This window comes from Schistosoma haematobium, chromosome 1 (assembly GCF_000699445.3).
Source record: "Schistosoma haematobium chromosome 1, whole genome shotgun sequence".
Taxonomy (NCBI): Eukaryota; Metazoa; Platyhelminthes; class Trematoda; order Strigeidida; family Schistosomatidae; genus Schistosoma; species Schistosoma haematobium.
In genome coordinates, this window is record NC_067196.1 from 40,825,625 (window position 1) to 40,949,305 (window position 123,681).

At 37.3% G+C, this 123,681-nt stretch overlaps 3 protein-coding genes across 7 annotated transcripts; all 3 read left to right on the forward strand.

The window, feature by feature from the left end:
• Nucleotides 1–12,106: 12,106 nt before the first annotated feature.
• GAPDH2_1 (Glyceraldehyde-3-phosphate dehydrogenase 2) lies at nucleotides 12,107–20,836 on the forward strand (the record flags this gene model as incomplete). 2 transcript variants are annotated; one of them, XM_012945933.2, is made up of 4 exons in its annotated part: nucleotides 12,316–12,642; nucleotides 12,680–13,293; nucleotides 13,337–14,796; nucleotides 19,872–20,836. In XM_012945933.2, 3 exons carry the CDS (start codon nucleotides 12,316–12,318, stop codon nucleotides 13,410–13,412), a joined length of 1,017 nt encoding a protein of 338 aa, XP_012801387.1. In that variant the 3' UTR covers nucleotides 13,413–14,796; nucleotides 19,872–20,836. The 2 variants fall into 2 exon arrangements, with proteins under 2 accessions (XP_051074061.1, XP_012801387.1); XM_051218220.1 differs by lacking the exon at nucleotides 13,337–14,796 and having other exon boundaries at nucleotides 12,107–12,642.
• A 33,091-nt stretch (nucleotides 20,837–53,927) lies between these two features.
• Nucleotides 53,928–68,498, forward strand: CIRH1A_1 (U3 small nucleolar RNA-associated protein 4). 2 transcript variants are annotated; one of them, XM_051218221.1, is made up of 9 exons: nucleotides 53,932–54,314; nucleotides 54,356–54,440; nucleotides 54,472–54,640; nucleotides 57,622–57,821; nucleotides 59,907–60,544; nucleotides 61,177–61,642; nucleotides 64,548–65,086; nucleotides 67,462–67,551; nucleotides 68,335–68,498. In XM_051218221.1, the coding sequence occupies exons 1-9, from the start codon at nucleotides 54,288–54,290 to the stop codon at nucleotides 68,449–68,451; spliced, it is 2,331 nt and encodes a 776-aa protein (XP_051074063.1). In that variant the 5' UTR covers nucleotides 53,932–54,287; the 3' UTR covers nucleotides 68,452–68,498. The 2 variants fall into 2 exon arrangements, with proteins under 2 accessions (XP_051074062.1, XP_051074063.1); XM_051218222.1 differs by having other exon boundaries at nucleotides 53,928–54,314; nucleotides 54,356–54,640.
• An 8,271-nt stretch (nucleotides 68,499–76,769) lies between these two features.
• On the forward strand, nucleotides 76,770–121,659 carry MS3_00009818 (uncharacterized protein). 3 transcript variants are annotated; one of them, XM_051218224.1, is made up of 32 exons: nucleotides 76,770–76,951; nucleotides 77,001–77,117; nucleotides 77,155–77,568; nucleotides 77,603–77,843; nucleotides 79,109–79,319; nucleotides 80,769–80,946; nucleotides 81,323–81,524; nucleotides 81,601–81,717; nucleotides 82,544–82,765; nucleotides 84,322–84,774; nucleotides 85,769–85,900; nucleotides 86,686–87,033; nucleotides 87,218–87,526; nucleotides 88,187–88,282; nucleotides 94,064–94,155; nucleotides 94,277–94,419; nucleotides 96,413–96,471; nucleotides 97,598–97,723; nucleotides 100,411–100,557; nucleotides 100,746–101,045; nucleotides 103,859–104,627; nucleotides 105,638–106,218; nucleotides 106,350–106,944; nucleotides 107,102–107,875; nucleotides 108,795–109,132; nucleotides 109,251–109,658; nucleotides 110,477–111,040; nucleotides 112,627–113,847; nucleotides 117,443–117,776; nucleotides 118,884–118,915; nucleotides 119,208–119,287; nucleotides 121,148–121,659. In XM_051218224.1, the coding sequence occupies exons 2-31, from the start codon at nucleotides 77,065–77,067 to the stop codon at nucleotides 119,211–119,213; spliced, it is 9,465 nt and encodes a 3,154-aa protein (XP_051074065.1). In that variant the 5' UTR covers nucleotides 76,770–76,951; nucleotides 77,001–77,064; the 3' UTR covers nucleotides 119,214–119,287; nucleotides 121,148–121,659. The 3 variants fall into 3 exon arrangements, with proteins under 3 accessions (XP_051074065.1, XP_051074064.1, XP_051074066.1); XM_051218223.1 differs by lacking the exon at nucleotides 118,884–118,915 and having other exon boundaries at nucleotides 76,770–76,862; nucleotides 76,895–76,951; nucleotides 76,980–77,117; XM_051218225.1 differs by lacking the exons at nucleotides 76,770–76,951; nucleotides 77,001–77,117; nucleotides 77,155–77,568; ... (16 more) ...; nucleotides 100,746–101,045; nucleotides 103,859–104,627 and having other exon boundaries at nucleotides 104,933–106,218; nucleotides 109,167–109,658.
• Nucleotides 121,660–123,681: the final 2,022 nt, after the last annotated feature.

Sequence of the window (123,681 nt, forward strand, 5' to 3'; positions counted from 1 at the left end):
ACATCTGATAAAGGCATGGTGTACATATTGGGAACCGGACCAAGAAGGCTGTTGAGTCGGCTTCCGGAGAACTTCAACGGAGCCTCCAGAGGCCCGAAAGGAGCCGAAGGGACCTAGCCAATCAGAGTATGATGGAACGTTCTGGAATTCCAACGTGGCGTGCTACTATTGGTCGGTAGCATAATATGTCGTTAACGGATTGGCTGAAATATGATGTTGATTTAACGGACGCCAACATCTATAAATACCTATGATTTTCTGTATAAAAATGAACCTTGTGATAAAGTATTTTTCTCTCATACTTGTGTCTTCTCTCTGGTGTTCAAGTCGCTGTGAAGTTCTAGACTGCGGGTTACCGGAATAGCTTAGGAAACTAATATAGCGTTCGGTCCACACGACTTATCAAAGGCTATCAGGTCTATGTGTGCGACCAAGTGGCCATTTACAATTCAGGTTACTATTTATACCCGACGTATGGGTAACATGGTCCAGACGTTTATTTCCAAGGTTTGTGGTTAATTTCGGCTTCTTTACAGTTTGAGGAGAATCGTGTGTTGTTAAACATACTTGGGATGGTTTGCGAAGTTCAAATATATCGACGTTAAGTGTGTGATCGGTTATATAAATGTTATGATTAGTTTTCCTGTTATCTGTTACACAGTTACTGTAACTGAGTGCTGCGCTAACAGGGATTTGGACTGTGGTATCCCGTTCGTCATCAGCACAATTACTTCAGGTTGAATCTAAGTCAACATTCTTAAGAGGATGGACACCGCCCACATTGGGATTACTTTCTTCTGGGCTTCGAGCTTCAGGAGATTCAACAGAGTTTTTCGGTGGCGGCATACTTGTAAAGTTAGACATCCTCTTAGAATCGGACTTCATTTTGCGATCATTGGGGTTATGATGCGTTTAGGAGTTTGACGCTGGCCGTCTGTAGCTATCTCTTCCAACTTTTCGCTGGTATGGTGTTATACCTGGAAGAATCTTAATATCCTCGAAAATCTGTTTTTGTCGCAATGAATTGAAGAAAGTTAAAAACTCGCTGGCATCTACAGATTAGTTTAATTTGAACAAGATCAGTGAGTACATACCAGGGTGACTTCTTTTCAATCTTGTGCATACACATGGTACGTGTGTCATATTGCTGGCTCCAAGCAGACTAGATTTGATATTTTTAAAGGCAAATGTGTCCGGTATATTAAACACGATTGCATGGCTAGATCGCCTTATTCTTTCAAATACCTCTGATGCGACACGATCTGGGAAATTATTTATGTCCTTCGTTTGATCTGGAGTCTCGGTGAGGTTGGAGTTGATGAGATACTTAAGCGGATTGAGAATGTTCATGTCAACTTGCAACTTCTTTATATCATCCATACGGTTGCAGTTGCAATTATCATCACTGTTTACCGACAGAGTCTTCAACATGTCTGGAATGGAGACAACTGGTAAAAGCCTGTCTGCTTCCGGATGAACGGAGTAGCTCGTCTCGTTGAAACTGTCGGAAATCGTATCAGTAGTAGTGCTAGAATGTGTCGTTTTCCTACGTTTGGCTGGAAGCCTAGAAGCAGGGGTCTTAATTTTCTTTTGTGGCACGATAAGAAACTTACGTATAGCAGATGGATAGAACAAAATTTTGGAAATAGAAATGGATGAAAAAATCCATGCCAATGGCTCAAGTTAGTCTAGAAATCAAAACCTATGCTTTAAGCAAGAGTGGACGTATCGTGAGGATTACTGAAGATGTCGAAAACAAGAGATGAGAATGGCAGGAAGATAGTGGTGGAGATGTAGTACGTATGTCAGTATCCGTGTGGAGGCGAAATAGAGCATAAAGCAGCTCGTTGTGTAAATGTTAACATATACATTACACGGAAAGATAGCCTTATATAATAAAGTAATTTAGAAATGTCGATAATTAGTATCAAACAATCAAGGTGAGTACGGTGTGATACATGTGTAAATTGAAAGTCCGCATTAGTAAAAATTGGGAGGTGCAGAGATAAGTAGTTTAAAAGATTATTACCGTCTAAGATTATTATGTTGCCTAGTGAACAAATTTATATATGAAAATATGTGTATGAGACCCTCTTGAATATTTCTCATTTATCTTCTCAAGCACGAATATCACAGACAAGATAGGTGTAGAAGTTGTCCAAAGACGCTCCACATGTCAACTGCTAGGATATGATTCCACTCTCGACTACACAGCTAGATGTAAGCGCTTCTCCTTAAAACCTTTATGGCACCGTCGGTCAAGAAACAATCTAATATTTTTCTACAAAGTAATATATAGTCACTCATTTCTAAATTCCAGCCCAATTATAATCAAAGACTGCCTGCAGACTCAGAAACAATGCATATACACTCCTAACGGTAAAACACCAAAAACCAATGAGTTGTAAGTTTTTCACAGTGCGGTATATTTTATTTTGTAAAAGGCTGTTGACAGCTATCCGTAACTGTGACAGTATCACCAAGTTAAAAAAACTAATAACCCTATTCTAAGATTCTAAAGGGCTTCAACAACTGTTACCGGAACTCCCACCCAATACTACGGCACTTTATTATAGACTTCCTAACATCTAGACCGATCATGAATATAATGAACTCCCATTGCAATTCATGTGTTTTACGGATTGGCAGAACACACTGTGACGGAAAGAAAACACTGAAAATCCCTCTACAGCATTTAGTTGGACAGCACTCTCATTTATCCGTTTCCTATCCCTGTCGTGTATTTTGACCTTTATTCAGATATCTTCTGACCACATTTTGTGTTCTTATGTCTTCCTCTTCCGGGCTTTTATTATGTGCCTTTGATTAAAGACGTAACTTTTGTTGCCTAACTTTTTGTTGCATGTTGCCGGACTATTGACAGTGAGGTCATGTTTGACTAGGTCTAAGGTCACGGCGTGGTTCAGTGTGTGACTGTTAACCTCTGACCGTCTGCTTGGAAAGATTGCCGGAATCCCCGTAGATAGATATCTGACCCTATCTTGTTGGGAATATTTTTATTGACTCTCAGGTGTTGGACCTTTTTGTATTAACTGTTTCTTTTGTTGGTCAGCACGCTAATTTGTGTTAGAGAAACCCTTGACTGAATAGCACGGACTGTGCAGTTTGAGGTGTTTTGTATTTTCGATATAATTTGTTCTCTTTTTTAAATTAGAACCTCTTAAATTTAGCACAGAGTTTGTGTTCTGAGGTACTTTAATACGAGTAACTCAAAAACGATTTGTACGCTATGCAGAAAAACGTAATCTGGTATAATGGAATAAATTTTGGTTCGTTAGTTCTGCGTTCGAATCGAATATTCGCATTTCGGTCGTTACGGTTCTCAAACAGACAGTAGTCACAGGTGCCGAACATAAGATTACCTGGCAAGTGCACTAAGAAGATCACAGAAAGCCTGTTGTCGACTCAAAAAGAAATGCAATCACATGCACCTCTAGATGTACGGCAAGTCCCTTTAGATGCATTTTCATATTGTGGCTCTAATGTTAGTCTGGTAAGTCGACATAGCAAATTAGTTCTAGGATCACCTTAACAGATTTAAAAGAAAAACAGTTGAGAGAAAGGTAATTAATAGAAATAAGAGACTTTGTGGATATACAGAGGAAACAACTACCGTACCTTCGGAGGGAGTTTGGGTCCTTAAAGCATAAAGAGAACATGTGTAGTCAAGTATCTTCTGCCTCCAATTGTGATGACAAAGAGCAGGATGATGATGGTCAACGGATCTTATTCTTGTTATATCATTGCAAAGGGAAGCCTCGAGAGGCCATAGAGGAGTACATCATGCTTCCGCTGTCGGGTTATCGTAGAGCATGTGATACACTGAGGCGTTCGTTTGGTAGAACATACAAAGCCGGAGCTGTGCTGAAGGGTTTGAATGGAGGTTCCAATATAAAAGACAATGACGAAGAAAGTCAATCTAGGTTAGCAATAAAAGTGGAAATTATTCTATAGCCTTAGAACAAATGGATTACTCAGCGGATCTCAACTCTGAACAAACTATAGAAATTATAGTAAAAAACTGTCCACGGCGTTACAGATGAAATGGGCTGAAACAGTGGAAAAGGTAATTGCAAACGGTCGAGAGTTTACATTTGCTGACTTAACAGAATATTACTCAGCAGATTCGGGCAGACTGCAACAACTAGTAAACGAGTTGAAAGCGAGATAGCCTGTTTCACACAAAGATTGTCGTTCGTTAAAGTCGTTAGCAAGTCATCATGCGTCATATGCGGAGAAAGTCACATGATTGATAAATGACAGCAATACTCCACTCTCTCAGTCAACGATAAGTGGACAAAAGCTAGAGAAAAAGGTTTGTGTTTTTGTTGTCATAGAAGGGTTTGCAGATCAGTAGATTGTAAAGATGGTGTTCCGTGTACTATCGAAGTTTGCCGAGATCAGCATCACCCACTGTTGCATAAACTCTTTAGAATTCAGGGGGCTTCGAGTGAGCGACTAAAAGAAAGTCATCGCGGATACGGAGTCACCAATAGAGAGTATTCTTATGGATCTAATCCCTGTACGCCATAGAGCTGGAGACAAGGAAGTTTGTGGCTATGCCTTCTAGGCAATGGTTCAGATACTACCCTAGTCACGTCAGATACCGTAGGTTTCTTAGGATTATACTCGAAGAGTGTGTTGATCACAATCAAAACATTAAGCGGAAATAAGTCGGCCAGATCGACATCCAAAGACTTCTAAGCTTACACACTATATGTAAACTATTGTATATGTATCGAACAAGCTATCATAATGAAGGATTTGCCGGTTCACAGACGGAAACCTGTGAGGGATAGTGAAAAGAGATGGCCTATCTAATGGATTTAACTTGGCCAGAGGTAGCAGGCAGCGAAGTTATTCTGCTTATTGGTTGTGACGCGCCCAGAGCTCATCGGGTTCAGGACCAAAGTTTGGGGGGAAAAAGCCGGTATTCTATAAGGATACTACTAGGATGGGTCACATCTGTACCAGCCACCATCCCCAGACAGCATGAATGAAACAATGAAGAAGTTCCCCGACCCTAGCTGAAGTTCAAAAGTCTATAGGTAACCTGAAACGAGGAAGAGCAGCTGGTCCAAATGAATTGGTTTCAGATGTCTTTAATTATGGTGGCCCAATTTTAGCTATTAGGTTGACTAATATTTTAGCTAAAATCTGGTATCTGACTGGTCGCAATCACTTATTGTCCCGATATATAAGAAGGGGTCAAAATCATCCTGTGATAACCATAGAGGGATTAGTTTGACTAGCACAGTATCTAAAATACTAGCTTCAATAATTATCGAGCGCCTAACTAAGACTCGTGAACTGCAAACACAAGAAAATCAGGCTTGCTTCAGACATGGTCGTGGCTGCATCGACCACATATTCATCATTTGTCAGGTTCTAGAACACAGGCATACTTATCAGCGCCCGACAATCATAGTTTCTCTTGGCTTAAAAGCAGCATCTGATTCTGTAGACCGAGAGGTTTTGTGATAGTGTCTGCCATTGGAAGGTGTACCTCAGAAGTGCATAAAACTTGTGAGGTCTATTTACTCGAACACTACTAATCGAGTGAGAGCTTATGGCGAACTCAAGTAATGTCCGTCAAGACTGTTCACTTTCTCCATTTTTGTTTAACTTCATCATAGATATACTGATGGAAATAACATTCTCGTCCACCGAATTCTCAGGCGTTGATCTCCTTACAGGAGGTCCACTTATCGACTAAGAATACGCAGATGACATAGTCCTGTTTGGTGAAGACGCTGATAAAATGAAGTCTTTTGGTAGCACTAAGCAGAAAATGCCAGAATGTTTGGAATGCGCTTCTCTCCCTCTAAATGCAAGTTGTTGCTTCAGGACTGGTCTGCGTCAACACCTGAACTAAGAATAGAGAGTGAAGTAGTCGAACGCGTTGACAACTTCACTTATGTTGGGAGTCTGATCAACCCTAATGGGTTGGTGTCTGACAAAATCTCTGCACGGATTGGAAAAGCTCGTCTAGCTTTTGTTAACTTACGTCACTTGTGGCGAAGGCGAGATATCAGTCTATCAATTAAGGGACGAGTATACTGCGCGGCAGTTCGTTCTGTTTTAATTTACGGTAGCGAAACATGGCCACTAAGAGTAGAAGATACTCGTAAGCTACTAGTATTTGACCACAGATGCCTTAGAAATATTGCTCGCATCTGCTGCGATCACCGGGTAAGTAATAGTGAGGTTAGACGTAGGGTATTAGGGAATGATGGTAAATCAGTTGATGAGGTTATGAATCTTCACCGGCTGAGATGGTTAGGCCACGTGTTATATATGCCTGAACACCGATCACCACGATGCGCAATGCTAACCGGTATTGGAAATGGTTGGAAGAAAGTTAGGGGCGGCCAGATCGAAACGTGGCACCAGTGCTTGAAGTCGCTAACTTCTAGTCTGAGCCATGTTGGTAGATGCAGACTACTTGGTTGGGGTCCGCGCAACTATCATAATCAATGGTTGGAGACTGTGGGTGACATGGCTCAGAATCGATCACAATCAGTATAGTAGTAAGCGACACTTATTTTGAAGAAGGTAATGCGGTGGTTTCTTAATCTAGAAAGATAGTTAGAAATGTGTTTTCCGGGAGTTTAGCTTCATCTAGACGAAGATTAGATAGTCCTAGACGCAAACTTATATGCAGTGAAGACTTTCGTTAAAGCTACACCAACGTGATGCAGCAGACAATGTACAAAGGGTATGCTGTTGTAGTTCCAGATATACAACTCAACCCGAGTTATCATCTGAAATGGCACTTATCCTGTCATGCTGTGATTGACACCAAGAAACCACGGAAAGTGTAAGTGGTATTGGATTGTGTTGCTAAGGTAGCTGGTAAATCTTTGGATGAACTTCTTTATCATGTTCCAGATAATAAATCAGATTTAGTTGGTATCCTGCTACTTTCCCGCAGGGAACCAGTTGACGTTTCTGTTGATGTAAAAGAAATTTTCATGGAGGTAAAAGTTTCAAAGCCCGACTCTGGAACGCTACGTTTCTTTGGCGACAAGACGTAGATATCGAGAACGAACCTGTGGAGTATCAAATGATATCACACCTCTTCGGTCCTATATCCTCACCCCTCTGTTCAAATTCCGCATTTGTAAAGACGGTTCAAAATATCTCTATTGACTGTGATGGCAGCATAGAGGAACCGGTACTGGCCAACTTTTGTATGGATGACTGTCTAGTATCCCTTCCCAATAATGATGATGCAAAAAGGTTTGTGCTACAATTAAACAAATTGATGTTTCGAGGAGGTTTCAAGTTGGAAAACTGAGTAACTATCTCAGGATTAGTAAGGTAGGTTATTCCGCAATCCGGTAGTATGGAAGCGATAGTTGATACGCCTCTGAATCAAGGGCCTGTAGTGGCACTGAGCCCAAACCGCACAATCCTCAAAGCTGAACACTAGACAACTGGGAAAATGAATCCTTACTATTTACCGCGGAGAAAAACACAACGATGGAGAAGGCGGGATGAAGGAATTCAGTTAATTCGAATTGGTCGGATGGCATAGACTTGGCCTTGCAGACGTGGTCAACCCTAAGTGTTGTGACATAGTCTTTTATTCATATTCAATATATTGTTCTACCTGTAGCCTAAGTTTGTTCTCCATCATATACTGATGGTTGTTACGATGGGATGAGTTTTTGTAGACAATGATCTTATGGATTAGGCAGTTATATCTTGACAAATGCACAATTTTTGTAATAAGTTTATTATTAGAGAGGTATCAATAACGAAGTAGACCATAATTCTACAAGATCACTTCATAGCACTGTGATACACAAAGTGGATATCAATCCAACGACACTGACGCTTTATTTGTCTGATATACTTGTAACATGGAGCCGGTAGATATAGTGTGTTCCAACAAGTTGTGCAACATAAAGCTTGGATTCACTCATACCTTAAACGTAAGAGAGCCCAACATCACAAAAGGAGGGAGGATGGCGTTACCGATCAGCAAGCTTGATGGTTAGGAGATAAACTCAACTCACCCATGTCTGTAGGGCAGAACATTTTGTTAAACTTCTGCTCCTTATGGTCTAGCAGGATGTAACCAACTAATGGTACTGATGCTAACTTCTTAAGTCAAATACCTCTTTGAATCATGTTTGTAATATTGTATTGGTTTTACTTCCCGCCGAGAAATTTTATCACAAATCAAACTAGATATTTACGATAAAACGAATGTCTACTAATGACCCTACAAAATCTGTAATAATAAAAATGAGCTGAAATAGCCTTGACGAATAAAAAAATATCTATCGGTGCGCTCGAAAACTGTGTTTTTCGTACTGTATTTTGAAATTACACATAATCTTAAAATATTAGCTTCTTTTTGAACCAACTCCATTTATACAATTCTCCGTTCAGCCATCGCTATACTTAGGCTTGCTTTCTTTAGCTTATCGCAATTGACTTAATAAAATAGAACAAGTCTATGTAGTCATACCCTTATTATTCCATAACAAATGACTCAATCTCAATAGTCAAGAATACTATCTGTTCTACTTTTCATCTATTCTTTCTTTGCTTTCATTTTCATCACCCTTATGATGTGCCACTGAAAACACATATGGAGCATGTAACTTCGTCCTGAGTCATCGTCAACACCTCAAATATTTCAGGGCAATATAGGGTTACGTTTTCTGGGTGCCCCCAACTTTGCGTGGATTCATTCTCCATCATCAATGACACGTCTCAACACAACCGCCATACAGCGTGCAAACTCTGAAGTTGGCAATATGAGTCTTATTAACATTATTCATATTTATGTGTGACAAGTGTTTTTCCTCTGATTGTATTACGAATATGCCTTATAACATCAACCTGAGTAATTTATCAGAGTGAAGCCTGCATCATCTGTACCTGTTTGATCTTGATTGGAAACTGGTTTACCTCCCGTAACATACTGTTATTTAGAAATATATATTAAATAATTAATGTTAAAAGTGCAGAACGACTGTTGGTTTCACTGAAACGTGTGATAACGTGGAATCAGTGAATGACTCTCTTCGAATACATGGCTAAGTGTTTTAAAATACTAACCCTCGTTTGACCGGGTCTACAAGTAGGTTGTGACATCCTATGAAGTCTGTGGCAATGTTGTACACCAAAACCTCTGAATTAACCAAAATCCGGAACCAGATTAGAATAAAAACATCCCATACTTTATGTCGCGATAGGCTTTCTATGAAACTCCTGCAAACTGAAAACAAATCTCGCTGACAGTCTTTCGATGCTACAGTAACGATGCTAACTTCTGTGAAAACCAGTCAGCAACTATTCATCATCACATTCGTAATGCATAACAAGAGATTACATCCAGCAGCTACGGTTGCTGTTAACTTATCTCGGCGAAAATGTTTTCTGGAGCATTAGTCGCAGTTAGTTTGAGGTTGGATAATATGTAATGTTGTGATCTAGGTTCATTATCAGTACTGCTATATGATAGACCCAATCCTAAAATTGTATATTTTTCATGATGTGACTACCTAATCTATGAGATTGTACGTGCCAGTCCCATCTTTGTATAACCTGACTCGTCATATCTTAAGAATCAGCAATATAACATCTGGTGATTTTGAAGAACACACTTGGGCTAAAGATCGAATAATATATTTATTGTGAGCAAAGACAAGTTATAAAGAACAGCGACTTCTGAGAGGCTTAGCCATACCATTCGATCGATGAATGTTCCTGTAGAATTATGGTCTACTTCGATATTGTACTGCTTCAATAATAGACCTAATCCTAAAATCGTGGATTTGTCATGATGTAACTGCCTAATCTATAGGATCATACGTGGAAGTCACATCATTGTCTACCCTGACTCATCGTATTGTAACAATCGTCAATATATGATGAAGAACAAATTTAGGGTGAAGATAGAACAATATGTTTAATACGGTTCAAATTTATTTTACATAAGTATGACCACGCCTGCGAGTTCGATCCATGCCACCCGATTAATACAATTTCGAATAAATGTTACAGCGTTTACCATTATTGATCTTCTCTTAGTGTTACATGTTGAAAGTCTATTTTCCCAGTTATTATGTTCAGCTTTGAGGATTGTGGTTAGGATCCACTGCCACTACAAATCAGCGTGATTTCCAATAGTTTCGGGACAACTTATCATAGATGATGTATAATGAACGCCAATTAGGGTGTACAGATTCTCGTGGTCAGGTGCTAGATCTTTTGAACGGTGGGCTTCCATTAGTGCTTCATGACGTTCTGGGTCGTCTGGGGCCATTGTGACGATTAGGAATATGAGCATGAGAAATCCCAAACTAGGTTTCATGCCTTGAGGTGAATACCATAAAAATGATTTACCCAAGACGTAGCAGTAAGCAAGGTCAATAATGTACCCAGAATATAATAACACTGTGTTGATGCAGGTACATCCAGATGACGAGTCCCAAATAGGGTGAAACGCACATCCTGGATTCCACTACTGATCACCGCTCACCTTTGCTTAGAATGGTAATTGTTATGAAACGAGTGTTACTTGTAAAGAATAACAACCGAAAGACTAGTGAACTATTATTCAAACTTAGCTCAATCTGCAAACTACGCCGACAAAGAACTTCTCGAACTTTACGAACTAAACGGAGCTGACTTGGTCAGCGAGAAACTCGAACGACTAAGTCCCTTGAATCCGGCACAAGCAGCAAAGCCAGTACTGCAAGCAAATTTACGTGTTCAAATCGTGTTATTTTATCGGTAGTTTGTTCACATACCAACCCTTCTGAGATCTGCTTCTTCGCTTCGTTTGTTTTGTTGCCCGTCTGGAGTAACAAGTGTATGAAAAATACAATAAATTTGCGTTATCATATTTGACTTATTTTATTACGTTATCCTTTAGAGTTAATGGAGTCGACAATCATATGTGAGGGTAACTCACAGGTATATTACTTTGATATCATCAGCCGATAAAAACTGGGATCGGATCAGTGAGCGGTTAAAGCCTTATGAACTCTTACACAAAAAGGGCCATTGTATGATTCCATTTGTTAATATAACAGGCAAGTGACAATCGAGCCATAAACGTAAGTTCCCAGTTTTATTTCTCATGTTTTACTTAAATTAACCCTGTCTATGTTATGATGGCAATAAAAAGCGTAAAACAAATTAAGCTGGGGGAATTTATTTCAGAAATTCTTTAACATGGACAGAAAATATTTTGATGTAAAAACGGAAAGGTAAACGTGCCAACTCGAACCGGCTGGGACATGCTTCTGCATTTGTGGACACAAGCAGGAATGTGGCTACACACTCTTATACGCACATCACAGGTTCACAAGTGTGAATGATAAAGCGAGTGGAAAGTCCGAAATAATATATTTGTCCGAAAGCTGGTATCAATTACATGAGCGTACAACAACACTAACTGCTGCTAGGCGGAACAAATCGCAATCGTAAAGTTTGTGGCTGACCCCAGAATCCGGCGGGAGAATATTGATTTTTCATTGACTTAATTATTGAGAAGAGAAACACTGATTTTTCATGGGTTGAAGGTTGTATTTTCGTCAAACTATCAAAGCCATTTTGGTTCCTACTCCATTTTCATACATTTTGATCACTAAATAAAAGAACATGTGATCATTTTTACCGTGAAGATGCCACAAGTATTTGTAGTTCGACAACACTCCAACCTTTAATACCTTCTATAGTTGAATCATGTCCACCCAGTGAAATCAAAAGTCAGAAGCGAGCAGGTTAGCGGTTGCAGAAGCAGTTGGTGTGGACATGCGGCCGAGCGCTTTTAGCTAGTTGAGTCCATCAAAACTAATACGGTCAGCATCGAATATCGAAGACTTACAGAGCTATTGGTTTTGGGGTTTATTTACTGCTACTACTGGATATAACAGCTGGTTACCGGAGAGTTTATTGTGCTCTGATTGCTCGCTTAGAGATTTCGGTTTTGTCAAAGGATAATAAAAAACCTCTCAGCAACCGCCGTTATTTAGATCAAATGATATATATTTCAATTATTTCCTACTTAATTATATTCGATGATTGTCTGTAACCACTACAATCTACCGGATAACCAGTATTTACATGACTTAAGGCGCCGAAGGAGAATATGGAAGTTATTTTAGTTTAAATAACTTTACTTCACATTTCAAGCAAAAAACAATATTATCATGTACGAAAAAGATGTTCAGTAATATTTAACCCCTGGTTTTGTTTTAATGACCTAAGTTATAAATACTGCTGCTCGTACCATCAGCAAAGTCACGTACGATATTCCCCAAAATGTCGAGGGCAAAGGTTGGTATTAACGGTTTCGGTCGTATCGGGAGACTTGTGCTCCGCGCAGCTTTCCACAAGAACACCGTGGATATAGTTTCAGTGAATGACCCCTTCATAAATTTAGAGTACATGGTGTACATGATTAAACGTGATTCCACCCATGGGAATTTTCAAGGCGAGGTGTCGGCAGAAGACGGAAAATTAAAAGTCAATGGAAAGTTAATATCTGTTCATTTCGAAAGGGATCCAAGAAACATCCCATGGGATAAGGACGGGGCTGAATATGTCGTAGAGTCCACTGGAGTCTTTACGACCATTGATGCAGCTAAAGTAATATCATTTATTGTATTATCTAGTGTTCACTTAGGCTCATACTGAAAATAATCGAGCTAAAAAGGTTATAATATCTGCACCTTCTGCAGACGCACCCATGTTCGTTGTTGGTGTGAATGAAAATTCGTACGATAAGTCAATGTCTGTGGTTTCTAATGCATCATGTACAACCAATTGTTTAGCACCCCTGGCTAAGGTTATTCATGATAACTTCGAAATAGTTGAGGGCTTAATGACCACTGTGCACTCATTTACGGCTACGCAAAAGGTTGTGGACGGACCATCTTCAAAATTGTGGCGAGATGGTCGTGGAGCGATGCAAAATATCATTCCAGCTTCTACTGGTGCTGCCAAAGCTGTAGGAAAAGTCATTCCAGCATTAAATGGAAAATTGACGGGAATGGCTTTCCGTGTACCGACACCGGACGTTTCAGTCGTTGATCTGACATGCAGATTAGGGAAGAAAGCTACCTATGATCAAATTAAGGCTGTGGTCAAAGCAGCTGCATCTGGACCAATGAAGGGGATTTTGGAATACAGTGATGATGAGGTCGTCAGTTCAGACTTTGTTGGAAATAGCAGTTCATCCATATTTGATGCGAAGGCTGGGATATCTCTTAACGACAACTTCGTGAAATTAATTTCATGGTATGTCTTCATATATTTTTGTTCCCTAACTTATTTCATGTAGGTACGATAATGAGTTTGGATACAGTTGTCGCGTAGTTGATCTCATCACGCACATGCATAAAGTTGACCATGCATAGTGAAGTAGTTTCAACTGTAGCCGAGTCACTTTTTGTCAATCGATAGATAACGAATAAAGCGTTAATCTGCCCACTTACTTTTCAGTTCTCTCTATCACATATCAGTCAAATATTGTTTGGTTTCTTCTGTTATTTTGCTTAGCAGCCAATGTAAAGTAACAAGTGTTGATTATCGGGCTTCGTTCAAGAGGGCTTACGTGGTCCTAAAGTATGTGTTACCATCAAATTGTCACTCGTCCTACCCTTTGGACGTGTGGTGGTGGTCCACCTAACTAACTTTCAGCAGTCGCAAAAGTTCGATAACAGTTTACAGGACATATTTGTGACTTCAGTTATTACTTAGTTTGTAGTTCGCTATACATTTAGTTGTTGTGGACCTTTGTGCCCATCTTGGACTTGCTGTTTAGATAATAAAATTAAAGGAAAGGTAATACGACCCGAGTTTTCGTGCCTTAGTCTTTAAGATGCATGACATCCTCAACACTTGTTGAATACCATCAAATAAGGTTCCCTTTTTATAGACATCGTCATCACAATAACCATTTTTGAATAGACGGGATGTTTACCTCTTCTGAGCGTTTCTAACAATTGTTTGGTTCCACTCGTCAAAAGTAGTCTCTGCTGACCTGGCTTTTCAGTCAGCTACAATGGAGGATCAGACACATATATGCATCGGTCCAAGTTGCCATACCTCACTAACACAACATGATGGACACCGGATTCATAAAAGTAGTTAATTCAGTGATGGTAATATATAAAAGAAAGATTGCAATAAGGATATAGTACAGGAAGAAATAATTAGTTCGTAGAAAGAAAGATATGAAGCAATTTTAATCTCTCAATTTAAGGGAAGACAGTGTATACACCGACGCCATTGTGATTGATTCTGAGCCGTCACCCACAGTCTCCAACCATTGATTATGATAGTTGCGCGGACCCCAACCAAGTAGTCTGCATCTACCAACATGGCTCAGACTAGAAGTTAGCGACTTCAAGCACTGATGCCACGTTTCGATCTGGCCGCCCCTAACTTTCTTCCAACCATTTCCAATACCGGTTAGCATTGCGCATCGTGGTGATCGGTGTTCAGGCATATATAACACGTGGCCTAACCATCTCAGCCGGTGAAGATTCATAACCTCATCAACTGATTTACCATCATTCCCTAATACCCTACGTCTAACCTCACTATTACTTACCCGGTGATCGCAGCAGATGCGAGCAATATTTCTAAGGCATCTGTGGTCAAATACTAGTAGCTTACGAGTATCTTCTACTCTTAGTGGCCATGTTTCGCTACCGTAAATTAAAACAGAACGAACTGCCGCGCAGTATACTCGTCCCTTAATTGATAGACTGATATCTCGCCTTCGCCACAAGTGACGTAAGTTAACAAAAGCTAGACGAGCTTTTCCAATCCGTGCAGAGATTTTGTCAGACACCAACCCATTAGGGCTGATCAGACTCCCAACATAAGTGAAGTTGTCAACGCGTTCGACTACTTCACTCTCTATTCTTAGTTCAGGTGTTGACGCAGACCAGTCCTGAAGCAACAACTTGCATTTAGAGGGAGAGAAGCGCATTCCAAACATTCTGGCATTTTCTGCTTAGTGCTACCAGAAGACTCTGCATTTTGTCAGCGTCTTCACCAAACAGGACTATGTCATCTGCGTATTCTTAGTCGATAAGTGGACCTCCTGTAAGGAGATCAACGCCTGAGAATTCGGTGGACGAGAATGTTATTTCCATCAGTATATCTATGATGAAGTTAAACAAAAATGGAGAAAGTGAACAGTCTTGACGGACACCACTTGAGTTTGCAAAAGCAGATGACAGTCCACCATAAGCTTCTAGTAGTTTTTGATGGTAGTCGTTCTGATTCCACGAATGGTTTGTTACTTAGCAGTAGTTTTATCGGGATTACTTCAGTCTAACTGAAGTAAGCTGAGATCCCATTTACTCGGCCATGCTTAGCAGGTTACTGTAGGATATCACAAACCGCAAGTAATGTCATTTTCTGAAGGCAGGATTCACATGTTCTGTAGCGTTTAACTACCTGCCGTTCGCTGCATTGCATATCACAAGGGTTATTCCCAGTAAAATAGGCTACAGACGAAGTTGGACAATTCATCAGGTAAGGCTGTAGTCCTGGTAAACGGGTTTAGGCGGGTCTGTTTAGGACGTCGATCATCTGTTGCGTTACGGGTACACAAGTTCCTCACAGATATGCAGCACTGCGGGTAAGACTCAAAAATCTATTAGATATTGCTCCCTGAAGACATCTTTAGTGCCTAATCTTTCGAAATTGGGTGTGTGATAACTCATGGGTTAGTGATTCTAACTTAGAGGCTCGGCAAAAATAGTTAAACCAGTGTCGGAATGTTTACTATTTCGTCATCAGTAAGAACTACACTTTACCGGAATTTGAAGGAACAGATGTTATTAGATTTAATAAAATGAATTTCACACAAACACAAAACTATGTCTGTGCTTACCAAGCGTCTCTATCGTGTTACATTTGCGCCCAGACTCATGAGGAAAACTAGATTTAGCGCTAACCAGCTGTTTATCTTTTTGATGTTATTGCGACTACTACTTAACCTCCCACAATGGCTTTCAAAGACGATGCTTACCAGAAGAGTAGGGTTCAAACAGTCTGAAAACAAGAAACTAGTATTTAGATGTTTTGTTCAAATTTCTCATATAACTAATCAGCCATTACTCATACTTGTGATGCCTGAGTGTGATCAGTTTGATCCCGTGTGATGAAATGCTCTCGAACTACTGGAGTTTTAAGCGGGTGCGGAAGATACGTTTGGTGCTCCATGAAATCGAATGGTTTCCTTAGTGTTAGTTCATGATAAGAAATTAGTTACCAATTAAATAGGATGTTCACCTGGTACTGTACTATAATTTAATGGTTGAAATCATGTGTTTACGAAAAAAACATGGAAAAACTTTCGCCTAGAAACCTAATTAACGCGGTTTATTAACCTTGGTGATGAGCCTACTGGTAACATTTCGACTGTAATATAAATATTATGGGCTCTCTGCACGGCATACTGGATTACTAAGTTTCGTTAATGATAACCACTTTCGGTCAGTACGAGTTTTTATAACAATGATTACGAGGTAGCTATTAAATTCAATACCTTAAATCTATTTGATGAAACTGATTAGCATAACAATAAGGAGATTCGCTGGGGATCGATCACAAGTGGAGTCGTGAGCATTCGTCCAGTTTTCTTTTATACGGGCCACTGAACCAAACCACTTTGATTACCTCACTCTTGAATATAAATAATAAGAAAGTACAACCCTGCAGTAAATAGCTTAGCCTTATCTCATTCAGTGTTTAGATAATTATAGATCTATTCAGTAACATCGCTACGTGAATGGTATTAATTCCAAAGGCTAAACAACCAATATTAGTAATTACTCGAAAATTTTTTACCATGCGTAAGTTTAATAGATGCTAATATTTATTGGGGTCGGAATCAAACATTGTTATTGGAATTAATGATAAGATTTAAATCATGAGCTCAATAATGAACAAGTACAGTACCGAGATGTGCACGACTTCTATCATATTTAGTGTTGAATGTATGAAAAGTTTGGCTTGTGCCCTGAGAAGAGTAACGGGCCTGCATCAGTAATATGATCAAGAGTTTTGAATTAGGAATTCTGTATGATAATTTCAGGAAGACCACATCCTTTGGAATATCTAGGTAGATAATTCGACCGTTAATACCAATAAGTATAACCAATAAATTTGCATGGAATGTCTATCGAGTATGTTTAATGTTACAAAATTAGTAAACTTATGAATGTCAACCGGTTATACGCAAATTACAACAGCACAAGATATCAGCGTATGTAGTAATATTATTAGTGTTGTTAGAGATTAAGCATAAATCATATTATTTGAGTAAATATGAATTTGTAGAATATTTATGTTTTTTTAAGATAATTAGGAAACTTCTGATCTAAAGGAAGATAAAGAGTGAATGCGCGTGGTCCATCGTGAGTGATTTTGAGACACGTCATCTGAAGCTCCTTACTATGGGTAAATGTAAAATGTCTTTGACCAATAGACAGATGACCATAGATATAAATACTGATTCAAGATGAGTGTAATAATCTCTGGAAGGCGGTGTTTCTCGCCTGAATATATATTAGTGTAGAGCCTTGATAAAAAACGAATTGAACAGTAATATTTCTTCACTCAGCTTGTATTTTGAATTCAATATGCCATTTTACTTCAATTTCTGGGATTTCTCATATGGACAAAACAAGTAGGTATTGTCGGGTTTCAAATGGGCTCATTGAAATATTCAAGACAAATCTAATTGTACGACTTTCAAGTTCATATCTTATTCTCATATTATTAATGATTTAATATTTAGGACAATTAGTTGATTTAAAGCTGGATTTAATGATGAACATATGATGTATGATATGATAAATCTGTTTATTATTAAGAATTCCGTCGATTAGTCAAAATTATCCAAAAAATAATCGTTTGAAAACTAACAAACTTTTAAATTCCCGAAGAGATTCTAGTGTTACAGTACTTTATAGTTTCTTTGTAGAGACTCAACTTTCTATGTTACATTCACAGAAAATCTTATTTAGTAAGAATAGATTGTATTTACCTATCATTTTTATTCTAAATTACCCGATAATTATGGAGTCTAAAAAGAAAGAAAAAAGGTATGGACTATCGTGCAAATGCTCCTCTCATCATGAAATTCTCCCCCTTACAGATAAATACCACATTTTATATGATTGGCTCTAGCCTAAACCAAAAATATCGTATAAAATAATAGGCTAGCGGACTAACAATTATCCAGTGCTTTTCCTCGAATTCTATCATTTATTTACTGAATACTAATTTTTGTAAAAATCTCTAGAAAAATGAGCTAAAAAGTAAGAGAGAAATACAAGTCGATGTGTTTCATAGACAGAAATAATTTTCTTTAAGGAGTTTTTTTGTCAGTTCGCAATCCCATATTAAATAATGATCGTACAATCCAGTCAGTCCCATACCTCTTACCACTTTATTGTTTGTCATAGATTTACATCCTAGTTTTTTTCTGTTAAATTTCTTCCATTAAATAGTTCTGGAGTTCTCTTGGAATAATAAATTAAACATCTGAAATAATTAAACATCCTATTGATCGCATTTAAAAATATAACATAAATTTTCTATTTTTTACAATTACCATTAGTTCTGTTTTCGTGTTATCCAATGCAAAGAAGAAGTATCATTTCCATCGATTACTTATTGTTATACTGACATAAGACAAATTTTCTGTATAACATTTGGTGGATGATCAATAAGATATTTTGGATGTACATGATTTCTTCTAGTTGGAAATTTGTTAGGTGTGAAGTGGAGAGGAAACTACCTTTAAAAAGTAATAAACATATGCTCAGTAGTTCCTGGTATGAAACTATGATTACATAAACAACCAAATCGACAACTAAGCAGTTACCCATTAACGTCATCAGATACTGATTTCTGTATATTCCAAAAAACAGGTTGAAAATTAAGAATAATTGAATTTCAACTCAGTAGTACGCTGATATTACTTTTATCGTAAAACGTAGAGATACTTTTGATACAGAATATATGGAATGTGTAAAAGTGGAATACCGGACGCTTATTTTATCCCATTTGGGATTCATCGGCTGATGAATGTACTACCGTCTCTAGCCATTTAAAATTCAATTAGAGGTACTGTAAATAATCTTATATGAGATTATGGTTTAGGACTGATGTTAAGTTGTAGACTAGGACAAGACAGTTGCATTATAGTGTTTAATAGTTCTCTATTTAACGCTTGTTGAATATGTAAACTATCATTAAAAAAATGGAACTGAATTTACAAGAGTTACGTCTTTTAATTATTTTTGACAGTTTTATTTTATTTGATTTAAATAAACTTCGGTCATTTCTATAAATTGTACAATTATTTGCGTCTAATGAAGAAATCTGTTTGGACAAAATTACTTAATAACATGTTAAATGTGTAGAACAGTTTTACTGACGTGACGAAGACTTTGAGGCTATTAATAACGTTCATATTCTGAATAAATATTTATTTCAATAGTTGAGATCATGAGTCAATTGAAGCTAGACCACCATGGAAAACCTGGAAGCACTGGTCGGCCGTTTCGTCTTACTGTGGGAATCCTCAACAGTGCGCGTCCACGACCCCACCTCGCGGGATTCGAACCCAGGACCTATCAGTCTCGCGCGCGAGCGTTAAACAACCTATTTTATTATCTTTTGTGGAAAATTGTCCCCGTCAGTCTGTGAATTTATATGTCAAACTGAATATTCTATGCAGGGGATCTTATATGCCTAGATGCTATTGTTGATTTATTCTGTACTGTTATGGTCCGTTTTTTGTCTTACTATGTTCGTGCAATTATGTTAACTACTCATTTTAGGTTAAAGAAAACTCCACAATTGGATAAAATAAATAAAACTATTTGTTGTGTCCCGATAAGAATAATGAATGGTAATTTTTGGAATCCATTTATGGACCAATATTATGAGTATATTTTTATCGTACAGTTGTTATGCAACTAAACTGTTCATATTCATACCCCTCTTATTATGAGCTTTATGTTGACCTATGAACTATTATTGTACGATTTACCATTCATGAATTATTCACTATCTGTTAATCGCTACCTCCCTCATTCACAGCCACTTCTGGCTAATTATTGTGCAAATGTTATTTTCTATTTTATTGGTACGTTGTGGTCGGGTTGATCGGTATATAAACAGAGTATGCTTGGAATACAATGATTCATATCTCAGAGGCTGAGACTTGCGTTCTGGACTCAACTGGCTGGGCTAGACCGGGGAGCGGGGCCAATCAGAACTCTAGGTCGTTCTTACGTGTTTTACGCGTCTTTGGTCCGATCGATAATACACTGCTCTCTAATCTTTCAGTCAAGGACACGACAATTGGCACGGGGTAAAAATCGATCCAAGTTCAAGTCACAACACTATTTATTACATATCTTTTCAGCGAATAACAATTCTTGATGTGCCTATCATAGTGCACGTATAAAAGACTATGAATTTGAATGTGACTTTTAGAAACTAGGCGCTGCTCTTAAAATTCATTTTGTATCACCAGTTTTAATACAAGAAGAAAGTAGGGAAAAAGATATATCTTAATAGTTTAATTATCAGTTTCATTGAAAATGAACAGCTGTACAATGATAAATCGTTGCAAATTGTGTGCTTTATAAAAGAAAATAAATGAAATTAATACGTATTCAGAAGTGAATCAATCTAATCATTTCCGCTATGTATTACTAAATTTTGTTGATGACTTTACGTCTGAGGTGTACAATAAGTGCAAAGAAATTTTTGCCTATATTTAGCATTAGTAGTCTAACCAGTCAAAGACGGAATATCTAAGAAAGAATGACAACCAATAATCATAACAAATGGTCGGGGATTTTAGGTAATACAGCTCAGAATTGGTCATAATAATGCTTTCCTGTAAATCTTAAGTTTTTAAGTTACTTTATATTTTTTGTTCCGCGAATTCACATTCTCACCTCAGATCATACTGTCTACACCTATTCTTTTATAATACCGGTGGTACTACTACTAGCTCCAATAATCTAGGATTTGTCTCATTGCCTTAATAGGATATGGCAACTTGAATCATTACATTTATTCCCCAAATTGTTGATTGATTATGAATGAATAATTACTTTTAGGAAAAAATGATCTGTGTATTTAAAATAGGTAGTGTGTTCTAGAAGTGAAGACAAGCTGTTAAACTTATTTCTATTGTAGTAGTAGTTTGGTGGGAATTTTTTATGTTATGAAGATGACCTTCATCATAAGTAGAAATGTTGAAAATTACCTGAATCTTAGTGTGAAGTCATTTTCACTTGTAGTAAGAACTGATATAAGTGAGACAGTCACTAACCGATAACATTGAATGAGACTCCGTGTATATTGGACTTTGACTTAAGTTGAGAGTTTGATTCTGTTGTAACTTGATAAAATACTAGTATTGGTACTTGTTATACTGTGGCCAAAACTGATAACATTTTACTGCGTAACAAAATAAAGGTTGGTATTTCTCGCCTCAATGAAGAAATGTAAGAATGAAGAGGTAGATTTATTTATTTACCAACAACGATCCACGACTCATCAGAAATTATGTAAAAACTGAAATGAATTGGTCTTTTGAAAGTGATCGTAACTTGAAGCGTTCAAAATATCTGTTAACAATAATTGGATCAATGACGAAGTTATCAGATTCACGTTTTGTAAGCTTCCTACAACGACATCTCATATTAAAAGTGAAGAACGGTTCCCGAAATCTGAGGCAATATTTTCATTGTTTTCAAAATCATTGTATAGTGGCTAGAATGGCAATATAGATTTTGACTACCTATCATGTCCTCTGATGACAAGTTTTCGAAGCAATAGTCTCACCTTCTAATCATCTTGGTTCGAAAACCCATCACAGAAAAAATCTTCATAAAGTTTGAACGAGGTATCAGAATTAATATTAACAACTGATAGGATCATCGGTATATCCATTATTCAATAAGCAGAGTAACAATTGCCACGAGATCTGTAGTGGGTGTGAAGTTCAGTAATAACCTAGATTGGCGTACACTATTCAGATTCAATAACTTACGAAAAAAGACTGTGCAGGGCTCCATGGTGTGAAATACTTATTCGACGAATGTTATCCCACCATGACTTATATTCGATTAATTATTAAGTAAGGGAAAAGTATTCTGTATTTTTCAGAATGTGTTACACTGTTAATACTTACTTACTTACGTCTGTTACTCCCAATGCAGCAGAGGCTGCAGACCAGCATTCTCCAACCCACTCTGTCCTGGGCCTTCTTTTCTAGTTCCATCCTATTCCTGTTCATTTTTCTCATGTCTATTTCCATTTCTCGGCGTAATGTGTTCTTTGGTCTTCCTCTTTTCCTTTGATCTTCAGGATTCCATGTGAGGGCTTGTCTTGTGATGCAGTTCGGTGCTTTCCTCAATGTGTGTCCTATCCACTTCCAGCGCTTCTTCCTGATTTCTTCCTCCGCTGGCATCTGGTTTGTTCTCTCCCACAGTACGTTGTTGCTAATAGTGTCCGACCAATGGATCTGAAGTATTTTGCGTAGACAATTGTTAATAAACACCTGTATTTTCTGGATGATGGCTTTCGTAGTTCTCCAGGTTTCTGCGCCATACAGTAGAACTGTCTTGACATTTGTATTGAAAATCCTGACCTTGGTGTTGGTTGACAGTTGCCTTGAGTTCCAGATGTTCCTCAGTTGTAAATATGCTACTCTTGCTTTGCCGATCCGCGCCTTCACATCTGCATCGGATCCACTGTGTTCATCAATGATGCTGCCCAGATATGTAAAGGTTTTTACATCTTCCAAATCGTCTCCGTCAATTTTGATTGAATTGGTGCGTGCTGTGTTGTATTGGAGAATCTTGCTTTTCCCTTTGTGTATATTGAGACCTATTGCTGTTGAGGCTGCTGCTACACTGGTCGTCTTCTCCTCCATTTGTTGTTGCGTTTGGGATAGAGGGGCCAGATCATCTGTGAAGTCTAGATCGTCTAACTTCATCCTAGATGTCCATTGTATCCCGTGTTTCCCATCAGATGTTGACGTCTTCATGATCCAGTCGATCACCAGGAGAAAGAGAAAGGGTGAGAGTAAGCAACCTTGCCTAACACCGGTCTTTATTTCGAACGATTTTGTCAACTGTCCTCCATGCACGATCTTGCAGTGTAATCCATCATAGGAATTCTGTATGATAGTGGCTATCTTCTGAGGCACGCCGTAGTGTCGAAGAAGCTTCCATAGTGTTGTTCTGTCCACGCTATTAAATACTTTTTCGTAGTCAATGAAGTTGATGTAGAGTGATGAGTTCCATTCAATTGATTGTTCCACAATGATCCGTGGAGTTGCGATTTGGTCTGTACATGATCTATCCTTACGGAATCCTGCCTGTTGGTCTCGAAGTAGGGCGCCTACGCAGTCCTTCATCCTGTTTAACAATACCCTGTTGAAGACTTCTCCTGGTATTGAGAGAAGAGTGATGCCCCTGTAGTTATCACAGTTGCTGAGATCTCCTTTCTTCGGTATTTTGATCAGAAGTCCTTCTTTCCAGTCTGTTGGTACTTTTTCCTCATCCCAAATATTACTGAAGAGAATGCGGAATGCCTTTGCAGTTACTTCTACGTCTGCTTTTAGTGCCTCTGCTGGAATGTTGTCTGGTCCTGTTGCTTTGCCACTTTTGATTTGTCTGATGGCCATGCTGATTTCTTCAATTGTTGGTGGGCCAACATCGATTTGGAGGTCCGTGGGTGCTTCTACGATGTTAGGTGGGTTCAGTGGAGCTGGTCGATCCAAGAGTTCTTTGAAGTGTTCTACCCACCTGTTTTGTTGCTCTTCAATGTTGTTGATTACCTTGCCGTCCTTGCTTTTCACTGGGCGCTCCGGTTTAGGGTGATTTCCAAAGAGTTTCTTTGTCATGTCCTACAGTTGTCTCATGTTCCCTTCTCTTGCAGCCTTTTCCACCGTCGTTGCTAAATCTTCCACATATTTATGTTTGTCAGTTCTAATGCCCCTCTTCACTTGCTTGTTTGCTTCTGTGTATTCAGCTTGTGCTTGGACTTTCTTTGCTAGTGTTCGGCTGGCATTGATTGCTGCTTTCTTGTTCCTCCTTTCTTGAATCTTATCCAGTGTATCAACAGTGATCCATTCCTTGTGATGGTGCTTCTTGTGGCCCAGGACTTCATGACATGTTGAAGTACTTGCCTCTTTGATCCCCTTCCAGTTGCTCTCCATGGTAGTTCCTTCTCCATTGAGTAGATCATGAAAGGCCTGGAATTTATTGCTAAGGACTATCTTGAATTTGTTGAGTTTGCTAGTATCCTGAAGAAAAGCCGTATTGAACTTTTGTGATATTGTCCGCCCCGTTGTCCAGTGTTTCTTGAGTTTCAACTTCATCTTGGCGACCAGCAAGTGATGATCTGATGCTATATCAGCTCCTCTCTTGGTTCTCACGTCCTCCATCGTCCTCCTGAACGTTTTGTTGATGCAAATATGGTCGATTTGGTTTTGTGTAGAGTGATCCGGTGAAGTCCATGTGGTTTTGTGTATGCGTTTATGTGGGAATATGGTGCCGCCTATGACCAGCTTATTGAAGGCACATAGATTTGCAAATCTCTCACCATTTTCGTTTCTTTCTCCAAGTCCGTGTCGTCCCATGATGTCTTCATATCCAGTGTTGTCCGTTCCAACCTTGGCATTGAAGTTTCCCATCAGAATGGTCAGGCCCTTTGTTGGGCACTTCTAGATTGACTGCAGCCTATTGTAGAATTGATCTTTAGCGTCTTCATTGTAGTCGTTGGTAGGCGCATAGTATTGGATGATGTTCATTGTAATGCCCTATTTCTTTGTTTTGAAGGATGTTTCGATGATCTTTGGTCCATGAGAATCCCATCCTATAAGTGCATTTTGTGCTTGTTTGGACAGCATCAATGCGACTCCTTGTGTATGTGGGGCATTTTCTTATTCATGGCCGGAGTATAACAGGAGCTCTCCTGAAGTTAGTCGTTGTTGTCCAACTTGCGTCCAATGTGTTTCACTGATCCCAAGTACCTCTAGGTTGTATCTTCTCATTTCTGCAGCAATTTGTAAGGTTCTCCCGGTGTCCCACATTGTACGAACATTCCATGTACCTAAATAAATGGTTGCTCTGGTTGTCAGAAGGGGCATCCGCCTCGTAGCTTCCAAAGGAATTTGGCTTTCATCATGAGGCGTCATAGTTCTTCTAAATGAAGACCTTCTGACTCCCAGGGCAGAGTTTAAATGGTTTGAATAATTTTTTCTGGTTAGCGTTTTTTAGCGAGTTAGTTTTCTACGGGATGGAGACGTTAACCCTATGCCCAACCCTTCTCCTTTATCCGGGCTTAGGATCGGCATTAGCCACCGGAGGGACTCCAGGCGGAGTTATATGAATTACTAATAAAACACTCCCAACTAAAAAATTGAAACAAATCAACGGCATGTTGTAGAAAACTGCTGACTGGATACAAATTGCATTTATTTGAGATATAAAGTTGTGCAACTTAAAATATGAACTGAATATAAAGTGGCGGAAGTTGGGAAATTCATTAATGAGATAAAGATGCTCATGTATAATCAGTGGTTTGGAAAGTAATGTATGGAAATTTTAAATTTCATAGTAAATAATCGAAAAACTTCTTTATTACACAATTTTTAATATGAGTGAAGTTTGCAGTAGTACATAGACCATGATTATCATCCTTCTTACCATTCGTATCTACTTATATTTACGATACTTTAGAATCTTAGAAGTTCTGACTTACTTGAGATAAAAAAACCCACCGGGATTTGGTAATTATATATTTTGTTACTAAGTGTGTAAATTACAGTAATTATCTGCTGTGTTCTAGTCAGTATTTTGCTGCCTCGTCATGAGTACCAAGTGAACAGTGTCAAACCATCTTGGTTTAATCGTAATTCAGAACCGTTCCCTATCGTAAACTACATTTAATTATTATTATTTTTTAGCCAAAACTAAACCAACTAAATGGAACACGAGAAAGGTTCGTATAATTTAAGTGACATGAGCAATTAACTCATGGTACATAAATAACCCTTCAAGTAATTTAAAACTGGCTTGTTCATTTGAAATATATAAATTAGATTTATTCCTTTTTAATTCAAAATTATGGTAAATTGGTCGTGCATATTTATGTTTAATCTTTTTCATTCCTTTACATAGAAACAACCGTTTTCCTGTTCATTATTATTATTATTATTATTATTATTATTATTATAAACGGCCTAACATAGGTCTGGATTCCTTTGTGTTGATTCTAGTTAACAGAAAGACGAAAACAACAAAAATATGAGGACCTAATGAACAGATCTACTAAACTGTTTAAGCATATGTAAGCGACAATAGTTGGTTGTATTCAGAGCAATACTAGAAAAATGATTTATTTAAGTGTTCTTTTTTAAATGACTAAAAACAAACGTGTATTGGTTGATTTATAATGCGTAAATTATTTGTATCAGATTGAATCGATATTTCATTTGCTTTTTGAGGATACAATGTTATCTACACTATATGGTGACGAGACAAACTTTTCGTCAATCAAGAGGAGTTCTAAGCTATCCATATGAAGGTCGTGAGTAGCATAATCAACTTAACCAATTATCGACATAATCCAAATTGAAACAATATAAATTAGAGTTGATCATTATGTCTATAAGAATGAAATGTTAATTCGTGGAACACTTACATCGGTATTTTGTCAGTGTAATAAACAAAGACATAAATGAATAGTAGACTTATTCATCTTAATAATCTCAATCAATCATAAACTGTCATGCACATATATTGTAAAAAAAATAAAACATAAATTGTGTTCCACTGTTTACTAGCAACTAAACAGTTTAATAACATGTTTTTCTGTGCGTGTATACTTTGAAATTTAGCTTTGTCTTGCCGCTGAACAATAAATCGATAAGAAACTAATCAGCAGTAAGTGCGTATTTATATATCTGATTCTGAACACAAGGTTTTATTCAAAACATCTTATCAAAGTCACTATGATGTTATCAAAACCCACTATCATAAGAAAAGCCAATTTAAGGTAAAAACAGTTAAGTAGAAGATTATGAAATCGTATTTCTTGAATAAGCGTTAAGTACATTTCCATAAATGATGAGATACGAAAGATTATAATGTTTGAATTTATAGAATCACTGAAGTGCGGTGTCTCGGTTAAGACATAATGTTGAACATTATATTAACTGAAAATATTAGTTCTTCAGTTCTATTTATCTGTTCAAACATGGGTTGGTGTTCCTCGTGTTGTGTTTGAGAATCTTCATTCTTCACTTGTGTGTGTTGAGATTCACTGCTGAAAAAGCTGCTCCTACACTGGTTCGCTTCATCTGCATTTGTTGGTGTGTATAGGATAGAAGAACTAGGTCAACCGTGAGGTTCGAATCACCTCGTTGCATCAAAGCCGTTTATTGTATTCCATGATTTGCCTAAGATGTGGAGGTTTTCATAATCCAAACGACCAACAAAAGAAAAAAATAAGGAGAGAATGGGCTGCCTTGTCCGACTCCGGTCCTCACTTGGAATGCGTCTGCCAGCTGTCCACCATGTACAGCTTCGCAGTGTACTCCATCGTATGAAACCTGTATGCTGTTGGTGATGTTCTCAGCTACTGACACCATAGTGTTAGGGAACGGTCCATAAGGTTCTCCTATCCATACTGTCAAGCTCCCTCTTTTAGTCAAGGAAGCTGTTCTCGAATCTTAGTGATTAGCTTGCCTTCTATGTCCTTGACTGGTCTCTCTCGTTTACCATATTACCTTGCTCGCCTCATCGTTGTGTCATATAGTCGTCCTATATTTCCTTCTGTTGCAGCTTGTTACGCTGTCATCACTAGATCGTCCATTTAATTCCGCTTTTTTAAACATCATCAGCGTCATAATTGTTCTGAGAACAGTATTTAAATGGCGGTTTTTAGTAAGGTTGCTAACTACGGAATGAAGTTACTTACCCCAACCTCAACCCTCCTCCTATGTTCTGTTTTGGGACCAATAGTAAGCCTTTAAATTCCGGAGTCGAATTTATCATCTATTCTACTTTTTAATATTGTTTGAAATTAATTAAATTACTCATGTATCTCTGTTTCTTATATGAATTTAACTAACTGATGACAATTGTTTATTTATCACGGACAACAGTGAAGTCATTGTTATCGCTAAAAATGACTAATGAGTCGTCCATATCTTTGTGTATATGAAAACCATCAGATGTTGATTGAAGTACCATATTCTCAAGATTTCTAGTTAAATGATAGACTAGATGAGGGTTCAGTGATCAACACATCACTACGTTGTCAGTTTGTCCCTGGAATTCATTAATCAAACTAAACTGAACAGTTAGAGTACATCGTGGGATAAGGTATTTCGGAAAACTGGTATTGAGGTTATTGTCTTAAATGTAATCACATATGAAACATATTGTCTTCATTTAAGTGAATATTTGCGAATAATTAATCTTTATCTAATGATCTTATTCTCTTTGCTATTACACTGAGGCCATAAATAGAATTAATACAAATAAATGAATAGTGTGAGTAAATAATATATTTGTAATATCCAAATGAGTAGAAAAATTAGATTTTCTGACGTTTCGTGACTTAATGTAAGCCACTTCGAAATTATCAAATCAAACCTTGGTAATGATACCTACAAAATGAGTAGTGTGTTTTATCCGTTAAGCTCATTTCTATTAGTTCATAGAATTTCTGCCTGACGTTTAAGAGTCATATGGTAAGGTGAATTATTCCTGTCTAGTGTAGGCTTCTGAGAATTCATATAGATTTGCGGTAAGGGTACCAGTATTACAGAATGTTTAGATTATGAATATTTTGGAATAAACACTTGTTCACTTTCAATGTTCAAAAGTTACATACGTTGGAATATATGGAACAAGCATTTTTTTTTCAGAAATAATGATGAGTAAATTCTTGAACCTATTATGAACTTTCATCAAGATTTTACATACGTACGCTCATATAAAATTGTCAATTGTTACGTGTTCCACTTTTGTTTTTACCTAGTTGATGAAAAGGTGACCTAATAGGGAATAGAAACTCGGATCCTAAAGATGATGTTATTATTTATTGTTAGCATTCGATTTTAATCACACTTTTAGGTAAAATGATTAAAATTTTAAAGTATGGAACGGGCCAAACCAACTCTGTGTTATGATATTGCTTTTCTCATTGAGAGGTGTTAAGGTCTTACATTTCGTTCCAACATAGATTGTTGATGCATACTGATAAGAATTTACTAAATAAGTCGAGTTCCTCAATGGTTTATTCGGTAATTCAAATATTTGAAGAAAATCACATATAATCTGTACAATGTTATCATATGATCATAGTAGAATGAAAATTTGTAATCTCTTTCTACAAATAATTATTGAGATTCATGTTTAATGGTCTATTTCAACTCAAAATTATTATCTTTGTTTGAGAAATGAATAATTACGATTCTTAAATTGTAATCAGAACCGGTTCTCCAACTAATTAAACACAAAATAGACATGACAATAAGCAATGCAAAAAGTCTAAATTCATAATGAATGGAATTGTATTTTGTAAGAATACACCATTAAAAATTATGAAAAAGAAACAAATAGTAAGAAATCATTTAAAATTAACAATAATTGAGTTACTTCACAGATTGAAATCATGAGTCGATTGAAGCTAGACCACCATGGAAAATCTGGTAGCATTAAACGGCCGTTTCGTCCTAGTATGGGACTCCTCAACAGTGCACATCCATGACCCCGCACTCCGCGACATTCGAACTCAAGACCTATCAGTCTCGCACCAGGCGCTTAACCAACTAGACCACTGAGCTGGCATCCAACGGTGTTACTATCTAACTTCACCTAATCCACGAAGTTGCGCCACTGTATACCATTGTCTTCAGTAAGCTGATATCTCACAACAGACCTAGTTGAACTCCATTGGTAACGGCTTCTCATTAGAACTCTAGGAGTATCTCTTGAATTCAGTTGTTTACCATATCAATTACTGAGATTTTTACTGTTTTATTTTACAACACCTCATTAACATAATTCATTAGAATAGAATGTTAAATTAATTTAGATAACATTGTATAAATTCAAATCAGTGTGATGAATCATTTTTAAAGAAATATATATTTTATTGATTTTTTAGATTTAAACACCCCCCCCACCTCCTCAATACCATGCAAGTATATTAATGCTTTTCATCTATATTATAAATTATGTAATTGAAATATCAGTTGTATGATAAAATGTTTTTGATTGTATACATAGTATGATAGTATGATTTAATTTGTGAATAAAACTATTTCATGTGTATATACAATAACTTAATTGTGATATTGATTATATTTGTATATGTTTAACTTTGCCAACTCTTTCACATAGAAACAATCATTTTCTAATGATTATCATTAATGTTATTGTCCGTTCTGTTTATTTTAGTTTATTTTTATTTTCTCTATATACATTTGTGTACATGTAGATAATGAATTATGTATACAAGATTGTCTGTCTGTTAGTGAAATGTGCTTAATATGATAGCGATGCAGATTATAATAAGATGTTATGACTATTATTGATGTTTATAATTTAAATTATTGTCATTGTTATTAATATCTTAATAGCTAGAAATTAAAGGCTAAACGAACAATTTTATTTAAATCATTAGATGATATATGAATTTATTTTGAAAAAAAAATGTTTTAAATGAATGTAAGCGAAAAATTGAAATGTCTGGATAATGTAGAACACCAAGAGGATCAGTCAAATAACTATGAAAATGAGAAGATAAAACTTGGCGGTTCTCGGAATCAGTGAAACCCATTGAATCCAATCTGAACAGACTGGATTCAGAAGAGATGCTGCTGTACTCTGGTTACGATCAAGAAATTATTCCACACACTCAGGGAGTTGCTTTGATGCTGTCCAAAGAAGCAAGAAAAGCACATATAGGATGGCAGTCTCAAGGATCCAGAATCATCGAAGCATTCTTCAAAACATTGAAGGAGCGAATCACAATAAACGTTATCCAGTGTTGTACACCCACCAATGATAATAGTGAACACGATAAAGATCAGTTTTAAGAGAGACTGCAGTCAATCATACAGGAAGGCACAATCCTGATGGTAGACCTAAACGCCAAAGTTGGAATGGACAACATCGGGTTTGAAGATATCATGAGACGACACGGACTGACTGGGAGAAAGGAACGCGAATGACAAGAGTTTAGCAAATTTATGTGAATTTAACAAAATGATCATAGGTGGCATCATATCCCCCACAAATAAATACATAAAGCTACATGGGTCTTATCGGATCATACTACACAGAACCAGATCGATCATATTTGCATCACTAAAAAGTTTAGAAGATTCATCGAAGACTTGAGAACCACGAGAGGAGCTGACATAGCTTCAGTTCACCACCAACTGGTTGTAGCGAAGATGAAAGTGAAGCTAAAGAAACACTGGACAACTGAACAAACAGCACTATAAACGTTTGATATAGTTTTCCTTCGAGACACTGACAAACTCGGTGGATTGAAGACCGCTCTCAACAACATGTTCCAAGCCTTACAAGATCTATTGAAAGAAGAAGAAACTGCCATGGAGAACAACTGAAGGGGGATGGAGGAAGCACTGACTTCAACGTGTGAGTAGGTGCTGGATGTCAAGAAGCATCATCATTAAGAATGGATCTCTATGGAAACCGTGGGAAAGATTCAAGAAACGAAGCTGAGGAAGACAGCAATTAACAACAATCGAACGGGAACACAGAAAGTGAAGACACAGACCGAATACACAGAAGCAAACAAGTAAGTGAAGCGTTAGAGATGACAAGGAGACATACATGAAAGATCTAGCAACAACATTGAAATAAACTGCAAGGGAAGGAAACATATGACGACTATATGACACAACGATGAGGCGAGCAAGGTAATATGGTAAACGAGAGAGACCAGTCAAGGACATAGAAGGCAAGCTAATCACTAAGATTCGAGAACAGCTTCCTTGACTAAAAGAGGGAGCTTGACAGTATGGATAGGAGAACCTTATGGACCGTTCCCTAACACTATGGTGTCAGTAGCTGAGAACATCACCAACAGCATACAGGTTTCATACGATGGAGTACACTGCGAAGCTGTACATGGTGGACAGCTGGCAGACGCATTCCAAGTGAGGACCGGAGTCGGACAAGGCAGCCCATTCTCTCCTTATTTTTTTCTTTTGTTGGTCGTTTGGATTATGAAAACCTCCACATCTTAGGCAAATCATGGAATACAATAAACGGCTTTGATGCAACGAGGTGATTCGAACCTCACGGTTGACCTAGTTCTTCTATCCTATACACACCAACAAATGCAGATGAAGCGAACCAGTGTAGGAGCAGCTTTTTCAGCAGTGAATCTCAACACACACAAGTGAAGAATGAAGATTCTCAAACACACCACAGGGAACGCCATCTCGATCACACTTGATTGAGAAGTATTGAATGAGGTGGAAATTTTCACGTGCCTGCACGGCATCACACAAACAGAAAGGATATGATGCAGATGTGAAGGCCCTGATAGGCAAAATAAGGGCAACATTCTTAAAACTGAAGAGCATTAAGAACTCAAAACAACTGTCAACCAACATCAAAGTCAGAATTTTCAATACATACTTCAAGACAGTTCAGTCGTACGGAACAGAAACCTTTGAACGACTACAACCATCATCAAAATAGTGCAGTTATTTATAAGCAATTGTCCTTACAAGATAGTCATCGTCTATTTGTCGGATGCCATCAGTAACAATCCACTTTTAGAGAGTTCCATCAAGTTGTTTCTGCTCTACTCTGCAGCTATTTCATTAGTCCTCACCGTCTCCTATATTGTCCGAACACTCCATTTTCACCTATATTAATTGTTGCCCTTGTTGTTAGGAGAGGTATTGTCCTCTTTCATTCCGAATAATCTTAGTTTTCACCATGAGGCATCATACTACTTCTGAATGAATACCTATCACCTCTCAGGACAGACTTTAAGTTGCGGTTTTAGCAAGGTTGTTTTCTGCTGGATGAGTTTGCTCACTCCATATCTAACCCACCTCCTATATTCGGTCTTCGATCAGTAATAACCCTAGAAGTTATACAGTGTAAGCTGACTTTCAGTGCTTTGTTTGACTCAGGACATTAGTCCATGATGTAAACCGTAGAAGCTTTATTTATAAAAGTTTGGTAGTTGTTCATATAAGTAAAATAATTTTATAACCAAACAACATGAAAAAGCTAAGTAACCTGACAAAACTTGTCGTAGTTGTTTCATTCAAACTGTTTTAAAAAGTGTAATGGGACTGTAGTTGTTGGCTAAAACAGTGTATAACGTGAGCATTTGTTCACATTGGCTTTGGAAAATGACCTATGTGCTTGTATTTATAACAGAGTCATTATTAAAAAAAGAATTTTCGAGAGGCTTATTCACATTTTGCAAAATATTTTATCCCATTTTAGAACGATGCTGAGATCCAGATAGATAGAAGTATGTGTACTACATGTCATTAACATTAACATGTTGACCAGCCATATACGTATATGCATATGTGTTAACGCGTATATGTATGCGTTATTTCTTATATATTCTTGCTATCATTTTCATGCTACCCCAGTGTATTATTCACAAAAACATTTACAAGTTATGCTTTTACCTGATGTTTTGATACAGAAATGTTTGTATATGTCCTATAATTTTTTAAAATGAATTTAAATTGTTCGTCATCTGTACAAAACAGTTTCTTGAAGCTGTAGTTTTCAGAAGGTTAAACCATCACGATCTTGTTCATTACTGGCTACCATTGTTACATGTTTACTTTCAATACAACTCATAAAATGTTTTTAAAAATCCTGCATTCTATCTTAATGTTTTTACACTTGCGAAGCCTTCATTGACTTTCTACATAAAATCATCAAAAATCTTCAATAGGGAGTGAGCTATTAAAATTTTTCACAAATAATTTGCAGACTTTTCACTTACTGGACGTTTATTTGAATTGTTTATCTCATGACCTGATATTTGACCTTGTTTGTCTTTCTTCCATAGATTTGTACGTTTGTTTTATTTCAATCACTCAATTTACTGCTCAATGACTTGAGTGTTGATTTGGACTTAGTCTAGAAGAATAACGAAAGCTTCACTTCTAAAGCATTCTGTCTAAGAGAACATAAAACAAACGAAGTCGAAGTCAAAATACAAATCTTCACTATATCAATGTTCTGTTTTTCTGATAGTGGGTCGATCAATTAATATGGTTTTATCGATGTAGAGCTATCTTATATGACTGTTGTGAGAAAGCACTCATGATGGCTTTTCATTTAAATGACTACTTACTTGTTTTATATTACTTCATGAAATGGATTTGTTCATCCTATTAACCTAAAACAAATCATTTAAATAAAGCAAGAACAAATATTGGTGCAGTGTGTTCCTGATTGTTGCAGACGAGGAATGTGTCATCAATATATCTACAATACAGCGTAGTACCATCGATTGCGTGCTTAAGCTTTTTTTGTTCTAGGTTTCCCATAAATATATCGGCAAGAATTGGGCCCAATGGGCTACCCATGGCGACTCCATCGATTTGGCGGTAAAGGACATTATTGAATTGAAATCATGGATTGGTAGGGGTAGAAGTTCAGGATATTCACATATGATCTCTATCGTTTCTTCCAAGGGGATGTTTATGAAGAGCGATGAGACGTCAAATGAAACCATAAATTTATCGGAAACATTTAGGTTGTCGGGTTTTTGTACAAATTCAAAACTATCTTTTAGACTGTAAGGTGTTAGTTTCTTTCGGATTGGTTCTAGGCACTTTGTCAGCCAGTGGGCGAGTTTATGGAAAGGCAAATTAGCCATGGATAATATTGGTCTAATCGGGATGTCGGGCTTGTGAGTTTTGGGTAGGCCGTATAAGTACGGTAATTGTGATCCTTTAAGTTTAAGTTCATTGTATGTATGATTATCTATTAGATTTTTCTTTAGGAGTTCTCTCAATTTATTTACAAGTCGCTTCTCTGTCGTCTCTGTTAAGTCTTTCTGGGTATTATCGAAGATAAATCTAGTGGAATCATTCAAAGTAGACATTATTTTGCTAATGTATTCATCTCTGTTAAGAACGACTACACCGGAACCTTTATCTGGACGAAGTAGCATTATTGTTTCATCTTTCTCAAGTTTTTTCAAAGCTAGTTGGTGATCTTTAGTTAACACTTTCGATTGTGGGGTTGGTGTCGTTATGTAGTGGTTTGTAATGTCAACTAATTTCGATTTCAACCAACTATGTTTTTCGTAGTTCATGGGTTTAAGTTCTGACAACTGTTGATATAAATACTCAAACTGGGTTTCAGTGTCTATTCTGTTGCATTCTTTCGGAATGTGAAATTTAAATCCAAGGGAGAGTGCTTCAGTTTCAATTCGAGTTAGTTTTTTACTGGATAAATTCTGTACGTATTTTTCTGGGTTCGTAGAAAAGGCATTATGTTTTTGTTATTTCAAAAGTGTTTTGGTTAATGTTTTTAGGAATTTATGACTGATTTTGGACTGAACATCGTGAATGAAATTCATGAGTTTGATTCTACATACAATGTTTAAATCCATAATAATTTTGTCATAACCGAGTGATTCTGTTTTAAGTTTGGAGATAAGTTCCTTGGTACATTCAATTTGGGATTTTGTGATGCGCTGAAGATTTTTTAAGGAAGGAGGTATTTTACAAGCATGAACAGCTTTAATAATATGACGAGGAAAGCAGCCATCATTCAAGCACCAATATTTGTTCTTGCTTTATTTAAATTCATAAAGGGAACCAATTGCAACAAATCATTTACGTGGAATCTATCACGTATGTTGCTTGGGAATACCTAAATTGAATATGAATAATAATGCCAACTTATTTTCAACGAATGTTAATATACTTATGAAGTAAAGTGCACATAAGAGGTAAACTTTAGCACATTCCATAGGAAAAAATTATCAAGCTTTAAACAGGTTTTGCATTTGGTTAAAGATGATGCAAAATGACTTTTCCTGTGAGGGAAGCAGATAGAAGCAAGGTAAAGTGCACAGTGAGATGCCAAGATGGTGTTGGTCTACATCAAACTAGTTTACCTAACTAAACTCACGGTGGCAAATAGCAGGTGATGAAGATTTATTTAAGGACTTATATCAACGTTTTATCAATCGCTACGATGTCATTGTAAAAACTACCTAAACACTCTACGCAATACCATTTGATTATTTCTTAAATTATTTAGTAATATGTAACTTAGTCTTTCAGATTCTCTATCAAGATTTGTCAAAAAACTTCCTGAAATGTAGCCTATAAATCGAAAACAAATAAATAAAATGAAAGTTTTGTACAAAGGAATATCAAGAGGTAATTCCTAGGATTATGGTGAGAAGCGGTGTCTAGTGGAGTTCAACGGTGTTATATATCAGACAATTAGACATAAATAACATTGGAATATAAATATAAATCATTGGAATATAAATATAAATCACTGGAATTGGAATCAGCAATCGCCACGAGGCCTATAGGTAGGGGTTTTGATCTCTGGTATGCTTACGTATGCGCACCATTGAGGAACGGCATACCCGGACGAAACAGCTGTTCGATCCTCCCTTGTTTACAGCGGTTATCTAACTAAGATCGGTGCGTGATACAAACTATACAGTTTAATAGAAGTTTTATGTTGGTACTGTTTTTATAATGCAAGCAAGATCGTAGAAACTTTTCTAAAGAAAATTTTGGTATTTTGAAAGGATGCAGTTAAAATAACAGCTAACATATTTTGCATTGTTTATCTCGTGTGCTCACCTAGAAAATCATACATATCAGAGTTATGAATAAGAACTATATTTTTCATTGTTTGTCTCGTGTGTTCACCTAGAAAATCATACATATCAGAATTATGAATAAGAACTATATGGAAAGAACAAAAAACAAATTACGAACAATGTTGTATATATTTTTCTCTACACATCGATACATCTAGTAGTCACATTATTGTACTTTGTGTGTATTTGATCATTAACAAACCACTAAAAGTATTTTAAGTTGTGGCTAACAAGTACTAATAATAAGTGCTTTTTAAATGTACGCACTTGTGTTGAAAATCGCTTATTTTGAATGATCATCTTAACAACTGCTTATAAAAACTTAGTTAAGTTAGCTAAGTCTTAAAATATAATACATGTGAAATAGTTTATCACTCAAACTACTGACCTCAGTCTCAATTATTATTTAAACTAGGTTAAATATTAATTTCATTTCAATCAACAACTAACATGGGGTAGTTGTTAACCAATAGTTCATATTCATATATATGGTATTACATACAACGAACAAATATGTTTAATTCATAATGTAAAGTTCGTATTATGATGTCAATGTTTTGCAATAGATGTGAACTCTACTGAAGAAAATAAACACATATCTATGGTTTATTTTACTAAACATAATTACATGACAAAACATTTTAAAATTGTTAAAAAACACTAGTGTAAAATGTTGAATGGTAAATAATTGTACATCTAGACAAGTTGTATGATAAAGTTACGAACGAACAACACAGCAATTGATGTATGACACATATTCGAATAAGAAAATAATCAAGAATTTCCCCAATTTCATACTTATTCATTTGTACAAACAACTAGATGAAATGAAAGAAATATATCTAACGGGTATTAATTATAAGTATTCATTATTAATAGTTGAAATCATTAGTCAATTGAAGCTAGACCACCATGGAAAATCTGGAAGCATTAGACGGCCGTTTCGTCCTAGTATGGGACTCCCCAGCGGTGCGTATCCACGATCCCGCACCCCACTAGTTTCGAACCCAGGACCTACCAGTCTCGCGCGCGAGCGCTTAACCACTAGACCACTGAGCTGGCATCCAACGGTATTACTATCTAACTTCAACTAATCCACGAAATTGCGCCACCGTACATGTCTTTAGTGAGCTGATATCTCACAACAGACCTGGTTGGATCCACTGGGTTCGAATCTCACGGGTGGTGGGACCGTGGATGCGCACCGCCGAGGAGTTCCATACTAGGACAAAACGACCGTCCAGTGCTTCCAGGTTTCCCATGGTGGTCTCATGACCAATGAATTCAACTGTTGAAATTTCTAAAATCTCCACAAAACCCCTTCTGGTATTCATTATTAGTTAATAATCATAAACAAATGAAAAAAACATTACTGGGAAAACTTGTTTAATTTTAAAAGTCGGTTTATCATACATAAATTTCAAAACCTTAATATAGTTTATTTATTAGTATTTAATTATTGATATCTTTGATTAATTTGTAGTTAACTTTCGATCAAATAGAAGTAACTAAGACATACAATATATTTTTAAAAAAAAAGTTGTAAACCAGTCATTTCAGTCAATGAGTTAAAAAGTATGTTCAATATTTCTTATTAAATAAAGTAAAACAGTTTTCTGTAGTTATAATAGAGATTTTCTTAATCAATGATCTCTCCAATAGTAAAATAACAAGAAAAACACTCATAGAATCATAATTACAGGTAAGATAATCTGTATCATATTTTTAGTGACACGATAGTTCATTCTGTAGTATAAATACTTTCAATCACTTGTCAAATCGGTAACGCATAATAACATGTCTCCTGGTTGACTAAATGTCTTGATGAAACATTTCCATATAATTATACAATTTATTCAGTGAGCCAAGTTAATTGATGAGATGATCAATTACAGTCCTAAACAAAAATGGGAAAATACAAACAAACAACACCGAGTGAATTTAAACTTCACTCCACTGTGAAGCAAGTGGCTATCGGGACTCAGTAGCTAAGTGGATAACGTGATGGCGTTTGAAGCAGACGGTACTGGGTTTGATTCCCGGAGTGAACATTCAACTCTGAGATACAGGCACATCCAGCTGATGAGTCCCCAATAGGACGAAACGAGCGTCCTGAATTCCATTGTTGGTCATTATCCATCTTTGGTTAAATTGCTTGTGACTTGAGGCAACATCGAGGCAATTCACACAGGATGTACATATGCCAACACGAGAATGATCAATTTCAGTCTTAAACAACAATGGGAAGATACAAGCAAACAACACCAAATGAATTTAGATGGTATATCCTGTCTTGAATTTTAGGCCTGGTAACAGTGGTCTTAAAACTGTTCTTCTAAATTATTTGATATTCAGTTTTCTGTAAAAATATTTAAATTTACAAGATATGAGTATTCCTTTTGTTTTTTGTTTAATTAGTTTCAACGCCGTAGTTTATTCTTTTAAAATAATTTCATTTTGACCTTATTCTTTTTGATTTCATAACATTCGACTTCAAACTAATCAACATGGTTAACATGGACGCCGGTTGCTCCTCGTGAAGGAGCATAGGTCGTTCACCAGCATTCTCCATCCAACCCTGTCCTGGGCAATCCTTTCCAGCTGTTATTCATCTTTTTCATGTCTGCGTCTATTTCCCGACGTAATATGTTCTTTGGCCTTCCTCTTTTCCGCTTCCCTTCAGAATTCCAAGTTAGGGCTTGTCTCGTGATGCAGTTTGATGATCTGCGTTATGTATGTCCTATCCATTTCCATCATCTTTTCCTAATTTCTTCTTCAGCTGGAAGTTGGTTTGTTCTCTCCTAGAGAAGGCTGTTGCTGATTGTATCCGGCCAATGGATGTTGAGTATCTTGCGTAGACACCTATTTATAAATACTTGTACCTTCTTGATGGTGGTTGTTGTAGTTCTCGAAGTTTCAGCTCCGTACAGTAGAACTGCCTTGATAGTCGTATTGAAGATTCTCACTTCGATATTGGTTGACGGTTGTTTTGAGCTTCATATGTTCTTCAATTGAAGGAGTGCGGCCCTTGCTTTTCTAATCCTCGCCTTAACGTCTGCATCTGAACCTCCTTGTTCATCGATGATGCTTCCCAGGTATGTGAAGGATTCTGCATCTTCCAGAGTTTCGCCATCAAGAGTGATTGGATTGCTGTTCTCCGTTTCGAATCTGAGGACCTTGGTTTTCCCCTTGTGTATTTTGAGGCCTACTGATGCAGGGACTGCTGCTACACTGGCTGTCTTTATCTGCATTTGTTCGTGTGTATGCGACAGGAGGGCTAGGTCATCTGCGAAGTTCAAATCATCTAATTGATTTTGAGCCGTCCATTGTATTCCGTGTTTTCCCTCAGATGTCGAGGTCATCATAACCCAGTCGACCACCAGAAAAAGAGGAAGAGAGAGAGTAGACAGCCTTGTCTGACTCCGGTCCCTACTTGGAATGCAATTGTCAGCTGTCCTCCATGCACTACTTTGCACTGTAGTCCGTCGTATGAGTTCCGGATAATATTGACAATCTTCTCAGGAACTCCGTAGTGTCGAAGAAGTTTCCATAACGTTCTCCTATCCACACTGTCAAATGCCTTTTCATAATCAATGAAGTTGATGTATAGTGACGAGTTCCACTCAACTGATTGTTCGACGATGATCCGTAATGTCTTCATTTGGTCTGTGCACGACCGATCCTTACAGAATCCAGCTTGTTGATCTCGAAGTTGGCTGTCTACTGCGTCTTTCATCCGGTTCAGCAACACTATGTTAAAGACTTTCTCTTGTACAGACAATAGTGTAATGCCTCTGTAGTTTTCACATTTGCTCAGATCTCCTTTCTTTGGAATCTCGACGAGGTGTCCTTCTTTCCAGTCCATCGGCACTTGTTCCTCCTTCCAAATCCTTCTGAACAGAAGGTGAAGCATGTTTGTAGTTACTTCGGTGTCTGACTTCAGTGCTTCAGCTGGTATGTTGTCGGGTCCTGCTGCTTTCTCTCTCTTGGTTTGTCTGATGGCCATTCTGATTTCTTCCGTCGTTGGTGGATTGACATACATAGGAAGATTTGTGTGTGTTGCTTCGATGTCCGGTGGATTCGTTGGAGCCGGCCTATTCAAGAGTTCCTCGAAGTATTCTATCTATCTGTTCCGCTGTTGTTGAATCTCAGTGATTGACCTGTCTTCTTTGTCGTTGACCAGTCTCTCTGGTTTACTATATTTCCCTGCTAGTTTCTTCGTTGTATCGTAAAGCTGTTTCATATTTCCTTCTCTAACAGCTTTTTCCACCGTCGTTGATAGTTCTTCCACGTACTTCTTCTTGTCGGTTCTAATGCTCCTCTTCACTTGCGTGTTTGCTTCTATGTATTCAGCTTGTGCTTGGACTTTCTCTGCTCGTGTTCGGCTGTTGTTAATTGCTGTCTTCTTGTTCTTCCTTGCTTTGATCCTGTCCAGTGTTTCTATAGAGATCCATTCCTTATGATGATGCTTCTTGAGGCCTAGAACCTCTTGACACGTTGAAGTTAATGTTTCTTTGATACCTTTCCAGTTGTCCTCCATAGTAGTTTCTTCTTCTTTCAGTAGATCCTGTAAGGTTTGGAACCTGTTGTTGAGATCCATCTTGAATTCATTGAGTTTGTCAGTGTCTCGAAGGAAGGTTGTATTGAACCTTTGTAATGCTGTTTGTCCAGTTGTCCAGTTCCTTTTTAGCTTCAGTTTTCAATTGGCCACAACTAGGTGGTGATCTGAAGCTATATCAGCTCCTCTCCTGGTTCTCGCATCTTCCATTGTCCTTCGGAATTTTTTATTGATGGAGATATGATCTATCTGGTTCTCTGTAGTGTGGTTCGGTGAGATTCATGTAGCCATGTGTATACGCTTGTGTGGAAATATTGTGCCCCCTATGACCAATTTGTTGAATGCACACAGATTTGCAAATCTTTCTCCATTTTCGTTTCTCTCTCCCAGTAATCCATGATATCTTCATATCCGGTGTTGTCTATTCCGACTTTGGCGTTTAGGTCTCCTATCAGAATGGTGAGGTCCTTTCTTGGGCATTTTGCTACGATTGATTGCAACCTATCGTAGAACTGATCTTTATTGTCGTCATTGTTATCATTGTTGGGCGCATAACATCGGATAACATTCATTGTAAATCCCTCCTTTGCTTTGAAGGATGCTTTGATGATTCTGGATTCGTGAGACTCAAATCCTACAAGTGCATTTCGTGCTATTTTGGACAGCATTAGATCAACTCCCTGAGTGTGTGGAGCATTTTCCTTTTCGTGGCCGGAGTATAGCAGCATTTCTCCCGTATCTAGTTTTTGTTGTTCAGCTTGGGTCCAGTGGGTTTCGCTGATTCCCAGTACTGCCAAGTTGTATCTCCTCATTTCTGTTGCCATTTGACTTGTCTTCCTAGTGTCCCCCATTGTTCGGACATTCCATGTACCTACAAAAATTTTTGCTCTGGTTGTTAGAAGGGGCATCGGCCTCGTGGCTTCCGAAGGAACTCGGCTTACACCATGAAGCGTCATAATTCTTCTAAATGAAGACCTTCTAACTCCCAGGGCAGAGTTTAAATGGTTTGAATTATTTTTTCTGGTTAGCGTTTTTTTAGCGAGTTAGTTTTCTGCGGGATGGGGTCGCTAACCCTATGCTCAACCCTCCTCCTTTACCCGGACTTGGGACCGGCAGTAACTCTAGAAGAGCTACAGGCGGAGCTCAAACTAATCAAATATCAAAATTATTAGGTCGGTTGGAAAATCTTATTGTTCATCTATAATAAACAGTAAGTAAATTTAAAGTTACTTTAAAAACGATTCAGTGTATAGACATTGAATTTTTGTCTCGTTCAAAGGTTAAGTAAATAAAATACTAAAGTTTTGAAATTTACAACAAAACTCATCTTTATCAACTACAATGAACGATTTTAATCAGTGAGGAATATATAGTTTTATCTGTTAAAACAATATACTGAATTACCAGTATGGAAGTGTAATTTCCCGTTGTTGGTAACTTGATATTTCCGTAAAGAAAATTTAAGTATAAATGAACAATTTGTTTCCTCATCAGAGACACTTAGTTAATAATCTTAGTTATCAATATACCCTAAATTTGGAGAAAATATTAATTCGTCAAATAAGAAACTTAGATACAATGTGATACACCTTCACACTGTTTTATGGTATGTGCTAAAAGATAATTGTATTCCTAAACACTTTTTCATTCATTTGAATGGATTTCCATTTCAACTACCAATCTTATTGATTAATACGTACAAATCAATAAGTCTATGTGTGTCCAGAAAGTATGCATAAATCCTATTGGTTTATCTCTGCCCAACTATTTATCAGTTGTCGTTTAAATGACCTGGAAGCCTTGGACAAATAATAAGACGGAAATAGGTTTATTGAAGAACCAATCATGCTGAGAATGGAGTAAGATCATATCAATACCTATTGATTTGGTCAGTATCTTTATCTTCAAATTCACTTTCAAACTTTCAAGGTTTTTTATACGTTTAGATTTGTTTAAGATTGTTTGTCTTTTTCTTCATTACATCCATTTTAGTAATTTTTTATGTAGTCTGAACATTCGAAACATTAACATGTATCTTGATCAAACCCTTAAACTATCTTAATGCATACTTGAAAATTACACATAGCCATGGGCTGTTTGCAAGTAGTATATATTATTGCGATCGAAGATAAAATGATACCTGTGACCTACTTATAAGTAGTAAACAGTGTAACGAAGAATCCAGTGAAATATCTTATTTTAAATTAGTTCAGTATAAGAGACAGTACAATCCCGTTAAAATATTACTAGTATATATATATAGTGGTAATTTTTAAAACCGATAGAAAAATTGGTATGAAGAACCAACCGGAAGCAACACAGTTGAAAACTGTCGAAACGATGGTACAAAAGTTGTTAATTTTTAAGGAAATCCACTACACATTTTCGAATTAAGGTGCTTAACTACCGAAGCACTGATTAATTCTATGGGCGAGTTTCATTTTGATCCTGATGCTGGTGTCACATTTGAATCATGGTTCAAAGGGTGTGGAGACGTTTTCGAAGTTGAGTTTTCTTATCATAATGACTCTGCGAAGGTGAGAATTCTACTTCGTAAGCTTGGAGCACCTGAAAAGTATTATTTTGATTCTACCGTACAGACGCAAATAGGACTTTTTACTAATCAGACTATTTAATTTGCGACATTGATAGGTCTTCTAAATAACGCTAGATTCGATTACTAAGCTCTTCTAGTAACTCTCAGGCTGAATCTACACAGCGACTTGAACACGAGAGGAAAGGTGCGAAATATGAAAGAAAACGCTTTGCATTAAAGTTTCGTTTACGTACAGAAAATCTAGGGTATTTATAGTGGTTTAGATGGACTTAGGTTTCCGGAAAATTCTAGAACGCTACTTAACATAGTAGCAGCATAGGTAGTCATGAAATCAGAGACTCGACATGTGACTTTTTTACTTTCTAGATGTTTCTGGCAAATTTTCTAGCGAATGCTGATTGAATAAGACGCTTCTCAATGTTTTAGTTTTTGGCTTTTTCTTGGAGGTTTTTGCATCTCCCCAACACCTCCCCACTTCCAAAAATGAGACATTTTCTTCGAGTCCATTTGAAGCTTGATAACTGGTTTTCTGCGACGTTCGGAATTTCTTGGTATCCAGCGTCTATGAGTGTCTGTCGGGGTTCCTGCCGTTGGAGTATCTGTAATTATCTCTAGCGGAAAACTCACTCGACTCTCTAACATGTTTAGAGTCGTTTTTTTCTCTGTGCATTAAATCGATGTGTCTAATCCACGCTCCGAATATCTCTTTCATTTTGTACCAAGTATTTCCCATTCTCTTTTCAATGACTCTCGCTTCCCAACGATTTTTCCTAATGTATGACTTGACGACCACTTTATCACCCACGTTAAGTCTCCGGGTATTCTGAATTTATCTGCGTCCATCCATTGACTCAGGTGGCAACATAGCGTCGAATATAGTTCGGATGCCTCTTCCGAACATCGCTTCATCAGGGGATTTCCCATCTGGGACGATAGGGTTAGGCGTAGTTCTGTAAGCCGTTTAGAAGTTCGTAATTACCTGACTTGTCTCCTCTTTTTCCCCTTTCAGTAGTGCTCGTTTGAGTGTGTCCACAAAGCACTCTACTTGTCCATTTGATTGAGGGTGGTGGGAAGGAGAGTGTATATGTACAACTCAGTTGATGTCGCAGAGGTGCTTGAATGATCCTGCAGTGTATTGTGAGCCATTATCGGTCACTAAAGTATTCGGAACTCCAAAGTGGCTAAACAGTTCAGATAACTTGCTGATTGCTTCACTTGCTACTAAGTTTGCCACGGCATGTATTTGTAGCCATTTTGTGTGTTTACTATGACTAAATACATTCTTCCTCGTATTGGACCGGCAAAATCTTCTTGCAGCCTCTCCCAGTGATTGTTAGGTTTTTCCCATTGTTGTCGTTCACACTTTGAACTTTTAGCTTCTTGAAGGCACGACGAACGATTGCAGCGTCTGGTTTCGACATCTTAATCCATTGTAGGCCAGTAAGCATAGCTTCGATGCCGAGATGACTTATGTGGAATTGTCTCAGAACATTGTGTCGTAATGTTTTGGGAACGACAAGTCTGTCACCAAATACGATACATGAATCGAATATCATGAGTTAGTCCTGTCGGCGAAATATTGTAGCAGTTATCCTTGAAAACGACGGTTCAGCCACTTAGTTAGAAGGTAGCCATTAACTTTTTTCGATTATAAATCCGAGGTATCGTACATTGTTCATATAAAATGTACATTTCTCTGCACAGAGCTGAATTTCATATTCGGCTATTTGCAACAGCACTTGGCCGAGCTTCTTTTCCGAGTCTATTCTATCTACTCCAAGAATTATTATATCATCCAGATAAGTTGCAGCACCTGGAACATCCTGTAGTATAGTATCAGTTACTTGTTGAAATATGGATGGGGATGTCTTGACTCCGAAAGTTAGTCGATGATACCGGAATCGGCCCTTGTCTGTGTTTATGGTGAACAGATCTTTACGCTCATTAGCAACATGAATTTGTAAATAAGCTTCCGCTAAATTCAACTTTAAAAAGAGCTTACCTCCATTCATTTTAGCAAGAAGATCTTCAGGTTGGGTTAATGGATACTGATGAGCTTCTAGGGCTTCATTTAACCCGGTTGAGTAATCGGCACATAGACAGACACCGCCATTAGTCTAATTTACCACCACTATCGGTTCAGCCCACTCGAAGAAATACACCGGTTCAATGACTCCCAATGTATGAAGTCGTTCAAGCTCTTGTTCAACCACTGGGATGGCAGCATATGGTAAACGTCTTCTTGGTCGGAACCCTGACCTTGATCCATGTCAACGGGTAAGAGCAGCTTTAAACGTAGTGCATTCCTCAAGACCCTTACTAAATACCATTTTATGTCGCTTTAATAGTGCTTTCACCGAGTTTTATCTTCAACTTTCGACGTACTGTCATTATTGAAAATCGAGTTCATGGGACAGTTAGCGGCTTGAATCTTTTAGAATAAGCTTTAGGTTGATGGCGTTTACGGGTTTCGCAATGACATTTTGTGTTCTATTTTAGAATCTATAATACAATGATGATTCTTAACGGAAATAATATTTTTAAATGTCAAACGCCACATAACCAGCAAGGGGTGATGGTTTGTCGCTGTCATTACGATAATTCCGCGTGCTAGAACCTTGTAAAACATTTATCTCGTCTTCATTGACGTGAAGGAGCCGGTGACTATACTCTAACATCGAGATATCATGCTTTAAATTCACTAACCTTTTGCGTTCGGTAGTTACTTCTTAACAATAATAATAATTTATTCTAAAATAACAGTTTGTTACATGAGGCATGCCAGTTTACAGGCAAGATCAAATTGTTACAAACAATACGGTTTTCACTGTAGTAAATTACTCAGCTGGGTTGATATTTTATAAGACATGAATGTAGATGGTTTTAGTCAGTATCACAGTTGGTGCGCTTTATGAAAGTCGCGTTGCAACGTGCAACTGATGGTCAATAATAGATTCATTGAAGTTAGAGGCTTCTAGAAATCGCAGCATTATGTCGCTTTGGTATATCTGAGGCTTTAAGGATGGTGCAGGATTAAGTCACCCGTTCCATATCTATTTTCAGTGGCATATCTCAAGGGTGCTGAAAAATGGTGCAAGAAAAAGAAAGGACGAGAAGCAGAACAGGCATGTTCATGAAGGAACAGTTAAGGTATGACTACTCAGTCTAAGTTTTTTATTAAGGTATTTGTTAAGCAAGGGCATTTTAATAGGTTAAAGAAAATAAGTGTAAACAGGTTATGGGTGGATAATCAACTGACAAACGGAGGTGGTTCAGAGAGAACCCGAGAGTATGGGATTATGTGTGGTTATAAAAGCTATTGGAGCCCTTTTCATTTTTTTGTATTATTATTTTTTTAGGTATCATAGTGTCTTATTACGGATAATCCGAATTGGTGTCCACTTTGTGTATCTAGTTTCCAATGTCTTGGAAACCTAGTTGATGGTAATGGTTTTAGACCAGATATGAAATAACTAGCTTCACTGACAAGTGAACCGTCTCCCAAAAATCTTACATAACTACGTTCACTAGTGGATGCTCTTCAATACTATTCCCGTTTTATTCCTAATATTTATTGTCGTGCAAATTGTTTATTTAACATTTTGACATTCAATTCATTCAGATGGGGTGGGGAACAAGCGTCATGCTTACGACCTCTACTAAAGTTTCTTCAAAGTGATGCTGTTCTTCGAACTTACTCCCCTAGTGTACATTCTGTGCTTCATTAATATTTACTCGGAAAGAAATTCACTATTGTTACTGACCAGGAAGCTTTAAAGTTTATTTATCATCCTGAAAAATCCTTAGCACGTTCCTCAGCTGCTATGGTTCAACGATGGAATATTGCTCTGAGTGCATATGACTATACGGTTCAGCACAGTAGTGTCAAACAAATTTAACACGTTGACTACATTTCCCGACAGTCATTACAAGATAGACCTGTTAATACTTCAGACTGTTTGTTAGTGCAGCCTTTACCAGTGAAACGTCCAGATCTCATTAGAGAAACTCGTAGATACTTTGGATGTATACTGAATGCTATACGGAAAGGTTGAAATGCTAGTCTGAAACGTAGATTTCCTGTCTATTTTTCAATGCGGGATGAGCTATCCACTACTCCTGATGGTATTTTGTGTTTAGATGATCGCGTTGTTATTCCTCCTTCATTGCGTAAGTCTGTCCTTAGTGACCTTCATAGTGGACATTTAGGTGTTGAGAAAATGAAGTCCTCGGCAAGGTTCACATGTTGGTGGCCAGGGAAAAATGCAGACATATGTCGTACAGCAAACAATTGTGGAAAATGTCATGAGTTGAAAAATCATCCTTCGAATTGGACTCTATGGCCAGTGTCGTCTGAGGCCTGGCAGAGAATTCATGCAGATTATTGTGGTTCGTTTCATATGCACTATGCACTTGTAGTTCTTAATTCTTTTTCAAAGTGGCCTGAAGTTTTTTCACAACTTCACCAAATTCTGATTTCACAATTCAAGCATTAAGAAGGGTGTTTAGTCGAGAAGGAGTTCCCATGGTGTTAAAGACCGATAATGGCTTCATGTGCAGTCACTAACTGGTTGAATGGTATAGGGTGCAAACATTTGTTAACTGCCCCTAGACATCCTTATTCTAATGGTCAGGCAGAAAATTTTGTCAGGACATTGAAAACTGCTATTGATTCTATTGCCGCTTCAACATCTAATGAGCTGGATTGGGTAGTTGACACCTTTCTACTGCAATATAGAAATGCCGGACATTCTGTGACGAAAGAGACTTCATCAAACCTATTAAAAGGAATAATTCTTCGGTCGAATATGAGACGTTTGGAGTCTGCAGAAGTTACATATAATCGTGGAAATGATCTTCGACTATCCACGAGGATTGTGCTGACGAATGTCCAGAAATCTATGGTGCGGATTCTAGATATCAGTAATTTCAGTACACACAATTGACATGTTGATCAAATACAATTCCAGGAACCAGGTGAGTCTGTTCCGATTTCGGTTGTTAATTCTAATGGGAATGATTCCCTTGTACTTGTTGAATGCTTGATTTCGAATTCCAAATACAGTACATTCGTTCGTGCTTATCGAGTGCTTCTTGATCCAATTGCGTTATTTCTGAAATTCTTAGTTCATACTATAATGCAGATACTCCTAATTATCATAGTTTCGCTCATCGTTTAAATTTTATGAAGTTAGGATCGATCGCTCTTCGATACTATTCCGGAATAACTTCAATAATAACTTATGTCTTCATAACTTTCTTCCCTTGTGTTTGAGCATCTATCTTGTTTTACTTATCAAACTGACATTCCCATTCGTTTTGCGTTTGATATCAACCACAGCTCGTAGATATTATGTAAACGATAGTCACTCATAATTTCAGAGGTCTTTTCTCCCTACTCTATCCGAACTTCTTAGGGTGAGATTTGAATGTATTATTTTGTTGGGAACATTGTGGTCGGTTAGCCTCTTAGTCTTTCGGTTCATTTTGTTAGAAAACCCGATAAAAAACAAGCACGCGTTTCAAAAAGGGCAGTGACTTAATATTTCTTGTGATTACCATTGCTTTTGTGTGCTTGTTGCATCAGAAAGCATTCTTGGTCTACTTTAAGTATATTTTAAGGTTATAAATTTTGCTAAACCTTGTGTTGTGATACTTACTTTCTCTTTGACTCTGATGCTCTTGCCCATATTTAGATCATATCGAGTTTTAAAACTTCTTAATCTGATTACAGTGTTGGCAGTACTTATAAATGTGGATAGCCAAATTGTTTATTCCCCGTGGAGGAAGGCACAAAATGTAATGAGTGCAAAAAGCGGTTCCATAAGATTTTTATCCGTTTAAATCCCACCGCATACAAAAGATGCTCGGAGCCTTAATCGCATCGGCTTTGTGAGTTTCGTAGCACTAATAAGACATTACTGACCCAGGAGGCTATGAGCCTCTTAGCTTTGGCCTGTAGGAAGGAAGATGGTGGTTGCTGAGGTAACACGAGTACTGATAGTGAATAATGTGTCAATGTAGTAGGCGCTGTTACTGGACGATTTAAAAAACCCGACTGTGGTTGACAGAAAGTGCCAATTGATATTGATATGGGGTAGTTATGCATGACCAAGACCGAGATAAAACTGCCACCATTTCAAATAGTTTTTGTGTGGCTGTCCTGAGTGATGGAAAACGGACAGCAGTGTGGAGGAAAAGAAGTGAAAGGAAAAAAGCCATGAGCGATACATACTTGGCTGGCAAGTTATTGGTGAACTGCCATTCCGCGTCACAAAATACACTACTGAAACCGTATAGTAAAAGCGAACTCCATCCTGACGCGTGGCTGAAAACAATTTAATCTCATAGAATATTATTGTTAGTGATTTGCTAGACTCGAAAGATCCTGGTCCCTAAATCATACACGCGCAGGATTTGGGGAAGCTCGGAGAATATATCCGTGGCATCTTACCTGGTAGGTTTAAAAGAGTTCAGGTTAAAATATTGGTAAAAATAGGTAAGAACACCGACGACACTGTTGAGCCCCGGCCACATAGACTCCTCAAGCTAATCCTAGGGTCGGAGAAGCAACGTGATCTTCTGTTAATTAGCGCCCGTTGTCACGACAGTATTGACATTTAGGTAATACACGATATACTTCTTCAAGACAGAGTAAAAAGAAAGTCACCGGTTGAACTAAACCCCGTCGTCAAAACTGTGAGGAAAATCTCCGATTGGTGTGTTTTTGAATTCTCAGGTATTAGAACCGAATGCTACCAAGGCCTTTGTGGATAGGCCGTTCACCCTAGGAATTTTATTTGCCAATGCTCGTGGCCTAAGAAATAAATTCTATGAGCTAGAAGCATTCGTGGACAAATTAAGGCCACTCATTGCAGCTGTGACAGAAACTTGCTTAGTCCATGACATTAGGTTCCTGATAAGGGTAAAGGAGCATGCACTAGTACAGCATATTTTCAAAACCACACGTTTCGGTGCAAACCAAGGGTCGTCCTTGTTGGACCTAGAAATCACTCATGCATCTGAGGATACTGCCAGCTTAAATGTTCTTCCACCGTTGGTGAATAGCGATCACGTAGTTGTCATTCACATTTAGAGCTAGTGATACGATATATAGTCAGGTTAAGCCTCGCCCAAATGTATGGAGAGCTAACATATCAGCCATTCAGGAGTGCGCTGCTTAGAAAGAATGGTCAGTAGATACTAGCTCATCAGTTGAAGAACCATGGTCTGTATTTAAGGGCAAGTTTAGTTCAGTTACGCCCTCGTATTTACCATATTTGGTACCACATAGACGGAATAACTGTCCACCATGGGTAACTGTGTCAAGAAAATTCTTAGATGCAGAAAAACGCATTGGAATAGTTTCATCTCTACTGGCTTAAAACAGTGTAGATCCAGTTATTGTCAGACCAGGAATGCTTATAAAGCGTTAATAATTAAGACCAGACTGTCGTAAGAAAAACAATTGGTTAGGGATTGAAAAAATAGTCCGAAACGGCAACTGTAGCAAAGTCATCCGTTCTACTCTTCGCCGGTAACTTAAAGATTTGGAGACCCATTCATAGTATGTCAGATTGAAATGTATTACAGGATGATCTCATCTCATTGGTCGCAAGGGTGAGCCGATGGTCACTAGAAGTAAATTCTAACGAAAGTACCGTCATGCAATTAAATAACTATGACATTCTGTATCACTACACAATTCATGGATACGTGTTACCCAAAATAAGAAGTTGTAAAAATTTAGGAGTCATAATAAGTCGTCATCTCGAAACTACCAGTAAATGTAGGGCTGCTGCTACCGAAGACCATAGGGTATTACGGGCTACTTGTAGGTCTTTTGAGTATTAGGATGAAGAACTATTTAGATTATTATTTCCGACTTTCGTGCGACCATACTTGGAATATGGGATTGAAGCAGCGAGTCCTTGTTTCAAGTATGAGATGGATATGCTGGAACGAGTCAAACGACGAGGGACTGAAATGGTAAAAGGTCTCTCTGTCCTATCTTATTAAGACAGACTGAGAGACCTCAACTTATATCCCTTATCGCATAATACGGAATCCTAACATCGGTTTATCGTACACTGAACGATAACCTTGGTATTAATATGTCTTATCTTTTCACACTTATCGTTGTGATGATGTGGATAGTCCTCAAGTTGGGCAAATTCCTTCCTTCATTTTGACTGTCGAAGTTTGTTGGGATGAACGGTTTACTAGGAAACTATGCAACAAATAAGCACCAGTATCTGTCAGAGAGGCTGGGATAACAAGTGATCCATCTAAGTGTCTTTTAGATTAACTTTGCCTAATAATTCGGCTGTTCAGACCGTTCATCACGACTAGTATTTAGTTTCCGGTAGGAGGTCAGAACGATCTCGACAAACTCCATCTTCATTTTTGCGTGCTGAATCGATTATGGGCGTTGGCAGGAGCAAAAGAAAGAAAGACAAGAACACATCCCCTTGCACCTGAGCATATAGTCAAGTATCTATCAGAAACCTGCCAAAGAGCTACTGTTTCGCCTTTATACTTAGCGGATCACATACCCTGACAAGACCATGGTAATTCGTTGTCGTATTTCCACGTTCACCAACGGTGTGTTTTAGGTTATTCTACAATTCAAGAGACATCTGTTTGAGTTAAATTACACTCAGCTCTTTATTAAATAGTTCCTAATGGTTAGGTCCTCAATTTTACGGCGTTACTGTCAGTAACGAAAACCTTTAATATAAAGTAAGGTGTAGTAGTTTTATGGTCGATTTACTCTGACCTCATCCTTTTATAGCAAGAGGGTGAGATTGCTGTTATTACTATTTGTCTGATGGAAACACATAAATTCCATCATACCACAGCGCAGTTAACAGTACAACTTCTCCACTAACCTTCAGTTTATTATCATTATTCTAACTTCGTGAAGTGGAAGGGTCTGAGGGAATAAGTAGTCTAGTCGCCTAAGCTTTATTGGCTAGTCTCTACAAAAAAGCTTTGTCACCACGATAAGGTGTCAGCTTCCGTATGGCCACCAGAAGAAAATCCAACGCTGTGAAGCTCATTAACCGGAACATTCTGGCTTCAGTGAATAGTTGTCTGTACGCAGGAATTCAAAAACCTGAACAAGACGACAATGCTCGTTCAACGATTCAATGACAGTTAACATATGGCTCCTAGGATACGGTACTACACATTAAGGGGTGTAAGAGGTCCGTGAAAAAGTCGAAGTACCTCTTTGTGCAACCCTACTGGTTCATGGGAAGACCGATACATCCTGTGAAGTGTAAGATAGCTCAAAGTGAGTAGGTAGTATGTTTTGAACCATACGTTAGCAAATGATAAATGAACAGATTTGCTTGATTAGGACCGCCTTGTCTAGCTTGAGTAACCAATGTTGTAAATTTCTAAAAGATCCCTAAATGGAGGCCTGTGTACTATATATGAGAATAGAATCACTGGAATCAAGAAGCGATTTATTTATGTGGATGAGCAACTTCCCAGTTCGACGTAAAGAAAATATGAGGTCGCTCCATTCCGTCTAGGTAAAGACAGTGCTCAGATGAACTTCACAGGAAGTGTTCGTGGAAGAATTCTTGGTTACATTATACATCAGTAACTTCCTGAGTATTTTATTAGCACTGATCTTGTTGGAGGATATATAACCAAGGACAATGGACCAACTTTGTTAATGCTTATTCAGTCAGCTAATTCAGAGAAAAGGATACCAAATGTAATTATTCCATCAGAAGTAATATAAATCCCTTAGCCATCTGCCATTCTAAAGGTGAATATAAAATTTTTTATCTTTCATGTTACTTTGATAAATGGCCTTCAAACTAATTTACCTTCAACGAAAGTATAGGCGCGCCTTATGTCCCAAAAAACGTGATGGATTGTATGACTTGTCATCGCATTAATTTTTATGAATACCAACCGTCACCGTTTCTATGTTTAGCTCGCAGTAAATGTGGTTTAATTGCTGCTGGAAGGTCAAATGGTTCGGTGGATGTGTATGATGAAAACCGAGACTTTTTCATTGTTGCACATTTTCCACGCCGATTATGTTGTTCAGTTGAGTCTGTAGTTTGGATGCAATCAAGATTATTTTGCACAGGTGCACTGGGCCGTCTCGTAGAGCTTGATATACAGGCTTCCAGCATCAAGGGGTCTTGTTTGTTAGTAGGAAGTCCAGTCGCTCGATGTATGACGGTCTTCGAAGATAACATAGTTGTAGGTTTCTCAAGAGTGTTCTGATTTTTATTTTCTTCCAGGTGGGCAATGACGAAGGGTTTATCACGTTTTTTTCAACCGACAAAACAGATCCAGCTCCTAAACTTACGATTCCTAAGCTCTCTGGTACATACATTATACTTAATTATTGGTTAAGGGAAAATTTTGTCTGTAGCTTGTACTCATCAAGACAAAGGTATTTTGGCAACAGGCACTAGCACTGGCTCTCTTCTCCTGATATCTATTCGTGATGGTGTATCTAAAGTAATGTTTACGCTAACAGAATCGAACAAAGCCTGTCTTATCTGGGCTCTATTATTCGCTGGGTAAGACATGAGCTATTGCTACCTTTTACCAAATATTTCCACAAAACAAAGCTTCATAAATAGTCACCTAGTCTGCAATTGTGTAATTTTATGGAACTCATGACCTATCTTTGATGAAACATATAGGTTTAAATTCATTTATGAACAAAAATTAAGTTTCTGTTACAATAACCTGCTCCACAAACAAACATCTTTCAGGCCCAAGCCAACGAGTACTCGTTAGATGTTTACATTTACGGTTGTCATATTTTTGAGCTAGCTGTCATTTGCATTTACCATACATGTAAATGCTTTTTACAAATTGATCTAATAGATGTCAGTGAATACCAAAAATTCTAGAAATTTATTAGAATGAATGAACTGTATTAGAAAAGAACTTCATTTTGTTTGGTATGCGTATGACTATTAGCATCGCTTTTGGATACTGTATTATGAAATGTCAGCTTTGGATAGATTGTATACCTGTGTTCCTTATGTATAGTTATGTATACTTATTTCTTCCAAGTGCATTTGCGACAATAAATTTTCAAAAAGCTAGGTGTTTCTGCTCAGGATATGATCAAGTTGTGGACTTACGCTCTTGTGCTTAGAACGAATTCTCGGCATAAAGGTTTGTGATCGAAATTGTAAGATTATTGTTAATTCTTTGTACTTTAGCTCATTTACTTTACAGAGTGTTAAATTTTTTTGTAATAGTAGTAATTTTGCCGTGTCCAGTGGTAAAACAGAGGAAATCTATATATTTGTAAGTAGTACATTAAGCTAATTTAGTAGACTTAAACAAACATTCGAGGATTTTTTTTAGTGTTTTGCGGGAATATAGATTGTGTCCATCATAACTGGTGTATCTTTGGCAGTTTAAACAAACAGTTAGCATTACGTTTTGGAGTAACTATGTCCTGGTAGGTTATTTACTGGTGACTATTGGTACGCTTAAGCTTAACAGCCAGCTCAATTGACTAGAGAATGAACGACCTACAAGCCAATTTCTCCCAATCGTCTGCGACAGTCAGTCAGTAACAACCTAGAACTTCGTACGTACGTACGTCAGTTCGAGTTGCCATACCACATTAGCACACAAATACAATTGTCGATTCAAATCCCGTAGTGGTAGAGGTAGTAAGAGTATAAGTAGTATTCTGAAAGATTGGGGTTATTCAATGAGTATAATCCAGTGAAATAAATTTGGAAAGAAAATAAAAGACATAGAGGATTCAGAAGATTAGAATTTGGAAAAACACAGAGTAAATGCACCTGCGCCATCGCAAACGATTTTGAGCCATGTCATTCAAGGTCTCTAACCATCGGTTGCTATCATATCGTGGATCCCAAACAGGTAGTCTACACCAATCGTTTGTGACACTTTCCCGTGTCTATTTCGCGTTCATATTTTGCATATAGGCATGTTATTAAATGAAAGAATCATTCATTTGGCTTGTTGTATTGTCTTCCAATTCTCATCATTCGGGGGCTAAAGTCAATTATATGATTTCATGATTGCCCATTGCTCGGTTACCTTATATTATTGCGTTTATCCATCCATTAGAATTCTACTCATCAATTTAAAAAAATCGAAATTTGGCCTTATGACACGCGGGAAGTTTACTTCATAGCAGTCGGAAAGCATCTAAGCTGTCCGGATATGTTCAGTAAGATTGTCTATTATATATTCGCTAGTTGTTTGAAGTGAATGATAGAAATGAGTCGTGTTAAATAGTTGGAGGGGATTGGCGGCAGTCCTCGAAACTGGGCTCTATCTCTCGCCGACACTCGATTGGGCGTATTCGCACTCACATCACCAAGGTTCGCAGTATGAGATGTTACGGTCAAGCCTCGGCTGAATAGTTGTGGGACCGATAAGTTCATGCATGTTTATCAATGAGTTGTACCAGTGTCGTTTCTGTAGTCTTTAGTACTGATCTAATTCTTAGCATCAATAAATCTGTTCGCTTCCCAAGGGTTATTTCAAGGTTATATAATTCAGGTACTAAAAGCCCTAATTAACGTGGTTCGAAATATCACAAACGCATCCATTTATCTTGTGAGCACTTAATCTTCTTCAACCCTTTTTATTTAAACCAGTTCTTAAGTGTTGTTATTGTCCATTCTCTCTTTGCTGCTGTGAAATATACTGAGCTTTGAAGAACATTGTATAAAGGCTATCACCTACCTAAATCGGAGTAAGGAAGGAAGAAGTTTAACCTGCAAACTTTTAGTTGAAAGTTGAGTGCTTTAACCACAAGATCACCTGTGGAAATCTACTACTTGTGTCGTATGAGACAGAATTTGTCTCATCCGTTCAGTACACCCAGATCAATTTAATAATATCCACTTTTTAAGATATTTTGTATGAAAATAAAATCTAACAGATAAAGTTACTTGTGAAAGTCAGTCAGTCAGTAACAACGTAGAACTTCGTACGTACGTACGTCAGTTCGAGTTGCCACACCACATTAGCACAAAGATGCAGTGGTCGATTCAAATCCCGTAGTGGTAGAGGTAATAAGAGTGTAAGCAGTAATCGGGAAAATTAGTGTTTGGAGATGTTATTTAAAGAGTATAATACAGTGAAATAAATTTGGAAAGAGAAAAAAAGAGACAAGGAGGAATAAACAGATCAAAGTTTGAGAGAACACAAAGAGTGTATGCACCTGCGCCATTGCAAACGCAGGTGAAAGTAAGATTTTAGAGAAATCCTACATTAATAAAAATATTCAGCCACACCACCTTAACAATGCTTTCGACTAAACGTAATATTAGATGCTTTATAAATATATTTAAGGCTCCAACTACCTGGCTGATGGAGTCCTAACACACTCAAGTTATGGTTAATCTAAATCACGATAATTCTGACTTCATTATATGTTCTAATCTGCTTGCACCTAATTGTTGTAAATGTTTTTTATATTTTACAGATAGATTTTTCATTGTTAAAGATATACCTCAGTCGTCTTATTTATTCTCTTGATTTCCTTTTGCAGTGGATTTTTATTTTCTGGAGATAGTAGAGGCGTGGTGTGTATTTGGGATATATCTGTCGGCGGCCAGTTATATAGTTTCTCTTGTCATCATGCTGATGTCCTTGCTTTGGCTTCCAATCTCGATGGTTCCATCATTTTTAGTGGTGGGGCAGATGCTATTGTACGGAGATTCGAATTCTCTTTATCTGAAACTGGAGATGGTATTTCTATTATTCAGTTTTTTGTCTTATTTTATGTACTTGTATGTTTGTAGCACTTTATCATGCAGTACTACATAGTTAAAGTTAAATTTATTGGTATCATCATTAATTTTTATAGATTTACTAATGTGTATTTGATTATTTATCCAAACATATTTGACAAGACATTAAAAATACGTTAAGGCTGACATCACTCCAATCCTATCTGCATCAGGTTATGTATTTCAGATGTAAAACAAATAGTGAAACCCGTTTATATTTCAATCATTAGTAGGTCACTCTTAACATCGCAAAATTTTTAAGATTAGATACAGTGAAAAATGCTAACGAGTCAGATTTGTAGTGCTTTAAATTAAGTTGTTTTTAATCTGGGTTCTCAGTTAGAAAGTGTTTTAAGTAATGGTGTTTTTTTATATTTTCTTACTTATATCAGTCATTAAGCCTGATTTATATGTTGGGTTCGATTATCTGAATTTATTACGGTTTTACAGCCTGAAAATAGCTAAGAAGTATTTCCTGGTTTTATCTTATCCATTTAACTGGTATGAAATTGATGCAGTATGTCTTATAAAAATCTACACAGCTTAAAAGATCACTAATTACGAGAAATCTTCCAATCTTCTTCAAAACAACCAGCAGCATTTTCTGTAAACCAAAATATAGTTTTATCTAGTATCACTGTTATAATAATCTGTAACAGCAGGCTTATTGTTGTTGTCAGCAAGATATAACGAATAGTAAAGCCATGGTAGGTTTTTTTGATGATATATCGGTACAGCTCTAGAAAGCTCTCTTTGCTTGTACCAACTTGCACCACGAGATCGTCTGTCTACTAAAAAGGAAGTAATCCACTCTGTATTACTCTCTGGTCGTGAAACATGGCTTATAAAAATAAAAGATGTGTAAACTGCCGGTTTTTTAACAGGAATATTTTCTTAACATTGCTTAGGTTTGATAAAGCAGTCTGATGTATAATCCTAAGAGTAGCGCACTAGACAAATATCTGGACCCAGTTGGTATGATTGTGTATTACATTCTTGCTTATCTGGCTTTCCATTGCCACAAGAGGCAAACAACATGTAATCTAAATACCCAGAACAACAAGACACAATTGCAAAGACCCAGAGTTTATATAAAATTTATTGAACCAACTTTTCGTTTACGCTTTAGCCATTCACTGAGACTGATTGGTTGAAAATAGACCAATCGTCTTACTACGACTTGATTTTAGACTGTACATGGAGTCAGGATTCTATCCAGCTACAATTATATCTTCATCGAACTCGATGGTCTAGACACATGTTTGAGTATGTCTAACTACCTCCAACCTCGGCGTTTGATTTTATCTGTAGTAGAGACAATTTTAAGAATCAAGGCATGGTTTCTGTTCATGCGGTGAATAACTATTGCTATGAGGCGTGTTAGTGGATGTTGACTACATGATTTGGATCCACGTAATAACCACATCCAGTGATTGCGGGTGTTAGATAACATAGTTCGGTCATAGTGGCCCAGGCACACTTACTCTTCAACCCGCTCCAACTTCTTGAACCTTATTATTGTCTCTCACGTATTATTCTTCAAATTCATGCTTTCTTCTTGAATCATGTTCTTCAATGTTTAATTTATCCCTTTATCATTGATAACACTATTTCGACGATTTTGCATCATTGCTAATTTCATTTTGCCTTAGTGATATGATATGGCAACTTGAGTTAAGGGATGTTTGTGCCAGGCCTTGTGACTGATTAACTGATTGTGGTTTCGATGTACTTGAATCAAACAAATATGGGCATGTACATAAAGTTTATAAAATGATTATTTTTGTGAATTGTACACTGTTCTATGCAAGAATATCTTCATGATATAATATATATTATATATGGGTTATTCACACATTATTTTGATTATTCGTTTGGTCCGGTGTTAGCTGTAAATCTAATCACTGGTTAATAGCAAACTATTTTAAGCTGAAATTCTTTTCGTTCTGGAAAGCAAATCTCGATCGTAGGTTCATTGTATTTCGCACTTTTTTTCGCTCACTATTTTAATTATCACCTACTTTTTCATGTTTCCCATTATCAGGTCAGTGGCAATGTAGTGGTATAATTAGGGGTTCTAGACGTGATATTCATGGGCTAGCCTTCATCCCAGGTCATCATCATGATCCTAGCGCAGAATCTTCATTTTCAGATGTCCGTTTCGAACCTCATCGTCTTCTTGCTGTGGGACAAGATGCATGTCTACAAGTAATGCCATGTGAATCAATCGAAACGGGTGTTGGAGTCCTTGCTTTGGCTGAAAAGACTTTGGCTGTCAACGTTGGAAGACCTCAAGATGAGCAGAAAGCAGATAATGGATATGTCGCTGCTCTCCCATTTTGGCCTGCTTCTGTTGCACCTTCGCGTCCATCACCAGGATGCTTTGTAACTTTGCCTATAGGATTAGTACATGGTACTTTTGGTGGTCAGGCTGGTGTATCTCGTCATTTATGTCTTCTGCACTACCCAGACAAACTTTGTTTAGTACGTCTTGGTCAACCACTCACATCTGGTCGTAAGAAAGTTTTTGAAAAGTTTTATTCTATGAATCTTGGGCCACTTCAAGTAGTAGAAATTCATCCATCTAAGGGTATGGAATTTATTAAATCTAGTTTATCTCCTTGTGGATCTTTGATTGTCTACAGCGACTTCAAACGAACTCGACTGCTGAAATTAGATGTGGTAAGTCGGAAACTGTTACGTAACGTTCGGTTCATCATTCGTTGGAATGCTTTGTTTTATGTTGGATTAAAACTAGAGGATATCTAATCCTGCTTTGTACACTTTATTTACTTAATATACCCATGTTCAAGATGCCTGTTTATAAATAGCTTTTTACAATGTATTAACATTGATTCTTTATATGATCAGCCAAATGGTGCAACTAACAATTAGTGACAACTCTCATCAGGATGTTGATAAGTGGCATCTTTATTACATAGGTTCGCCTGAAGATAAAGTATAACTATTCAGCATGATACACTTTATCTTAATATCCACATATCATAACTTGTTCGGTTCGAGTTGATTATTGTTACCATTTATTGACAACTCATTTATTTACATAATCTTATTCTATAAGAGGTAAGTGACAGTATACTAATAACCTCGATAGTGAGGAACTTAAATGGAGCAGTTAATGAAATTGATTCGAATAGTTCAATATGGTGTTATACAATTATTGTGTATACTCTTCAAGTTGATGATAAAAACATATCTATCCACTTATTGTTATTTTTCAACAATTAGCTTGGTGCTAACAACTAAAATAACTAAATACACCTTGTTTTTGTCATCAATGCATTCGCTGATAGGCATTTAAGAATAAAGGAAGAAGTTTCTGTTTGTCAAAAGCAAAAGTGAAACCAGTTGAATGGGGTAGTAGTTCGCATGATTCAATTTGTAGTTCTACAAAATCTCGTAATAAGCGAATACGTTTGGATAGTTGGAGCAAATCGTCTTCAAATACATCATCTTCAGAGACAGAAACAGACACAGAAGAAATGCTACAAGACTCGGATATCCTGCAATATTTCACCATGGATAAATCATTCCAGTCATCGGGTGGGCAGGGTCAACGTAGGTTGTCTACTGAGGATTTGTGTGATTTGCCTGGCTCAGAGCAGAAGAAATTAAATGCGACAACTATTCCACCTTCGTGTTTGATGGCTTTTACTCCCAAATCAGAACACCTGTTATTGGTAACCCAAAAGCGTGGAAAATTTATTTGTATATCTGTAGAGAATGGCAGTATTTTGTGGGATCGAAACATCGGCGAAGGTATGTACATTGACTTATTTTGATTGATAGCCTTTGTAGAACCATTATATCTTCTTAGTACTCGCATTTTTCATTTTGTAATGTACTAACCTTGCTCTACGGCAATCATGGTGATCGTCATTGTATTCACCATTATTTTGTATCTTGCTATTGGGGTTCAGTATGGGCCTACGACGTTTACGGATTTATGATCAAAAACAGTTTAGCTACTCTAATACGATCGGTTCTCTTTTCCGTTGGCGAGGGCCCTTTACACACAACGCATCATAACCCCGACAGCTAACACTGAAGGAAGACATATTACAGGGAACTTGATTTTCTATGTAGAACAAGCAACACAAAACGAATTGTACAACTATTGTTTCTGTAGTAGCGAAATATGGCCTTGAACCACAAATTTAGTTAACTAAAAACAGTGGCAACCAGTCAGAGGGCAAAGGTTATGCTGGAAGACGAAGTGGAAAAGAATGTGTGAGTGGTTATCGTCTCTGAAGAGATTTTAGCCATTCTAACAAAATTTGATTATTCTTGTGATCGCCTTAGCAGTTATACGAAGCGAAACCTTCAGTATAAACCTCTGCAATAACTTTCTTTTACAAAGCGTTTCCAGTTGAAAAGATTCTCAATCATTTCACGTGAAATGTATGCGTTATGTATCTAATAAGATTGAACTGGCTAGTTTCAAAATGTGAATGTTTATCTGTAAGTTCACTGATAATCCAGTTAACAGGTATCCCTCTTATCCTGTTCACCCTTTTCAAAAGTCTACATAGCTCGGTACAGTCTGTCGTTTGAACTTCAATAGTAGCGTGAATGGTAACAATAATGATCGGTACACAGCAATTGAAAGTCTGTGAATTATATATTGGACACTGCTCAAAAAGACGTAACCTATCTACCAAATAAATTAAGCGGACATTTGTATTCGATATTAACACAAGACCAGAAGACTAGTAGAGATAAGAAAAACGCTTTTATCAAAATACTCTTTATGAAGTATCGTTAATAACACAAGAGTTGTGTGACTTGATGTGTGTTTTTATTTGCTTTTTGTGTTTCTATGGTTACAGTTAGCGGTTTTGATGTACGGAGAATTTTGGTGTTAGAGCAGTCAAAGAAAATATTCGTGCAAAAATTTCCAAGAACTTATTAATTTAAGGACAATCATAACAAAATATAATCCGCATACTACTTTACAGGTCATTCATAGTATAATACTTATTACAAAGTATTTGCTTTTACGTAACTAAATCCCTGACTTGTAGCGTTGCTGTTTTTACTGGGATTAGTCAGATAAAGCCTGAATCCTAAGATTTTGAGTTATCATTCTCCTAATTATAATAAACAGTATAACATCAAATGACACGAAAAATTGGAAATAAATCATTCTTACGAACAGTAATGTGTAGAGATGGATTGATTGTCACTACCTCCGCCAGCCCAACCATCAGGTGTCGTATTTCTCTTATATCAAAGTTTGATAGTCAGTAGTTCAATGTGTTGATGCGAAATATCTACTTGATTACTTACGATAATTTCTACTCTGAAACTGTACCTGGATGTTTTTTAATTGCTGTAGTACAATAAATATTTTACAAGGTGCTGTCATTTGTTGCAATAAAATATCGTTTTTCCTCTCAAGTCTCAATAAGAGTGGTTCCTTTTTTTCTACCGGTATCCGACTTTACTTTTAACCCTAAAACCTGGTGACGATGACACCATCAGAATTCAGGAGTAACAGATACTATAATCGCTTTCTCTGAAATATCACATTGTGTACTTAATGCGACATATGGAATCTCTTCTTGCTAGTTTTAAGTAAACCTTTGACTAACTTTGAACTTGGAAATGTAGGTATCACTTCTTCATCCTCAGCAGTTAGCGGTTTAAATATGTTTCTCAACTTTTTGTGCAGACGAGATTGTTTTTATCGTTATTTTACGGTTTTAACTGCAGCCACAGTTCTATTTTATGACATTATCGAAGCTAATAATGGTTAATGTGTGTTGATTAATGATATTGTAGTGAACAGAACACGGGTGGGGACAATCGAATGTATTTAACACAAAATTACAAGACTTGTTAATAAAATCTAACAATCATAAAGTAAATGCTTAATTTGCAAAATGTCCACCAATTGTCTCAAAATGACTCAGACTTCACTGTTCTTGCATTTTCATACAAATTGCATCCTGTTTCCATTCTTTACTGTTCGATCCTCTTGTCTCTCTGCTACCAGATCATCTGTTCACGACTAACATCATATACTACTTATGTCAATATAAGTAGCACACACCACAATATAACTAGTATATTGATCTATAAATTTAAGTTTTACCTAATGTATACATGTCGATTTTGTCAAATGACGTGGTATCATATCTTTGACAAATCCTTTCTCATTTTGTTGAACAATCACAAACTTGTATTAGTAGCTTTGTACTATTACATATGGTGTGTTAACATTTAATGGCTTTAGAAACGTGAGTTTATTGTTTGAATTATTAATATTATGTTGGGAAGGTTATGCTCGTATGTAAACTTCATATAACAGTATGTTTTTCGCTTTAATTGCATAAACTAAATGGATTTACAAAGTTTCATGTTGTCATATACTTGTGGTTGTGTTATAAACAAAGACGAATAGTGACTAGCAGTGGAATCCAGGACGCGCGTTTCGTCCTATTTTGGACTCGTCAGCTGAATGTACTTGCATTTCTGAGTTGAGTGTTCACTTCGAGACTCAAACCCAGTACCGTTCGCTTCAAATGCCATCGCCTTATCCATTTACCTACTGAGTCCCGACAGCCACTTGCTTGTGCAATGGGGTGAAGTTTAAATTCACTTGGTGCTGTTTACCTGAATCTTCTCATTGTTTAGTTGTGTACCTAACTCACTTTTTCAGATGATGAGTTACATGTTCGAGCCCACATAATGTCTGTTTCAAATATTCTTACCGATTGTGGTTACTTAATTGGACTTGGCTGTTCTGATGCACGTGTACGCTTATATGATTCGCCAACTGGTTCTATCCTGTTCACGTGTTCCTGTATTGATTCAGTCAGTGGTCATTCACCTTTACCGGTATCAATCGCATTCCCAAGTATTATCAGCGAACAATCTGCCGAATCACCAATAACTACATTACCCAAACATCGTTTCTCAGTATTGTACACAAATGGTCAATTAAGAGAGTGGAAGATAACTATAAAACAGTCAAATAATGTAAATAATTCTGATGAGTCGGAACATACTACAAGTCCTCCAGTCCCAACAAAAAGTATAATTGGTGTTGGACTAAACAAATGGCTCGTTAAATTTTGGCGTACTATGGGTGAGGAAATTTCACGGAGTCTAGGAGTATTTCATAGTGTAGATTATATTGAACCCAATAAATGGCTGTTAGCTTCAAATCGATTTTTAGTTGTTTTGGTTTCTCATAAGGTGGGTGTTCATCTTTATTCTTAAGTGTGTTAATCAGATTTCCATTTCCTTGACATTTCTTTTTCATTCGTAATCATTGAGTTAATTCATGAATGAAATTGTTTATGGTGTTTACTTTAATCCTGGCCATACGTAACGTGTTTTAATGTAAGGAAGCTTTCAGTGTTTTATTTGATAGTTTTTAAAAAGCATTTCAATGAACGCGTAGTATGTTGTAAGCCATATTTACTTTTACACGTAATTGAATTTTTACAAAATATTTACAAACACTACAAAGTCATCTGTCTACAAGAATTATTGCTCTCAAACTTTGTTAAGCATGTGGAACGCTACAATTGTATAGAAATACTAAAATAAACGCATTTCCTTGAAAAAAGAAACCGATTGTGGCTAGAAATGGAAATCAGGACTCACGTTTCGTCCTATTTGAAGCGAAAGGCACGGCACAAATCCGGAGCAGACGCAGGTACATTCATCTGACAAGTCTCAAATTAGTTTCTTTTACTGACTACAATCTGTTTCTTCTATAACATTAGCAAAATAGCTATACCGAAGTGACCTGCGCAGAATTCATGTACGCTGTGACTGAGCGAGGCTCAATCAAGAATGTCAACCCAGTAACCCCAACAAATTAAACCGAATTTTTCTTGTTTTTCAAAAAAACTTATTTTGCTGTTCATGTCGAAAGTAAAAGAAGGACATACTACTTTCTTTTACACTTACGATCCAGACGTCTTTTTATCAGTATTACAAGGATTTATGTTCTATAATTCCTAGAATCTCAGTTGTATATTCAGAATTCGATGCCAGATTATAAGCTAATGCAAACATCGCCCACTTCACAAACTGAATCAGACTCTAACTTTTTTCGTTGTTTTAATCCATTCCTAAGGTTTGTAAAAATCACTCGACGTAACTATATTAGTTGGTTGATGATTTGAAACACTGCTAGTTTTCACTGGTAATTCTTTTCTCATAAATGTTTTTCTACTGTATGCAATGTTTACTGCAAAAAAATTGAGAATAATGTATTTGTAAAATCTCGGTGAAAGAATGTGAAGTAAATTCAACGTTTCGCCTCGCAATCTGGTCTAAGCTTTTTCAAGGAAAATATATCTTTAAAAGTGGTTATACCAGTTGTACATTTCCTTCGATAATTTGATGTGATATATTTTCCTTGGAAAAGCTTGGATCAGATTGCCAGGCGAAACGTTGGATTTACTTCAAATTCTTTCGCTGAGATTTTACAAATATATTCTTCCTCTATAATGTCTCACATTAACTCGGTGCCCAAATATTGTGAAACTGTTCGTTCAAATTTAGACGAAAGTTCTTATTTATTATTCTACAATAGCACCAGATTATCGAAGAAAACGTACAATTGGCATAACTCTTAAAATTGAGAATAGTTGTCAGATATTCTGCTTTTTGTGAGTTCAGGTTTCTAAAACTCAAATCAGCACTTCATCAATCAGTAGTGTGTTAAGTCTTTTAAAGCCGAATTAGGCCATACGTTGTCACGATTAGCATACATTTTTTGTTTCATGTTATACAGTAAAAGTTTACATCCAATTTACTCACATACTAATGTGAGTGCAGATACATGATAAAAGGTGCATACCATATATTTAAGTGCTTAAAGTTTGGTTCAGGCTATAAGATAATATTGTCTGCATGGTGAAAAAGGTTTCCTTCTAACTAACTAATTCGCGCCAGCATCATATGCTTTCGTCGGTAGCTTTCGGGATATTAGTTGGAAATGTGAAAAAAAAGTAGTGAATAAAAAGATTTCTGGATTGAACTGTTTTATTTGGTTGTGTATCATCATTTTCTTAAAACTTAGTGTGATAGCAGAATTCTTAAAATTTCACAGTACAGTCTTTCCATCATATTAAAACAGATCTCGTTTAACCACTGTTGCATTATTTCGTCATTCTTATAGTTAGTATATATCCTTTTCTGATCAGTGTCCGGATATTCTTTTCATTTTTGTTACTTATACTTTTGATAATTAGTGTAACTCATATACAAAGTACAGGTTTATGTACTCGACCTTAAGTTCCAGTTTTTGTAAAACTAACAAACCACTCAAACCGAAGTAAATTGGGTCATTATGCCAGAACTTTACAGTTTTGGAAGTGTTTGGCGTGAAATCTTTGAACTCCCGTTTTCTTTCATTAAGCACTTGTTTGTTGAATGTACCTGTAACCGAGTATGATGATCACATTATTATTTCGACTTATAGATGTAAAAATTGATGAGGCACTCATTCAGTGACTGTGCATATCAACAGACACTAATAAGATCGTTTATGTGCACTCATCTGTTTCGTTTTGTCTCTACTCTTAATGATCTTGAAACAATTTACAATATAGAATTATGAACTTGGGATGATCAAGAAGATCCTTACTTACAAGAGGACTGCTGATGACGACTACTGTTTGTATATTTGCGAAAATGTCAAAGTAGGTTCCATTTTTTGTCTTTGAATATGCTTCATTTGGTTTTGTAAAGTTTTAAATCAGATGTTTTAATGACAAATAGTTCGTGACATTATTCCATGCAATTAAGTCTGCTGTTCACTGACTTTCTGTATAGTTTTAAACACTAAACGAGTGTACTGACCACTGGTGTATTGTTGTTCTTCAGTATACGTCTTGGGAGTAGAAGCGTCCCAAAATTCACATTTTGGCTGGTAACGTGGTACAAAGTACCCTAAATTTCAGTACTTTGTTAGAAAACACGTTTATCTTCTGGCTTTACATGTCGCTTCTATGAATCCATTGTGCATCTTGTTGTGCTGATGCGGTATGGCAACCTGGACCGATGCACATATGTGCCTGGTCTTACGTTGTAGCTGACTGACTGAAAACGTAAACACATGTAGATCCATTACAGTACGTATTTTAAATATACTTTCATTTCTGTATCACGTTTTTGGACATTAATGTGCTCTACTCATCTTCACTATTCATTTACAATTCTTTCGAACTTCTCTTTGTTAATATGTTAGAGTACGTTTCATTCGTCATATTTTAATAATTCACGAATTATATCCTGTTATCCGATCTTGTTACAATGTCATACTACCACTACTCAAGCTGTAGCTATACCTCCTTTTCACTAAATAATGTCATGTTTCTTGTTCTATTCTTAAAAGAACTAAATTTCGAAAACTGATATCATACTGTACAACTTAATAATTTTAATTTACTAATTATTTGTTGCAACATTGATATATATTTTAGAACATAATTCAAACAAAAGTTCTATCAGAATCAGAAATCGCAGTTGTTTCGATCGATTCTAGAAATATAACTTCTCAACTGGCTCCACCATTACAGAGGAAATTGTACGGGACATGATATGTATTTCCTTGTATATATTTTCAATATAATTTTTCATATAAAAGACATACTTTACTTTGTCTATATTTTTAAACTGTAGAACTATAGTTTGTCAGTTCCTATCCAACACCACTTTTAGGTAAGTTTACTTCAGATCATCTCTGTGTCGTTTGTCAGCACCATCGCTAAAATACAAAATAACATACTAAGAGTGAAAGAAACATGTGTGGGCGGGACAAAAACCATTAAGGGGTATACGAATGGTAGGTTCAGACTTGCAGACCTAGGTACCCCATTTTTATGACGAAAGTTTTCTAGCTCTATCCATTGTATTTTAGGCAGTGTAGTGATGCATCTCTTTGTTGTGTAGCTTTTCTGAGTTGCTGCTCAGAGACTGCAGTTGAAGTCATACACGACTTACCAATGTTTTCGAAGTGCAATGAGAACCGATATTAAGGATGGTGGTTCTGTCGGGTTCATTGCATCAGTATGTCTTAGTTAGTACTTCGTTCGTTGAGTTATTTCCCATTGGATCTCAGGCCATGTTAATTAAGTATCTACTAGTAAGGTCTATTAGTAGATGCAGACTACTTGTTTGGGGTCCGCGTGACTTTCGTAACCAATGGTTGGAGACTCTTGGTGACATGGCTCAGAATCGATCACAATGGCGTCGGTGTATACACTCTCTGTCTTCCCTTAAACTAAGAGATTAAAATCACTTCATATCTTTCTTTCTACGAACTAATTCTTTCTTCCTATACTATATCCTTATATGCAATCTTTCTCCTATATATTTCCACCTTTGACCTAACCACTCCTATGAATCCGGTGTTCATCTTGCTGTGCTAATGAGGTATGGCAACCTGGACCGATGCATATATGTGCCTGGTCCTACGTTGTAGCTGACTGACTGAGTAAGGTCTATTCATTTTATATGAGTAACGTAAGGGACAGTGTAGGGCCAGTGAAATGTCATTGGGCCCTAGCCAAAACATCCGGCAGTTGGGTCACTGAATATCGAACAGATCATCGATCCCTGCCAAAGACAACCAACGCGCATCGGTTAATGCCATGGATTGGCCAGTGCGGTGGTCTCACTATTTTCTCTGTACTAATCGCAGCAGTAGATTCATTAAACCATAATTACTAGTTGTTGTAGCGCAAGATCACGACTGCAGTCATAGCAAGTCAAAAATTAAATTTCCTGATTCCTATTAGTCGATCATAAGCTTGTGTTAAAAGTGGTATATGCATCATATCATGTATCTCCGTAAACCTTTAAGCCTGATGTTCCGATCGTTTTATTGTTTTTTACCCTCTTAATTTTTCCACTGTCCAACATGTTTACTAGTTATTCGAAGTTCATAGTGTTGGCATACCACCATTGTCAATCGTGCTGTTTGTTTGATGCTTTTCAAATCCTCATTTTGGAAAATCTTTGTCATAAGCAATTTTTCTGGTCGGTGTAAGTCGTAACTTACGTTTTGGATCTTAACCATGACTGGTTTGGATTCTGGTTTTAAAAGTATCCTTCCCAAACTTATGTCTGTGAATAGACTTCTGTATTCTGGTTGCTAACAAAGAGTTTGACTTGTAATACTTGGCTCTGATTTATTATTCAGAATGGATTGAAATTAATCTGGTCAGTAATAGCCACTAGATTGTAGTGGTAAATAAATCCCTAAAATCAATGTTTGTAGGTCTTCAAAATTTGATGCTGGCCACATCAGTTTTACTGGACTCACCTAGCTGAAGGCACTCGGTCACTCATCCTCACTAGATCACGAATAGGCACGTCTTGCTATACGTCTCTTACAACCGTCAGCCGGTTTAGATTAGGCGCTTTCCAATATATCAATAGCCTTTTATGTATATTTCCGAACTTTCTCGTTTCTGATTTGACTGTTGGCATACTTTGATTATATGGGTGTATGAAATGTTGAACTCCAAATACGTATGGTGTACTTATATTGATATTGAAATAAAGCTCATTCTCAAAGTTTGCATAATTTTGACGAGTGATTTGATAGAAATGGCGTCATTAAGTGCAAACAACGCAGCGTGAGGGACTGAAGCTTATGACATTATGCGGTGGGTAACATTATACACCTAATGAATGTATCTCAAGTATGATTGAAACGTTTCCAATCTACAACGACTAGAATAGTTACTCTCTGTAATGACATTAAATTTCAGTAGTCTATGAGGAGCGAAACTTAGAGTGATTCGACTTTAGATAGGCGGCCTGCTTGAGTGTCTGGGCTACCTGTTCCTGACATCTAGATATTTCAACAAGTTATCTATTTTTGTTTGTTTTGATGTATCATTATGCCTTTTAATCGCATAACCTATCCTGGTGCATTTCTGAAAACTGTACATCTTTTCGTTGTCAAAGTTACAAAAAGCCCAATAAGAGATAATGTGGCCGCTGGCAATATGCAGCAAAAAGAATGTACATTATTCAGATGTTCATTTACTGGACTGCTAAGATCTAACTGGCGACCACTCAATATTTATCGTCAGGATCGACCGAGAAGTAAGAAACGGAGACTTGTTGAAATACTTTGTGCTGAGAATTCTATATTGTATCAAAAATATAATATTGAATAAGGCTTATAATAATAATAAAATCATTATAGTTGAAGATCATATTTTGTCGCAGTGTCGTCTCGATTTCACAGGTGAGACAGTCTTGTAATGTTTGGCAAAATATGCGTTGATTGTTAGACAGCCAGGTTTCTAGTTTAAAACAAAACGACAAAATACATTTAGGTGAGTCATATGTTTGCTTAGGTTAAGCTCATTGGTCCCTTTTGAAACTTCACAGTAATAAATTGAAGACTGGTTTGCCTTCCTGCAACATGATGTAGATCACCAACGTGGATGGTCTTTGTTGAGTGACTGGGCCTACTGGAATTAGACGGAATGTTGTGACCGACCAGTGTCACTTCTCACGGCTAGTATCTGGCGTGGACTAACCTTTCGTCGTTTCCAGGTACTATGGCTACTTCGTTGACTGTACAATACAAACAGCGTTATTGCAGAAACACTGATAAGAGTGGGTACAAGAACAAGGTACAACCACTGCCGTGTAAGTCAGTCCATGGAGTGTGGGTGATTGTGTCGTCAGACCACCAAATAAACTCAAAGGTCTTCAAGTAGTCTAGTATTTAAACTGCCGATTTATGTGCTAAAATCATTTGTTAGATAACAGCCACGGAAAAGCGATACTTCATAAAATACAGAAAGTACTGTTTCAAAGTTGAATAATTACAGTAGTTTGGTTATGCTATAACATTACATAAAATCACATTGTTCTGACGTATCCTGACATTTGCACTGAGTGTTCGTCTGTATATTATTATTGTAACAGTTGAGTGAGTAAATACAAACATATACGGGTACTTTGGTGGGGTCTGTGGAGAATTTTAGAGGTCGTTTAGATATTACCGAAAAACGTGTTGCACGTAAGTAAACCGAAAATGAAATCAAGACAACTTTCGTGTTATAAGGAAGTCGAATCGTGGTCTACATTGTGAAATAACAGCAAATGCGTAGCGTATTGTAAACATTGGCGAAATTGGTAACCATCACCGTAACAAAGGTTTAGAAGCCGCAGAAAAAATGGCCGTTTCGTAAAAGACCGACGCAAAACGATTATCGTATAAAATCAAGTAACATATTACGTGCAGTTTTGCGACAACGTATCTAGTTAAGACTTGGACTGAGATGGCTTGTGTACATGCAATGCGTTTTCCCATAGAAATTCGACTTACGAGGCGTAAATATGCATGATGTCGACAAAACCTTAACGGGAATGATAAAGTATATGACTACTCTATGTGAAGTTAACGAGGAAATATCATTGGGCATCACAAACAGTACAAAATAATGTAATGCAATTGTGAAACTCACCTAGGTTACTCTCGCTTCTATGTAGTGAATATATAAAGTATACATTAGTTCGTTGCGATATAAATCCAAGTTCATTTGAACTACATACGACGTAGTGTTGATTTAGTTCATGGTTTGGCACAGAGTTGTTGACTGAGTTTGCATAGATCCAACAATAAATTCGGCTAAATACGTATCATCAACTGGACGAGCAGTTCAGACTAAGTCTAAGATTTCAAGGATCTCACAGTCCAACCAGCTTATTTCAGGCATTCGCATCGTCTGTTTGACCATGGTACCCAGCAACTGGAAAATAGATTGACAGTGGGCAAGTAAGAAAAACATTCCAGTGGATAGCTTCCGATAGAAAATAGCGTATAACGTGATTAAGTAGGAAGATGAATTTACGATTAATAGCTGGTCTAATCTTCCTTCTATAAGCTACATATAGACGTGTGTTTGCGCAGCTTTGTGGCTATAATTACGAGTGATTCATATCCAAAATGTCATATTAAACAGGAGCCCTTACATGCTTCTAATACTTATAAAAGTACCATGATCTCGAGGATTTGCTGGGCAACATCATTATGTTCTTGACAGATCTGCGAAAAGAATTGTCATAAACCCTGAAAGAGTTAGTGATCTAGTGGGTAATCAGGTAAAGACATTGAGTGAAGGGCCTTCGACAACATTGGTATGGATAGAAGACGCATCGATACTAGTGTGGATATTCTGAAGCTCATCACCGCCACAACATCGACGGTGTACAGCTCTTAACGAAATTGTGTCCAATATCACAGGCCACCTAAATGCAACTGTAATCCCCGAAAGTTTTGTAGGTGACTGAACTACTTTTAGCAGTTTTGAAGAGGATCGATTTTCACCGTCAAAAATGCTGAGCAGTTCAGGTCTTGTAAAAAAAGTCAGCTATTAAACTGGCCGTGCAACCTACTCTTCAATCTCAAAGTACCAGAAAACCTGAAGAGACGATCACGATGATTCCCTCATAATCATTAACTTAAAAGCAACTTTGATCTTGCTCTCAATCTGCAGAACAAAAGTAACAGGTTGATCTGTAAATAGTTGAACAAGGAAGCTCACACTTGAGCTACTCACGGTTACACGGCTCACTCGGAGGAAGGTTACCAAGCACCAAAACCATCTAGGACTCAGTGTAATGTTCACTAACTTTGATGTATGCAGTGTTCTTTCGAATAGCCAGCTGCTGAAGTCAGAAGGGGTTGAAAGAATACTCTCTTAAATACCATATTCTGAGCGCGATCTCATTAGGGACATCCTTTGCGAGACGTTTTTTCGATGGTGAAATAAGATTGTGCAAGGTGTTCCAGAAAACACGGGGTCTGATTTTACAGACTGATAGATTGTAGATTGTGAATTCATAATGCAGTGCTTAAAGCTCAATAACATATTGACTCAGCAAGTGGTGCGATCAGCCAAGAAGGACTCTGGCTGATGAGGACAACCTTCCCCTCTTCTCAAATGGCGGCTTCCACTTTCGAAGCCCTTTGTGGCAACAGATGCCGCCTACCAACTGGAATATACACACGCAATCGGATAGATCACACAATGCAAGGATCAAGCACAAAACAATTTAGGTCAGACTATTCCACCTGTTCCCTGTCAAGAACAAGGAAGATGCGTAGAAGAGTCATGGGCTACCAACTAGGATAAACCTATATATGTATGTTGTCTATCTATCCCCATAACGCTCATTCAGATGAACGAAACGAGGAAACCCACGCGTCTACACTCGACAGCACAAACTGCTTATACAGGAACGTCGCTAGGTTTCCGAAAAAAATGGATGAACTAAGTAATACTAATAATACTCAACTGATAGGACTATCTGAAGCATGGACATCCCAATTTACAGACCAGAAGCTGGCAATACTCGGCATACTTTTGTTTCACAATGACAGAAAAACAGGAATGTAGATGGAGTAGTCCTGTACGTACATTCTTGCTTGCACGTCAAGTGTGCACTCATCGGGTTATCACTCTTGACAAATCTGTGAAACTAAACTAGAATATTCTAATAACAACAGGCGTTGCAATTAAAAGAGATCGGGTGTGTCAGCTTTATAGGTCAGCCCACAGCAGGTAGACTGAGAAACGCACACCCAACCTGATGTGGACGTTCATTAGGATTTCTTAATGAACACCATCTGATATGCTACAGAACAGTCTGACTCACAAACGACCTCCAAAATTTATAGACAAAGTGCTATCGTAAAGAATCGCACTCGGCTAAAACGTAAAAGACACTACAGGGTAGAACATAAACCAACTATTGACAGCAGCACATAAGCAGTTCAAACAAGTAAGGAACTAATGCAGTAAGGCAATAAGAAAAGATAGTATTCAGTATCAGCTAAAGCCGATCTGTTAACTTGCTTTCAGTTCGTAAATGTTAACCCGTCATGAACCTTCTCTTTGACAATTCAAAACCTGAGTTTCACAATTGTCAGGTCCTAATGGCCTAACCATCAACGACGGTGACTTCACTAATCTTCTGGCAAACAGTATTTTCAAACCCTTCAGCCATCCCATACTAACTACATCGGTGAGCTTCCCTTGCGACTCAACAGGACTCTCAGAAATAAACCTAGGCTTGACGTGGTGAGTCAGCAACTGCCGAATCTCAACAAGGACAATTCAACCTGCTGACCGCCGTGGACAGATGGGCAACCAACCTTGATCCTAAGCGAAAGGTTGACTTATCAAAAACTTTAAATAGAGTCAATCATATGTCTTACCCAAATAATCAAATTTTTAAGGTCAGGGTGATCTTCACATTTTCTCGGACTACAGACTGTTCTAGTGGAGACCTCAGTGTTCAGAACCGTGACCTCTTCCTTTCTTGATTCACATAAATGACCTTCGGCAAGCAACGTCTGATATACTTCCTTTCGCTTACTATGTGAAATTCTGTAGAGATGTTTGCGACCAACATAACGAGCTGTAACTTCAGGAGGATCTGAATTTAACTTTAAAGTCGGGCGGATAACAATGGGTTTACCTTCAACACTTTAAGGTATAAAGCAGACCATTCGAGACTGGTTGCAGACCATGCATACAACTTAAGTAACTTCTCTATCCCTAGAGGTATTTCATGTTGATAACGATCTAGAAATCCTAGTGCCCTATGATCTGAAGCCTTACGCTGACTGCGACAAAAATACCTTCCGAGAAAACCTTTTACTTGTGATATTAAGGCTCATTTCTTACCAATATGATAGTACGACTTTCCACTTAATCCTAGACAGTTTTGTTCAAACATTTAGAATATGGAAGTGTATTGTTTCTTCCCTCACTCCAAAAGCATAAGAATACATTGCAACCCACGAAGTCAGTTCAAGGACTCAAATTCATGCCTTATGAATAATGCCTCAGATAACTGAATTTACACTCATTAGGCGTCACAGAGTCGGCCTTCTTGTGACTTACAGCATCTTAAACAACACTCAGCATCCCCTTAACTACCAACTTGAGCTCACTCACAAATTCTGCAATTCTCTGCTGTCTGAGCTGGTTCGAGCAAATCTCAAGGGGTTTTTAAGAGGAAATGTGGCATATTTTCAAAGTCCGAGGACAATATCTGGCCATAATTTACTAATATTTTCTCTTCTATCGTCAAATATACCTAGGTTCCTACCTGGGGACATCAGTGATCCTACCAGATGCGGGAGCTCGTTACGAGGAAACTTCTTTTATTCTGCCAAGAACCATTTGAGTTATTGGAGACCTACCTACGCACTGATCATTCTTGACCTTGACGAGGATCGATGAACTGTTCGATATTCAGTGATCCGTCCACCGGATGAATTATCTATGACCAAGTGACACTACACTAGCTCTACATTGTAATAAGATGGAGTATATCATATTTAGTGTAGGATCAGTTCAATTCTTATTTTAACGTTATATTATATTCAAGGCAAGCATCTTACAAATTACATCTTGAGGTTTTCCATCTATTTTACAGTTGATACCTAGTGAAAGACATGAAAGACGTCAAGATAGCCTCTATAAAGTACTTTCAAGCAAATTAGGCTGCTATTCCGAAATTAACTTATCGTTACAACTACCAAATACATCGTTAGTATCATGTTGTTACTCTGGGTGTGAGTGACCAACTGGAGAAACGATGACCAAACACAGGATGTCGGGAGACATTCAAAGCTCGAAGGGGTTCGATATTAACTCCTGGTTAGAACGAAATACCTTTGCCTAGCAGTTCTGTACCAAGCGTATAATAACTAAAAATAAAATAACGACTAACTGAACCATGACATTAATTCTGAGAGATTAATTTGTTTAACATACTTTTCACTTGATAGTTAGCATTGGCAAAGCTACCTAGACATTAGTATTTGATGTTTACATTGTCGTATCCTAATACATGTTTGAGTGTGTATATTAATAAATCCGCCAGGTACAAAGTGTGCTTCTACTTTTACGGGGAAACTGAGACTTCAAGCAATAAAACACTTGTTTTACAAGTGAGCAGTAAGGTATGGTTTATTTACATAGTCTATTTCACCAGAATGTGAGTCCGATAGGTGATAGTCAACGCAAAATAATCTCTTAGTAGTTCTAACAAGTATATTTGTTACCTCTTAATGAAGTAGCTTATTTGTATTCGGTTTTAGTACTTTCACGGTCTTTGCTGGAGTGTCGATTACGTTTTAAAACAATATAATTTATAAATACAATATGGGTTTCGAGGATAGTGAATGTGGAGACGATCATTTGAAGGAATCTACAAGGTTTGTTTGCAGATATTTTTCTATTGTAGTAATCTAGTGATGTTCAGAATCCCGAATTTTCAAGCAAAAAAGTTTTATCATCTTTCCATCCAGATGAGAGTCAAACATTACAAAACTTCAGTGATGTTACTCCACCTCTTTGTATATTTTGCGGTATGAATGGAAACCTGAACCTTGGACAGGGTGAACTACTGAGGTTCTACACAAAGATTGAATATTCAGAACCCCCTACTTGGTACAGTGACTTTATCACCAAGGTGAAGTCTAAGCAGGAAAAGTGTACAAATATTTTGGTGACAAACCGTTCAACACACACTAATCGACGGAACCAACATAGCAAAATTGTTGTAGCATCTTTCACACCTTTGGCGACAGACCCTGAGTTTTGCAAGGTAGGCCCTCACATATCTCTTGACGGATGTCGACGCAGTAGAAGTAAAAACTGTTTTGGGTGAGTTGAATTTGCATTATAAGTTTATACTTAGTTATGACTGCAAAACTTGTCTTTCAGGGATGCCAAATGCTTATTTCGATTGTAGTGGCCGACCATTTGGTTTGGTAGAAGAATTGAATTATGTTGGTTGGCCTTCTAAATCTGATGAAGATACCTTAAAAGTTTCCAATCTGATTGTTAAGTGTACTCCACGTGAAGGTGAAGAAGGTGGTTGGATATACGCGCATCATTGTTGTGCGTCGTGGTCTAATGGTGTTCACTTCAACGACCAGGTCAGTAAATGTCTTTTTCTAACTTGGAGTATTATTTTAAAAGCAGCAAAAGTATGATTTACGGACGACCTTCGAGCAACGCATAAATGACTGCAAAACATAAACATAAAAAGTCGAAAAGTATTTACTTTTACGTTCTGAATGTATTTTGCATCTCCAGAATGAGTTTTCCTGAAATCAGAGGATATTTGGCACAGGAAATCATTCATGTTACTAAAAGTAATTTTCTATCTAAAACCTGTGTTGGTTTTCGTCTTCTGGAAATCCCCCTTTTGGCGATTTTCATCCGAACTCATAAAATCCTGCTTCAGTCAAGTAAAGCTGCTTGCTCAGTCCATCGTTAATTTTTCCTTGCATTAAATGTTTTAGGAGTTTTCAGTTATATTACCGCTATATAAATTACTCATCAATCGATCTATGATTTGAGCCTCGATGATGACTGGTGCATCAGTTTAGTTTAAATTTATCACATACATTCGTTGACAAAATACTTCAACAAATATCTTGATTTTGGACCATATAGTGGGGTTTATCATATTTGGATACAATAGAGGGTGAATCAAAAATCCTTTTCATACCGTTTAATTAATTTTTTTATTTCAACACATAGATAATAGTACAAAGAGGCACCAAATACATATGCGCCACACAAATCTCATTCGATATGTGTGAGGGCTGTGATACTGCCCGGGCGCCCAAACCGAAGCACTTGGTTTCCTTAGGGGCCACGCCGTGCCTTCGACCTAAAGGTCTGATCCACAAGGCAGTGAAGCATCGTCAGGAGATTCAGTCCCATGGAAGCCGGTGACCAACAATTGGTTCATACGCCATTTGTTCCTTCAGGATACTGGAGCCCATGTGCACCATTGGTTTGTGATCCGGTTAAAGCGCCGGACATTCGCTTTTCGTCCTCTCACTTTTGTAAACAACACCCCCGCCATGAGAAAGCAGTGAGTAGGACTTCCCTGGCAGAGGCTATATACGCGTGGCCATGTGAGAGCATTTCGAGAGGGAGAGCGGACTCTCTCCACTCGGCCGTATCAGGGCATTTGGGGGCATACAGTTTAAACGATCACAGCAATTCACTTACTCTCATTTAAGTCTGTCCTCAACTTGCTTTTGATTAGTAAACGAAACATTTATTGTATATGAGTGGAAAATATATAAGTAGTTTATTTAACCGTTTTGTAATCAATTAATATCATCCTTAAAATAACTTGATTGCTTTCGAGTTCATAAATTTTCTGTTTTTTCTGCTTGTTAAGATGGTTCTGGAAGGTGTTGAAGATGCAGCGGTTATAGCTGTTACTCGGAAGTGCTCTCTTTGTCTCCGTTATGGAGCGAGTATTCCTTGTCGTGTCAGTGACTGCAACTCGTGCTTCCACTTTCTTTGCGCAGCGGGAGCTGGTTGTCTGCAAGATATCGAATCGTTAGAGTTGTTATGTCCGGTACATATATCAGAAGCGCTTACATCAAGTAAGACTAAATTTATTCGATGCATAGTAAATTGTTGGTAAATGCTTGAAATGATATAGTGGCTAAAGAACTTGACTTCCACACATTTTGGTTTAAGATATCGAGTAGTATCATTGGCCCTTACATGATAAGTGTGGCTCGGAGCTAAGCATGTAAACTTGTACTTAGTTACGGATTTACGACATAGTTAATCACTTCTAGGTAGCAAAATTTGTGCTTTAATAAACAAACCATTTTTCTGTGGAATATTGCAAAAGGTGAATTACATATATATGTAAAGGTTTAATACCCTTTTTAAACTGGACAAATACAATGTCTCAGTTCATTTATCAGTGCTTGTACATGCTTGTTTTCCCATCAACCTGATCTGGCCATTCTAAAAGTTCTCTTAATTGTTTCTTCCAGCACATACAAACTGCGTGGTTTTTTAAAACAATTCATCCATATACATTCTTTTGTGTTTGCCTTAAACCAGTAATATATGTATTTCTATCTGTATTTCCGTATATTATGTAATAATTTATAGAAATCGAGTGGTTTCGCTAAGACTCTGATGGCTTATGATTTTCATAGGCGTGATCGGTAAAATAAAATTGTTTTTATTACTCGGTGATGTGGTTTTGCGTCCTTTCATGGTGTCGTAAGATATCATGCAATACGCCTTATTGCAATTTTAGTGACTGAAATTCATCAAGGAGATATAGTGAGCTAAGTTAAAACTTGATACCAAAACCGGTGCGCTGTCAGAAGTACATGTAGAATAACCACCTAGTAACTAGAAATCACCATGACATAACAACTACGGCATTGTTTCTTGTAGGATGATTCTTGTTTTTACACTACAATCTGTGAACCTGTGTGCTCTGTTTATTGTATAACGCAGCGATACCGCCAATCAGAGAGCGGCGAATTATCGATTGAACCAGTGACGCATAAAACACGTGCAAGCAGCCTAGAGTCCTGATTAGTCCTGCTTTCTGCCTAGCCGAGCCAGTTGAGTCCAGAACACCAATCTCAGCCTCTGTAATATGAATCATTTATTTCAAACATACGGGCTTTATATATCAACCAAACAGACCACAATGTACCATAAAATTGAAAATAACATTTGTACAATATTTGACCAAAAGTGGCTGTGAATGAGGGAGGTAGTGATTAACAGACGGAATAATTCAAGAATAGTAAATCGTATAATAATAGTTCATAGGTCAAAATAAAACTCATAATAACAGGGACATGAATATGAACAGTTTAGTTACATAACAATTGCACGATAAAAATATACTCATAGTATTGGTCCATAATTGGATCCCAAAAATTACCATTCATTATTCTTATCGGGATATAACACAATTATGCTTTTAATTTTTATTCTTTTTGAAAGCATTAGTGACTGATTTTTAATTCCCACCTTAAACTCTTATTTCATTTATAAACATGAAATTTTAGGTTGTATATCAATACAGTGTGGTCTCTGTGAATCTCCAGGCGATTTAACCGAGCTTCTGTTCTGTACTGGTTGTGGTAGTCATTATCATGCTTCCTGTTTGGAGCCACCTTTGCAACCAAGTCCCACAATTCGCATAGGGTGGCAGTGTGCAGAATGCAAAACTTGTTTGATTTGCAAGTAAGTTGTCATCGTAAAATCTACATTCGATGATATAAGTATTTCTTAAACAGCAAATAATTTAAAAATACGTTTCTCAGGCGAATTAACAAGATGAATTAGACATTTCATATTGTTTTTAATTGCAAATATGAAGTTATTTAGTCATCAGTAAGATTTCTAAAATTTATTGGAATAGTGGTTTGTGTACTAACTTCCTTTCCCATAGATTTAGTGTTTTCTTCCTAGTTATGTTTACTTGTAAACATCTGTACAATTTTTCTGAAACGAAGCAGTAAACCCTCAAACCGACTGTTATTTTTTACGGAATTGTCTATGTTTATATGTATAATTCAATCTTTTATCTACTGACACTCTTGTGCTTGTCTATTTTTAGCGAAAGTAAAGATGAAAATAAAATGTTAGTATGTGACGTGTGCGACAAGGGCTATCACACTTATTGTCTGAAGCCTCCTGTTTCTAGTATTCCTAAAAATGGGTTCAGATGCGAACGATGCCGTGTATGTTCTGATTGTGGTGGCGGACGCTCTTCTACGTTAAGTGGTTTGGAGGGACCAGTTGCTTTTAACAATCAGCCCGTAAGTTGCAGTTCACATCGCTAGTTTGTCCTCCGAAAACAGGATTGATTTCATACAAAGCTATTTCTTTTTATAGAATCCGAACGTCCGTTGGCATAGTAACTATACCCTATGTGATCGATGTTTCCACGCTCATAAACGCCCGAATTCGTGTTGTCCTGTATGCGATCGAGCATGGCGTTGTTCACTACCGGTAGGTATTCCAGTAACGAATCATTTAATGATGAGAGATGTATTTTTTTTCCGAAGAGTTGCACGTATGTTTTCTCTTGGCTTTATTATGATATAGACTTCGGATTGTTTATTTTGTACGTAAAACTGGAATTCTAGCTACATTTGTTTTCGAAAGAATTGATGGACCTGTTTATCTATATTTTCTGCGGTTATTTCGGTGGTGACTTTATTCTGGTAATAACAATGGGTTTTTACAGACCTTAGTTTATTTTTGCATAAATTTCTGATACATTATTTCCTAACTCAATGCTCTTCAGGTTTAGCAGTTAACATGATTAATATGATGATTTCTAAAGATTTTGTAATTCCCTTTAGAACAGCACTACGGATACTTTGATATGAATAGGGTTCACAACAGAATGGTATTCGAGATGAATTGTACTCAAATTTTCATCAGAAGTTAAGGATGATATAAATCTTTCTGTATCGATTACAGGAATTTATTGTATATTCACGGTAGGGATGATAATTTGAGCGTGAACTAACTGAGCCATTTTTTGGAACATCATGTTTCTAGATTTGAAGCATATCACACTTCTTATTCGCATATTATTTCCACGAAATTGTGGCTTGCAAAATGTAAGTGATATTAGTTGATAACCGTACTAGTTATTTAATTTCTGGACTAATTGGTATATATGGGCTACTGTTCAGTATTGTGTTATTACAATCAGTTAAAATCCCCAAACTTAGTTCAACTCCAAAACACTATAAAGCTACCTTATACTTTCCGTCACGAGTTGTTCATACTTCCTAAATATGTATTTATTTTTCTTGATTTTCAGGTGCCAGAAAATTTTTACAGGAATCCTAACAGTACTTTTCTTGTCTGGCCTGGTAGTAAATGTAGTCAGTGTCGCCGAATGGTTCATGCTGAGTGTGATCCTTCTTCCAACCAGACGACTGTTTCACCTTTATCTACTGCCAGTGAGGAAACAAGTGGTATTTGTTGCACCAATTACGTCTGTCCTGTTTGTCGAGCTCGTGGTTCAACGACACCGAGCGAGGTACAATTTAATTTAGTGTTCGTTACTTACTCAGTAACCAATGTTACTGTCAGGATTTGAAATAACTGCCGTATCAGAGTCAACCGATTACTATAAAAAACGTTATATACATATCAGTCACATGACGGCTACAATTTCAGTTTACTTTCACTTGACGCTAATTATTCTGTGTTAAAATAATTCAGTCATTCTGAAGGCTGTAAATCACATATGTTCTAAAATCTCCCGAAAGAGTAAATGTTTAGTCGATACATCCACAACTAGGAGTGAAGTAGTGAATCAGTGGGTTTGTGGTTAAGGCTTTTGACTTTAAGCCAATAAGTCTCTTGCTCAAACCCCTTTCCATCTATTTCCGTTTGAGCAACTGAGTGGTATCATTAGCCCTCGTGTGGTTCATCTCTAAGCACATGATGAGTTAATTCCATCAGAATTTGAAGGTATGAACCCTTCCAAATTTTGTCGAGCTCACTATTTCCTGTATCTAAAAAAGCTTCGGGCGATCATAGAAGTCAATATCTTGTACAAGTTTAATATTCATTATTCTATTTTCTGTCTTCTTCTATAGACAGATTGTTAGCAATTGCAGACAATCAAAAGAAATAGCATACAGTTCCCAAACTTTAGCTGTCAGTCACCCGTAATTCATAGCACCTTACTGCCATCTGTTAAAGACCTTTGAAATTCACCTATTGAAACTTGGTGCTATACTCACTTGAAGTTAGCAATAGTGTTCGGTACGTTCATAAAAGTTGGAAATTCAGTGTCCATATCTTATTAAAGATGTTGGTGGATATAAAATGACTAAAGGGTAGTTATAGAACAACTGAATTTCTGTATACTTCAATTGCTTCATTTAAGAGTGAATCACCATCTCGGCTTTTTCCACAATGATCTTTAGCTTTTTAGCGTTGATTTTTGAACTACTAGGGTCATACAGTAATCCTTCCGTCGACTGGATTGTACATCCCAAATATACATTGTGCTTATGATTCGCAACTGATCTATCTGACACAACAGGGTTTCATAGACAAGTAGTGGGTTGTTTTCAATTCTAAGCCAATTATTTTTCATGTTTTTACTCAGAATACGTTTATTCTCGTCAGTGTACTTATTTGAAGGTAACATTATATTCTGTCACTTATCTATACTCTGTTGGTGGGGGCGTTTTCAATAAAACCAGTCTATTTCGAGTGCCCATATGACAGATAGGCTGACAGTGTAGAACCTGGCAGTTATGTTTTTGTCCAAGTGTGTGGCGCATATTTATTTGGTGCCCCCTTTGTACCAATGTTTATATGTTAAAATAAATGAAATTTTGTCCAAGCCGTCACATCTCACATTAAGGCCTAGCTTGACGATAGCTGCTTTTAACCTAGACAGCAGTGCACTAACCTGAAGACAACTAATATAAAACCTATCTCAATTCAAGTTCTTATTTCAACTTTAATTGCCAACTCTTCTGTTCGAATTGACTTTTATCTAATCCATTTGTTATTATGTTAAAACTGGAAAGTGTAATAGACAGATGTTCATATTGTATCTTTTTTTACCGCTAGGCTGCATCAACTACTGCTTCTTTACGTGCTAGCCCGATTCAGGGAGGTGGGAATAGTAGTAATAGTGGTGGCGATATTATGGATGACAATTTTACTCAAGGAGGCCGGGACTTATTAGATGATACAGTTCGTCAGTGTATTGGGTCTGGTTCATTAGTTTGTCCTGGTGCTAATGGAAGTACATCGGCAAATACTCCGTCAAGCTCAACCTCTAATTCAACAACTCCGAATACTGAACCAGGAAAGCAACAAATCCACCTGAATAATCAAGATTATCCAGGGTCACCACGTGTACATTGTAAGGTGACCTCCAATAGCAAGTCATCGGTAACAAATTCTACAAATGGCCGGCCATCTATAGATCAACCTTCTATTAATATTAGTAGTGGACGTAGGCGAGGAAACAACCAAACTAGTGATCTTAATTTTGCAAAAACTAATTCAGGAACACGGGTTTGTCCAATCTCATCTTATCTATGTAAACCTTATTTTCTAAACTTATTATTGTTGTTAAGTTCTTTAGTTCTCGATACGAAACTGAAGAAGTGTTTTACTGTTTCAACATAAGGTTTCTATCTTTGAGTTACATACTTAATAACTTGTCTTTTGAGTTCCTCGGTTGAGCTTCAAAATATCACTATAACGTAGATATTTTTTAAAAATGAAGATCTTAGCATTGGATCAAATGCTTGAATAACATGTATGCATAAATTCTATTTGAGATATGTGTTCATGTGTACTGTGTTGAAATATTTCTGAGGTAGTAACATTTTTTTGTTAATCAGAAAAAGTGCAAAGTAGATATTTGTATTATTTGTATAGAGTTTAAAGGGATTTTCCATTGTCATAATCATAAACCTTATTAATTATTAGTTTTTATTGCTTACATGACCATTCAAGTGTATAACTGTCAATTAAGTATACTGTTCATTAGACGAACCTCAAAATAAAAAACTTCACCTCTCGCCGATGATTTAATAGATATGTCTTAGTTTGGTCGTACTCTACTTTTCCTAAGTTGAACCTAATGTGGCGAGTTAGACAAGTTAATATTATCACTAATCGATCATATAGTTGAAGGGGTTTCTCAAATTCTATAACTAGTGAAAAGTTATAGTTTTTAACCACTGATATATTTTCGGTAACCACGTATTCAGGACGTCAAATCGTAAACATGTAATGCCGAAGTATCACAGTGAAAGGATTAAGATATATCATTTACTTCTAAATTAGTTAAACACTGTATTCACTATTCTAGCCAAGTGGTTGAAATTCATCCAATATTGAAATGAATTGTGGAAATAATTTGAATAATAAGTTGTAGTATTTTATTTTAGTGAGTCGTTCTACATATTTTTCGAATTAGGATAGTATTATATTCTCTAAACTTTAAGCTTATTATGGTGTTAGTTTCTCTCGTGAATTTAATTTTTTTTTCTACCTTTAGTCCAACAATGTAAACACCCAGACGTCGTTTATTGGAACTACAAAAACTGGCGCTTTAAAAAGAACTAATAGTTCTGCTACGTCGAATAATATTAATAAAAATAGGCGAACAAAAACTCGGAAAATCACTTCGGTATGTTATCATAGCATATGTGTCTATTTATGTTTGGTTACTTTTTTATTCAATAAGTAAACTAAATCACTAGGAGTCCTCTTCAAAGTATACAGTTTTCTTATATCATGACTGAATAGTAAATTACAAGAGTCGTTTGATTCACATGAATTAAACAATACATGATATTTAATATGCACTTGGTTATAAAATATTTTTATAGAAGGTGTATATAAGTAATGATCTAAGTATAAAATTGTCATTTATCATGTTAATGAAATAAAATAGGTTTAACCTGTCGAACTGGATAAATTAGTATCGATGAACTACATCCCTCAAATAAAATCTATTATTCCAATAGATGAATTATTCATTACAAGTTACGACTAGTCACTCACTGAAAAGCTTAATTATGGTGATAATGCATATAAAGTCATTTTTACGCTGCTTTCATCAAAAGTAAAAAAGAATAAGGGTTGTGTATATTATTTAACGAGCCAACATCCAACTTCGTAATTGGCACACAAAAAAAACCTGATAATAAAATACTGTATTGTTTCCCTTTTAAGACATCTAATTATATTACATTAAAGTTGTATGAATATAGACACTTGATCATACGATTCCTTTTTATTTGTGATAGAATATTTTGATTAGTTCATGTGATCTATGTAAACTGAGAGTGATATCATAGAAGTCTTAGACAAACGTAAATGTCGGGACATAAAGTTATTTGACTGTTAAAAATGTATTTTCTCATTGTTATTAGAATCCCCTTTTATTGATTTATTTTTCTGTGAATTTAGTATGAATCCAAAGTCTCAGAGAAGGATGATCATCCTAGTACAGTAGTATTTTGTCGGGCAGATGACAATTTCATGCTGGAACAGGATATATGTATTGCATGTGGATCAATCGGTTTGGATACTCCTCTGTTGGCTTGCTCTCAATGTGGTCAATGCTACCATTCTTTTTGTGCAGATGTACCTAAAATAACACGAACTATGATTGAAAAAGGTTGGCGTTGTTTGGATTGTACTGTATGTGAAGGTTGTGGTGGAACATCAAATGAAAGTCTTCTACTTTTATGTGATGATTGCAATATTAGCTTTCATACCTATTGTTTAGATCCGCCATTGAAAGAAGTACCGAAAGTAGGTTTGAATAAAATTGATTATTTCCAAAATTTTATTTAGCGTGTTGTTTGAATGTTTATCAGATAGTCCTATCAGTTTCTGTGTTCAAAACCTTTCTATACAATTTATTGTTTCTGTGTGTTCATATGATACAAATTTTACTTTCAAAATTTTTTACACAAACCATTTATATTTCGTACAGGGTGGTTGGAAATGTGCCGACTGTGTTGTATGTACTAATTGTGGTCAAAAGGATCCTGGTCTTAACGGAAAATGGCACGCTAATTATTCTGTATGTGCACCGTGTGCGTCACTCACCACTTGTCCCATTTGCAATTTAGCTTATCGAGATGAAGAATTACTTGTTCGATGTGCATTATGTACTCGATGGGCTCATGCCAACTGTGACCAGTTGCGTACTGAAGACGAATTGGAAATAGCCACTGATCTAGGGTATAACTGTCTTCTTTGTCGTGAATTGGGGGCTGATCTTGGAACTGGGCATGCTCAGGTAAATTTATTCTATCTTTATTTGTTGAAAACAATAATCACAATATATGAATGTAGTATTTTTAAGATTAAGTTTCTGTCATCGGTAACCATTTCTTCATTTGGGGTCTTACCAACGTTTAGCGTGTAAAGACTGGCAATTACTCAATATATCTTAGTCGGGTATGCTGCAAAAATACTTGTTGATGGATCTATTTATTTGTTTTTACCAAGATTAACCATTGTTTTAATAGAGTCATGCTATCCGTCTTTGATAAGTATTCTAGTAAGAACAAAGTATGAAATTTCAGTGTTTAATATTGATGATTACAAATAACAACAAATGAGATATATTTGTGAGAATTTTTCCAAAAAGTTATGAATTTAAGTTTTACTGATGTGATTGAGAAATATTACTGTGCTACCTATTCAATTGTTATAAAATCAATGGAGGATTCCGATATAGGTAAGTCAACATATCTTATAACATGTCATAGTTTTACTGGTTAAATCAACTGTTTCTATCCAAAAATCTTGAGTTTAACAATCACAAATTAGATGTTTTGGAGGATTTGCTACTACACATATAGTTATTTAGATATATTTTCAGTCTTTATTTTACGCAATGTATATAATTATACTGTCATGATGCGTTTATTTTTCTTTCGCTTTTAACTATTAGGTACTGGCTTACAGACAAGCAGCTAACGGGAATCTTGGGGCTCTGGAAAACCTGAAGTTTGGCGAAATTACCGAAAATCTGTTTGCTGACAAATTAGTAAGTGTTATTTTAATCGTAGGATAACTTCAACTTCTTTATTGTTTATTGAAATAATTAGTTCCATTTTTTAAAAGATATATTTATTCAAACAGTTTCGTATTTTTTATTTTTGAGGATATTATCAAACGTGGACAAATTGGGTTTAAAAAGCAAAATCACTTTCTTCAAAAGAGTAAATCCCTTTGATAAATGCAATGACACGAGGTTTATTAGATCAGTTTGATCGCATTTATAATTGTTAAAACGTTTATGTATGGAGAAGTTAGAGGGCAACTAGAAAAATTGGAAGATAATAGAGAGAAATAATAAGAATCATACTTATGAATTTCGTTTCCTTATGAAATCTAAATGAAATCACTTTGCATCAAATCTGTTGGGTATTACATTAATCAGATAGGCTAATTAAGACTATGAACTATCTACCCTGATATAAAAAACGAAACATTTTAAGCTTAAATTTTTCATTTATTTGGCATAATACTTTCGTTATGATTTACAACACTTTTGTTTATATTTACGGGCATTCCTGAGTTCTAAGAGACTGATCAAATAAAATTCGAATCCTCTTCAACTAAGAAAACTTGGATTTCTGATTACTTTTTCACATTACACTTTATGGAGTTAGAGAAATTTTCCGTTTTATCTTATAATCTGAACCCAATTCTAAAGAATTCAGTAAGAGGAATTTGTCCAAACCTTTCTTTACACATGTCAGTGATATCAATTTGAAGTTCTGGTAACCTAACAACTGTGCTCGTTAGATCAGTTAGTCGGCAACATCGTTGAACTTCGTACGTACGTACATCAGTTCGAGTTGTCATACCATATTAGCACACAAATACAATTGTCGGTTCAAATCCCGTAGTGGTATAGGTAGTAAGAGCATAAGCCGTACTCGGAAAGATTAAGGTTTGAAGATGTTATTCAAGGAGTATAATTCAGTGAAATAAATTTGGAAAGAGAAAGAAGGAACATAAAGAATTCAGAAGATTAGAATTTGGGAGAACACAAAGAGTGGATGCACCTGCGCCATTGCAAACGATTTTGAGCCATGTCATTCAGGGTCTCTAACCATCGGTTGCTATCGTCTCGCGGTCCCCAACCAGGTAGTCTACACCTACCAACATGACTCAGCCCACTTGTTAGTGACTTCATGGACTTGTGCCATGTTTTGGTCCGGCCGCCCCTATCTTTCTTCCAACCTACTCCTATACCATTGAACATAGCACATCGAGGCGGTCGATGGTTGGGCATACGTAATACGTGTCCCAGTCATCTCAACTGATGAAGTTTCACTACGTCATCAATTGATTTGGCATCCTTACCTAGTACCCGTTTCCTAACAACTGTGTTACTTACTCGATGGTCCCATGATATACGAGCAATGTTTCGAAGACACCTATGATCAAATACTAGTAACCTATGAATATCCTCTACTCTTACCGACCATGTTTCACTGCCACAAAGTAGGACGGAACGAACTGCTGCGCAGCAAACCCTTCCAATGGTTGATAGACGGATATCTCGCCCACGCCATAAATGACGCAAGTTGGCAAAAGCTAGTCGAGCCTTCTGTATCCGTGCTGAGATTTCGTCACACACCAGACCACAAGGGCTGATGAGACTTCCAAAATAAGTGAAGCGATCGACATGCTCAACTACTTCACTCCCTATCATTAGTTCGGGTGTCGATGCAACCCAATCCTGACGCAACATTTTGCATTTTGAGGGGGGAGAATCGCATCCCGAACATGCTTGCATTGTTGCTTACGGTGGTCAGAAGACTCTGCATTTTGTTAACGTCTTCACCAAATAGAACTATGTCATTGGCATATTCTAAGTCAACAAGTGAACCTCCCAGTAGAAGTTCAACCCCTGGAAATTTAGATGAGGAGAGTGTTATCTCTAAACGTACGTCGACCACAAAGTTGAACAAGAATGGGGAGAGTGGACAGCCCTGACGAACACCACTTGAGGTAATCAATTCTGATGACAGTTCGCCATAAGCTCTCACTCTACCAGTTGTGTTCGAGTAGAGAGCCTTTATAAGGTTGATATACTTCTTCGGTACTCCTTTCGGTGACAAACATTGCCATAGAACCTCACGATCAACAGAGTCGAATGCCGCCTTAAGGTCGAGAAATACTACGATTGTGGGGCGTCTGAATGTGTGTCTGTATTCTAGAACCTGACGTAGTGTGAATATCTGATCTATACAACCACGTCCAGGTCGGAAACCAGCCTGATTTTCTCTAATCTGTTCTTCACGAGCTCCAGCTCCCAGATTCTACCTAAGACGTCAGTCAATCTCACTGCTAATAGTGGACCGCCATCCTTAAAAATTTCAGGGGTAAACCTGTCAGGGCCTGCTGCTCTCTCTCGCTTCAGATTTCCTATGGCTTTTTCAACTTCGTAAAGAGTTGAAGGATTTACATTAACTTCCCATTCAGGTTGACTGGAGATCTTGGGAAGCTGAAGTATGGCTGAAGACTAGTTGAACTGATCCTTTAAGTGTTCTGCCCATCGATCCAATCTCCTGGATTGAGAATGAATAATATGTCCATCTTTTTCCGAGATAGTTTTGCTAACAGTTGGATTCCTAATACCGGTTTCCTTGACAAGTCTGAACAGTTGTCTGCTGTTACCTATTGCCGCTGCCTTTTCCATCTCTCTTGCTTTCGCTACCCACCACTGTTCGCGACCATTGCGTAGGCTTCTTATCAGCCTGCGCTTAAGCTGACTCCGCTCTTTTTCATGTTCAGAGCCAGATGGGATGAGTTTCCGAGCATCTATCAGTGCGATAGATGCTGCTGAGATCCAGTGTTTTTCCCTAACGTTATGGTTTACCTTACTAGCAGATATCACTGCTGTTTCAATAGCTTTTCAGATGTCATTCCACGCTACCTCGGGTCGGGCATCACTTACATGACTGCCTAACTGTTTTTCTAGTTTTTCCTGAAATATATTCTTAGCTTGACTATCATTAAGTAGGCCCCTAAGAGGTTTCCTTGCTGCGTCTTTCCTACGTTCAGTAAGACGCAAGCAAATACGCGCTCGCACTAGAGCATGATCTGAATCTAAGCATGTGCTCCAGAATGAGCGACAGTCTTCTATCGAGCCCCTTCATCGGTGGCTGATAGCGATGTGATCTATTTGGGTCCAACGTTGGGACGAATTAGGGGGTTGCCATGTTAAAAGATGTTTTTCCTTATGCTTAAAGTTAGTATTCGCAAGGAACAGGCGGTTATCTGAGCATAGCTGCAACAGACGGTCGCCATTATCTGTTCTTTGAGCCACGACACCATAAGATCCACCTAGGTGTCTTTCCCTATCGCTTAGTTTACCTACTTGAGCATTAAAGTCACCGGCCACTATTACTACATCCGAGCGCTTAGCTTTTCGGAGAAGGTCGGAAAGCTTTCTGTAAAACTCATCTTTTACATCATCTGAGCTGCAGTCAGTGGGAGAATAGGCAGAGACGACAAAGAGGCAACGACGAATGTCCCTATCTTTCCGGATTCTTACTGTTCCGTTCAGTCGGACAGCGCACAAACGACTGTCTACTGGGATCCAGTTTAAGAGAGCTAGTTCTGCCCTAGGACTCAATGCTACTACCTACGCCAGCGAGGCCACGGGAAGCAGCATCAGGGCTTCCAGATACATGAAGCGTGAATCGAGTCGGTTCTTTATTTTGGCATGGTGAGGTCAAATGAATGACGCTACTTGGATCCTGTATGCGCGTTTCGGAGACGCAGCACACATCGATGGCGTGGGATTCTAAAGTCCTAGCTAAGGAATCCTGTTGTCCTATTTGGCAGTGTTCGAACTTTTAAAGCTCCTACTTGTAGTTTAAAGCGTGGTTGGCTAAACATATGTTCTTATTTGTTAGGTGTAAGGGATGTGAAATCCTCATATACAAATTAATATCAATTTAAGTTTTTGTTACAGTATGAATTCTGTTCATGAACTTTCCACGGATTTTTCACTACGATTTGTGTTCATTGGCAGTTACTAAGTTGTTAAAATATAGTAACGTTTGATAACTGGTTATCTATAAGGTATTTCGAATCTTACTAGGTGTTGATCAACAAAGCTTCTATACAACAATCAGTTTATTTATTTATTTGAACACATGAATATTGGTACAAGAGAGCGCCAATATAAATGCGCTACACAAAACAATGAGAATTCGAAGAGAAATAGATAAAAAAGACTAAGGAGCGCAAAAAAGAGAACAATAACGAAGAGATTGGTGTAAGGTAGTGTGGTATTAATGAGGGAACGGAATGGTACAATCGGAAGAAATCTTTTAGGTAAGGGAGACACAACCACTTTTTATGAAGAAAGTAAAAGAAGGTTAAAGCAGGATCGCCACTGGCTTCTATTCTGAGCCATATCTGATAACGTCTCTAGCCACTGTGTAGCACCATCTCTCAGACCCCAACCAGGGAGCCGTGAAGGACCAACAGAAGCCAGTCCTTTGCAGCTTTCTTTCATGCCACGACACCATGTCATGCACTGACCACCTCTCCGCTTCTTCTAACCAGTCCCAGAGTCGGCAAATAATGCACGACGTGGAATTCTCTGAGACGACATTCGTAGAACATGTCCGAGTCACCGAAGTCGGTGTTTCAAGCTGGTGACACCAATTAGATTATGGTCACCGAGCCCGAACACACGATGCCGAACCTCTGCCTCACTGACATAGTGTTGCCATTGGATGTCAGCAATCCTTCGGAGACAGCGATGATCGAACACAGAGAGTCGTCTAACGTTCTCAACTCGGAGAGGCCAGGTTTCACAAGCATAGAGCAAAACTGCTCTCACCGATGCGTTGTAGATCCGAAGTTTTACAGCCAGACTAACATCACGAAAGCAGCGAAGATGGCCGAGATTGGCATAAACCGCTCTGGCTTTCACTATACGTGAATTGATCTCATTATTCATACCCCCACCGGCACTTATATCGCTACCTAGATACACGAACTTCTCGACTGCTTCTATCTGCTCACCATCCAGGGTGAGTACAGGATTGGAATCCTGCCAGTCTTGTAGAAGTACTTTGCACTTCGAAGGTGCAGAGCACATACCATACCTACGGACACTGATTGCCAACTGATTAAGTGCGGATTGCATGCCTTGGGCATTATCGCACAGTAAGACAATATCGTCCGCATACTCAAGGTCGAGAAGTCTTTCTCCAGGCAACAGATCCACACCGCCATTACTTACATCCATCAGAGCTGTTTCCAGAATGTCGTTGATGACAAAGTTGAAGAGGAATGGTGAGATTGTGCAACCCTGTGTAACCCCACTGCTCGAATGGAACAATGGAGAAAGGTGGTTGTATGCCATCATTCTACCTGAGGTGTTTGTATATAGGGCTTTTAGGATGTTAATAAACTTCTCAGGCACACCCTTCTTCTATAGACAATCCCAGAGAATAGTTTTATCCAACGAATCGAAGGCAGCCCTGATGTCAAGAAACACTACGATTGTTGGCCTTTGAAAAGTATGGCGGTGTTCTAACATTTGGCGGAGGGTGGAGATATGATCAATACATCCTCGACCAGAACGAACAACTAAACTGCTTACTCTAGTTAGTAAGACTGTGAAGAGGAGGGTAGAAGTAGTATCGTTCACCATGTTGAAGTTGCTGAATAGTAGCTTAGCGCACAAACATATCATTCGGTCACAGTTTGCAATACAAAGTGTAAAATTTGACTATTCATATTAAACTATTTATGTTTTCGTGCTTATTTTTTCCACTTTATTTAGCCGTCTTCATTATTCCCATACTCTTCCACTGGAGTTGCATGTTTAACGCGTTCACAAGCAGATGATGACAATAGTTCATCAAGTGACACTCGGTAGGTACATAATTTCTTTTTTTTTATCGTCTCAGGTTTAATTATTGATTTTAATAGATAAACTTACAAATGTTTTTATTTCACTCTATTATTCAATTTAATTTAATTTATAAATTTTTAGTCAATTTTTCATGGATGGTGTTGTACTAAGTGAATGTGGCTTGAATACCATTAAACAAGCTCTACTTAAAATTCAACCGAAACGTCATACAAATCAAAAACGTCTATCAGATCAACAGAACCAATCAGTCACTGATACAGGATGTGAGTTATAATAGTTCTAAATATTTCTATGCCGGTTATTTTTTGTGTGGAAAACTTAGAAGTAAAACAATATCTAACTATAATTGATTTCATGTTATGCGGTAACCAGCTGGTTGCTAAGTTGACTAATTGTTTCTGAAGGATAAAATTTACATACCATTTTCCAATAATATATTGTAGATATTTTCCCTACTGTAACATCGAATTTTTAAAACTCAGTTTTCTACCTGATAAATAATTGATCAGTGCAATGTGTTGTTAGTCAGAGTTGAGGAAGTACCATCTTTTGAACCGGATAAATGAAAATGTTTGGCACAAAGTTGCAATATTCTAATTGCCAGGTGTTTGTAAACAACTCGGTCAGTTCCTTAACCAGAAAGTCACCAACATCCTTATAAAGGGCCCGAGGTAAGTCATCTGAACCTGGTGATTTGTGGTGCTTCAGGAGTTGAAGTTCCTTGCGGACGTCCGCCGCTTTAGGTAGATAAGTCGCCACAGGTTGTGGAGGGAAGGACAGTCTTGATCAATGTTGTCGCGGGGCAGCAGACCAGTTGAACTGCCTCTCGAAAACCTCTGCCCATCGTCCAAGACGTCGGTAGATGTTATCGATTGGCATCCCATCAGCTTCAAAGATTGTCCCATTCACATCAGACTTCTTGCTGCTAGCGACTCGGATGAGTTGAAAGAGCTTAAGACAGTTACCATATCCAGCTGCTGCTTCCAACTCATTGGCACGCTTTGACCACCAGGCTTCTCGGTCATTACGCAAGCATTGCACAATTTTATTGCGTAACAATCTCCGTTTACGGTCAAACTCGCGGTCACCCGGAGTAAACCGACGGGCTCCAACGAGTTGTAAGGAGCCTGAAGAAACCCAGTGCTTATAAACAGGATGTTGCATGAAGCCACAAGCGACTTTACTCGCCATTTTCATGGCGTCGTGCAATTGCAGCCAATGCTCGTCTATACTTTTCGGTGGGTTGCTGGCTAACCTCGAACCTAGTCTTGTACACAACCACTTCAGCGGTAGCTGGTCGTAATGTGATCAATCTGAGTTCAGACTTGAGATGCAAATGAAGGACATTAGGTAACACACGTCGACGATGACTGTGTCGGTAGTTAGTGCTAGCCAGAAACAGGTTGTAGTATGCTCACAGTTGCAGTAGATGGTCACCGTTATCTGACCTGCGACCAACAAGTCTTCAATGCCCACCAAAACAACTCTCCTCTGTGCGCATTCAAGTCTCCGGCTAGTACTATAGTATCTGTTGAACGCACTTTCTGTAGAAGAACAGTTAATTAGTTGTTTAACTCATCATTGATCGCATCCGGTTTGCAATTTGCCGGAGCGTAGGTGAATATGACAAAAAGACATCGTCTCTCACACCGATTTCTCCGTACTTTGATGGGAATTTCTAATCCAACAGCCCATAACGGACTGTTAATGAGGATCCAATCGATCAGTGCTGCCTCAGCTCTAGCACTTAATGCAACAGTAACGCTAGCAAAAGCAGACTTGGATAGAGGTATTAGAATATCATGTAATGATACAAAAGTTTTGGGTTGGTGTCCTTAACTCAACGTTTGCAAGTGTTTGTTAAAGTAACAGGTATTCCCGTCGAGATTTTATTGTTGCAGTAAATGTAAGTTAATCAGTCTTGTGTTAAACAAGATACGAATTTCAGTAATTAATTTGTCTTTGTCAGAAATTATTGTTGTATGCGATATTTTAATATGGTTGGATTAGAAACCGTGTCATGTTAATAATTCTACTGTGCAAAATCGTATCTAGCGAGCTTTTTATTTTATGAAACGTGGGGTTTATTTATTCAAATGGAATCACTGTTGTTTATGTTAGCTATTTTTCTTGGATAATCATAGATAATTGTTGAATTTTTTACTATATAGTCCTTTAAAAAGTTTTTCGATGGAAATTAATATTTCTCCCGTTTTATCCCTGATTACATTCAGATGTACTCTTGTTTACTTCTAGCTTGTTCCGTTGGTGATAGTACTCCAGTTGAACTAACTCCATGCGGACCTCATGGACAGGTGAGTTTGGGATCTGCTTGTTTTAATAGGTTGAATACAGAAAATTTCTTAATTTTCTTTAAGTCTAACTATCCTAAAATCTTTACTATTACTTATTGGAATCACTGTCTTCAAATTGGGAAATGAGTTTTACAAACATTAACATCATGGTTGGGTTTGTATCTTTTCGCACCAATTTTTCTGTGTTATTAGACCATTACTTCCAGTATATTTTTGTCTTATATTACTAGTTAATTAAACTTAGTATATGATATGAAACCGAGAAAGATTTTACTGTAAAACCCAAGCCTTCTTAGGTTCCTAGACTTTCCTATTTGGTTGGTATTGTAGTGAACAAGAGCATGAGTGGGAACAATCGAATGTATTTGACACGAAATTACAGAGCATCTCACTAAAATCTGAGAACCATATAGTAAATAGTTAGTTTGCAAAATATCAATCCATCGTCTCAAACTTGACTGTTCCTTTTGCAAATGTCAGTCCATTGTCTCAGACTTCATTGTTCATGCATTTTCATACCAACCGCGTTCCGTTTCCGTTCTTTCCTTCTCGATCTTTTACTGAAATACATTCTATGCCTGACCACAGTTATATACTACTTATATGGATATAAATAACCCACACCACAATATCATCATTTTGTACTCTTTAGCATCGCCTTAAACTTGTACTTTTCTGATAACCTTTATTTTTCACTTCGTTCCCAAGAGTGTAACTTATTGAACCTAAACTACCTAAACTTTATCATACTCTTTTAGGGTTTTGATGTGTGTTCTCGTTGAACTATTATTAAAAACTAAAAATTCATTTACGATTGCTTTAGTGTTTTTGGCTTATCAAACACATTGTGACCCGATTAAAGTTATTAAAGAATATGTTCATGTGAGATGAATTCTCTTGCAGTATTCTTCGCTACAATATCTTTTCATCTTAAGAAGAATTATCATTGCTGAATAACTTCAACTCTTTTCTAATGAATCAAGTTTTTATTGGTTTAATGATGTACCAATGGGTTTGTTCCTAAATTTTATATGCACGCAAACTACTACTCATGTTTAGTTATCACATATTACTTTTTTTTTCTTGATACCCTCAATAATATTTTATCCTCTTATGGATGTTTTAGTTTGATGAAGATGCTTCACTACATTCTGGAGTTGATGGAGAAAATGATCTATCCAATTATCCTGATTGGAAATCTCCCAGCCTACAATCAGAAGAAGATGGCTGTAATTCAATACAAGATGGCACAGTTAGTTATACTAGTCAAAAATTAATATTCATTTTAAATGTTTATGGAATTAATGCTCGACTTACTTTTGTTGTGGGACTTGAATGTTAGCTGTTATTATTAATTAATTCGTTATTGTAGGTACATAATATTAAATGGCATAAATTATTTGTCCTGCATGGGACATTAATCTTTGCTTTGTTGTTGTGCTTAATCACTGAATTTATTCTAATATTTTCTCCATTTTTTATCCCATAAATTACTACTGCTCATCTGTAGTTTCAATAATTTTCTTCCTAAATTTATAGCTATTAAATTAAACTTTATTGTCGTTCAGTTGACCTGTACAAAATTATATATAATTAGTTTAGTTAGACCAGTAAGCGTTTGATCCGTTTACTCGATATCAGCAAATACGCTGGTTAAAACGTTGATAATATTGATAATCGTAGTAAAAATGGAGTACGTGATCTCGATATGTATAGATTTTATTGAAACACGGAAATTTTTCTGATAATCCCCGTGATCAACTGGTAATCTGATGATAGTTTCTTTAAAATTACTTTTTACAATAGCGATTTTCATAATTACGTCTTATTTTCAGAAAAATTCACTCGTGGTTTTATAATAAGAGTTTATGGATTACAGAGCGAAGTGTTGTACTGTTTAGTAACATTCCTGTGTGTGTCTTCTTGATTCTCTTAGGTAAGTATACAAGATGATTTTATCATAGGATGTTCAATTCTGAGATGGTAGAGAGGATTTGTAGCTCAGGTGGATGATCTTTATGGAGTTTTGTTCTTTGAGCGGGATGGTTTGGTCGTGGAGCTTTCACCGTTATTCTAAACGACATCATCAGCAAAAACTTCAGGTAGGGCTTCTACCTAAGGTTTGTGCTGATGTCGTCCAGAATAACAGTGAAAGCTCCATGACCAAACCGTCCAGCTTAGAGAATAAAACTACATAGAAATATTCAATTCTTAATGACTTCAGTTTTACCTGGTATAGAAGGGTGGATTTAGTCATTAGGATAAGTAAGTAATGGTGAGGTTAGACGGAGGGTTTTAGGGAATAATGGTAAATGCGTTGATGAGGTTGTAAATCTACATCGACTAAGATGGTTGGTCCACATATTACGCATGCGCAACCACGGACTACCACAGCGCGCAATGCTGACTAGTGTTGGGGACGGATGGAGGGTGGTCAAACCAAAACGTGGTATCAATCCACAAAGCCACCAACTTCTGGTCTGAGCCATGTTGGTAGATGCAAACCACTTGGTTGGGATCCACGTGACTGTCGTAACTAATGGTTGGAGACTCTGGGTGATATGGCTCAGAATCGATCACAATAGCGTCAGTGTATACACTCTTTGTCCTCTCTTAAACTGTGAGATTAAAATTACTTTGCACCTTTCATTCTACGAACTAATTCGTTCTTCCTGTATTATATCCTTATACGCAATCATTATTTTATATATTACTACCATTGAAGTAAATACTTCTATGAATTTGGTGTTCTTGTTGTGCTAATGAGATGTGGCAATTTGGACTGATGCATATATGTGCCTGGTCCTGTGTTGTAGATGACTGATGACCGTCATAATATTTACTTGTTTATAGGAAGTCTTTTATTAATAACTTTTTCAGACTAGACGAATCTTCATTAGAAATAAGGTTTGATCGATTAATTGTGTTGTTTCGTTTTATTTTCATCTTGTTCATCCTGTTACTAATTTTGTTCAAATCTGTTAATTTGACATGAATTTATGTACAGTGATCAACTTTTAGATTAAGGTTCCACTTAGTGGTATTTTCGGTTTTTCTGGTATTTCGCTTTTCTCACGCATCGTTTTCCTGATTACATGGAGTTTCTTTATTTAATTAAAACTTTCACTTTTATACTCTTTTGTATCTGTATATTTGTTGAATTATTTTTCCTGGTCGGCATTTTTTTGGCGAGTTAGTTTTCTACGGGATGGGGTCGCTCAGCCCATGCCCAACCCTCCCCATTTATCCCGGCTTGGGACCGGCAGTAACTCTGGAAAAGCTACAGGCGAAGTTTTATGCCTTTGTGCCTTCATTTATTGATCTGTTTATTTTTGATTGATCGTTTTCAAATAGTCATCAACTGAATGCTAGTAATTTCTTTTCTAGTGATTTCAATCTATAAAATTCTAACGGATTTGTCTTTCTGACACAAATTTTCTCTAATGTGCCATACGAATTTGAGATTTTATACGATGATTAGCCATTTCACTATTCCTAATAGAGAGCTTTGCTGAGAATGGATTTTATTTAATATTCTATCATTCCTATCTATGGTGGATAATGTATGAAATTGATAAAAAAAAACACTTGATATTTCAATCAACTAGTCAACTCGTCATTTTATATTCCATTAATTTATAGTAATCGTTTACTGAAATAAATGTACACTTATGTTTTTTATTAATCATGGGGAAAGTGCTAGATGCTCTTAAATTTCTTATTAAAAGGCCTGGAACTAGTTTCCAAACTTACTGCTTCAAATCATCAGTGTGTATATAATATCCTAGGTACTGATAGGAGATTTACTTAAACATCATGGATGTAAATTATTTTCAAATTTCTCATGTCAACTGATAAAACGTTTAAAGTGAAAACCTGTCTTGTCTATATGATGTTCCATTCTCTAACTTTTAAAGAAAATCTTTCTTATTTATTTAGCGTACTTCATTATGCATCAGTCGTAATAGTTCTGCTGGTTCTATATCAGTTAACGGGAAAACCACCACAAACAATTCTAATCGTAATCGACCACTAAAAAATCTTGGTATTGGAGGCTTTCGAGCTAAACCCAATCGTTGGTTGCAAGTATGTCTTCTTTTATTGAATATTCCCTTTTTGAGTTTCTGGGTGAGGGGCACATATATTTTGGTGCTCCTTTGTACCAGTATTTCCGTTTAAATTAATATATAAATCTTAGTTTCTGTAGGTTTTATTATTGTTACGTAATTCGACTTGACTGAACTAAGTTTTCCATTCTTTCATCTTAAATATAGACTAAAAAAATACAGCTTGCAGCCGCATCTGATCAGTTTGTTGGTCCGACGTCCGACAACAAACGTAGACGTCAGAACAAGAAGAAATCCGAATTGGAAGACCACTATCCTAACTATTTAATGAAAGCTTTTTATGGGGAATGTCTGCTTTCCGCTAAGAGAAAACCACTGAGGAAGAAAAAGCGCATACGTCCAATTGGCTCATCACAGGAACCTACAATTGGATCTGAGTCTGTAAGTGGAATTAAACAGAACAAAGGTGGATTTACTCTTTCTGTTCGTTCTTCTAAACTAACTAAAGTAAGCAGTCAGTAATAAAATTTTAGTTTGTCGTTTATTTGATTGCATTAGTAAATAATATAGTGGATGCTGCTTCGGTTCGGGCAACCGGGCAGTATCAAAAGCCCTTACAAAAATCATTGATAACTACGACTGGGAAAATTTCTCTTGCTTCAACGCTTTCTCAAGCTAATTTTATTCACAATCGTATTTACATTCGTTTTTATTTTTTTATACTATTTCACTTATCTACTTTCTTTTATTCTCAATTTGTGTATTCGTATTTATCAACTTATACCCCAGTTCGCCTATGGTGGAAACCCTGTCCTATCTAAACGATCTCGATTCACTGACTGGTTGAAATTTGCATGCTACCACCGAATACGAATACTGTAACAGTCTTTCTGAAACCACATGTACCATTCAAACTGGCTTCTTTCAACGTTCTCACAGATTGGAAAACAGATAGAGTTAGCTATGTTTTTAGAAAGCCTTAATATCGATGTCTATCGTCTATCAGAGACCCGTATTCAAGACTCGTGACATACCACGAATTCGCCCTCCATCTGTCGCTTCGAAAAGCTTGTTTTACGTGCGTTTATCCGGGGACTCTATGGCATCTTCGTCTGGTTGCTCTGGCGTTACTGTTGCATTAAGTGCTAGAGCTGAGGCAGCACTGATCGATTGGATCCTCATTAACAGTCCGTTATGGGCTGTTGGATTAGAAATTCCCATCAAAGTACGGAGAAATCGGTGTGAGAGACGATGTCTTTTTGTCATATTCACCTACGCTCCGGCAAATTGCAAACCGGATGCGATCAATGATGAGTTAAACAACTAATTAACTGTTCTTCTACAGAAAGTGCGTTCAACAGATACTATAGTACTAGCCGGAGACTTGAATGCGCACAGAGGAGAGTTGTTTTGGTGGGCATTGAAGACTTGTTGGTCGCAGGTCAGATAACGATGACCGTCTACTGCAACTGTGAGCATACTACAACCTGTTTCTGGCTAGCACTAACTACCGACACAGTCATCGTCGACGTGTGTTACCTAATGTCCTTCATTTGCATCTCAAGTCTGAACTCAGATTGATCACATTACGACCAGCTACCGCTGAAGTGGTTGTGTACAAGACTAGGTTCGAGGTTAGCCAGCAACCCACCGAAAAGTATAGACGAGCATTGGCTGCAATTGCACGACGCCATGAAAATGGCGAGTAAAGTCGCTTGTGGCTTCATGCAACATCCTGTTTATAAGCACTGGGTTTCTTCAGGCTCCTTACAACTCGTTGGAGCCCGTCGGTTTACTCCGGGTGACCGCGAGTTTGACCGTAAACGGAGATTGTTACGCAATAAAATTGTGCAATGCTTGCGTAATGACCGAGAAGCCTGGTGGTCAGAGCGTGCCAATGAGTTGGAAGCAGCAGCTGGATATGGTAACTGTCTTAAGCTCTTTCAACTCATCCGAGTCGCTAGCAGCAAGAAGTCTGATGTGAATGGGACAATCTTTGGAGCTGATGGGATGCCAATCGATAACATCTACCGACGTCTTGGACGATGGGCAGAGGTTTTCGAGAGGCAGTTCAACTGGTCTGCTGCCCCGACAACATTGATCAAGACTGTCCTTCCCTCCACAACCTGTGACGACTTATCTACCTAAAGCGGCGGACGTCCGCAAGGAACTTCAACTCCTGAAGCACCACAAATCACCAGGTTTATATGACTTGTTTATGCGTATGATATTGTCTTTGCGATTGTACCCAAGCCATGCAATCCGCACTTAGTCAGTTGACATTCAGTGTCCGTAGTATGTTATGTGCTTTGCTTGCACGTTCTAAGTTGAAAGTACTTTTACAAGACAGGCAGGATTCTAATCCCGTACTCACCCTGGTTATTGAGCGGCTGGTAATCGAGTACTCCGTGTATCGGTGTAGCTGCGTAAGTGCTGGTGGTGGCGTTTGCTTTATGATGAATCCACTCGTAGTGCGGGCCAGAGTGGCTTATGCTGATGTGATCCATATTTGGTGCCTTCGTAAAGTCAGTTTGGTTGTGAAAGGTCGGATCTACAACGTATCGGTGACACGGTTTTGCTTTGTGCTTGTGAAACCTGGCCTCTCTGAGTTCAGGATGTCAGACGACTCTCTGTGTTCAATCATCGCTGTCCGAAGGATTGCTGACATCGAGTCGCAACACCATGTTAGTAATGCAGAGGTTCGGCATTGTGTTCGGGCTTAGTGGCGATAATTCAATTGATGTCAGTATCTAGAAACATCGACTTCGGTGACTCGGACATGTTCTACGAATGTCGTCTCAGAGAATTCCACGTCGTGCATTATTTGGGGACGCTGTGACTGGTTGGAAAGAGCGGAGAGGTGGTCAGTGTATGAAATGGTGTCGTGGTATGAAAGAAAGCTGCAAAGAGCTGGCTTCTGTTGGTCCTTCTCGACTCCCTGGCTGGGCTAGAGACGTTATCAGATATGGCTCAGAATAGAAACCAGTCGCGATCCTGCTGTAACTTTCTTTTATTTTCCTCATAAAAAATGATTGTAACTGTTTCAGTTTCAAGAGTTCTTTCTGGTTACAATTTTTCTAATTGAACTGTTTCTATTATTATTATCATTATTATTATTATTATTACTTCACTCTCATACACTTTCTTTACGTTGTTGTTCTTCTTTTCTTATACGCACTATACATCCTCCAACTTTTCACAACCTCATTGTTATTGTGTGGAGCATATGTATTTGGTCCCCCCTGTACCAATGTTTATGTGCTCAAATAAATAAATATAGATGTTTATTTTGTCGATACGTATATTTTTTCTATTTTTAGGGTGGAGCACACATAAAAAAGTGTAATGTTGCCCGTCTTGGAAATCGAACTAAATCAGATGATTATAGTTTAGATGGAGAATGGACAGAGTCAGGTTCAAGGGATGAAGAGTTTGAAATCGGTACTGAAGAAATGGATGAAGACGACGATATTGATGAGGGTGATGAAGAATATGAAGAGGATGATGACGTTGATGGAGATCTATGCGATTTTGATGAACTCAAAGATCTAGAAGATGAAATGGACAATGAAGCGTTAGAAATTGAAGAAGAAGATCTGTCAGCTACACTGAATCCCGCTGCTCATCAATTAACTGAAAGAGTGTCGGAGATAAAAATGACTGAAAGCTCTACTGATACAGATATACTAAAAACTCAAAAAGATAATACCGAAAATGTTAGTGTAGATGAAAGTGTTTCTCGTGAACTTTCTGCAGTTGACTATAATGACAACCAAACTGTGTCGTCTAGAACTTGTCCACCAGTTAATTCTAATTCACAAGATAACTATTGCATAACTCCAGTGAGTGTCAGTCAATTCAGTCCGAAATCACAAAATCTGGTTAGTTCTTTGGATCCTTCTGTTGATACTGTATCAGCTGAAACAGCTCGTGTTGCAAGTGTTGTTCATTCATCAAATAAAGAACTCAGTCCTCATATTGATTTATTGTCTGCTCAGTCGCCCCAGGAACAGTCAACGGAATTATCTGTGACAACTAGCTTGGTGGGGCAAAATGCTAATTCTGTTACACAAGCTACTACGCCAGCGGGTGAGTTTTTAAGTTAATGATAGCACTTAATAGGTCATAGAATGGTTGTTTTATAATTTCTTTAGATCTAATAGTTTCTAATAATACTTTCGTTGGATTGATCGATTATGATTAACAATTATTCAGTAAGATAAAATTTTCAATGACACCTCATTTTCCCCCTTGATATCTAATTCTCTGCATTTGTAAGTCCATTTGTTGGTTGGTCCGTCAATAGATCTGATAAAGTCCCAAATAGTACTATTATTCATCAAATATTCATTTTTTGTGAAAACACATTTGTATAAAGTAATTTTGGTGAAAGTACTGGTTTGGTCCAATTTTGGACTCATCGGTTCAATATTTCTGCATCTTTTAGATTCTTATATATGAACATGATGTAACTGAATTTAATTTTATTCAGATCCCTTTTGCTTTGCGTGGAGTCACACTTTATGTTGAGTAAGCTGGTGCTTGTACGTGACTGTCCTATCATGAAACCAAATGGCTGAAAGACAAGGTCTTCAAGTAATCAAGCCATCATTTAGTGAAAAACTGTAGAGTGTGCAACCGTATATACTGTCCATTCAGTATTTTTTCATTACAAATTCAGCATTTTAAATATGCAATCTCTCTTAGCTTTTGTAAAGAACTACAAAAATTCATAAGTTCAGTAGGGATGTATTGCAGATTGCCACTACATTGATGACCCTAAATTCTGAACTGTAATATTCCCCTTTTAGATCATCAACGATAAGATTTATACCAAAAACTCTGTTTCTGTTTTTTGGACGGTTATGATGTACTTATTATTTTTCTGAAGATATGTTCTACATAAATGCGTATAGTTAATATCAGTATATCATGTCTGTTCAATTTTGAATGAATTGTGCATCTAGTAATTGATTATTCATTTCCATAACTTGGATTCTTATTTAAATAAATGTTGCGGTTAGTGTCCAAAAGATGCAATTCATTTGCTTGTTATAAATGATCGTGGGGCTTAATTTCTTTTCACTTATCATTACCAGGTTTAAATGAAGCCGCGGATCTTATGTTTATGGATGATTACTTATTTGGATTTAGCGATTTGGCTTCTACAGATGAAACTGACTTAAACGATATAACCCCTCAACAAGTATCTGCAGATCATGTAACAGATCAATTACAAGCTCCAAGTCCTTTACCAGTGGGTCATTCAAAGAACCAGTTGAAACAACCGGTATCAAGCGAAAGTCCAGGTCATGTGTCTTTCATATATTCTCAAAACAATCAAAATATACAGTCGTCTGAAAGATTCGTCATTTCTAACAAAATTGTCTACCAGTCACAGGTTTCGGAGCCTTTCAGAATGGAAGAGTCTACTAACTCAGAAGGGATGTGTTTGAAGCAGTTCGTCGCACAACAAGATTTAATAAGTTCGCCTTTCGACAATCAAAGTCAACAAACTCATCTTGGCCCTGCTAACAAACCTCATTATCCGAAGTCACCATATATAGGTCATTCATCCACAACTTATCTCCAGATGGTTGAAGAGCAGCATCCTCGCAATATGCAACGTACTGTGCATCCAGAATCGCAACAATCTCATCTAGTTATTCAGGATCAACAGGTGGGTTAGCCAGTTTTATTCTTCAAACCACTAGAGAGTTTTTAAGATCAATTTTCAACGAGTATCCCTTCAAAATATTTACCAGATTATTCACTTATCTTTTGGTTTATCTTTTTTTTCTGTATGAGTAGACCCGTAAAACTGGACCACAATCAGTCCATGATTCTTCCGAAGGGTCCTTGAATCAGCTAGTCGATACTGTCGATGTATGCCCTTCAAACAATACAATCTTAAATGCTTATGATATGCCGCCTCGTGATACTAGTGGTCATGATCTTGGATCCTCGCAAAATGTACCTGGACCTCATCCACGACATTGTGTAAACACGCTTACCGGTAATCTACCTGAGTTATCAGTTAGTGATATTGAAACGCAACTTGGACCTTCAACTGGTTTTGAACTTAGTGAACCCAATTTGGCTGACGACAGCCCAAAATCAATTATACCAAATGCTGTATTTAGCAATGAGTTGAGTACTACACCTCCACCTTCCGAAATATCTATTCAGCGCATGGCACAACAACGGCCAAACGTAGTTCATCCTAATCCTGATTCAGTTCGTCAGTCTTATTCTCAGCGTCCTGTAGATCAGTGCAGGGAATATCAACCAAGCAACCAGTCCATCAATGTTCAACAACATCAGATTCCTCGCTCTTCTCTATTGACGGTTCCAGTTCCTCAAAGTCAGGTTCGACCTATGCAACAACAGCATATAGATCCTCAAAGTGAGTCGTCCGTTTTACTTTCTTCATATCCATTGTGTATTGTTGTAGTAGATCTTGGGGTATATATATAGTTATTTGAACTATGTCATTTGTAATTTAGTTACAGCGATCAGCAAACATTAGTTATATTGCAGACATTCGTCATTTTATTTTTTAGGTGGTCGAGTACAGATAAGGAGTTCACAACCTTCATACTTTTATGCTCATGTTGTTCCTGTTCCTGGACGTGTTTTAACTCAACCTCAAAAGCAACATCAGCAACTTCAACGTCAGTCCAGTTCTCCTATTGTTTTGCAAAGTCCAGTTCCACAATCACCACAACAACATCTTTCAGTGGTTAGTAGTCATGGAAAATTCATTTCACAACCTCTTCAACCCAAATCTCCTAACCCAATGACTCCTCCACCTCCACCACCATATCCCTCTCAAGTAATAAGACCTGGTATGTGGCCACAACAGCAACAACAGCAATCTCATTCTCGTTTAATTTCATCTAATCCAGGAGCTATTATGCTTTCTGCAACTGGACAATGTCTAGTTCCTCAAGGTTCGAATTCAGCACAGTTACTTATGTCATCTCCACAGTCAAATGTACCTATGGATACTCAGCATCTTATTCCAGTTTGTTGTCAACAGAGCACTCAAATTGAATATATACAACGTCCATGTGTATCTCATCCTATGCATGGCTCAAATGGACCTCAACGAACTCCATCAACACAGCAAATGATTGTACATGGTCAGGTTGGATTGCACAACCAACCTGTTCATGTTTATCAAACTGATCATATCACTTCACCTAATTCTCGTCAGTTTACAGGTCATCCTAACTCTCTGTCTCCTGGAGTTCTTCGTTTTAACAGTGGTTCTGAGGAGGTGATTTTAAGATGTTCCACTGAACTTCAAAATCCTAATAATGTAATTAGTCCCAGTAAGTTATACTATTTGTTTTAAACAACATTTTAAATACACAAATTCGTTAATTTGAACTTTAATAATAAAGGAATCATTCATATTTTTAGAATAGTGGGATAACATGTAATTTTAGTAATTTAAAACTAGTCCGCATTAGATAAAAGTGGTTGAGAAAATAGAGATTTTTTTAACCATGTGTCGGTTATTTTCAATTTTGACTTTTTTACATACTAAAAATGTGAGTTAGATATAATAGTATAGAACTGAATCTTCAGCTAGTTTGGATATATATTATTGTTTTTCACATAGTCAGTGCTCTACTTTCAGTTAAGAATTCCAACTGATCAAGGTTAACTTGTTTTTGTACACGCGCGTGTGTGGATATGTTTCACAATCTCTAATATACACATTACTTTTCAGGACTAATTTTATGATACAGTGAAAACTAAATTGAATATAAATCATGAGAGATATACATAATAGTGTCTGAATAATATTACATATCAGTGATTGAAGTATAAATTTTAATTTTCAAGTTGCTAAGCGGCTCACAACAGATATATCTCATTTCTTACTCCTTACGTTACTTGTGTAGTGATACATTTAGTACATACCTTGAATAAAATTTCCCACTATTATCATCTCCATTACTTGTTTATTGATTTGATTTACACGAGAAAGTTGAAGCTTAGGAGTTACACGATGTCAAGAATCTTTAGTTGGGGTGAACGAAACGCAGCATGCGTTTGAATGATTTATGCTTTTCTGTGAAATAGAGGCTTTAGTGATTTCTATTTGTTGTTTTTATAGATGAACGTGTATACTATTTTCTTTCCTCATATGTTTTATTCATGTAGACGACTCAATGTTTTGAGCTGTTTGATAGTACACCGTTTAATTTTTTTAAGTATTTAATCCTTATTTTTTAATTTCAGATTCTATGAGATCACCGAATATGGAAGGGAATACCCATCATGTTGTTTTGAATCGACCAAGTCAACAAAATATTTTACCTTGTACAGCATCAAACAACACACAATTGTGTATGCCCAATTCAAATTCGAACGTTTCCAATTCAGCTAGTAGACGTATTAATTACCATAAATGGGAAGAAGATGAACGTCTAGGTGGTCAGTCAACAATTGCTCCAGTGTTGCATGCAAATATATCACATCCTACACTGCGTGGCCAGTATCCTGAATTCACTGTTCGTGCTAAAGAAATTAGCAAGCTTTGGCGTAGACTTTCTAGTGAAGAACGTGGAACTTGGGTGGTGAGTAGTGTATTGATTTTGGGTAGTGTTCTAGTTCATGTTTATCTTCATTTCGTTATCATCTTTTCACTCACCAGTGTATCATCAAATCAACTTTATTTGTTCGCTTTAATGTCAGATACAAGCTCGTAACAATCGAACTACACTGCGTTCAAATCAAACGAATATACCTACAACTATGGGCTCAATAGGGATCTCTAACACAATGCCACCTACACAGCCGTACTGCCAACCTAGTACATTGGTCAATCAAACAATACCCTTACAATCTGGTTCTGAGTTATCTTATCCTATAGAATCTCCTACAGCCTATACGCGTCCGCAAAATCGTACACCTCATCATATTCAGTCGGAACAACAAATGAATACGAACTCGCCGCAACAGACAAAAGAGCTGCATAGATCGTTAACTCCTGAAATTCCAAACAACAGTTATGTCCAGGACCGTATTCTGTCGTCGCATATGACTTCGAGTAGTAATAGTAGCGGTGATTCTGTTGGTGCTCACCATCAAACAATAAACAAGGTAACTTGTTTGTTTACAACAATATTCTTTTATCTAAAAATATAAAACATGTCATCATTTGTGCAAATCTTGTCGTATTTGCATCAATTGAGGAATTATTTTGAGGGATCAATTGAAAATTTGATAGATTGTGGTGTATTTAGAATATCATGGAGGAAATTCATCCTTCTGTGAAGAAATGATTTGTTTTGACTCGTTTTTCTGAATCGTTTAATCTTTTAATTTCTGACTGGTATTTTCCCTTGTTAAAATATCCAGAATTAGAAATTAATCAATATTTGTAATTTTTTATTACACTGATAACGTTAATTTCAGGAAGTGAATAGGGCTAATAATTTTTTAAGGGTTCATCAACCAACTTGAATATTTTAATATCATTATTGTACATAAAATGCTTGTTACAATAAGACACCAACAAGTAGGGCACTCGGTAAAAAAGGAATATGATTTATACAACTGAAAATCATGTTATCAATTAATAAATTTTAATAGAACAAAGTATCCATAGTTATCCTCGGCTAAGGAAGGTCAGATTTTTCATTTATGATACAAAGTCGTTTGCATTGGTGAACTGTAAGTACAGTTTTTTTAGTTACATCAACGTTGATATTGTTTCCAGATACTACTTGAAACAGAATTTACGTATCTTTCACTCAACTTTCCATTGTGCAAAATAGTTTAGTATTTTATTTAGCACTATGAGTCAATTAATTGAACCCTTTAAGATAATCCGTTTTTAGAAGCCATCTTAGTATGATACTTTTCTTTAATTGTGTTTTTCGATGTTTGTTTAAAGCTAACTTATCTTTTATTCCTAGCCTCCTTCAAATCAGGGTTTGACGTTCCCTAATACCGAGCTAAACACATCTGGTAACGTTCTACCTCAACAACATCAGCAAATGATTGGATTAACAGTACCATCACCAGGTTCTTCCTACATGGTTTCACCTGTGAATTCCAGACCACCATCCCGTCACCAGACATCATTACCACCTCCTCCACCTATTTGGCCTCCTTCTGGAAATATGAATTCATTGAGCACAGGATCTGTAAGTGTAAATTCTCCTGCTAATTTGAAACAACCAACACCACCACCTTCTGTGTGTTCGTCAATGTCTCCTGCGCCCATAAGATCACCTGCTTCAATACACGCTCCCACCCCAACTTCTTTTCATATTCCTCATCCATATCCTCCACATGGTACAAGTTCACTAACTAGTCCAGCACAATCACCTGTCCCTCCACAGTCTCCGTCCAATATAAATCAGCTAATGAGGAGCAGCACCGCTGGAACAGCGACACCAATGCCTTCGTCACATCCTTCTCCTGTCCCACAATCTCATCATACAATTTTACCTAGTGGTCATCATCTTACTTCACAGGTGGTTAGCTAATTTTTTTGAAATTGTTTGTCTCTTCTGAGTACCCTTTTTAAGTGCTTTTTAGTACTGTTTTATCTCGGAATCTTAGTCACAATCTCATAGTAGTTCATAACATACTTGGGAGTAGAAGTGAATTATTATTAGGAAAAGACGATGGAAATGGATAGGACATACATTACGCAAATCGTCAAACTGCATCACGAGGCAAGCTCTAACTTGGAATCCTGAAGGGAAGCGGAAAAGAGGAAGGCCAAAGAACACATTACGTCGGATAATAGAAGCAGATATGAAAAGGATGAATTACAACTGGAAGGAGCTGGAAAGGATTGCCCAGGACAGGGTTGGATGGAGAATGCTGGTGAGCGACCTATGCTCCTTCACGAGGAGTAACAGGTGTAAGTAAGTAAGTAAGTTTAATCACTCATCTTCTAAACATGGTGCAGTCTCGAAATTTTCTTTACCTTCGGCAGTTTTGGTTCAGGTATGTCAGGGAAGTCCTACTCATTGTATTCTGGCGGCAGGAGAATTGTTTTCTGAATTGAGAAGGCGAAAGCCAAATATCCGTCTCCTTAACCGGGTCGGTGGACACAGAGGGTCCACCTAGGGGAGTTGGAAGACCCTGATTCCAAACCAATGGTGCATATGGGCTCCAGGATCCTGTGGAAACAAATGACTCATAAACCTGTCGGTCACCGGCTACGTTTCTCCACTCCCTTGTGGATTAGACCTTCAGGTCAAAGGATCGGGGTGTGGCACCCTAAGAAAACCACCTGTTTCGGTTTGTGCACCCGGGAAGCATCACAACCCTCACACAAATCAATGATAACTACTGGCCTCATTGCTATTGTGTGGCACATATATTTGGTACCTCCTTGTACCAATGTTTATGTGTTGAAATAAAATAAATTTCAAATAGTAATACTTATATCAATAGCTGAACAAGCTAATTTCTGATTGGGTTGTAATCATTAGTTCAGCTCCAACCGTTTTTCAACATTGAACTATATTATCATCCAGATATTGTGCGGTTATTGAGCAGTGGTTTTGATTGGGATTCGACCATTTTTTGCTTGTGTATTTGTAGCCATGTATTTTCCCTGATAAATTAAGGCCTAGTAGTTAATTAGCTCATGCATCATTGTATTGTGAATCGCGAGGTGGCTACACTAATTTCTACCGATTGACCAGCTTCAGATATCCCAGTACGACCCCATTACTGTTACCCAATCTCCAATATATCAGAACACGAACCGTAGATGAAAAATTGTTTATGGGGTCAGGAGCAGAATAATGATTTACAAACAAATGCATAATTATACAGTTAGGATTACTATAAATATTGACCAACAGAAAAATGACACGTGAATAAATACTGATCAGTAGGGGAACGACCAATAGGAAAATGACACCATTTAACGTTCAAGGGTAGCATTAGACTTAACCGGATAATTGTTTTTGGGATATTTTTCTGAACATCCCAACACATTGTTACTTCTAGTTTTTGTGTCTGATTGTCGGTTTCGTTTATAGCGCATGGTTTTTTAAATATTTCAGATAACATTTTTCAACTTTTCATCTTATTACAGAGTTTACTCCCCTCCGAAAGTTCAGTTAGTCGACAGCAAAACCATTCTTTTGCTGCTTCTCATCCTGCTACTCCTGGTACGCCGAATAGTCAGTTATGTGGTCTTGGGAATACATTTTCAGCGCCTACCACTCCTGGGGCTGGAGCGTCTCCGGGTAATGTTGGTGTGCTTTCTTATTCTGCCCCGACAAATCCAGGGAATGTTTTTATTGTGGGTAGTTCAGCAATGCATGTCAGTAGGATGACATCAGAAGGTGATACATCTCAGTCAATTTATTCAATAAATACACTTCCACAATCTTCATCTAATGAACATGTCTCATCGTCTTTACCAGTTGCTGTTGAGCAAGGCCCGTCTGTTGGCAATTATACTGGCTCACAACAGCAGGCTCATACACAACAAGGTAACTACTCCAGTACCGAGTTGGAACGTCAACGTCTTAAGGAAATTCTAGCTAAACAAGTTCATCAACGTCAAGTTCAACATCAACATCACCAACAGCTCTTGCAACAACAGCAACTTCATCTTGCTCAGCAGGAACAGGAACATATAATGTCCCGTCATTCTCTTTCCCAGCCCACTAGCGGACAGCAAGGTAGTTCCTGCTCAGGACTTGTTTACACGTCTATGAACCAATCCAGCAGTAACCTTGTCCACCAACAACCCAATGAGTCTCATTGTCAGCCATATGCTAACTATATTAATACTCCAATGTGGCAGCAACATGCTTCAATTCACGATCCCTACCATTCAGTATCATCGCAAAATCAAGCTCATCAGCAGCAGCAGCAGCAACAGTCAATGAGGCATGCTTATTTTTCACAACAGGTTTCTGCTCAGCATCCGGCAATGTTTTATCAACAGTCCCAAACAAGACCAGATCCAGTCTCACCTAGTGGGTCGAGGATCCTGACATCAGTCACTTCTGGTGTTCCTTCAATCAGTCCGCATGCTCCTGGTCAGTTTATTTCCACTGCTAACCCTCCCACGCAAGGGGATTATACCGGTGCTCAGAGCACTTCTATACCTAAAGCCACACGATTAACTTATCCTGAAATGTCAGAATTAGTTCACCAACCTCAAATGGCTCCTGATTCTTTGCCTAGTAGTTATGGGATAAATAACCAGGCTATGATGTCTACAAGTCGTAGCAATCAACAAATGGTACATTCTAACACTATGCAAGTTTATCGTAACAACGTTTCTCAACGTAGTGATCACGTACGTTTTCTAACCTAATATTTTAAAGGTTTTTTTTACTCAGGGCTCCTATTTATCTCTCATAAACATCTTGAAGGACTGGATTCTTATACTAAGTCAGTCATCAGTCATCTACAACACAGGACCAGGCACATATATGCATCAGTCCAAATTGCCACATCTCATTAGCACAACAAGAACACCAAATTCATAGAAGTATTTACTTCAATGGTAGTAATATATAAAATAATGATTGCGTATAAGGATATAATACAGGAAGAACGAATTAGTTCGTAGAATGAAAGGTGCAAAGTAATTTTAATCTCACAGTTTAAGAGAGGACAAAGAGTGTATACACTGACGCTATTGTGATCGATTCTGAGCCATATCACCCAGAGTCTCCAACCATTAGTTACGACAGTCACGTGGATCCCAACCAAGTGGTTTGCATCTACCAACATGGCTCAGACCAGAAGTTGGTGGCTTTGTGGATTGATACCACGTTTTGGTTTGACCACCCTCCATCCGTCCCCAACACTAGTCAGCATTGCGCGCTGTGGTAGTCCGTGGTTGCGCATGCGTAATATGTGGACCAACCATCTTAGTCGATGTAGATTTACAACCTCATCAACGCATTTACCATTATTCCCTAATACCCTCCGTCTAACTTCACTATTACTTACCCGGTAACCCCAGCAGATGCGAGCAATGTTTCTAAGACATCTGTGATCAAATACTAGTAACTTACGCGTATCTTCTACTCTTAATGGCCACGTTTCGCAGCAGAACAGAAAGAATTTCCGCGTTGTTTGATAGACGGATATCTCACCTTCGCCATAGGTGGCATAGGTTGACAAAAGCTGAACGACATATTTTGAATCCGTGCTGGGATTTCGTCATGCACCAGCCCTTTAGTGCTGATGAGATTTCCAAGATGGTAATAAATTTAGTTCCCAGATTTTAGCTAAAATATTATTCATCCTAATCTCTGAAATTGGACCACTATACTTAAATACCTCTGGAGCCAATTCATCTGAACCAGCTGCTTTTCCTGGTTTCATAGCTACTTCAATGTTCCATTCATGGTGTTTGGGAATGTTGGGTAGTTGTAGAGTCGCTGAAGGCCAGCTGAACTGCTCCTTAAAGTGTTCTGCTCTTCGTTCTAAACATCTGGGCTGAGAGTAAATAAGTGTCGTCTTTTTCCAAGATCGTCTCACTTACACTTGACTTCCTAATTCCAGTTTATTTTATTGGTCTGAAAAGCTGTCTGGTGTTACGTATAGCCACTGCCTTTTCTTTCTTTCGTTCCTCACCACTGCCCACAGTCGTTCCGTAGACTTTTAGTTAATCTAGATATGATTTGTTTTTGCTCTTCATCGTGTTCATAGCCTGATGGGATGAGTTTACGAGAATCTATCAGTGCAAAAGATGTCGCAGAAATTCACTGGTTTTTCATGACCTTTTAGTTCAAATCACTGATTGATGTCACTGCTGTTTCCACAGCTGATTGTATATCTTTCCAAGCAACATCTGGGTCAGCCTTGTTTTCAGAACTACCTAAGTGTTATCTCAGTTGTTCCTTGAATCTACTTTCGGCTTTCTCACTCAATTCAATTCTAATGAGTCTTCTTAATGTGGCTTTTCTACGTCCAATGAGGCTCAAGTAAATGTGTGTACGTATTAGAGTCTAAACATGTACTCCAGAACGATCGACAATCTTCTATCGAGCCTCTCTAACACTGGCTGATGGCAGTATGGTCTAGTCGAGTTCATCGTTAGTTTGCTGCAGGGGGTCGCCATGTTAGACGGTGTCTCTCATTATGCCTAAAATTAATGCTTGCGAAACAGACGATCACCATTATCTGTTCTCCGGAATACCAAGATTCTCACCTAAATGTCTTTCTGTTTGGGCATTAAAATCACCTGGTACGATTACTACATCTGAGTGTTTAGCTTTATGAAGGAGTTCGGAAAGCTTTCTGTCAAAGTCATCTTTCACTTCACCGGGCTGCAATTAGTCTGAGCGTAGGCAGAAACGACGAGAAGGTAACGACGTGTGTTTCTATCCTTCTGAGTTCTTACGGAGCCGTTTAACCGAACAGCACATAGGCGACTGTTAACGGGGATTCATTCTAATAGTGCTTGTTCTGCCCTCGTACTTAGTGCTATGCCTATACCTGCCACTACACGAGAAACAGCCATCGGGTCGCCAGATATACGGGGAGGGTGTATCTTATCGGCTCTCCGTTTTGGCAAGGTGAGGTCAAGTGAATGACCACACTAGGATACTGTATGCGTGTTTCGGAGACACAGCGTACATCAATGGTACGAGATTCTAGGATTTTTAGCCAAGGTGGCCTGTTGGCCAATTTGACATAGGGTGCGTACGTTGAAGGCTTCAATGTGTAGTTTAGAGAGAGGTTTCAGTAGACCTGGGACAGTGTTTTGCGCTCTAGAATCGTTGGCGAGGGTGACATTTGAGGAGGAAGTCAAAAGAGTAAGTTTAGAGTTGAAAGTGGATATGGGAGGAATAATAGGAATTGAAGAGGGAGGTCGGTTATAAATACAGTGATCTTGAGTGCTGTTAGAGCTATGAGGGTGGTTATCACTTCCCGGTTGCCCACGCCATGGACGTGTTCTTCTGGAGGTACCTGAAAAGGAAATTGGGTTAGGGGTGATCTTAATGACCTGAGAGCGTGACCGGAGTTCTCAAGTGACAACTGTTTGAGGCCGGTCACACTCGACCTTTTTGTGATTAGTTTTCGTGTTAGCTCCGTATTTATTGGAACCTTACCGCCGGAGACGGAAATTCATGGGATAAGGCAAGTTGTGCATTTCTAGGGTTGACTTTTTCCAACCTCACCCTTCCGTGTGGGAAAGCGGCATCGCTGTTATGCTGGTTGTCTGAAGTAAACACTTTACTGCCCTCACACCTTTTCACAGTCAGCAGTACGATTCCGCTTTCGGACATTGGGTTTGCTGCTTTTAGTCTTACCGCCCTTCAACCAACCTGTCTGGCATGGTAGGACCTTGAGGGACGATTGTTCCAGCCAGTATAACTCGATCGGTTCATCACGATATACAAGCTAGCAGCAACGGTCGGGATTCTTATACTAAATTTAGGTATTGTCTGTTGACTAACTTGATCATTACGTTATTCTTTTTATGTATATACAGATCCTTCGATATCTTTCGAAATAATCCTTTGAATATCTATGTATTATAAATGATCAATTTCAAATAAATTTATATCAAGGGACTAGAAAATATATATTATGAAGCACTTAGTTGTCCATTCTTCTCATTTTCAAGTTTTAATTCACTCAAAATTTAATAATCATAAGCTTATGTTTTACATTATTCCTCATACGAAGTCATTACTGTGTTCTATCTGGACTGTTTTTTACTGTGTCATATTGAGGGCTTTAGTTACTGTCAGTGCGAATTAGGTGAGTAAATTATCATGTAAAAATTCCTAAAGGATCGATTCAACACAAAAATATGTATAATTCACTTATAACTTAACAAAATCAAATGATAATAACATATTTTCGTGTATTCTAATTCCAGTAATTTTTTGCTCGATAGATGGAACTTATTTATTATTCACTTTCAGCCGTCATCAATGAATCCGTACCATCAAATGGACGTTGTCACTCCATCTTCATTGACTTCAATAGATAATCAATTAATTTCTGACATACCTCGGGCGCCATCTGTAGCGACTGGTCTAGAAGAAGTTGGTTTTGAACCACCTATCATTGTGAGTCGTCTTGCCGCCAAAGAAAAACGATGTGCACCAGTTATTAATGTCAATCTACTTAGTGGTTCAGCTTACCAAACTGAACATACGGTTGATCAACAACGTTTGAGTTTTGATAATACTGATGGATCAGCTGTTAATGGTGGTGGTGATGTGGCAAATTTTTCCTACAAAACCACATCTGAGGGTAGGTAGACATTTTATTGATATTATTCTATGCTAAACAAAATAATTGTAATATGTTAAGCCTTCCTCTCCCAGGTGTTATTAGTTATTTTCACAAGCGTAACAATTACAAAGCAACAGAATTTAAGAATTTACAACTGCAATATTTTTTCCCGTCATCATCATGCAAAATAACAAGGTGTACTTGTCATTTTGAGCGAATAATAGTAGTTTTTTGCTTTAAAATTTTATATCGGTTTAGATAATTGGAGGATGATTTCAGCTTTGAACAATGAGTAGAAAACTTAGTGATCAAAATGAAGTGTACACAGTTCTTGAATGCTTCATTCATTTGATACATCTGTTGTTAATCATTCGAGTTATTTTGTTTGATTCGATTCCTATCTGATTATAATGACAGTTATATCACCAAATAGTTTATCGAAGTTATTAGGATATCTATAAAAAGCCAAAATAAATTGTTATCCGATGATTCAGTCACAATCATTGTGAGATCTTTTATTAGAAGTATATAATGTGGTGGAAACCACTGAATTTATAGTTTGGTAACAAAATTGTGTTGCATCTGATACAGTTTAGCATATCACTATTTCTGTATGAGCATCATCAGTGTGGATAACATACGATCATAAATCACTCAAAAAGTCACTAGGAACAGGTCAAATACATATAATTATATGGAAATCGTCTTTTATTATAAATATGATCAATACTTACCTTTATGCCATTTGTGTATCTAACTGTAATTGAATGATTCTAACTGTCTATTTGTGTTGAATCAATTAGGCTGCATTATTGTACAAATATATCCTACTACATGAATGTGAAAAATCATATTAATCTGTCTCTGACGATATATACTAGTAACTGATAATCGTGTTATTATCGTAGTGTATTAATATATCTGTCAATATAACACTGAAAGTCTTTATCTGGTTCAGTTTATTTGTTTAATCAGGATTGAAATACATACAAATAATACGTTAAGTGATTTTTGATTATTAATTTACATCATGAGTGTGTTTATCGTACATTTTTGTCTTCTGTTTTGATTCATTTATTGGTTTGTTTTATTGCTTTCATTCATATTGAATTAAATTTATTCTAGATAATCAAATTCACTTGTCTAATAAATATTTTGTAAGTAGTATCTCGTTTAATAAACACCTTAACTTTCGTGGTTTATTAGTTTTCTTTAGTTTGTTTTTCTTCGCAATATTTTGAAAGATGTTTGTGTACGTTAGTGTGTGTGTATGAGAGAGCTTATTGGTGTTATTTTAATCAGTATTCTATGCTTATGCTGAGTAGTAGTTAACTTGTTAGAATCTTTTAATTTGTTCGTCTTATTCATTTCCAAATTAGCTTAAGGATTTATTTATTTCTTACCTATATATATCTGTATATTATTTAATTCTTTACTTTTTCTAATTAGATGTAAGCAGGCAACAACATGATTGACAAGCTAATAAATAAAGAGCTATATAACTTATCACCGGTATCAGTAAACGATCTGTAAGTATGAATTCCTTTTAAATAACAATTAATCTATGTTATTGTATGCTGTTATATTTGTATAGAATGTTAAATGATAAGTTATTTGTTTATTTATTTCAGTCTTTTTTGTTAGACATATTCAGTTCTTTATGAAACTACTCGATCAAGGTTAGACATAGAAAAAACAGGATAATCGATATTCTGCTTAATCTTATACCCTGTACACAAATACGTAGTTTGTTCTCTAGTATAAACACTAACCAGTTTTAGGTAATGTTATGCATCATATCCACTATCCTGTCATTAAAGTTCTGCTATTAGCTGTTTGATGTATGTATATCACTCAGTCGGTCAGTCAGTCGGCAACACCGTAGAACTTCGTATGTACGTACATCAGTTCGAGTTGCCATACCACATTAGCACACAAATACAATTGTCGATTCAAATCCCAAGTCTCATTCTGCATACTCGAGTCGTTTGCCCCATCGGTGCGAGGTGATAAAGGGACGTGAGAAGGGATAGTCGTGGAGATAAAAGAGTTATCAGGAGGTGTAGGAGGGATTTGATGAATATTACCTACTTGACCTCGTGTGCTGTTACGGGTATGAGGGCTGCTGTCACTTCCGGGCTGCCCATACCGTGGAAGGGTATTTCTTGAGGAACCTAAAAAGGGATTCGAATAATGTTGGTCTTAACGACCTGGGAACATCACTGCAAAACCCAAGGGACAACTGCTTAAGGCCGTTCGTGCACGGTCTTTTTGTGGGAGGTTTTTAACTTGTTAGCTCAGTTCTTGAAAGGGCCTTACAGCCGGCGACGGAAATCCGTGAGGTAAGGTGAGGTGTGACATTTTTAGGGTCGACCTTTTCTAACCCCCTTCCTTCCTTGTGAGAAGGCATCATTGCTGCAGATGCTGGTTGTCCGAAGGAAACATCTTACTGCTGTCACACCCGTCTACAGTCAGCAGTACGACTTCGCCCTCAGACCTTGAGTTGCTGCTTTTAGTCTTACCGTTCTCCAATCGACCTGTCTGGCTTGGTAGAACCCACAGGAACATATGTTCCAGCCAATATAGCTCAGTTGGGTCATCACGATATCTAAGCCTGACCGCCACGTCAAGGTAGCCGCTACGGTTTGGTAGAATAAATAAATTAGTTTTTTTCCGTTTACTACGTATATTTCTGAGCAGTTACTACCAAGCTCCTGTTCTAACAGATTGAGCTACAGCTTTGCAATGAACAATGGGCTAGAGAATTATTAGAGAAGTAGGATTTAATTATTCCGATTTGGTTAGTTCAGAAATTATTTTCGAAATTAATGATTAAAATGTGTGGAATGTTAAGTACGTTATCATCAGTAGTAACCACCTTTACCAAAGTCTTAGTTTTATATATATATATATATATATATATATATATATATATATATATATATATATATCGGAAATGTATCCTGGAATCGTAATGTAGTTAACATTTGCCAAAAAACAACATCAAAATCTAAGGAAATATTACTTTTATGTCATTATAATCATAGTACTGGTCAAATAGTTGCTTTATGTATGACACTAGCTTGTATTTAAAATAAGATAATTTCGTACACACTAGAAGCTAGCTTCGAAGTGGATATCTCAATGATCTAGTGAATACCAGTATAGAGTTGTCCAATAATCCTTAGTTTTCAGCAGTTATCCTTTTAATATTAGTTTATAATAAAGGGACAGTTAATTGTGAATTGAATTTTACTTGTTGATTTTTACTATTAGTCATGGTTACCTGATATACAGCGTCAATGTTGAATGTAAACTGAATTTCTTCAAAAAAATTGCTCACTCTTTCAATCCTAACAACTAATTTTATTTTTTGAAATTTGTTGTAGTGTTTTTCCCCGACTCTTCATTTTGGCACACACATGCAGTGGGAAAATCAGTTTCTTTTTTCTTCGTATTTTACATCTATGTTATGTTTTTTGAAATTTTCATCAACTTAATTGTATTGTTGACTGTTTTACTACTTTCATCTGTGCCTAAAATAGCTCTGTAAACAGTTTTTAAAAGAATTGTTGGCCTTTGGGTTTTTTAAAAGAAATTTCTATGATTGTTATCGATTGAACGAAAATTGTTATTTCTATGCTCGATTGAACTTATTACATATGTTTTGTGGTCATATACTATATAGACGTTGCACATTAGCGCACACATTACACAAACATTCAGTTAATTCATATTTTTCTGCATTCACCTCCAGTTTTTTTTGTCCATGCGGTTCCAATGGTGAATTTATTTATCTGATAAATAAAATCATCTGTTTACATATTTTGCATGGATTAAAGTGATACAAGAGGAACAACACATACACATGTATATTCGTTCTTTTTTTTGTTATAGTAAAAATAAAATAATATTTCATAATATAATTTAAGTTGTCTTATAATACCTTAATCATTTTAACTAATTACTTCTCTTTCTAGATATCGGCTACTATTTGTGTTTCGAAAAAGTCTAAGTTTCTGATAAGTGGTTATAATAATTTATTTTCATGATATAGTGTTTCTTATATGACAACTCAGTACATGTTGATTTGTACATTTTTAGAACTTAAATGAATTAAAAATGAACTACGTTACCAGTGTAGATCTTTGTTCATAAAATGTTTGTAGGTAAATTTTAATGAGTTAGTATAGAGTTCTTGTTTTGATAAAATTTAGTCTAGTCTTCTCAAACAAAAATTAGGAAAACAGATTATAATCGATTATTATAATAAATCCATTTTAAAATTTGTTCCATTAATTAATTAAAAACTACTTCGTTAGTTAATATCATGATTGATTATGAATTATTAGGGAATTTTTAAACAGTACGGATCTTTTAGTGTTGAGATTGGTTATACAAGATAGCTAACATCTTACACGTGAATTCATCTAATCAATGTGGAAGTGCATATGAATTAGTTAAACATTGTTAAATCATGACCTGAGCTGTTGCTCTCATCGCCAGTTGTCTTCTTACCTGAAAGTAGACCTTTGCTATATAAATTTGTAGTGTTGAACGGTTTTCCGATTGTGGTATTAATATTCACGCTCTCTGTGTGCAAACCTGTCTTGCTACCTGAGTGGGGAGACAATGAGTGAATAGGAAGCTGTATGTGCTAATTGGATTGATTATGCACATAAACCTATTCAAATATAAATGAATGTGTCCCTTGGATTATTGAACCAAATATAGACCGGTATCGTTGATTCATCAACATTTGTTACTTACCTTTTGGCATTGACTTAGTGGTAAGCATGGGGATGTGATCTCTTTTATTCTTATCGGGTTGTGTTCCGTACTTGACAGTTAACCTAAGTGCGGTTTACTAATATTTACCGTAGCCTAGGACAGTTAAATAAGAGGACATTTTTGGGATTAGCACTAGAGAGCCGGTTTATTGCTTCGCCTAATAAGAATATGAACTTGATTGTGAGAATTGTTGAGTTTTAATTGGGTTCATGAAGTGATCAATGTCATACCACCGTTTAAAACCTAGAAGCACTGGACGGGCATTTCGTTCCAGTTCCCTCTTAGGCAGGGTGCATCCACAATCCCGCACACGAGACTGAAACACAGGAACTTCGGTTCATGATTTCAAACAAGCCATTAATTGAGATTCTATTTGACACCTGGTTCAGTAACGATAGGCCTCATGATTAGACCAACAATTTTTCAGCTGTACTGGAAGTTTCGCCGAAAAAGCATTTGGAATCTAATTATTTTTTATTACTTCAACTGAATAGAAATAGTTGTAAATTCATGATGTTGGGTATAGTTTTCTGATTTATTTCAGTCGTTTATTCCAAATAAGGCGTTTATTCAATTTTTGTTTAGATTCACTGTAATGTTCAGTGGTTTGACGTAGCTGAAAACTCGATGTCGAGTCATCTGGACTAGTGGGTTCATTGCAACCTTATCGATGTAATTTGATAAGGATTGAAAGAACTAAACATCCATGGCATTATTCACTACTTTAGTAACCAATCAATTATGTTCACAATAACATTTAAAGTTTTCATATATCCAGTGAGTTAGGAAATTGTTGAGGTTTCTAAACTAGTGGGAGGACTTGTCAGTGATCCCAGCTTGTGGTACTTGCCATAATGATATTATTTGGTAGGAATTTGTATCCATTAATAATCGAACTATTTTGGATTCCATTTCTATAATTAGTTTGACCGGGGATCCTTTTGATTTTTTGAACTGTGATAACTTAAGAACATCCACTTTAACGATACTAATAACTAATGAGAAGCCCTTTTTCTATACCACGTTTCATTTCGAGCAAATATCATCATTATGATGTAGGTGAATAGAGTGATATTTTTATATCCATCTGATGTGTCAGAGTGATTCACTAGTTTTACACTGGTAAGAAAGT

Excerpts from the sequence above, each read along its gene's own strand:
- CIRH1A_1 (XM_051218221.1), top strand. The coding sequence starts at position 54,288 with ATGACGGTCTTCGAAGATAACATAGTT. Across the intron at positions 60,545-61,176 it reads GACTGCTGAAATTAGATGTG|GCATTTAAGAATAAAGGAAG; the intron begins GTAAGTCGGAAA and ends ATTCGCTGATAG. Across the intron at positions 65,087-67,461 it reads TTGTTTTGGTTTCTCATAAG|AATTATGAACTTGGGATGAT; the intron begins GTGGGTGTTCAT and ends TTTACAATATAG.
- MS3_00009818 (XM_051218224.1), top strand. The coding sequence starts at position 77,065 with ATGGGTTTCGAGGATAGTGAATGTGGAGACGATCATTTGAAGGAATCT. Across the intron at positions 106,945-107,101 it reads ACAGCATATAGATCCTCAAA|GTGGTCGAGTACAGATAAGG; the intron begins GTGAGTCGTCCG and ends TTTATTTTTTAG. Across the intron at positions 107,876-108,794 it reads TAATAATGTAATTAGTCCCA|ATTCTATGAGATCACCGAAT; the intron begins GTAAGTTATACT and ends TTTTAATTTCAG.